The 144,179-nt window shown below is 37.7% G+C and overlaps 1 pseudogene; it reads left to right on the forward strand.

Annotated features, from left to right (window-relative positions):
* The first annotated feature begins 24,834 nt into the window (after positions 1 to 24,834).
* On the forward strand, positions 24,835 to 71,548 carry LOC123334200 (annotated as a pseudogene).
* Positions 71,549 to 144,179: the final 72,631 nt, after the last annotated feature.

A 144,179-nucleotide genomic window follows, 5' to 3' on the forward strand; every position in this document is an offset into this window, starting at 1 on the left:
CTCTGCATCTTTTGGATTGGCCAGCACTCCAGGATGTATTTTCCTTTGCTTACCAAATAAAACTGAGCTGCAACAGAGCTGTAACACCGAGCTGTAACTCCATCTGTCACTTCAAATTTTTGCTGTGATGAGACAGAACCAGGGAAATCACACATTTCCTGGACAGTCTGATATAATACTCTTTTGCAAAGTGTTTAGCTTTCATTCACTTTCACTGGGTCTCTGAACAAATGTCATTTTATCAGCAAAGTCTTATCATACCACTTTATATAAAATTACATCCTGTAACTCTCTATTCTTTTTTACCATGCCTTACTTCAAAGCCCTTATTGCATCTCATATATCATGTAGTCATTTGTTTACACCTTTAAGTCTGTCTCTTCAATACACAAACACAACAGACTAGTGACTGCATTTTGTTTCCTTCCTGTAAGACTCAGTTCCTAGGGCAGTGAATGGTGCATGATAAATGATAGATGTTTAAAGACAAATGGATGAGTAAATCGAAGAGGGAATTTTTGGCATACTATAAGAGATTTCAGGCTTTATTAAATATGTGTATAATAACTTTCTTTGGGTATAATTTTTCCACCAACAATATAGCAATACAATAACATGTCAAAATGTATACAATTAAATATCTACCAAGACTAAATTAAAACCTGAAGGAAAAATTATATTTTAAATATATATATTTAGGACTATATATTTTTAATTCCATGGGGTATATGTGTTTGAAAATTCTATGAGTGCTTTTGGAAAACATAATTTGAATCTTTTTTTCTTTTTTTCTTTTTTGCTACAGGGCTTGCTATTGATGAATCATTTCGCTTCCAGCACTTCCAAACCATCTGTGTAACAATCCAGGTTAGATTTTATTATGGTGATTTTAGTAACACCCTTTAATTTTAGAAATAAATGAGGTTAATTTGAATATTGCTGCCTTTATCCACCACCTCCCTTTAAGAGACTCTGATTCTCCATGATTGTAAAACCAGTATTAACTATAGTGGAAGTGCCATAAAGTCAACCCTGTTCATCAGTACTTTATGATGTAACTTATAAAAGGAATGAAAAATAAATGCACTGAAAATAGCTAAGGATTTAGGTATTGTGTATATAGTTAGTTTTGAATTCTCTTATTTTCTTGTGTTTATGATTTTATTATCGTGTGCTCACATCTGTGAGAACTGTTGGAAGAAAAGTTCAAAGACACTGATGTTAGATTGAAGATCTTTACATCCTAGGTGACATCATTTACATGTTATGTGTGTATTGGGATGTATTTTTCCCAGAAGACTTGTGTTTGATTTTTCTTGGTATTCTCAGAAGTACCATCCTAATTAGATGGTTAGTGGAGGTAAACATTCAGGCTCTAAATGCAGAAGAGTGAGCACGACTAATGCCTTTGAAATTCTAGGGAGGAATTTTTATTTATTTATTTTTTATTCACTATCCAGAGCCCACAAGAAAATCTATTTATTTCTGTTCTGTATAGTTCTGTTAGATTCTATATTTCTGAATTAATAGATACTGAGATTTTCCTGTGTCCAGATTTGTGAGGATTGGTTTCTCCTTTGTCTTACCAAATAATTTAAGCCCTAGGCTCAGCCTATAATGCCTCCCTCTCTTGCCCTCTCTGTAGTTTCTAGACACGGAAGCTATAAGCACCAAAGCTTAAAGCTATCAGGGTATTTTGACAATTCTCCCACTTTGTACTTTCCTTGATGGGTGTTCTTCCTTCATCATTAGCTTCAAACGATTCTCCTACTTTCTGGTAGTCTCTTTCATTACTTAAAAATAATATTTTTAACTTTTGAATATCTTGCTTCTGCTGGTGCTCAGTCGTGTCTGTCTCTGCATCCCCATGGACTGTAGGCTACAGGGCTCCTCTGTCCATGGAATTTTCCAGGCAAGAATACTGGAGCAGATTGCCATTTCTTATTCCTGGGGATCTTCCCAACAAAGGATTGAACCCATGTCTCCTGTATCTCCTGCATTGGTAGGTGGATTCATTATCACTAGCACCACTTGTATATCTTGTGCGTGTTTGGCTGCTTGTGTCCAACACTTTGCGACCCTGTGGACTGCATCCCTCCAGGCTCCTCTATCAATGGGGATTCTCCAGGCAAGAATACTGGAATGGGTTGCCATGCCCTCCTCTAGGGGATCTTCCCAACCCGGGGTCGAAACCAGGTCTCCCACAGTGCAGGAGGATTCTTTATCATCTCAGACACCAGGGAAACCTAAGAATACTGGAGTGGGTAGCCTATCCCTTCTCCAGGGGATCTTCCCAACCCAGGAATTGAACTGGGGTCCCTGCATTGCAGGCGGATTCTTTACCAGCTGATCTACCAGGGAAGCCCTTATATAACATATAGGCAGTGAATTAGGGGAACTCCAATCTAATATATTATTATAAAACAGAATCCCCTTTTTTAAGTCCCCCTTTAAAACACTTTATTTTTGTATTTGCATATGCTTCTCATTAATAAAGTAAATTGAAATGAAAGAGAAATTAGGATAGTTCTGTCTTGAGTTCATTTTCTGATAACAGCATTTTTCCTTTTCCAGGAAGAATGATTTCTGAACTGCATGTTATATTCTACAGCCACTAATTGCAGGACACATAAGAAAAATTCTAATTGCTGCAATAACGTTGATGGCTGTTGGACTGAGAAAATTCCTCTGACTGAGGATAAATGGGGATTCCAAAATAAAGTGAGGAAAAAACAATAGACAGTGACTCTTAAGTAAATTATTCATTATAAGAAGGAGCTCTTTGAAACTTCTGGCTTACATAATAAAATCTTCTAATATACCAGACATTAGACACAAGATAACACAATTACAATTTAAAAGGTTCATATGGATAGGATAACTATCTACTTCTCTTATATAGATTTACCACAAATTACATTAAATAATTACAAATGGTCCAATTCCCAGAGTAGGACCAATTATATCTTTTTAATTCTGGAAACTATGCAAAATTAGCTTTCCTTAGATCTTTTTACAACCTTTGAAATATACTAATTTTTATTCCACTGGTGAAGCAAGAATTTCAGATATTGACCTCTTGTAGTTCTCATTTTTAATTTCTGTTCTCCACAAAGATATTAAATTACAAGGATAAGTTATAACTACAATTAAAGTAGTTTGTTAACTTAAAAGCAAGGTTGATACTAGGCTGATATTAACCTATGAACTTTAAAAGAACTGACAAGATAAAGAAACTATAAATTCCTGAGGAAATACTAAAAGGGTACAGTACAATTTTAGAATTTCTTACCTATTCTATATACGGTAAAAAATTTGTAAATTACTAAACAGATAAAGACACGTATATTATTTAAAGATTTGAATATATTCTTACAACAGAAAATGTTTTGCTTTACCACAATTTACTTTTTCTCTTTTAAAGATCATTTATAACAAAGATATTAATCATTTATAAATGTGAATCATATCATCATATATATTTCATTTACTTTCTTTTTCTCTACCTATCTCTATTTTTCTCTCTGTACATGCTTTTGGGTATATTAATTCAGTTCAGTTCAGTTCAATCTCTCAGTTGTGTCTGACTATTTGCAACCCCAGAATTGCAGCATGCCAGGCCTCCCTGTCCATCACCAACTCACGGAGTTTACTCAAACTCACTTCCATCCAGTCGGTGATGCTATCCAGCCATCTTATCCTCTGTCATCCCTTTCTTCTCCTTCCCCCGATCCCTCCCAACATCAGAGCCTTTTCCAATGAGTCAACTCTTTGCATGAGGTGGCCAAGTCCTGGAGTTGCAGCTTTAGCATCATTCCTTCCAAAGAACACACAGGACTTATCTTTAGGATAGACTGGTTGGATCTCCTTGCAGTCCAAGGGACTCACAAGAGTCTTCTCCAAAACCACAGTTCAAAAGCATCAATTCTTCTGCACCCAGCTCTCTTCACAGTCCAACTCTCACATCCATACATGACCACTGGAAAAACCATAGCCTTGACTATATGGACCTTTGTTGGCAAAATAATGTCTCTTCTTTTTAATATGCTATCTAGGTTGGTCATAACTTTTCTTGCAAGGAGTAAGCATCTTTAAATTTCATGGTTGCAATCACCATCACCAGTGATTTTGGAGATCAAAATAATAAAGTCTGACACTGTTTCCACTGTTCCCCCATCTATTTCCCATGAAGTGATGGAATCAGTTGCCATGATCTTAGTTTGTTGAATGTTGTGCTTTAAGCCAACTTTGACTCTCCTCTTTCACTTTCATCAAGAGGCTCTTTAGTTCCTCTTCACTTTCTGCCATAAGGGTGGTGTCATCTGCATATCTGAGGTTATTGATATTTCTCCTGGCAATCTTGATTCCAGCTTGTGCTTCTTCCAGCCCAGCATTTCTCATGATGTACTCTGCATAGAAATTAAATAAGCAGGGTGACAATATACAGCCTTGATGTACTCCTTTTCCTATTTGGAACCAGTCTGTTGTTCCATGTCCAGTTCTAACTGTTGCTTCCTGAGCTGCATATAGGTTTCCCAAGAGGCAGGTCAGGTGGTCTGTTATTCCCATCTCTTTCAGAATTTTCCACAGTTTATTGTGATCCACACAGTCAAAGGCTTTGGCATAGTCAATAAAGCAGAAATAGATGTTTTTCTGGAACTCTCTCGCTTTTTCCATGATCCAGCGGATGTTGGCAATTTGATCTCTGCTTCCTTTGCCTTGTCTAAAACCAGCTTGAACATCTGGAAGTTCACAGTTCACATACTGCTGAAGCCTGGCTTGTAGAATTTTGAGCATCATTTTACTAGTGTGTGAGATGAGTGCAATTGTGCGGTAGTTTGAGCATTCTTTGGCATTGCCTTTCTTTGGGATTGGAATGAAAACCGACATTTTCCAGTCCTGTGGCCACTGCTGAGTTTTCCAAATTTGCTGGCATATTGAATGCAGCACTTTCACAGCATCATCTCTCAGGATTTGAAAGAGCTCAACTGGAATTCCATCACCTCCACTAGCTTTGTTTGTAGTGATGCTTTCTAAGGTCCACTTGACTTCACATGCCAGGATGTCTGGCTCTAGGTCAGTGATCACACCATCATGATTATCTTGGTCATGAAGATCTTTTTTGTACAGGTCTTCTGTGTAGTCTTGCCACGTCTACATAATATATTCTGTTTCTCTTAGGTCCATATTATCGAGCCCATCTTTGCATGAAATGTTCCCTTGGTATCTCTGACTTTCTTGAAGAGATCTCTAGTCTTTCCCATTCTGTTGTTTTCCTCGATTTCTTTGCATTGATCACTGAGGAAGGCTTTCTTATCTCTCCTGGCTATTCTTTGGAACTCTGCATTCAGATGCTTATATTTTTCCTTTTCTCCTTTGCTTTTCCCTTCTCTTCTTTTGACAGCTATTTGTAAGGCCTCCCCAGACAGCCATTTTGCTTTTTTGCATTTCTTTTCCATGGGGTTGGTCTTGATCCCTGTGTCTTGTACAATGTCACAAACCTCCATCCATAGTTCATCAGGAACTCTATCTATCAGATATAGTCCCTTAAATCTATTTCTCACTTCCACTGTACAATCATAAGGGATTTGATTTAGGTCATACCTGAATGGTCTAGTGGTTTTCCCTGCTTTTCTTCCATTTCAATCTGAATTTGGCAATAAGGAGTTCATGATCTGAGCCACAGTCAGCTCCTGGTCTTGTTATTTTAATATTATTTATATAATTTATTTATTATTTATATTATTTTATACTTACATTAAATTGTAATTAATTAGGAAATAGATATTTCATACCATTTTTTCTGTCATACAATTTCATGTATGTTATGTGTTAAACAATGAAATTAAAATGTTCTATAACACTATATATGTTCCAGGTCACATTCAAGGTCAGGAGGGGCTGCTGTGAGGAGATACCCCTTGTCCAAGGTAAGGAGCAGGAATTGCACTTTGCTGGAGCAGCCATGAAGAGATACCCCACGTCCAAGGTAAGAGAAACCCCAGTAAGACAGTAGGTGTTGTGAATGGGCATCAGAGGGCAGACATACGGAAACAAAATCACAGAAAACTAGTCACTCTGATCACATGGACCACAGCCTTCTCTAACTCAATGAAACTAAGCCATGCCATGTGGGGCTACCCAAGATGGGCAGGTCATGGTGGAGATGTCTGACAGAATGTGGTCCACTGGAGAAGGTAATGGCAAACCACTTCGGTATTCTTGCCTTGAGAACCCCATGAACAGTATGAAAAGGCAAAATGATAGGATACTGAAAGAGGAACTCCCCAGGTTGGTAGGTGCCCAATATACTACTGGAGATCAGTGGAGAAATAACTCCAGAAAGAATGAAGGGATGGAAAAAAGCAAAAAGAATACCCAGCTGTGGATGTGACTGGTGATAGAAGCAAGGTCCAATGCTGTAAAGAGCAATATTGCATAGGAACCTAGAATGTTAGGTCCATGAATCAAGGCAAATTGGAAGTGGTCAAACAGGAGATGGCGAGAGTGAACGTTGACATTCTAGGAATCAGGGAACTAAAACGGTCTGGAATGGGTGAATTTAACTCAGAGGACCCTTATATCTATTACTGTGGGCAGGAATGCCTTAGAAGAAATGGAGCAGCCATCATGGTCAACAAAAGAGTCCGAAATGCAGTACATGGATGCAGTCTCAAAAACGACAGAATGATCTCCGTTAATTTCCAAGGCAAACCATTTAATATCACAGTAATCCAAGCCTATGTCCCAACCAGTAATGCTGAAGAAGCTGAGCTGAACGGTTCTATGAAGACCTACAAGACCTTTAGAACTAACACCCCAAAAAGATGTCCTTTTCATTACAGGAGACTGGAATGCAAAAGTAGGAAGTCAAGAAACACCTGGGGTAACAGGCAGATTTGGCCTTGGAATACGGAATGAGGCAGGGCAAGGGCTAATAGAGTTTTTCCAAGAGAATGCACTGGTCATAGCAAACACCCTCTTCCAACAACATAAGAGAAGACTCTACACATGGACATCACCAGATGGTCAACACTGAAATCAGATTGATTATATTCTTTGTAGCCAAAGATGGAGAAACACTATACAGTCAACAAAAACAAACTGGGAGCTGACTGTGGCTCAGATCATGAACTCCTTATTGCCAAATTCAGACTTAAATTGAAGAAAGTAGGGAAAACCACTAGACCATTCAGCTATGACCTAAATTATATCCCTTATGATTATACAGTGGAAGTGAGAAATAGATTTAAGGGACTAGATTTGATAGATAGAGTGCCTGATGGACTATGGACGGAGGTTCATGACATTGTACAGGAGACAGGGATCAAGACCAACCCCATGGAAAAGAAATGCAAAAAAGCAAAATGGCTGTCTGGGGAGGCCTTACAAATAGCTGTGAAAAAGAGAAGTGAAAAGCAAGGAGAAAAGGCAAAATATAAACATCTAAATGCAGAGTTCCAAAGAATAGCCAGGAGAGATAAGAAAGCCTTCCTCAGTGATCAATGCAAAGAAATTGAGGAAAACAACAGAATGGGAAAGACTAGAGCTCTCTTCAAGAAAATTAGAGATACCAAGGGAATATTTCATGCAAAGATGAGTTCGATAAAGGACAGAAATGGTATGGACCTAACAGAAGCAGAAGATATTAAATAAAGGTGGCAAGAATACACAGAAGAACTGTACAAAAAAGATCTTCACGACCCAGATAATCACGATGGTGTGATCACTGACCTAGAGCTAGACGTCCTGGCATGTGAAGTCAAGTGGGCCTTAGAAAACATCACTACGAACAAATCTAGTGGAGGTGATGAAATTCCAGTTGAGCTATTTCAAATCCTGAAAGATGATGCTGTGAAAGTGCTGCATTCAATATGCCAGCAAATTTGGAAAACTCAGCAGTGGCCACAGGACTGGAAAAGGTCAGTTTTCATTCCAATCCCAAAGAAAGGCAATGCCAAAGAATGCTCAAACTACCGCAAAATTGCACTCATCTCACACGCTAGTAAAGTAACGCTCAAAATTCTCCAAGCCAAGCTTCAGCAATATGTGAACCGTGAACTTACAGATGTTCAAGCTGGTTTTAGAAAAAGCAGAGCAACCAGAGATCAAACTGCCAACATCCGCTGGATCATGGAAAAAGCAGGACAGATCCAGAAAAACATGTATTTCTGCTTTATTGACTATGCCAAAGCCTTTGACTGTGTGGATCACAATATACTGTGGAAAATTCTGAAAGAGATGGGAATACCACACCACCTGACCTTCCTCTTGAGCAACCTATATGAAGGTCAGGGAACAAGAGTTAGAACTGGACTTGAAACAACAGACTGGTTCCAAATAGGAAAAGAAGTATGTCAAGGCTGTTTATTGTCACCCTGCTTATTTAACTTATATGTAGGGTACATCATGAGAAACACTGGACTGGAAGAAGTACAATCTGGAATCAAGATTGCCAGGAGAAATATCAATAACCTCAGATATGCAGATGACACCACCCTTATGGCAGAAAGTGAAGAGGAACTAAAGAGCCTCTTGATGAAAGTGAAAGAGGAGAGTCAAAGTTGGCTTAAAGCACAACATTCAACAAACTAAGATCAAGGCAACTGATTCCATCACTTCATGGGAAATAGATGGGGGAACAGTGGAAACAGTGTCAGACTTTATTATTTTGATCTCCAAAATCACTGGTGATGGTGATTGCAACCATGAAATTTAAAGATGCTTACTCCTTGCAAGAAAAGTTATGACCAACCTAGATAGCATATTAAAAAGAAGAGACATTATTTTGCCAACAAAGGTCCATATAGTCAAGGCTATGGTTTTTCCAGTGGTCATGTATGGATGTGAGAGTTGGACTGTGAAGAAAGCTGAGCACCGAAGAATTGATGCTTTTGAACTGTGTTGTTGGAGAAGACTCTTGAGAGTCCCTTTGAGTGCAAGGAGATCCGACCAGTCCATTCTAAACATCCAGATCAGTCCTGGGTGTTCATTGGAAGGACTGATCCTAAAGCTGAAACTCCAATACTTTGGCTACCTCATGCAAAGAGTGGACTAATTGGAAAAGACTCTGATGCTGGGAGGGATTGGGGGCAGGAGGAGAAGGGGATGACAAAGGATGAGATGGCTGGATGGCATCACCGACTTGATGGACATGAGTTTGAGTGAAATCTGGGAGTTGGTGATGGACAGGGAGGCCTGGTGTGCTGCAGTTCATGGGGTTGCAAAGACTCTGACATGACTGAGTGACTGAACTGAGGTGAACCGAACACTATATACAAAAATAAACTCAAAATGGTTTATAAGACTAGATAGTATAAAATCCCTTAATGGAAAGCTTAGGTAGAACACACTTGCCTATAAATCACAGTAATGTTTTTTGGATCTGCTCCTAAAGTAAAGGAAATAAAAGCAAAAATAATAAACGTTATCTAATTAAACTTAATAGCTTTTGCACAGCAAAGGTAGCCATCGACAAAACAAAAAGACAATCTATTGAATGGGAGAAAATATTTTCAAATGATTTGACTGATAAGGGATTGTTATCCAACGTATATAAACAGGTCATACATCACAAAACAGTCCAATGAATAAATGGAGAGAAGAACTGAATAGACATTTTACCAAAGAGGAAATGCAGATAGCCAACAGGCACATGAAAAATGCTCAGCATCTCTAATAATAAGGGAAATGAGAGTTAAAACCTCAGTGATCTCACACCTGTCAAAATGGCTAGCAGTAAAAAGATCACAAATAATAAATTCTGGTAAGGATGTGGATCAGAGGAAACCCTCTTACACTGTTGGTAATTTAAATTAATGTAGCCATTATGGGAAAAGTATGGAGGTTTCTCACATAACTAAAAATAAAACTACCATATGATCCAGCGATTACACAGCTCAGTACATAACTGGAAAACCAAAACCAAAATTCTAGTTTGAAAAGATACATACAACCAAATATTCAGTCCATGCTCACCACAACTAGAGAAAGAGCACGTGCAGCAATGAAGACCATATAGTACAGACTTTTTGTTTGTTTCTTAGAGTGAAAAAATCACCCACATTTAGTATCTTAATATTTTAAGTTAGGAGGGCAGATCCTTTCCTTTGATTGGTTAAGTTCTTCTTGGCAAGTTACGTAATGCTAGACTTGATTGTCTAGAAATTGCAGTCTCTTTATAACACAACCTCAGTGACTTGGAATGCTCAGGCAATAGATGTTTTCTGGTTAGGCCAGAACCCCCCTTTTTTTCTGTTTCAATACTGGTTGAAAACCATTATAAAAGTAATAATAATAGACTTTCTTGTCTGAGCATGGTGTCCTAGATGTCATTTAACTGTTCCTTCCTGATTTGGGATCAGTCAGTGCTTTGGGATCATGATTTCTAGACATCAGGGATCAGAAGATTGCAGACATTGCTGATATGGGCACTTGGGCCAGAAGCTGCTCCCAAGATGAAGCGCAGGGCACATTCCTGGAAGTTTTCTTTTAAAATAAATCTCTCAAATTTCAAAAAAAAAAAAAAAAAATTTAAAAAGCAAAATTTAAAAAAAATCCATCAACACATGTTGACATTAGTTTAATATATATTTATTCTCATTATTTTTCACTATGTTAACCAAAACTATAATGTAAAAATAAAAAACACGATTATCTCTCTTTCCAAAAATTCTAGGCAGTCTCAAAGCATACTTATGAAGAGGCGGTCCTAAGATGGCAGAGGAATAGGACGGGGAGACCACTTTCTCCGCAACAAATTCATCAAGAGAACATTTAAACACTGAGTAAATTTCACAAAACAACTTCTGAGTGCCAGCAGAGGACATCAGGCACCCAGAAAAGCAGCCCATTGTCTTCAAAAGGAGGTAAGAAAAAATATAATAGACAAAAAGAGAGACAAAAAAGGTAGGGATGGAGCTCCATCCCAGGAAGAGAGTCTTAAAAAGAGAGGTTTCCAAACGCCAGGAAACACTCTCACTGCCGAGTCTGTGGCGAGCCTTGGAACCACAGAGGGCAACATAACTGGGAGGAAAAATAAATAATTAAAACCCACAGATTATGGGCCCAACAGTAACTCCCCCAGTGGAGAAGCATCGGCGACAACTGCACCGGCCACTAGCAAGTGGGGGCTGGGCAGGGAGGCGAGGGCTGCATTGCTTAGAGTAAGGACCAGGCCTGAATGCCCAGAGGGCATCTGAGGGAACTAACTTGGGCTAGCAAGCCAGACTGTGGGATAGCTACCACGTGACAATCCCTAACCTAAGGAGTCGGACATGACTGAGCATCTGAACTAAACTGAACTGAAGACACCGCCAGGCCCACTCACAGAACAAAGGACTGACTAGAGCTATGGGAAAAGTCCTAACCTAAGACACCATCAGGCCCGCTCACAGAACAAAGGACTGAACAGAGATAGCAGGCTGCAGACCATCCCCCTCCGGTGACAGGCAGCCAGAGCCGGAAGTGGGCAATCGCAGCCCCAGAGAGGCATTATCTACCAAACTGCAAGCAGGCTTCTTTGCTAACTAAGACTTCTTGGGGTTCTGGACAGTCAACATCCGCCTGAGAAGGGGCGCCAGTTGTACACACAGAAAACTGAGTGGCAGGGACAGGAGAGGCAATAAGTCACAGTGACTGCGCTCGCCAAACACCTCATCACCTGAGCTGCTCGGACCTGGGAAGGGCACAAAATGCAGGCTCAACCAAGTCTGTAACTCTGAGGACTACCTGAGTGCCTGAACCTGAGCGGCTTAGACCTGGGAGGTGCATGCAGCCCAGGGCCAGCCTCAGATGGTTCCTGGCAGAGCAACCTAGAGCCTGAGCAGTGTGGGCAGGGAGGGCACACGTGCCATGAGTGGGGGCAGGCCAGTGTGGCTGAGACACTGTGAGCACACACCAGTGTTATTTGTCTCTAAGAGTCGGACACAGCTGAGCGACTTCACTTTCACCTTTCACTTTCATGCATTGGAGAAGGAAATGGCAACCCACTCCAATGTTCTTGCCTGGAGAATCCCAGGGACGGGGGAGCCTGGTGGGCTGCCATCTACGGGGTCGCACAGTTTTCCAAACTTGCTGGCATATTGAGTGCAGCACTTTCACAGCATCATCTTTCAGGATTTGAAATAGCTCAACTGGAATTCTACCACCTCCAATAGCTTTGTTCATAGTGATGCTTCCTAAGGACCAGTTGACTTCGCATTCCAGGATGTCTGGCTTAGGTGAGTGATCACACCATTATGATCATCTGGGTCCTGATGATCTTTTTTTGTATAGTTTTTCTGTGTATTCTTGCCACCTCTTCTTAACATCCCCTGCTTCTATTCAGATCAGATCAGATCAGTCGCTCAATCGTGTCTGACTCTTTGTGACCCCATGAATCGCAGCACGCCAGGCCTCCCTGTCCATCACCAACTCCCGGAGTTCACTCAGACTCACGTCCAACGAGTCAGTGATGCCATCCAGCCATCTCATCCTCTGTCGCCCCCTTCTCCTCCTGCCCCCAATCCCTCCCAGCATCAGAGTCTTTTCCAACGAGTCAACTCTTCGCATGAGGTGGCCAAAGTACTGGAGTTTCAGCTTTAGTATCATTCCTTCCAAAGAAATCCCAGGGCTGATCTCCTTCAGAATGGACTGGTTGGATCTCCTTGCAGTCGAAGGGACTCTCAAGAGTCTTCTCCAACACCACAGTTCAAAGGCATCAATTCTTCGGCACTCAGCTTTCTTCACAGTCCAACTCTCACATCCATACATGACCACAGGAAAAACCATAGCCTTGACTAGACGAACCTTTGTTGGCAAAGTAATGTCTCTGCTTTTGAATATGCTATCTAGGTTGGTCATAACTTTCCTTCCAAGGAGTAAGCGTCTTTTAATTTCATGGCTGCAGTCACCATCTGCAGTGATTTTGGAGCCCAGAAAAATAAAGTGTGACACTGTTTCCACTGTTTCCCCATCTATTTCCCATGAAGTGGTGGGACCAGATGCCATAATCTTCATTTTCTGAATGTTGAGCTTTAAGCCAACTGTTTCACTCTGCACTTTCACTTTCATCAAGAGGCTTTTGAGTTCCTTTTCACTTTCTGCCATAAGGTTGGTGTCATCTGCATATCTGAGGTTATTGATATTTCTCCCAGCAATCTTGATTCCAGCTTGTGTTTATTCCAGCCCAGCGTTTCTCATGATGTATTCTGCATATAAGTTAAATAAGCAGGGTGACAATATACAGCCTTGACGAATCCCTTTCCTATTTGGAACCAGTCTGTTGTTCCATGTCCAGTTCTAACTGTTGCTTCCTGACCTGCATACAAATTTCTCAAGAGGCAGATCAGGTGGTCTGGTATTCCCATCTCTTTCAGAATTTTCCACAGTTTCTTGTGATCCACACAGTCAAAGGCTTTGGCATAGTCAATAAAGCAAAATAGATGTTTTTTTGGAACTCTCTTGCTTTTTCCATGATCCAGCGGATCTTGGCAATTGGATCTCTGGTTCCTCTGCCTTGTCTAAAACCAGCTTGAACATCAGGAAGTTCACGGTTCACATATTGCTGAAGCCTGGCTTGGAGAATTTTGAACATTACTTGACTAGCGTGTGAGATGAGTGCAATTGTGCGGTAGTTTGAGCATTCTTTGGCATTGCCTTTCTTTGGGATTGGAATGCAAACTGACCTTTTCCAGTCCTGTGGCCACTGCTGAGTTTTCCAAATTTGCTGGCATGTTGAGTGCAGCACTTTCACAGCATCATCTTTCAGGATTTGGAATAGCTCAACCGGAATTCCATCGCCTCCACTAGCTTTGTTCGTAGTGATGCTTTCTAAGGCCCACTTGACTTCACATTCCAGGATGTCTGGCTCTAGGTCAGTGATCACACCATCGTGATTATCTGGGTCGTGAAGATCTTTTTTGTACAGTTCTTCTGTGTATTCTTGCCATCTCTTCTTAATATCTTCTGCTTCTGTTAGGTCCATACCATTTCTGTCCTTTATCGAGCTCATCTTTGCATGAAATGTTTCTTTGGTATCTCTGATTTTCTTGAAGAGATCTCTAGTCTTTCCGATTCTGTTGTTTTCCTCTATTTCTTTGCATTGACCGCTGAAGAAGGCTTTCTTATCTCTCCTTGCTATTCTTTGGAACTCTGCATTCAGATGTTTACATCTTTCCTTTTCTCCTTTGCTTTTCGCTTCTCTTCTTTTCACAGCTATTTTTAAGGCCTCTCCAGACAGCCATTTTGCTTTTTTGTATTTCTTTTCTATGGGAATGGTCTTGATCCCTGTCTCCTGTACAATGTCAGGAACCTCATTCCATAGTTCATCAGGCAGTCTAACTATCAGATCTAGGCCCTTAAATCTATTTCTCACTTCCACTGTATAATCATAAGGGATTTGATTTAGGTCATACCTGAAGGTCTAGTGGTTTTCCCTACTTTCTTCAATTTAAGTCTGAATTTGGCAATAAGGAGTTCATGGTCTGAGCCACAGTCAGCTCCTGGTCTTGTTTTTGCTGACTGTATAGCGCTTCTCCATCTTTGGCTGCAAAGAATATAATCAATCTGATTTCAGTGTTGACCATCTGGTGATATCCATGTATATTTCTTTCCTCTACTGTGCCCATCTTTTCATGTAGCCAGGTAGAATTTAGAAGTTATCTAGGCAGGCATCACATTAGTTTTACCTATCTATTAAAACAGTAACAAAAGGGCATAATAGTGTATGCAAACTCATTGCCCTCAGAAACTGGTATAAAATCTCATCTCAACTCATAGCTTCAGAAGGTATTTAAATTTCTCCAGTTTAATAAACTGACAGTATGTGTCAGTCTAGTATCTGAGTCAAGTCTTAAAGGATTCTGCTCCAAAAGTATTATCACAGTGATATCCCCTTTTTTATTGCTGGACTCTTTCATGTTTGTTTAGAATCATAACCATATTATATGTTATACATAAAGTCTGAATAGTTTAATAAAAACAAAATTCTGGTTTATGGTAGTAACTTTAATAGCAGGTCCAACTGTACTGTTGTTCAACATGTGGTAACATGGTTCTAAAATATAATTAGAATAAAAACCTAATCTGAGCACAATGTAACAGTCAAAGAAACACACTCACACAACAGATAGTATATTAAAAGAAATTCTAAACTTCCCTGAATCTCTTGAACAATTATTCATTTATCTAGCTAATTAACTAGAACACTTTGTGTGTGTGTGTGTTTCTTTCTTCCTGAAATTTTCTTGTGAACATAAATCATATATCAGGCAGTTGGTACTCTGTGGATGTCAGATACTTCTACTCCTTTTTTGTGACTTTGGTCTTTAATAATCTGATCTCCAGTTTTTCTAAGAAATTTCTTAGCTTAGATTGAGGTAGTTGGAATATTAGAGAGAAGTTAACAAAGGAAGATTCTTTCTTTGGACCCTGTTTCTTTTGGTATATGAAATTGCAACCTCAGAAATTTCTGTAATTAAAAAATATTCCTCAGCTCTTTTGAGAACTAATTTTATGAAAGATCAATATGTTTATATGAATATCTCTTCCACTTCTTGGTAAAACTATATTTGAAAACAATATTCCTTTTTCACTTGATGACAGTGAGAAAAATCTATGTAATTAGTCCTTTTGAGATTTTTTACACAAAATGAACAATTTCTCCTAACCAGCTAGTATTACTTCTTACTAATAAATAATGAGAATTTTGTAACTAATTATATTTTAATTTATGCTTGCCACTCCAGGAAATACAGAATTAACTTTTATGCTTAATAGAAGCAATTATGCCTAACCTACTTTTTTTTACAATAGTATTCTCTACCCTCACTTTAAAAAATGTGACCCTTTTAATGGGATAATTTAATTAATGGGTTATGGGATTATCAGTGTATATATGTGTCTTGCAAATGGATGGGTACAATTAACTAATTAGTTAATTAAACTATTATATAAAAGAAGATACAGAAAATTTTATACAAGTTTTTGGTTATAATCCACTTAGTGATGTCCTTTCCATGAACATATGTTTTGGACAGTTTTCTCTCAGCAACTTAATTTTGAAACAGAATAACAATGAGATGTTATTTTCATATTAAGTGACATAATTTTTCAACAATTATTTTTTTACATTTCAATTTATATCTAAATCTCAATATACCATGTATTTGCTGCTGTAATACTGCAGCTTTTCAGGAAAACATTTGTTGGGGTAGGTAATTATTTAAAGTATTAAGGATCAGAAGAAAGCATAAGAAAAATATTTTGGGGGCTAGGTGTAGAGTTCTGAGAAATCACATTAAAATTGTGATTTGTTTTAAAAATGATAAATTGAGCTTCATCAAAAATTTAAAAGATTATGCTGTAAAAGACCGTATCATGAGGATGAAAAGACACAGTATATACTAAGATAAAATATTTGCAAGTCACATTCAACAAAGGTCTCATATGTTGACTTTAAAAAGAACTCTCAAATCTCAATAGTAAAAAAGTAAATCTAATTATAAAGTGGGCAAAAGACATCAATGGATATTTCACTGTAAAAGGGATATGGAGGGCAAATGCATATAGGGATGGTCAACATCATTAGCTATATAAGAAATGCAAACTACAGCTACAATGATTTATCAATAAAAATCTCTTAGAATGGCAAAAATGAAAACAAAACCAACAGTGATATTAAACACTGTTGAGGCTGGGGAGAAATGATTTTCATACATTGCTGGTAGGAATGAAGAATGGTACAGTCACTCTGGAAAATAGTTCAGTAGTTTCTTTGAAAACTAAATATACATGTTCAAAATAAGTCAGTAATCATACCCTATGACATTTATCCCAGAGCAATAAAAACTTATGTTCACACAACAACCTATACACAATTGTTCATAGTGAGTTTATTCATAGTAACCTAAAACTAGAAGCAACTCAAATGTCCTTGAATAGCTGAATTGTTAAACCAATTCTGTAACAATAGAATATCATGCAGTGGAAAACTACTCAGTAATAAAAGTACTGAATAAATAAAAAGTATTGACGCATGCAAAAACCTGGACAGATCTCAATGGTATTAGGCTTAGTGAAAAAAGAAAAAATTCTCAGAAAGTTACATACTGTATGATTCAACTTTTAAAATGTTCTCACAGGGAGAAAAATATTACTGAGATGAACCCTGGATGGAGAAGAGACCCCTAACTCCACTTCATCATTAATTCTCATTATCCTATTTTGTCCGATTTCTTAGCACTTCAGAATGTTCCAGAATTTTACCTATGGTTTCTCATATCTGTGAAACACTGAGAGTCACCGTCTATGACAGGAACCATTTACAGACTGTTATTTGGGTCCCCATGATGGGGAATCTTGTCTTAGATCTGTGAGAAATTGGAAAGTGTATCTCATTATGGCACATGATTCAGATTATGTGTACATATCTACCATTAGCTTAACAAATGTTGAGGGTCTATTGCATTTCAGGCACTGTATTGTGAATTACTTATACCAACATCATTTGGGCAGAGGCCTTCCTATCAGAGTGTTCAATGCCTAAAGGCAGACTCAGAGAAGTAAATAATTACTTATTGTACTCTTTAATGAGTATTATCACATTCAGTGGGAGAACTGTAGGAGTAATGAGCAAACCAGGGGAAGGAAGACAAGATTATAGACAAATCAAGGGAAAACTTTGTCTGTATTTTTCACAATATTCACATATGCCATCCCTGACATTTCCAACAGGAAAAGTAGAGAGATTTTTCTTAAGTGACTTCAGAGTATCAGCAAGTACACTCTGCATTTGTAGCAGGCTTAGGTGACCTTGGACACACTAGAGTACAGTTATCAAAAAAAAAAAAAAATTTTCCCCAATACTGCAGGTGGAAGAATACAAGATATCTATTTGTTCCAGTTAGAATTAAGGGTGTGTATATATTTTATAAGCTCAGAGAAATGGCCAAGATAATTCTGGCTCCCTGTCTGTCCTAGTCTGGATACACAGTAAATTCTTCACTCCGATTTATTATAATGCAAGTATAATGGTCAAAAGATAGAAGATTTGTTTTAGTTCTTCTACCTTCCCAGTTACCCAAGGCTTCTTGTTCTTTATGGGAGTAAAATTTAAATGAGACAGTGGAAGTGAAGGCCTGCATCATTAGCTCTCAGATTGCAGAAAATACTTGCTAAATATAATTCATTTAAATAGATTCAGAACAAAAAAGTCAGGGCACAACTCTTAGGTATAGATCTTCAAATAAGGAACCAGAAAGCTGAAGTGTCAGAAGCTGAACTAAAAAATAAATTATATAAAAAAAGAAAATTAAAATATGCCAATAATGTAACCCCAATGAGCATTATCAAAGAATAAGAATAAGAAGAAATGAAGCATATTATAAAAAGATATTTGGGGCTTCTTTTAAACTTGCAAGTCTGTTTAACTCTAACTCATCACTATGGTAATAAAATCTGAAATTTAGCAGAATATCTTCTATTCTCTCTCCCCTCTCACTCTCTCTGCCTTTTTTCTCTTTCTCTTACAACAACTGGTCCTTGGTATCATTGGTATCTTTAAACCATCTATTCTTCAACTCATCCTTTTTCTTCCAATTTACCCCAATCTACCTTTATGTACCCTTCCCCACCTTTAGAGTTGGACTGCATTTGTAATATTGTTCATAGAATCTCTCACTTTCCTATTATTTCTCTGTCACCCATCTTGCCCAGCCCACCTGTAGGGGTCACCTCCACACCGTACAACATAGGTTGAATTTCCTGACATGTTACATATTCCTCTGTTATCTTTCTCAATCTGTTTGGAGTTTGTACACTGTCCCTGGAGCTGCTGGTTCACACACAGCACCAGAAACCTACTCACCCAATTCATGAGCTTCCAATGAAACTATCTCTCCTGACTTCTCTACAGTATTATACATGCTTTGTCTCCATATATCTGCATTTTCAAAGTCTTCCCACCTATAACATCAGTGAGTCTTTACTGTTCTGATTGACCTTTTAAAATATTCTTCATTAGATCCCTTTTCTCTCCTCTAGTCTTAGGTGTTGATATCTTCAAGGTTACAAGGTAAACTATTTTCTTACTTAAATATCTTTTCATCAATTATCTCATTCACCTTCACCTTTAATTTTGACTTTCAAATAGATAACAATATATGCAAGTCTAGGATGAGAAAATCAGTATAGCATCTGAGAATAATTTACTCCATTGATTGTAAGGATTAATTGTTTGAACAATTTAACCTAAAAGAGGACAATCATTATCTCCTTAAGCCATATACATTTAAAATATTTATTCTTTTCCTTAATAAGTTTTTTTCCCCCTTCTAGTATCTGATTGCATTTCCCTGGATACTTCATATATTTTTCTATCCTGTTGTACTTTGGCATCCCTCAGTTAAGATCAGCATCATTCCAGTGTCCCCTTAAAATCAGCTCCTCTTTCTGATTTTTGTTGTTGGTGGTGGTGGTATTTGCTTTCTCTTCTTGTCATCCAAGATGAAAATGTAGACTCATCTTTGGTTTAATTCTATTCTTTATCTTTTTAGCTAGCTATTAGCTGTTAAGTATTATGGATTATTTTTTTTCCACTTTGCTTTACATATCATAAAATTTTATTCCCAATAATTAGGCTTCTTTAAGCTTTTTGAACTTCCCTGGTGGCTCAGATGGTAAAGCGTTTGCCTGCAATGTGGGAGACCCAGGTTTGATCCCTGGGTTGGGAAGATCTCCTGGAGAAGGAAATGGCAACCCACTCCAGTATTCTTGGCTGGAGAATCCCACAGACAGAGGAGCATGGTGGGCTATAGTCCATGGGGTCACAAGGAGTCAGACACGACTGAGTGACTTCACTTAACTTTACGATTCCACTGTCATTTGATTGTTTTCCTTTTCCTATTTTCTTACCCTCCTATTTATCCTGATACTCCATCTAGATATATTTTCCTTAGCAAAATATTCTCTCATTTACTCCAGAACTCACCAACAGAACCAGTGACTAACCAACAGGACAAGTTCATGGTTACGTGACCTGTATAGTCTCATAGGGTCCCATGCGTAAAGACCACACACTTGGTTTTATGATCTGCTATAGCTGTCTTAATATTATTAATACTGTTTTAACTAAGGGCTATTAATTTTTATTTTGCACTGAGCCCTGAAAATCATGTAGCCCATATTTGCTGGAAGGACTGATGCTGAAGCTGAAGCTCCAATATTGTTCACCTGATGCTAAGAGCTGACTCATTGGAAAAGACCCTGATGCTGGGAAAGATTGAAGGCAAGAGGAGAATGGGGTAACAGAGGATGAGATGGTTGGATGGCAGCATTAACTCAGTGGACATGAGTTTGAGCAAACTCTGGGAGGTAGTGAAGGACAGGGAAGCCTGGCATGCTGCAGGACATGGGGTCACAGAGTAGGACATGACTTACTTATTGGACAACAAATCTGGCTTACAATGACAGTGAATAAGTTCCATATCTGTTTCCCTTCTGAAACTAAGCTTTTTATATCCAGTACCTTCCTATCACTAGTGACCATTGCCATACTCTTCAGTGAAACTTGGTTGCTAGTTGCATTCCAGATATACTTATTTCCTATTTTCATGTTTTACTAGCACTTGAAAATCTGTGGATCACATTAAACTGTGGAAAATTCTGAAAGAGATGGGGATACTAGACCACTGACTTGCCTCTTGAGAAATCTATATGCAGGTCAGGAAGCAACAGTTAGACCTGGAACAACAAACTGGTTCCAGATAGGAAAAGGAGTACCTCAAGGCTATATATTGTCACCCTGATTATTTAATTTATATAAAAAGTACATCATGAGAAATGCTGGGCTGGATGAAACATAAGCTGGAATCAAGATTGCTGGGAGAAATATCAATAACCTCAGATATGCAGATAACACCACCTTTATGGAAAGTGAAGAAGAACTAAAGAGCCTCTTGATGAAAGTGAAAGAGGAGAGTGAAAAAGTTGACTTAAAGCTCAACATTCAGTAAACAAAGATCATGGCATCTGGTCCCATTACTTCACCGGAAATAGATGGGGAAACAGTGGAAAGAGTGGCAGAGTTTATTTCTTTTTTTTTTTTTAATTTTATTTTATTTTTAAACTTTACATAATTGTATTAGTTTTGCCAAATATAAAAATGAATCCACCACAGGTATATATGTGTTCCCCATCCTGAACCCTCCTCCCTCCTCCCTCCCCATACCATCCCTCTGGGTCGTCCCAGTGCACCAGCCCCAAGCATCCAGTATCGTGCATCGAACCTGGACTGGCAACTCGTTTCATACATGATATTTTACATGTTTCAATGCCATTCTCCCAAATCTTCCCACCCTCTCCTTCTCCCACAGAGTCCATAAGACTGTTCTATACCATGACCATGACCAAGTGGGCTTTATCCCAGGGATGCAAGGATTCTTCAATATCCAGAGTTTATTTCTTTGGGCTCCAAAATCACTGCAGATGATGACTGCAGCTATGAAATGAAAAGATGCTTACTCCTTGGGAGAAAAGTTATGACCAACCTAGACAGCTATTAAAAAGCAGAGATGTTACTTTGCCAACAAAGTTCTGTCTAGTCAAGGCTATGGTTTTTCCAATAGTCACGTATGGATGTGAGAGTTGGACTATAAAGAAAGTCAAGAATTGAGCACTGAAGAATTGATGCTTTTGAACCATGGTGTTGGAGAAGACTCTTGAGAGTTCCTTGGACTACGAGGAGATCCAACCAGTCCATCCTAAAGGAAATAGTCCTGAATATTCATTGGAAGAACTGATGCTGAAGCAGAAACTCCAGTACTGGCGACCTGATGAGAAGAGCTGACTCATTTGAAAAGACTTTGATGCTGGGAAAGATTGAAGGCGGGAAGAGAAGGGGAAGACAGAGAATGAGATGGTTGAATGTCATCATTGACTCAATGGACATGAGTTTGAGTAACTCTGGGAGTTGGAGATGGACAGGGAGACCTGGCTGTTGCAGTTCATCGGGTGGCAGAGTTGGACCTGACTGAGCAAATGAACTGATAATCTCATTTCCTCAAAATTTTACTCAAATTTCATTTTATTTTATATCATTTTTCTCCTTATTTTGTTCTTAGTTTCCACATACTTGAGCTATCTCTCCTTTAAAATCAATAGTACGATGTTTATTTATTTTTAAAGAAAATATTTATCAGGTTTCCTTTAATTTTTCTTTGAGTAAATGTCTTATTACAACAGACTGAAAACTACATGAAGATGAGGATAAACTCTCTTATTTATGTATCACATATAGTGCTTAATAACACAATTTACTAATATAGCATAATTTAAAAATTTTGGTACACATGAAAACTCCTTCTCATATTATAAATTAATAAAAATATGAAAGTGCTTGACTTTTCTGATTTCCTAGCTATACAGTGTTTGCTTCTGAATGGAATGTAGGAAGGGTAGAAATGCAGGCCACAAAAAATTCAGTGATGGGCAAACTTGAAATATAAAGGAAAAGGAGAAGGAAAAGAAAAGAAGAGAGGGAAAAAATGGGAATACAGACACAAACATATCAATTTTACTGATTAACATGTTCCCTAGTTGTAATCACTATCCCTCTCTGACATTCCAGAGAGGTGATATATCATTCGATGTGCTTGGTCTAGAACAGTAAAAGGAGAATTTAGGAAATAATGCAGGAGATGATGTAGCTGGCCTCCAGCATTTTGTTTATGAGAGCATCCATTCATGTCTGCTTGGGCTTGTTGACTAATTTCCATTCTGTCCTTGAGGCATAGATCAAGGAATGAAATTTTGTTATATTAGTCCTGTCTGGTTCTCTACAGATTCAGGAATATCTGGAAACTTCTTAGTGCAAGGTAGTTATATTTATCAAATTTTGTTGGGTTTATCAGTGCTTCTGCTATTTCACCTGAAGTTCCCCCCCCACAATGTTAGATAAATATTATAAAATGGAAAGGAAAACCATAAAGAATAATTATGAAAGGAATAAGAACAAAATATAAGTGAGAACATACATTTTCTAGGTAGAGTGAAACTCAAACACTATTCAAACCAGTTCAATCATTTAATTCCCTAATTATCCTCATTTCTCATCCACTACTGTTTCATACCATGATTGCATAAATAAATGCACATTTAATTGTTAGAGAAGAAAACTTGAAAGTCAAGCTTAAGCCTTTATTATAATTATGTTTAAATTATTCCTATCAAACAAGTAGCCATATACCATTTAGAAAACAATTTTGATGTATACAGAAATACAGTATCAATATAAAAAAGCAAAACAAATTATTTGTGAAGAGGATAAATGTAGGTACATATAAAGATCCTATATAATTATCAGTGTTTTTATTTCATTCTTTCAGTCAATGGATATTATCTTTGTGATACAAAGAGGGAGAAGCAAAAACCATGCAGTTTTTCAGTGACCCTTAAACTTTCCCTCTTGGAGATACTAGAGAAGAAATATTGAGGCACTGGAGAACATTAATCCTAGGAGAGACCATGGAATTCACCTAATTTTTCCTTCAAATTTACCAATAAATGAAAAAATATAAATGTATCCAATTTTGCCTCTTATTTTCAAATGTTTCTATTACACTTCTATTTATTTTTGTAATTGTTGTCTCAGCATGTTTAAGATAAAGTTAAATTATGATAACTATATATATGCTGCTGCTGCTAAGTCACTTCAGTTGTGTCCGACTCTGTGCGACCCCATAGACAGCAGACCACCAGGCTCCCCCGTCCCTGGGATTCTCCAGGCAAGAACACTGGAGTGGGTTGCCATTTCCTTCTCCAATGCATGAAAGTGAAAAGTGAAAGAGAAGTCGCTCAGTCGTGTCCGACTCTTCACGACCCCATGAACTGCAGCCTGCCAGGCTCTTCCACCCATGGGATTTTCCAGGCAAGAGTACTGGAATGGGGTGCCATTGCCTTCTCTGAACTATATATATATAAAACAATATATATAAATGAATATATATGTATACTATATTTATATACATTTTTAAAATCCTATTAAATGGCATTTCAACATCTGTTGAGATATTTTTCTCTTTTTAGTCTATTAACATTACACTAATTGTATAACCTGATTTAGAAGTTTCAGTATTCTCTGTCATGTCCTTATCCCTCTTTTTCTTATGTTAACTATTAGAAGCCAACTGTCTAAGGTATTTGTCAGCCTATATTTTCATTCCTGCACTGTTGTGAATATTGCCTAATGTCAAAACACGTGAGGAAGGTCCAACTAACTACTGAGGATCTTGCATCTTGATCTCCTTGGATTTGCTAACATTTCATCCACCACTCTTCAGATATAACCTAGTCTTTGTTATCACCAATAACAGCACTTCATTCAAAATTTTGATTTATTATCTGCTGATGACTATCCTTCCACTTCAATATTTAATTCCAGCATTGCTTCAACCTCACTGAGAATTTCTGATCTCAAACCGGCCACCTTTAAGTCTTTAATCCTTTCCCCTAATACCTCAAGTTCTATTTTTCTCTTGGCTCAGGTTAGATTCCATGATCCTTCGCTGTAACAAGTATCTTATAAATGCCATAAGATCCCATATCCTTCTATAATATTTGCCTGGAAAAATACTTCTAATAAATCCCAAGTATTTAATCGTTGCATGTCTTTTTAGGAGCATGTTGGGTGAACATGTTGGGTGAATATTATATTAACTGAGTACACTTTAAATTTAGGATCATACATTTCAAATGAGTATCCATGGTAGCTGCAGAAATGGGCAAGTTCATGAAACTTGGGAAGGTGGTGCTTTGGTGGCTGGGATTGATTGCTATCTCTGCAAAGTGGCAGCTGCTATGGGCAAAAAGAAAATTGCCAAGAGGTCAAAGATCAAGTCTTTTTCGAAAGTTTGTAATTATAATCACCTCATGCCCACAAGGTATTCTGTGGATACCCCCTTGGACAAAACTGCTGTCAACAAAGATGTCTTCCTGCTCTCAAATGCAAGGCCTGAGAAGAGGCCAAGGATAAGTTTGAGGAGAGATAAAAGACTGGCAAAAATAAATGATTCTTCCAGAACTTGTGGTTTTAGGTCTGTTTAATATTTTCATTAAAATATTAAAAATAATAAATGAAATGAGTATCCACATTATCCAACAACCCTACAATGTATTCCAAGAATATTTATCTTAAACAGTAATTCAGTAGCTCTTTTCCATGCAACTTTACAACTCACCTTCTCCTCACTCTGAGATGATGATCTTGCTTTTTACTTCATTATGAAAAGTACAGTAAAAACTGTCTCTTCTTAGAAGCCTGCCTGCATATGAACATTTGCCTCCTACCTTCAGTAAATGTTTCTGTCCCTATTCTAGGCAACTCCATCTCTCACATATGCACTGCTGCTGCTGCTGCTGCTAAGTCGCTTCAGTTGTGTCTGACTCTGTGCGACCTCATAGACGACAGCCCACCAGGCTCCCCCCTCCCTGGGATTCTCCAGGCAAGAACACTGGAGTAGGCTGCCATTTCTTTCTCCAACGCATGAAAGTGAAAAGTGAAAGTGAAGTCGCTCTGTCATGCCCAACTCTTAGCAACCCCATGGACTGCAGCCTTCCAGGCTCCTCTGTCCATGGGATTTTCCAGGCAAGAGTACTGGAGTAGGGTGCCATTGTCTTCTCCGCACATATGCACTAGATACCATAAACCCTTGCCACTAAAGAAATTTTTCCTGAAATATCCCCTTTCCCTCCAACATCAATATTCCATTTCTACTGGATTATTCTTATCAACATACATACAAGCTGTAATAGTTCCCATTTTAAAACAACTAATCAGGACTCACAACAACAACAACAAAAACATATTATTACCTTCTGATTCCTCTTCAGTTTTTTCTTCCCCATTCATGTTTCCTACTCATTTACCACATCCTTCCCCATTTCCTTGTTTACTATTTATCACAAAAGTTTTTAAAAGACTTGTCTGAGCTTCTTGAGTCTGTTTCTTCACATTTCATTTTCTCTTTAGCCCTCTTGTTATTCCAACAGTTCATTGAAATTATTAAAGTTAAGGCCATCAACCTCTTCCACCCTTTCGGATTCAGTGATCTTCAGGTGACAATCTCTTTATGAAGCATTTGACACTTTTGAGAAATTCCTTTTTATAAAACTTTTATTGGAATATAGTTGATTTACAATGTTGTTTTAATTTCAGGTCTATAGCAAAGAGATTCAGTTACACACACACACACACACACACACATATATATACACATATACATATATGAGGTCACAAAGAGTTGGACATAGTGACTGAGCATGCACACACACATACAATATTCCATTATATATATGTACCACATCTTCCTTATCCATTCTTCTGTTGATGTATATTTAGGTTGCTTCCATCTCTTGACTATTGTAACCAGTGTTGCAATGAACATTAGGGTGCATATATCCTTTAGAACCATATTTTTCTCTGGATATGTATGCCTGTGAGTAGTATTGTTGGATCATATGCTAGCTCTATTTTTAGTTTTTTTAAAGGAATCTCCATTCTGTTCTCCATAGTGGCTGTACCAATTTACAATCCCACCAACAGTGTAGGAGGATTCCCTTTTTTCTATACCCTCTCCAGCATTTATTATTTGTAGGCTTTTTGATGATGGCCATTTTGACTGGTGATACCTCATGGTAGTCTTTATTTGCTTTTCTCTAATAATCGCAACGTTAAGCATCTTTTCATGTGGTTTTTGACCATCTGTATGTCTTCTTTGCACAAATGTCTATTTAAATCTTCTGCCCACTCCTTCTTCTTGATACACTTCCTCACTTGGATTTTATGATAGCACTGTCTCCTAATTATCTTCTTTTCCTTCTCAGTCTTTTATTGTCATTGCTGTCATTGTCATTGGTATGTGTGTGTGTGTGTATATATATATATATATATATATCTAAATGAAGCAATCCCCAGATCTTGTCCTCAATACTTTTCTCCTGCCTATTTGCAGTTTCTTTCTAGGGAAACTATATTAGCCCTATGGGCATTAAACTCCATGTATTCATTGAAGACATCAAAATATAAACACTTAGATTTCCTTTTTCTCTGAACAAGGCAAGAATACTGAAGTGGGTTTCCATTCCCTTCTCCAGTGAACCACATTCTGTCAGACCTCTACACCATGACCTGCCCATCTTGGGTCCAATCTCAAAGAAAGGCAATGCCAAAGAATGCTCAAACTATCGCACAATTGCACTCGTCTCACACGCTATGCTAAGTCATTTGAGTCGCGTCCGACTCTGTGCGACCCCATAGACGGTAGCCCACCAGGCTCCCCCATCCCTGGGATTCTCCAGGCAAGAACACTGGAGTGGGTTGCCATTTCCTTCTCCAATGCATGAAAGTGAAAAGTGAAAGTGAAGTCACTCAGTCGTGTCCGACTCTTATCGACCCCATGGATTGCAGCCTAACAGGCTCCTCCATCCATGGGATTTTCCAAGCAAGAGTACTGGAGTGGGGTGCCATTGTCTCACACGCTAGTAATGATCAAAATTCTCCAAGCCAGTCTTCAGCAATATGTGAACCATGAACTTCCAGATGTTCAAGCTGGCTTTAGAAAAGGCAGAGGAACCAGAAATCAAATTGCCAACATCCACTGGATCATCGAAAAAACAAGAGAGTTCCAGAAAAACATCTATTTCTGCTTTATTGACTATGCCAAAGCCTTTGACTGTGTGGATCACAAAAAACTGTGAAAAATTCTGAAAGAGATGGGAATACCAGACCACCTGACCTGCCTCTTGAGAAACCTATATACAGATCAGGAAGCAACAGTTAGAACTGGACATGGAACAACAGAATGGTTCCAAATAGGAAAAGGAGTTCGTCAAGGCTGTATAGTGTCACCCTGCTTATTTAACTTCTATGCAGAGTACATCATGAGAAACGCTGGGCTGGAAGAAGCACAAGCTGGAATCAAGATTGCTGGGAGAAATATCAATAACCTCAGATATGCAGATGACACCACCCTTATGGCAGAAAGTGAAGAGGAACTCAAAAGCCTCTTGATGAAAGTGAAAGTGGAGAGTGAAAAAGTTGGCTTAAAGCTCAACATTCAGAAAACAAAGATCATGACATCTGGTCCCATCACTTCATGGGAAATAGATGGAGGAACAGTGGAAACAGTGTCAGACTTTATTTTTCTGGGCTCCAAAATCACTGCAGATGGTGACTGCAGCCATGAAATTAAAAGACGCTTACTCCTTGGAAGGAAAGTTATGACCAACCTAGATAGCATATTCAAAAGTAGAGACATTACTTTGCCAACAAAGGTTCGTCTAGTCAAGGCTATAGTTTTTCCTGTGGTCATGTATGGATGTGAGAGTTGGACTGTGAAGAAAGCTGAGAGCTGAAGAATTGATGCTTTTGAACTGTGGTGTTGGAGAAGACTCTTGAGAGTCCCTTTGACTGCAAGGAGATCCAACCAGTCCATTCTGAAGGAGATCAGCCCTGGGATTTCTTTGGAAGGAATAATGCTAAAGCTGAAACTCCAGTACTTTGGCCACCTCATGGGAAGAGTTGACTTATTGGAAAAGACTCTGATGCTGGGAGGGATTGGGGGCAGGAGGAAAAGGGGACAACAGAGGATTAGATGGCTGGATGACTTAACCGATTCGATGGACATGAGTTTGAGTGAACTCCGGGAATTGGTGATGGACAGGGAGGCCTGGTGTGCTGCAATTCATGGGGTTGCAAAGAGTCAGACATGACTGAGCGACTGAACTGAACTGAACTGAACCTGAAAATAGTGTTGAATTATGGTAGGAAATATTGGAGAGAGAGATCAACTCTTTCAGGTCAGTCACAGAGTCGTGACCAAATCTTTGTGACCCCATGGACTGCAGCACGCCAGGCTTCTCTGTCCTCACCAACTCCCAGAGCTTGCTTAAACTCATGTCCATTGAGTCAGTGATTTCATCCAACCATCTCAACCTCTGTCATCCACTTCTCTTCCAACCTTTAATCTTTCCAAGCATCAGGAAGAAGCACAAGCTGGGTCTTTTCCAATGAGTCAGTTCTTCACATCAGGTGGTCAAAGTATTGGAGTTTCAGCTTCAACATCAGTCCTTCCAATGAATATTCAGGACTGATTTGCTTTAGGATTGAATGGTTCGATCTCCTTGCAGGCCAAGGGACTCTCAAAAGTCTTTTCCAACACCACAGTTCAAAAGCATATCAATTCTTTGGTGCTCAGCTTTCTTTTTAGTCCAACTCTCACATCCATACATGACTACTGGAAAAACCATAGCTTTGACTAGATGGACTTTTGCTGGCAAAGTAATGTCTCTGCTTTTAAATATGCTGTCTAGATTGGTCATAGGTTTTCTTCCAAAGAGCAAGCATCTTTTAATTTCATGGCCACACTCAACCAATTGCAATGATTTTGGAGCCCCCCCCCAAAAAAAATTCTCTCACTGTTTCCATTGTTTTCCCATTTAATTGCCATGAAGTGATGGGACTGGATGCCACAATCTTAGTTTTCTGAATGTTGAGTTTTAAGCCAACTTTTTCACTCTCCGTTTTCACTTTCATCAAGAGGCTCTTTAGTTCTTCTTTACTTTCTGCCATAAGGGTAGTGTCATCTGCATATCTGAGGTTATTGATATTTCTCCCAGAAATCTTGATTTCAGCTTGTACTTCATCCAGCCTGGCATTTCACATGATGTACTCTGCATATAAGTTAAGTAAACAGAGTGACAATATACAGCCTTGATGTAGTCCTTTCCCAATTTGGAACCATGTCTGATTCTAACTGTTGCTTCTTGATCTGCATACAGATTTCTTAGGAGTCAGGTAAGGTGGTTTGGTATCCCCATCACTTTCAGAATTTTCCACAGTTTATTGTGATCCACACAGTCAAAGGCTTTGGCATAGTCAATAAAGCAGAAGTAGATATTTTTCTGGAACTCTTTTTTGCTTTCTTGATGATCCCACGGATGTTGGCAATTTGATCTCTGGTTCCTCTCCCTTTTGTAAATCTAGCTTGAACATCTGCAAGTTCACAGTTCATGTACTGGTGTAGCCTGGTTTGGAGAATTTGGAGCATTACTTTGCTCCCGTGTGAGATGAGTCCAATTGTGTGGTAGATTGAGCATTTTTTGGCATTGCCTTTCTTTGGTATTGGAGTGAAAACTGACCTAATATGGTGGAAGTGACAAATAGATTCAAGGGATTAGGCTTGATAGACATAGTGCCTGAAAAACTATGGCTGGAGAGAGGGTTGTGATATTTACAACACTATTGAATCCAATAGTGAGGTAATAGAGATATTTTTAAGAATGTGGTAAATACTTATATATTATCTTGGTTAATGACCTGTCATTGAGTTTCTACTATTTGTATCAGAGTGTGCCACTCAAATTGTACTACCAAGGACTGGATTTGATGTTTGGCCAAAACCTCAAATAAATTTTTAAAGAAATTAGTTAACTAAAATATGTTAAATGAATCCTTTTCTAATTACCAGGGGACATCAAGTCAGAGGTGTATGGGTGTTCAGTGTGTAAGGACTCATGTTTTTCCAGTTTCTCAAGTGGAAATGTGCTGGCATTGGTGGTGATGAAATTCTGCCTCCCTGGGTAAGATCTTGCCACGCTGTGAGAAGCAGAGACTGGGGGCTTAAAAAACATCCTCTTATACTCCAACTGTGTCATCTTGAAACTCCATTGCTTATTTGCAAAACTTGCCTTTTTCAAGCCAGAATACTAGATCTAATATCTGGATCTTAAATATAAGCTGTTATGCCATCAGCATTATGCAGCTTCATTGCTCAGTGTTACATAATGATGACTAAGCATTCCATATACACGGTTGCATCAGGACTATATAAAGATGGTCTGTCTGTAGGCTTACATAAGCAGTTATTTATAAGGCCTAGAAGCAACTGATCATGGCATTTCTTGGCAGGGCTCCCCTTAGCTAAGCATTTTAGAAATACATGAACAATTAGAATATAGGTACTAAATTAATGCTTAGCAAAGCAAGGATTGAATAATACATATAGGAAATACCATAGTAATTTTGAAGTAAAGCAGATATATTCAATGCATGTTTGTTCTCTTAATTTGGCATTATGGGGTTCAGAAATACAGTCTATGTTGTATAGAAGGGGAAACTTTATTATTGAGAGAGAGTAGATATCAGTGCAAGTTTTGAGACTAGTGCTGCTTGCTGAGATTTAAATATATTTTATGTCTAATGTATCTACAAGTCTGAATTAGAAAGTCTCCCTGAAATTTGATTGCATGACTATAAAACTGATATATTAATAGATATAAGAATCAATAACTCCTTTTCACATAAGAACAAATAATATGTGTGAATAGCTGAGTACTATACTTTATGTTTGGAGTTCTATTTCACTGCAAACAGTCATATATCTAGACAGTATTTTAAAGTGCTGCAACTTGTAATCCAATTATGAAATTAGTTGATATTGTAAAAGATCAAAAAGGAATTCTCAATCAAGAATAACCTAAATAGTTCCTTCTTTATTTCATGTTCCATAAAGTATCTGAAGTACCCAAAGCTGTGCAAAATATTTAGCTTTCCTTGTTTTTGTTTTTGAGCAGTAAATAAAAGCAGCTAGCATCAGAGATACTTAGCTATCTTTGTAAAGGAAATTTTCCATTTTTATAGTTAAATAGAATTCCAGAAGTTTCAATTTACACTCAGAAGAGACTCTTTTGTCTCCTTCCCTCTATCTCCCTCTTTCTCTCTCTCACACACACAATTTAGAAGTAGGCCAGAGACTCTTCTGACATCCATATCATGACAGACTGAATCAAGGACTATGATTCCATGGCTAATTCATGGATCAGATTGGATCCGTGGTCTATAGGCTTTATAAGTTAGACAAAGACAGTCTAGCACCAGACTTATTTAAAGACTAAAGAGCTTTGAGATACAGAATTTTTTAAATAGTAAATCCATCTATTTTTTAGTTCTATGTTTTTTAAATAAAAATATGTTTGATTAAAATTCCTTTTCATCAACTAAAAATAATAACAGCTTCCCTACTTTGATGTCTTAATAGAATAGATTATGGCTAAAGTGTCCTTCAGTAAAATACCTTTAGGTTTATAAAGTGAACTGAACTTGAATATGGTGCTTTGCAGGTTTTCTTGGTGGCTCAGATGGTAAAGAATCCACTTGCAATGCAGGAGACCCGGGTTTGGTCCCTGGGTTGGAATGATCCCCTGGAGAAGGGAATGGCCACCCCAGTCTAGTATTCTTGCCTGAAGAATCCCCATGGACTGAGAAGCTGATGGGTTACAGTCCATGAAGTCACAGAGTGTCATATGTGACTGAAAGGCTACCACTTGACTATTAATGGTGTATTTTAGAATTCAGATAGTATTCTAGATAAAAATATTTTTATCAATTATTTTTTGATCTGTTGTTTTCTGTTTGTGAGTGTATTGTTCTGTTTTGATGTCTTTATTTTATTAGCTTCACAGATTTAAAATTCAAATACATAGGTAGTAAATAACTATTGGATTATCTGTTCACCCTGTAACTCCTTCCACTGACCCACTCTCTGACTAGATATGGATATTGATATGATATCAACCATGTTTTATTTATTTATTGGCTGCACAGCATGCATGTGGGACCTTGGTTCCCCAATCAGGGATCAAACTCATGAAGTCTGCAATGGAAACATGGAGTCTTAACCACCAGATCTCAAGGGAATTACACAATGTTTGTTTTATATTACTTATCTCTCCCCATAACTTTTTGGGCTTCCCTGGTGGCTCAATGGTAAAGAATCCTCCTGCCAATGCAGGAGATGCTGATTTGATCCCTGGGTCGGGAAGACCCACTGGAGAAGGAAATGGCAACCCACCCCAGTATTCTTGCCTGGGAAATTCCGTGGACAGAGGCCTGGTGGTCTATAGTCCATGGAGGTGCAAAGAGTCAGACATGACATAGTGACTAAACAACTACAACAAACATAACTTTGGATACATTCAGATTCTCTCTCCTGAAAACTTAGAAATGTGATTCAAAAGTAGTCATTTTTCTTGGTCTCTTGAAATTAGGGCAAATAAATTCTAGTGCTGAGACTGACTTTGTGAGTCTTAAATTGTGAGGTAGAAAATAGTGGTCTTCACATGGCTGCCTAAGTAGAAACAATATCTTCCAGTCTCTCTTATACCAAATGTGGCCATGTATTAAATTTTCACCATTGAAATGTTTACCTTTGTCTTAAGACATTACAGTATTCCCGTCTCCATGCATCCCATAGTGTTGGAACATAAACCCATAATCTAGCCTGAACTTCAGAAGACAATATCAGAGGGTATATAGAAATCAGAGTTTTGAAAGAATCTGGGTCTTTAAATGAGAGCTGACTTCAGACGTTCACTTTGGGACATTTATATCTGAGAGAAAAAAAGAAAAATCTTTTTTTTTCTAAGCTCCTTCACTTTGGGCCTCTTTTTTTCAATAGCAGTCTAGCCTTTATCCTAAGTAGACCAAGCATATGAAATAGTAAATAATAGTAGATAGAAAGAAGAAAATGAAGCAAACTGATGGAGAAAGAGAAGCTAAAAAACATATGATCCAAAGGTATAGTCTAAGAGACACATACTCACTTTTATTTTTCTTGTTTCTTATTTAATTTTTGTATCATGAATTAAATGTATTCTAACAGAAGTGTTTCCCAGGGTTAGGCTCTGTACATTATAAGAAGTTCTTTTTTAATTCAAGCTGGATTGAGTTTTCCTTCCGATAAAGTCATTACTAACTCAATACTTGATCGAAAGTCTGAGATTGCAAGTATCATACCCCAGAATCATGCCCGGATGAGTAGTAGAGAGAAGGAAGTTTCCTCTAGCCTGGCTTATTAAACTGACTCAACATATACATTACCCAAGTGATTTTCTACTGCCTTTGGCATCCATATCATATGCCCTCATAAAATAACATTTTAGGGGACTTAGAAGCCAAATATAATTAAATTGTTTTGATTAGTTTTTACATAGTAGAAAAGGGTCCAATTAAAGTCCCAAGCTCCTTTGGCTGGAAGTAGAGAGAAAGAAAAAACAGACTGATGCTCTGAAGTTACTGAGATCCAAATTAATTACATGGATAGTAATTATAATAATAGAGACAATTTATATGCATGATTCCTGGGAGCCAAGTCTTTTGTATTCATTGTCTTATTTAATTTTCACCAAAAATTTAAAAAGATAGATTCTTTTATAATTTCCTTAATACATTTGACTAAAATGAGATCTAGAGTGTTAAGAAATTCACTCAAAGTGTTACAAATTGTCTTTATTCTAGTTCTGATTTATGCAAACACTATTACACTTTTAACCATTATGCTACATTGAATATGATCAAGAAAGTTACCATTTGTTGTTGAAGTGACTGCATCCTCTCCTTCTATTTGTGCTTATGGCACAGGCTGATTTCTGAAAGAAAAATGAGGGAAATTCTGGTAATATTCATGGAAATGATTATGAAAAGTGGTGGAACCATGAAACAAGAGAACCCAAACACTTTCTGTAATGATGTTTAACTCCATATAGAATGTGGACACTAATCCACATTCTATTATTAAAGCACATTCTACCATTCTGCCTTACCACTCTCCAAGGCTATTTAAAATGTAAACTCTGCTCTAGCTAATCATTTTCCATATAGATTCCTAGGCTACAGTTATTAAGAATTACTCAGAGAAGTTTCCAAGTACAGTCTGGTTTTTATCCCATTTAAAAAAAGTGCCAAAGTATTGCTAAGAGAGTAAATCTGAAAAGTTCTCATCACAACAAGAAATGTTAGTTATGTGAAGTGACTGATGTTAACTACACTTATTTGGGTAAGCACTTCACAATGTGTACATGTATTGTTATATTTTATACCTTGGATTAATATAATATGTCAATCATATCTCAATAAGACTGGAAATAAAACAAATATTATTGCACATGGACTTTGCTTGATTCAAACCAAGAAGACAGAAAATCTTGGTTATTCAGGCTATTCGTAACCTGGTTGTTGAGTAAAAAGAACAGCAAAACATGCTGGAAGCTGCCAACTACAATTCCTTTGGTGTTACATGCTGGAAGCTGCCAACTACAATTACTTTGGTGTTACAATTCCTTTGGTGTCTCTTCACTGACAAAGACTAGGTAAGGGACATTTTTACCAATTGTCAGAACACAGGGCAATCAGATTTGCTGATCAACAAAATCATCCCCCCAAACAAACAGTTGTGTCAATATAATGAGGCCCATGTAAGTCACAGTTTCTATTACTTATCTCATTATATCTCCTTGTTTAGTTCAGCTGCTCAGTCGTGTTCAACTCTTTGCAACCCTGTGGACTGCATCACACCAGACTTCCATGTCCATCACCAACTCCGGGAGCTTGCTCAAACTCATGTCCATTGAGTCGGTGATGCAATCCAACCATCTCATCCTCTATCATCCCCTTATCCTTCTGCCTTCAATCTTTCCCAGAATCAGGGTCTTTTCCAATGAGTCAGTTCTTTGCATCAGGTGGCCAAAGTATTAGAGTTTCAGCTTCAGCATCAGTCTTTCCAAGGAATGTTCAGGACTGATTTCCTTTAGGATTGACTGGTTTGATCCCCTTGCAGTCCGAGGGACTCTCAAGAGTCTTCTACAACACCACAGTTCAAAAGCATCAATTCTTCATCACTCAACTTTCTTTATAATCCAGCTCTCACATCCATACATGGCTACTGCAAAAACCATAACTTTGACTAAACAGGCATTTGTTGGCAAAGTAATGTCTCTGATTTTTAATATGCTGTCTAGGTTGGTCATATGTTTTCTTCCAAGGATCAAGTGCCTCTTAATTCCATGGCTGCAGTCACCATCTGCAGTGATTTTGGAGCCCCCCAAAATAAAGTCTCTCACTCTTTCCATTGTTTTCCCATCTATTTGCCATGAAGTGATGGGACCAGATGTCATGATCTTAGTTTCCTGAATGGTGGGTTTTAAGCCAACTTTTTCATTCTCCTCTTTCACTTTCATCAAGAAGTTCTTTAGTTCTTCTTCGCTTTCTGCCATAAAGGTGGTATCATCTGTATATCTGAGGTTATTGTTATTTTCCCAGAAGTCTTGATTCCAGCTTGTGCTTCATCCAGCCTAGCATTTCACATGATGTACTCTGCATATAAATTAAATAAGCAGGGTGACAATATACAGCCTTGATGTACTCCTTTCCCAATTTGGAACCAGTCTGTTGTTCCATGTCCTGTTCTAACTGTTGCTTCCTGACCTGCATACAGATTTCTCAGGAGACAGGTAAATTGGATTTATATTCCCATTCTTGGAGCATTTTCCAGTTTGTTGTGATCTACACAGTCAAAGGCTTTCACATAGTCAATAAAGCAGAAGTAGATGTTTTTCTGGAACTCTCTGGCTTTCTTGATGATCCAACAGATGTTGACAATTTGATCTCTTGTTCCTCTGCCTATTCTAAATCCAGCTTGAACATCTGGAAGTTCACAGTTCAATACTGTTGAAGCTTGGTTTGGAAAGTTTTGAGCATTACTTTACTAGCGTGTGAAACTGAAACTCCAGTACTTTGGTCACCTCATGCGAAGAGTTGACTCATTGGAAAAGACTCTGATGCTGGGAGGGATTGGGGGCAAGAGGAGAAGGGGATGACAGAGGATGAGATGGCTGGATGGCATCACTGACTCGATGGACGTAAGTCTGAGTGAACTCCGGGAGTTGATGATGGACAGGGAGGCCTGGTGTGCTGCGATTCATGGGGTCGCAAAGAGTCGGACACGACTGAGCAACTGATCTGATCTGATCTGATCTTACTAGTGTGTGAGATGAGTGCAATTGTGCAGTACTTTGGACATTCTTTGGCATTGACTTTCTTTGGGATTGGAATGAAAACTGACCTTTTCCAGTCCTGCAGCCACTGCTGAGTGTTCCAAATTTGCTGGCATATTGAGTGCAACACATTCACAGCATCATCTTTTCAGATTTGAAATAGCTCAACTGGAATTCCATCACTTCCACTAGCTTTGTTTATAGTGATTCTTCCTAAGGCCCACTCGACTTCACATTCCTGGATATCTGACTCTAGGTGAGTGATCACACGATCATGGTTATCTGGGTCAGAAAGATCTTTCTTATATAGTTCTTCTTTTATTCTTGCCACCTTTTCTTAATATCTTCTGCCTCTGTTACATCCATACCATTTCTGTCCTTTATTTTGCCCATCTTTGCATGAAATATTCCCTTGTTATCTCCCTGTACAATGTAAATATCTTAACTAATGATGGCTATGTGTTGCTGTTCTATCAGTTTTATTTGTTTCAGCTTCTGAAATGAAAATTGTTATTGTGGTTTGGCTGTTGTCTCTTCTCTTCTATTTTGTATATATGGCACAACAAATATCTGGCTATTGGGGCACAGTTTATCAAATTTCTAAAAATCTACTAATAAAAAATTCTTAAAAGACTTCTATAAAACAGATATCCTTCATAACCTACATCCTATCTTAATAGGTTTATGGTATAGGCTCTGTGTGTTCATGTATATTGCACACTAAAGTTTAAATACTCATTTAAATGATTATGGTAGATGGATAGTGAATAGTTCTCAGCAGGATCAGTTTTAGTTCATACCAGAGAAGAAAAGTTCTTGAAACAGAAGAAAATGACCATGTTTGAGTGCAGAAAGTTGTATGTATTTCACAGAAATCAAGAGTTTCCTGGTGTAAAGTCCTGCATGAAATGTGATGAAACCAAACTTGAGCCCTCTGGCGCAGCCTACCTGGAAGCAGGGGTATCCTTCCTCTTCTCAGTCCCTTGCCAGGCACCATTGTTCTAGAAGAAATCACTCCTCTCTCCCAGATCCCTTGGCTTCCTGGGGAACTCCTGAGGTTTGTATTCTTTTTCGATGACATAGAGACATTCATATATGCTGGTACTCAGTGTGGAGTTGCTGACTTTCTTCCCTTCAATGCTGCTGCTGCTGCTGCTGTCTCTTCAGTCGTCTCCAACTCTGTGCGACCCCATAGACGGCAGCCCACCAGGCTCCCCTGTCCCTGGGATTCTCCAGGTGAGAACACTGGAGTGGGTTGCCATTTCCTTCTCCAATGCATGAAAGTGAAAACTGAAAGTGAAGTCGCTCAGTTGTGTCCGACTCTTAGCGACCCCATGGACTGCAGCCTACTAGGCTCCTCCATCCATGGGATTTTCCAGGCAAGAGTACTGGAGTGGGGTGCCATTGCCTTCTCTGTCCCTTCAATGAGATATCCTTAAACATAACCAAAATATCCCAAACTAACTAAACATCAGGCAGTTATATTATTTTGAACCTTCTTTAAGAAGTTAGAAAATTGGTAGGAAAAAGAATCCATTAACTAAACTGCAACTTACAAAATTATTTTAATAAATATCAGAGAAGTTTCCATCTTAGCTTCTATTCTTTGGTGGAAATTGTCACAAAAACAGAATATTGCATTTGCAAAAATTGCTTCCAATTCTGATAATTGCTTTAAAAGCAATAAAATAATATACCTCTATAAAAAGAGGTTATTGGTGTAATAGAAATAGTGCTTATATCACTATTGTATTTAACATTTATGTCACTATATTGCTAGACTTAACTGTTAACCCCAAAAGACACTTTACTCAACTGATTGTGCCCTTCCTTGGAAATTTTCTTTTTTCTTTTTATAGCTTGAGTTTCAGGTTAGCACAGTTCCTTGGTTTCCTTTTTTTCCTATTAGTAAATCCTTTCAATTCTCCCTATTATTTTGAGTACTGTATCCCCTCTGTTTTGAGCACTCTGACAATAAGGTTTATAGTATATTACTCAATCCTACAAGCCATAGATGGTTAGGCAGAGGCCTTTGCCAGACCCCAATTCAATCATTTTACTTAATTCCAAGAACTTAGAATTCATTTTTAAATTAATTTTATCTAGTTGTTTATCAGAACTAAAACTTCCCATTTTGGGGCCACATTTGGCAATTGATAGGGAGAATTTTGAGATGGCCACAAAGATTCCCATTCCCTGATGTTAACACATTGTATAATCCCACTAAAGTTCTGGAGAAGGACATGGCAACCCACTCCAGTATTTCTTGCCTAGAGAATCCCATGGACAGAGGAGCCTGGCAGGCTCAGTCCATAGAGTCACAAAGAGTCAAATAAGACTGAAGCGACTTAGCACGCACTAAAGCTCAGTTCTTGGACTTCATTCTTCTTTCTAGATACACTCACTTGGTGATCTTTCTTTCTTAAGGCTTCATATGTCATCAACATGATTAGTTTTCCAAAATATATATCTTCATCCAAAATCTCTGTATGAGTTCCATTTTGTATGTGCCTCCTTCACATTTCCAATTAGATATCTGATAAACATCTCAGATTTAACATAATATAGGACTTCTGATATCCCCATACTCTCTACCATCACAACACATGGAAATTCATTTTGCCCATTGTTTAGACCTCAAACTTTGGTGTAATTTTTAACTCAACCCTTAGTCTTACATATTCAAAAGCTACACATAAATCTACTTGGTTTTCTTTCAAAACAGATCCAGAATCTGGCCAATTTTAATCACTCCTATAGCTACCATCTTGTTCTAAGCTGCCATCATTTCTCAGCTGGCACCTGCAATCATTTCTGAACTGGTATCCTTTATTCATCCTATACTCGTTTAGACCCTGCATTTCCAAAGTCAAAGTCTTATAAATTCCAACCAACATGGTCTGGTTTTCCATATCTCTCTGATTTTCTTCATATTACTCATGCCTAAATAATTTCTGTACAGCCACACTGGCCTCTTTGTTCTTTCTTGAACATGTTAAATATGTTTCCTCTTTAAAATTGTTGCCTGAATCATTTCTTTTCTTTGGAATGTTTCTATCCAGATAATCTACTTCACCTCCTTCTAATGTCATCCTCTCCTTAGAGTCTATCCTGACAATCCACTATGTTCATATATTACTAAACTTAAAATTTACATTACCTTACTTTATTTTTCCATTCCTCTCATTGACTTCTAAACTACAGTATATTTTATGTATGTGTCATACATTATTTATTATCTGTCTTCATTCACTGAAGTGTAACCTCCACAACACGGACATTTCCTTGTTTTATATTTTGTCTTCAATATCTGTAACAGGGTCTAGCAATAGCTGCAGTAACAACTGTCTGACACATAAATTAAACCATAGCTAATTTTCTTTAAAATTCTTCTACACAAGTAAAATTATATATTGCTTAAATTGAGAAAAATAAAAACCATCTTAGGCATTTCAAACAAAAGTGTCTTAATACATGGAATTAGCTTATAGGTGACAGAAGGACTGAGGACTCAAAGAAGAGATGGTAGAACAACCTAGAAATTAGAACAGCAGGAAGCTCGAGTGACAAATAGAAGAGGTACTGTTATCAGATTCCAGAAGTTGTTCTCTGTAAAGGGAATTAGAACCACAGTGAAAATAAGATCTGACAATAACTGGGACTACAGAAGCTGGAGGCCTGGAGCTGAAGTCTGAAGACCAGAATATTCCACTTTCTTATTCACAATGATTGCTTCACATTCTCATCTTATATTTCTCCTGGATGCACATGACTCAGATTGGACTAATCAGTGTCATTACTGGATATTTCCAAAATAATTGGGAAAGTTGCTCTCTCTTCTTGGATGTTTGCTTAGACAGCTGGATACAGTTTCCCCACCATACTGAAAGAATCTATCTCAGAATAACACCAAATAAAGAAAAGTGGAGAGATGGATGGACAGATGCTGATGACATTGTTTAACCTATGAATCTAACAGTTTTTAAATTATATGAATCTTTTGGTTTCCCAATCACACTAGCCAACAAATTGCTGTCCAGTATTTTGTCCACCTGATGCCAAGAGCCGACTCATTGGAAAAGACCCTGATGCTGGGAAAGATTGAAGGCAAAAGGAAGAGACAACAACAGAGGATGAGATGGTTGGATGGCATCATCAACTTAATGGACAAGAATTTGAACAAACTCTGGGAGATGGTGAAGGACTTGGAAGCCTAGAGTGCTGCAGTCCATGAGGTCACAAAGAGTCAGACATGACTTAGAGATTGAACAACAAGTTGTTTTTGTTCTTGAGCTGTTTGAATTGCATTTTTGTCATGTGCAGCCTAAGTCCAAACTAATCTATGTGTGTACTCAAAGTTCTAAATCCAAAAATGTTCACTGAGATATTGTTTTTAAAGTTAAAAAATATTAATTATTTGAATTTTTTAAATTCCTGAGTTATTTAATAAATTGTGTTAAAGTTAGACTGTGGAATGTCACGAGTCTATATGTAGTGATATGTAAAAACAATAATATACATATTAAATAAAGAAAAGAAAAGTGGAAGTGAAAATCGCTCAGTCATGTCTGACTATTTGCTACCCCATGGACTGTAACCAGCCAGGCTCCTCTGTCTATGGAATTTTCCAGGCAAGAATATTGGAGTAGGTAGCCATTCCCTTCTCCAGAGGATCATCCCAATCCAGGGATCAAACCTAGGTCTCCTGCATTGAAGTCAGATTCTTTACTGTCTGAGGCACAAGGGAAGCCTATTTATTATTCAATAAAGAAAGCAATTGCTAAATAGAAGTGTGATCCTACTTATACATGTGTGGACACATATGTAAATGTATAAAGTTTTGATATAGCAGTTATTTTGGCAAAAGGAATGGGCTTGACATTAGTTTTGAGATGAAACAAAATTTTCATAATTTATTAATGCTTGCATTTTTTTTTCTTTTAACATACTCATAATACATGTTAAATGATATCTTTGAGCATCTGAATTACTCCAGCTCACATTGCAATGTATTCAGTAGATACATAAGAGATGTTTATAGATACATATATTTAAGGGTATAGTAGGCAGAATGGTCTCCCTGCCCCCACCAAGATGGCTACTCCTTAGTCCATGCAATCTGGGAATATGTTAAATGAGACTTGGCAGATTTGATTATGGTTAAAGACAATATAGGAAGATCAGCTTGGCTTATCCAAGTTGGCACAATATTGTAACATGAATTTTTAAAATCTTTTTAAAAACTTTTAATTTCATTTTGAGTATAGCTAAACAAATGAGTATATCAAAACTGTGTTTTGATAGTTTCAGGCAGCCAGAAAAAGGACTCAGCCATAGATATACGTGGATCCATTCTCCCCCCAAATTCCCCTTCCATCCAGACTGCCAAAATTGAGTAGAGTTCCCTATGCTATACAGTAGGTTCTTATTGGTTATCAAATACAGTAACATGGATTTTTAAAAGCAAAGAATCTTTCCCACCCACAGAGAATCAGAGAAAAGGCAACATGATTAAAACTCTACCCATTACTGCTGGATTTGAAGAAAAGGAAAGGGGCATGAAATGAGGAATGTGCACGATCTCTGGAAGCTAGGATAAAAAAAGAAAACAGATTATTCCTTAAAACCCAGAAAAGAATGCAGCCATGCAACCTGATTTGATTTTTGCCAAGTCAGACCAATGTTGGACTTCTTACCTACAAAACTATAAGATAATAAAGCTGAATTGATTAAGCCAAATTTGTGGCTAATTCTTACTATAACAATGAAAAAATCAATCAAAGTTTTTCAGAATATACTATAAATTATATTAAAACTGTAGAAACTATCTTGACACTATCATCACTTCATTTATTGTCTATTTTGTGCATCTTTTATATGCCCAGGCCCTCCATATATCTCATTATTATAGAAAATCAACATCTGAGGAAAAGATGGACTCTGTCCAGTTTGCAGACTAACATAAACACACCATGCATGTTGAAAATTGATGCTTCATCTTGGATCTTAAAGTAATTAAATAGCTTACATGTTTGAACTTTAAGCTGTAGAACATTTCATCAATCGGCAGTCAAATAAGAAAATGCCTTAGATTTAAAAATGGAACAAGGCCCAGATGCAAGGGCAGTTCTCACTCAAAGGTTGCAGTTCTCCTTTGAAAGTTTAGACACAGATTGTTAACTAGATATAAGGGAGCCATTTAACAGAAATTAAAAAATGCAAAAAATAACAGTTTCATCTCAATTCTCTTGTGAACAGGAAATTGTTCTTTAAGTAACTAAAATAATATGAACTTAGGGAAGAGAAAATTAATTTCACAGCTGCATTTAGAATGAATATAACATTGAAAATAATGGAAATAAACCAATGGCAGATTACTGTATAACAGGTTGAGATCACAAGATAGAAGGACACATGCATAGTGACATACCTGTTAAAGTTTCACTTATAGATTTATTAATTAGATGAAGCAGATGAGAAAGACTAGAAAGAGATGAAAGATAAGGCTTTCCTTTTATAGTGACAGTGTTCAAGTAAGGATATTAGATGTGATTGTAATAATGATAAGAATGAAGATTACTGCCTACATCTTCAGATACACATGATCAGTGTACACAAAATTAAGCAATCACACATCTTAATTACTGTTGGAAAGGAAGCATAATTAATTAGCAAATTAAATGCTGAATATACATTCATGATACAAGCAGTTGATTTCCTGCTATTGTGCTTTAAACTTTAGTATGTAATTTGAGCATATAAAAGAGCTTGGCTCTATCATTATTTCCCACTACAAGATATTATTCTGCATGTTAATAGTTCCTAATTATTATTTATTTACTATTTCATATCACAGAGCTCAAAAAACATGTATGCTATTACTTATTAGCCATTTGAAATTCCAGGAAATCACATTTGTTGTCTTCAAGGATCTCAAAGCTTGAATTAGCTTTCCTTTCTGCTCCTCATCTTTTCTAGTCTTTTTACCTTAAGTACCTAATCTCCATCACTTCCTAATATAATTATACTCTTCTTTTTCAGAACTTGGCTGTCTACTCTATTCTCCTTCTCTTCCTTTTCAGGTTCTTTCCACCTTTACTTCCTCCTCTTCTGAGTTTGAGCATTTACCAAGAGTTAGATACTATGCTAAACCTGGAGGATACATAGATGAATGATAACTTTAATGAACTAACATTCTTTGCCAAGACAGACTAATAAAACCAGAAATTATAGTGGATGGTGAAAAGTATCATAAGACAAAATGTTATGGGAACACAGAAAAGAGACAGAATACCTACGGGAGTCAGGTAAAGCGAGAGATGGGGTGATGCTTGAATTGAGGTTTAATCCACAATAAGGTGTATATGTTACTCTTAAATTCTTAATTTATCATTCCTTCTCCTTTCCTACTATATACAAAAGAGATAAACAACATGGGTCTACTATATAGTACAGGGAACTATACCCAGTATTCTAGAATAGCCTACATTGGAAAAGAACCTGAAATGTATATAACAGAATCACTGTTCTATCCATCTAAATCTAACACAATATTGTAAATCAACTATACTTTAATAAAAATTAATTAAAAAACAATGGGTTTCCCTGGTGGCTCAGAGGTAAAGAATCTGCCTGCAATGTAGGAGATGCAGGCAGGAAATGTGTGTTTGATCCCTGGGTCAGGAAGATCCTCTGGTCAAGGAAATGGCAAACCACTCCAGTATTCTTGCCTGGAGAATCCCAGGGACAGAAGACCCTAGTGGGCTGCTGTCTATGGGGTCACACAGAGTTGGACACGACTGAAGCGACTTAGCAGCAGCAGCAGCAACTTACAAAAAATTGACTTTTGATAGCTATATCACTAAAATTATAGTATATATTCTGATTGTAATGAAGTAGATGAAGAGTCTGAAAAAATACTCTAGCAATCAGTTCTTTTAACTGCTGCTTTCTGACCTGCTTGTTCTAGCAGGCGATGAAGTTTGGATGCTGAATTCATGGTTGGCAACTTGTACTTCCTCTAATTTTGTCTGAAAGTTTAACTCTAACCACATATATCTTAATATAATATTTCCAAATAATTATGGCATAATAAAATTAGATAATACATATAAAATACTCAGCACAGCGCTTCACAAATGTTAGCTTTTACTCAGCAAAATATCTTAGAGGAATGAAATTTAAAACATGGAGTAGGAAAGAGATGATGGTTTAAACTTTTAATTTTTGAATATTAAACTTCACCATTTAACTGGTTCTTATACCAAGAAAAGCTTCTATATTGTTGCAAAATGCACAATTATCTCTCACTATTATGGTATTAAAGCATAAAGCCTTCTTTTTAGGAGTTTGCTTCTAAAGGAAAACTGGAAGATAAGTTGATTCTACAAACTGAATAAGTAAGGTGAGGATGGAAATTTGGGGTGAGGTAAAATGTGGATTAAGATTTTTAAAAAATGAACAAGGCTTGTGTGTTGACAGGAGAAAACAGCAGGTCTATGAGAGATTCAATTAGGGACCAAACAGATCATTGTTCCTGGAAGATCCAAGAGGAGATATTAGGTGACATGATTCAGGAAGAATTTCTTACTAGAAATCTCTTACTCTTGGATGGCAAGGAATTCACTTGTCTTTTAATTAGGGGAATTTGTCCTGAAAAATTTATTGAGCTCCTACTATAGGCAAGATACCTATCCATATGGGACTCAGATTCTATATTTAAAAGTGTACTTAACTAACAATATAATTCTAAAGAGAGAAGGCTCCATATAAAACTTTAAGCTGCTCCCACTTTCACTTGTGATATTTCTAGTTGGGAATATTTTTATTTTATATAAAGCTTTATTTTATTGACTTTACTTTGAAATTAAGAATTGTGATATCATTTACTTGTTTTCGTCAATTACCATTCTCTCTAGTCTTGATTATTTTAGTACTGCCTTTAAAATTCTTTCTAAAACAACTTCAATTTCCATGAAGAATTATATACAGCTAAAATTGGAAATTAATCAAATTTGTTCAGGTGAGAGTACTTGCCCCTGCTTTATTCAGCAATATTCCCTCTGAGCTATTTCTCTCATGCTAATAATTTGCTTCAATTTGGGGAAGCTTTTAGACAAAGTTAATTTTTAGCATTATTGCATTCCAGGTTTTCTGCCTCCCACCTTGGGTCTCTGTTGTGTTTTATTCTCTGGAAACACCTGTTTTTAACTTGTTAAATTTGAAATTGTACATAAATTATTTCATTTATCCACCATCTGTGTCTCCTTATCTCTGCATTAGTTCTTAATTTTTGATCATCTGTTGACTTAGTCATGATGGAAATTACTGAAAAATAAAAGTAGAACATCAAATTCATAAATCCTTCCAGTGTGGCATTAATATTTATAATCATACATGAAGAAATTTAAGAAATTTGGAGTCAGAAAAACCCTTAGGTAACATGTAACAATAAATGTATTCTGATGGAACTAGCAGTCTCTGCAAGACAGAGGTTGCCACCTCATGGCCTGTGACTCAAATCCTGCCATATATACTATAGGTTAATTTTATAGAATGTTTTAAAACCGTTTGAGTTACATGCCAAAATTTTTAAATCTGAAGTTCACATGCAATTTTGAGCTCTAGAAGCTATCCACACGTGTATTTGCATGGATAAGATTGGCTGGACCAAGTTTTGGAGATGAGTTCTGTAAGTTGCCTCTGTCAATACCCAGCTGGCTTGCTCAGGACATCAGAAAAAGAGAAGGGCAAAAAGATAGCTTAGGCATGGCTTGTAGGACCTACTGAAAAGTTGTTCGCTGTACTATGCTATTGTGCTATGTGTAACAGGGAGCTACTAAAGGATTTTAAGCAGACAAATGGAATAAAAGAATTTTTAGTATTGGAACAGTCATTCTGGTTGCTGTGTAGCCCCCAACTTCCAGCATCTAATGCCTGATGATCTGAGGTGGAGCTGATTCGATAATAACAGAAATAAAGTACACAATAAATGTAATGCTCTTCAATCATCCCAAAACAATCCCCCATCCCTGGTCCATGGAAAAATTATCTTCCACGAAACTGGACCCTAGTGCCAAAAAGGTTGGGGACCACTATGGGGAGAACAGATTTACAGTGATCAGAGTGGAAGCAACAAAGCCAGTCAGAAAGCTATTGAAATGTTCCAGGAAAGATATTTTGTGAATGATGGTGATGAGAAAAATTGACAAATTTGGAAAAAAAAAAAAAAAAAAGACACAAATTATTAGTGCCCAGTGAACTGAATAGGTGGGATTTATTAGAAATAGGTGCTGAAGGAAATTTTGGGGTGATGCGGCTGTTCACTGAGTTAGGGAATGCTAGAGAACTCCCAGGTTTGGCAGATTTTAAATGTGTTTGAGGGTCTGTTGAGGTATCCTACTGTACATGAGAGATTTTGACTGGAGGTCCCAAGATAAATGGTATGGATTGAAAGGAGAATGGGAGGACTGTAAGGTGGCAGTAGTCCAGGAAAAGTGAATGAGAGGGAACGATTCGGGAAGTAATAACATCAGGACAATGAACAAACATGCAAACTAAGAGAAGAAAGCATATCAATAAGGAGGGAATTTTAAGAGTGGCAAATGCTTTAAAACATCATATAGAATCAAGAATGAAAAATGTTCATTGCGTATATGGACACTTAGGGCATTGGTAAAAGTGGATTTTTTGCAGTCTCTCTGTGTGTTGTGGGTGGGGAGATTTGAGGTATATATCCATTAACATTTTATGATTAACTCTAAAACAAACCTTGAAACTTATACTATAAGGTTCTAATATTAGTTCTGAGTTTATCCCTCAAAAAGAAGTGATTAATCTACCTTAGTATGTTCCATTTTTAATTGTTTTTACATTTGACCTCAGGTTGACAAAATTAAATAGACCATAACTTTCAGAATCAGAATATTGGTTTGTTCCCAAGTAGAATTCTTATATATTACCTTATTTCTTTATCTTCATTTCATTTTTCCTATCCCCATTTTTACCAAAAATTTACAGAAAACTCATGTATGTCTTAAAATAATTTATAAATCTCTATTTAAAAAATAATGTTCTTCATGATCTCATGTCTATAAAATTATATTAAAGGCACTGTAATTGTGTTTTATTTTTTGTCTTAATACTGGCCTTTGACCCATCTTCAGATTCTTGCTGGTGTCTGTGCATGCTAAGTTGTTTCAGTCTCATCCAAGGCTTTGAAACCATATACACTGCAGCCGGCCAGGTTCTTCGGTGCATGGGATTCTCCAGGCAAGAATACTGGAGTGGGTTGCCATGTCCTCCGCCAGGGGATCTTCCTGACCCAGGGACCAAAGCTGTGCATTGGTAGGCAGGGTTTTTCCATTAGTTTCATCTGGGAAGTCCGTTGGTATCTGTAGACACAATTTAACTGCTATAAGATATTGTTTCTTATATTTCATTTTATATAGCCATTAATTTACTGCTGAACAGAAGACTGTGTTCTTCTCTTCGCTATTACAAAATACATACAGAAACACATACACATACAGAGTTATGAACATCCTCACATGTGTCTATTTACTTAGCTTAAATTTTGCTAGACTGTGTAAATACTGGGGCATAGAGTTCCTGGTTTGTAAAATACGCATAATTTAAGGTTCACTAAACACTTGCAAGTAATGCTCAAAATTCTCCAAGCCAGGCTTCAGCAATATGTGAACCGTGAACTTCCTGATGTTCAAGCTGGTTTTAGAAAAGGCAGAGGAACCAGAAATCAGATTGCCAACATCCGCTGGATCGTAGAAAAAGCAAGAGAGTTCCAGAAAAACATCTATTTCTGCTTTATTGACTATGCCAAAGCCTTTGACTGTGTGGATCACAAGAAACTGTGGAGAATTCTGCAAGAGATGGGAATACCAGACCACCTGACCTGCCTCTTGAGAAACCTATATGCAGGTCAGGAGGCAATAGTTAGAACTGGACATGGAACAACAGACTGGTTCCAAATAGGAAAAGGAGTTCGTCAAGACTGTATATTGTCACCCTGTTTATTTAACTTATATGCAGAGTACATCATGAGAAACACTGGACTGGAAGAAACACAAACTGGAATCAAGATTGCCAGGAGAAATATCAATCACCTCAGATATGCAGATGACACCACCCTTATGGCAGAAAGTGAAGAGGAACTCAAAAGCCTCTTGATGAAAGTGAAAGTGGAGAGTGAAAAAGTTGGCTTAAAGCTCAACATTCAGAAAACAAAGATCATGACATCTGGTCTCATCACTTCATGGGAAATAGATGCGGAAACAGTGGAAACAGTGTCAGACTTTATTTTTCTGGGCTCCAAAATCACTGGAGATGGTGACTGCAACCATGAAATTAAAAGACGCTTACTCCTAGGAAGGAAAGTTATGACCAACCTAGATAGCATATTCAAAAGCAGAGACATTACTTTGCCAACAAAGGTTCATCTAGTCAAGGCTATGGTTTTTCCTGTGGTCATGTATGGATGTGAGAGTTGGACTGTGAAGAAGTCTGGGCACCGAAGAATTGATCCTTTTGAACTGTGGTGTTGGAGAAGACTCTTGAGAGTCCCTTGGACTGCAAGGAGATCCAACTAGTTCATTCTGAAGGAGATCAGCCCTGGCTGTTCTTTGGAAGGAATGATGCTAAAGCTGAAACTCCAGTACTTTGGCCACCTCATGGGAAGAGCTGACTCATTGGAAAAGACTCTGATGCTGGGAGGGATTGGGGGCAGGAGGAGAAGGGGACAACAGAGGATGAGATGGCTGGATGACATCACCGACTCGATGGACGTGAGTTTGAGTGAACTCCGGGAGTTGGTGATGGACAGGGAGGACTGGCATGCTGCGATTCATGGGGTCACAAAGAGTCGGACATGACTGAGCGACTGATCTGATCTGATCTAAAACACTTGCAAAATTATTTCGAGAATGGCTGCATTCATTTTCATAAACTTTCCTGTGCGAGAACCTGAGGATCTTTATCATAATTTGGAGAATAATTGTATGTTTTATAATTCAGAATTTCTCATGATTTGCTTTTTTTCAAGTCTGTCTTAAAGATTTTTCAATAGATGTTTTCCCAAGGATATGCTCTGCAAAAAATCAAATTTAATACAGACAGTCATTTTCATTAAGAATTCTTGGAGCTGTCTCTTTTATTTTACAAATGTATTTATTAGCTTTAAGTGCTTATCAATTTATTTTATTTTTAGACATCTTATCTATTTTATTTAAATGTTTTGTGTTCTGCTCAGGACTTCTGTATGCCATGTAGTTAGAGGAAGTGTTTATTATGATGTTCTCTGGAAATCAGAGAAAAGAAGAGCATGAGTGTTCTTGAAATGAAGGGGAAAAGATTGGTGGATGTTTTAATTGAACTTTATTCATTGCTTTTATTTTTTGTCATAAGCTCTCAAAGGAGAAAGTATACAAAGCATGCCATTACGCTCTTGGTTCTAGAATGCTCTCTCTGTATTTTCTGCTGAGAAATCATTCTTATACTAAGGAATAGTCTGAAGTTGATTTACTTTCAATAAAAATTGTATACATCTCTAATTGAACAACAATAACACAACATACCCACAGATGGAAAACTGAGTTCATTTACATTTGTTTTGTGCGCTTCAGAGAAATATTTGTTGGATGAAAATATCTCTTTCTTTTTATCTCTCAGAGGTGAAAATGTTTTTCCAATTGTTTCCCCTCAATTTTAACAGAACAAAATAAAGAATAAAAGACATTAAGTTAAGATGCAGAAAGGAACAGTTTTGCCCAATTTTTCCACCCAGCTCTTATTGAAATTACTAATAGAATATTCAAATTTGAAAAAAAAAATCCCTCAGCTCTGCTGAAAATATACATATAGGTATAAGGAATTAGTATGAGATATACAGCATATTGAACTAGGCTTGAGGAAGTCTCCACGGACATCTTACACCTACTTCTTCTCCTAAAAAACAAACCATTTCAGGGGAGCTGTGAGAGAACACCTAAGCAGAATAACACTAAAAATTTCTGATTTGTAGTGGGATATAGAAACAAGGGACACCTTGAATTGAAATATGGAACAAAGGGAGTGTATGCTATGGTTTCATTTTTTTCTTCTAATCCAATGTGGTATTTGAAAACAGTGATAATGACTGTATATCCTTATTTGGTCAGTGGTTAAACAGAAAGGCAGTCAGGAGTACAGGTAGATGTATGGCTAGAGGCAATAACAGGTAGGACCTGCCACAGGTTGCCTAGTGACATTAGGTTGTGCCCAAACAGAATGACAGAAAAAATACTGAGTATCTTTGCTGAGGTTCACAATTTCCAGAGAAGGAAAGATGCAGATATGAGGTTCCTCTGTTAGGTTACTCTAGGTTTTCTACTTATGGACCTCAGGTAGCTTGATCTCTGAACTGATAATATAATTTTATATCAACTACCTCTCCAGCTCACATTTCTGTTTTGGTGGGACCTAGGTGAGGTTTATCTAATAAGATGAGAAAAAGCAGTCTTTGGCTTTGACAGATGATTTAATGACATAAACAAGAAGGAGAAATTATATTTGTTATAACACTAGCCAGCATTGAGCCAACACCAACACGACATTAAGATTTTTCCTTGTTCCAGGTTTTGTGTAAATCTGGATATAGAAATATTTTTAAACCCTAGAGGATAAGTTTTTGGGGATTGTGGGTTAAAGTTCCTTGACTCTTTCAATATAAATTAATTCAAAGATAATAGATTAGTCTATTCGCCACAGCAATATAAAAAACCCATGCACTAATTTTATAAAATCTCTGAAATCAATAAGATCCAAACATCCTTTTTGTGCGGGAATTTTTACAAAAGAACTTTGACTTTATTGGTGGTAGTTCTGGAGGTTCAGATGATATATTTGAACATTTTCTCCTAGTCCCAGGAAATGATATATTCATGTCTGATTCTGAGTGGTATAAGCCCATAAACTACATGTATGTTCTTCCCTGCTAGTAGAGACTGGCTTTTATCTCGGAGGTTAACAATTCTGAATATGAACCTTCTTTTTCTTGTCACTAAAGCATGTAATGGAACCAAATCCTGACCAGTAGAACTTTTCTGGGCAACTTTTGGGAAGTGCTTTCCATAAAAAATAAAGAGATATTCACCAAAGTGTCCTCTTCCTCATGGTAATCCATAACTGTTCCTATATGTGATATTCACAACTGCTGTAGTGATCTTATGTTCAAAATGGGAGACTTCTCTAGCACACGGGAGACTGCAGAGCAACTGTATGCCTGATATATGATTGAGCATCTGTACATCTCAGGAAATTCTCTGCCCTCGTCTTTTTGATACATGATACAAGACATAACTCTTTATGTGCTAGTTTTCTGGTCTTTGATGATTCCCTGCCTTGATGTTCATGCTGGAGATGATGAAGAATTGCTCTAGTTTTCAATACCTTCCGAATCCATTTTCACTGTAACACAAATGTCCTATTCATCAGTTATTGGTTTCATAGTAGTGATTTCTTGATTTTGTCATCATAAGTAAGGAGTTTACATATGTATTAAACTCAGACGGGGTGTGTGTATGTATGTATGTATGTATGTGTGTATATATATATATATATATATATATATATATATGCTATGCTTAATCACTCAGTCATGTCTGACTCTCTGCTATATAACTAAGATGGTAAAAAATCTGACTGCAATGCAGGAGCCCCAAGTTTGATCCCTGTCAGGAAGATCCCCTGGAGGAGGGCATGGCAAGTTTCTCCAGTGGAATTCCCATGGACAGAGGAGCCTGACGACTTACAGTACATGAGGTCACAAAGATTTGGACATGACTGAGCAACTAACATTTTCACACTTTCAAAATCTACAAATAACAATATGTAATGATAATTTATATTTTTCTGATATTAGGATTCCATATTTACATGAATTCTAATATCTGAAAAATATGATAGAAACTAAATTTTAAAAATAAAAATATTAACATATAAACATGTATATCACAGCTCTCATGTTTTGTTTAACTCAAATTTAGTCTAATACTTTTACATGTATAAACCTGGAAAATTTTCTCAACTATAGCCAGGTAAAATTGAGGGTAAATTATTCATTGTAGGTTTTCAGAATGGTGTCAAAGTTTCATGAACCTACATGTGATAAATATTTGAAACAGAGCCCTGCATCACTGTGTTTGTGATGCAGATTCTAACAGCAATATACCAGAAGATGGGAAGAAGTAGGAGAATTTTTCCACTTGGTGCAAATGATATCCTTAAATAGATCTTTCTGGTACTAATATTATTAAACTGAGAAGAAAAAAACCCACATTTTTAGCATGTGAAAAGATTCCACAATTACAAAAGAAAAAAATACATATAGTTACACTATTCAAGAATGAAGGTTTGAAAAAAATCTTACTGTAAGAAAAAGAATAAATGTTAGGATATATCTGTGTTTTCAATATAATGCAATATAACTTGGATTCTCTGTAACAAGAAATGAAATGTGGAATGATAAGACAAAAGACATATGACAAAAGTTCTGGCTGAGAGTCAGATTGAAATAAAACAGAAATGGATGAGATAGGGAAATACTGAAATTAAATTAAATATAGCAGCAGGGAGAAAATTCTCTTATATAGGAAAAGGAAATAACAGAGAATATGAATAACAGTTCTTTGTGCTTGTAGAAAGTGACATGAAGAAAAGATGTGTCCCAGAATAGGGATAGTGGGGCAAAAGGATGAAAATAAGAAGTGGAGAACACATGCATGGAGCACCAAGAAAGGAATTAAACTTGGAGATTCTTGCTGCTCTCTAGAGAGCCCTCAGAACACAGTGGAATGGCAGCTACAGTAATAAAAACAACAGAAGAAAGTAAAAGCATGTCACATGTCTGCAGACAGAAGGGTTCAACAGGGTTTCAGGGAAGATTAATGGAAGTGTACCAATGTCTACGTCAGTTATGATTTTCTGTACATTTCAAAAATATAAAAATAATCTTGCAAAAAAAAAAAACTAAGCAGAAGTTTTAAAAATGAAAAGAAACAAACCTGTAAGGTATCAGTTTACCACAAAAATTAGGGCTTCTTTTAATATTCTCACCTATAGTATTAAATGACAGAAGATACTAAAATAATAATTCATCCATTTTGTTTTGAGGAAAATATTTATGACCCAAGAATTTCATTCTCTGACTACTTCTCAAGTGAATACAAGGAATGAAAGAGTATTAAACCCTATCATTCTTGAATACAACATATATATATATATATATATATATATATATATATATATATATAGTGTAAGCCTTAAACATGTTTTAAGAGCTCTAAAAAAGGCAGTTATAGTATGGCATTTGTTTTAGGATGGATTCAAATCATCTATAAATATAATTAAAAGAAAGTATTGCAACTATTGTTTTCAAAGCACAGTACAAATGTCCTTTACTCCCCCTACTTCTTTATTATTTGTCCCAATATTAAGCTTCTGTTGAACTCTGATCTCCCCTGAAACATCTGCTGGTGTTCATTCTAGTGAAGGCTGCTTGTTTTCCAATTGAGAGAATATCACAATTTTATTTAAAAATTATCTTAATAACTTTCTTAATTTCACAAATATCTCTAGTCCAGTGCTCTTGAACCTGCATATAATAGCCTCAAACTGCTATTATGATAACATCGGAAACCACTAGCTCCTATTTCAGACATTGACACCTACTTCTTCTATCTCCTTCATCTTGTCTTGCTATTATCTGGGTGGCTTTGTAATCTGTAATGATTACTCAGCAAATACGTGACCTCTCAAATCTTTGGCTTCTTTATCTAGAGCGGTTTTTACCAACATTTTTCTTCTCCCATATGAACCCTCACTGCTCTAATTGTGAAAGAAAATGTTTCCATGCTTATTCCCCACTGAGTTATGATTTTATATCCTCTAAATTTGTAAAAGTTATGGCAAGGATGTAAAGTTAACAAAAGCTCTTATAAACCTAGAAAACAAGGTGAAATAGTTGAAGGATTTCACATTATTTTGAATCTATGGCTATCCTATCCTAGGTGTATATACTGGGAAAAGCTTTTCATACATGTCAAAAAGTAATAACTATATTGTGTATTCTTCACTAAAATATGTCTTGGAAACAGCCCAAATGTCCATTGTAGAAGACCAGCTAAATATATTGTAGTATAATGCTGGGAAACTAAATGCTTACTTTTAAGATAATTGTCCACAATTTACCACTTTTTTTTCTGTAACACATCACATGTTACATGTCTTTTGGTTTCTTGATATATTAGGCCAGCTACAAGAACTGGTATATGATTTGTGGGTATGAAGAAGCTTTTTCTGAGCCAAAATACTTATTCTTCTCCATGTGTTTCTGGTGGTGTAGAGACAGAGTTTATCTCTGTTCCATGACACAATCTCTCTCTTTGGCCTCAGTTCTATATGGCAGTCCCAACTAAGACTCTATAATCTATAATAATAATAACTCTTATCATTATTTGTGACCTTATGTGACAGGGACCAAAACATATAGCTTCAGTTGAAAAAATAACTATGTAAGTTGTGAAACATCCAAATACCTCTGATGCTATGATTAGACCATTATTTGGGATAGAGTAGGACCCTGAAACTTGGAACATGGACATTTGGGGAGAATTGGATGAAGCTGAGAACCTGGAACCCCAATTTCCCCTTAATTTTCCTCATCAGCAGAAATATCCTCCTCTACCACTGTCTTTGGAGACTAGCCTGTATGACTTCAGTCACCTGGCATGAGACAATTGCCTTATGAGAAAGTGTCTTGACATTACTAATTTTTATTGTCAGGTTGCTGAAATATAAGTTTTCCAGGTGGCAAAGTGGTAAAGAATCTGCCTGCCAAGGCAGGAGATATGGGATGCGTGAGTTCGATCTCTGGGTTGGGAAAATCACCTGAAGTAGGTATGTGGAAATTAATTCTTCTTAGGGTTTTAGTCTCAGGAGGATAAATTGTAACATTGGATCAGACCAACTTTATTCATATGAGAGCATTTAACATGAGATTTGGATTTAATGCACTAGCCTCAAGATGCTAGTGATCTTAGTTGGCTGATTGAAACCTGGACTCAATAATGGGGAAATCAATGAAGTTGACATACCAGAACATAACATTTCTGGCCTAATGTGGAGGGAAGAGTTATAAAACCCAAGAAAATGAAGATGTTGGAATGGATTATTACATGCCATTTTTCATCCTAACCTGAACTGTGTCTCTTGAGAGGGCTTAGAAGCCAACTTATTCACAGAGACAATGAGAAAAGGAACCACAAAACCAGCTTTCTCAGAAAGTTATTTTGGTGGCTCTGTTGGCAACTAAAGATGCTGCTAATGACATAGATTTCAAGAGCTTCACTAATTCTTTCATGTAAATGCTAAGGAATTAACTGGAAAGGAATGGGACTCTCAGATATGGGATGGAAACTTGAAAGATAATTTTATTTTAAAATCAAATAACAGCTCTTTTATTGGACCTTCATATAATCCTAATATTTGGGTACTGAGTCACACGTGATTATGCAACTTAAGCTGCCCATTTGAACTGAGCGCTGTGTGGTGTGCCAAGCCACAACGGGTGAATACAGAAGCAACCTCTTATTAAGTGGATATAGTATATATGATATAGTACTTGAACAGGTTCTGAACACATAAATAAATTTCATTGATAAGTAATTCAGGCTTTAATAATACCTACTCCTTCACTAATTTCTGTGCCTTCATGGTGAATTATTTATTATCAGTTGATTGAGGAAGAAAAATATCTCCATTCTGGTTTATAGATGGAAATGCTGGCACCAGAAAAAGTGGTCTAAAAATACATTACAGCTTATTCAGGGGTGATCTGAAAGACAGTGGTAAATAGGATTTGTTCCAGTGAACAATACTTTAGACAGTATATCTAGTATATGATTGTCTGCTTTGCCTGGAAGAAATGATAGCCAGAGCAACAGATTTTCATGGTTCATGGGCTGTGTCAATTTTATGATTTATCAGGGACTTGAGATAAACAAGATTTGGTGATAAGGAAATATTTTTAAAATGTTATATAGATTTATTTCTCTGAATGATCAGTGTTTGTGAGTATAATTTTCCTCTGTTAGTTCTCATCAAAAAGTCTGCTGAAAATGAGTTTTCCATAACCAGATAGACAAAATGGTCCATTTTTTTGAGGTCTATCACCTTAGTACCCTATCTGTCTACAAAGTGGTCATGGTGCAAAATTTGTTATGCACAGGCTCAGTAACAGGGTTCCCCACTCCTCAAGATAATTTCACTACTCATATCTAAGTATCAAAATGCTAAAATCAAAGGTTGTTGCTGAGCCCCTGATATGGTCCTTCCATAAAGACATCAATTAGACTCTTACTGAAAAATTATGGAGGGGAAAGAGGATATAGATTTTATTTCCCTCTCTGTAATGCTTCTGCAGTGACACTATTCGGTTTTAGGAAACCATTTACAATCTTGATACCACAAACTACATTGCTTTAACCAAAGAGTACATTTCATAAGACACAAACAAACCATAGCCAAAAACAAACAAAAAAAAAACAGTGCTCATGGATCATGGACTTCACTCATCCTATCTATCAAATTTACCATATCTAGTGTCAGCAAGCCTGATATAATTATGGAATAATTTATTAAGGATTCAGTTATGGCACCTGCTGAGAAAAAAATATCCAGTGAAGTTTGGGTACTATCCTATACAATAAAGTATACTCTTTGAAACACTAACATTTATAGTGTTATTTCTTCTAGCGTAGAACACACAGGCCTGAGTCCTAAAGAATGGAATGCAGGTGATTCCTCTTTCTGTATTATTTATTAACTTACAAAACTTTTGCTTTCTTTTCCCACACTCTTGGGCTTTTTTGCCTATGAGTCATATCTTAAAGGCGGAAAACTTTCAAACTGGAATACAACATTGGTTTTCTTATTTTTTAGTTGAAACTGCCAATAGGCTATTAGTGTGATTGATTAAAATACCAAGTGGAAATAGGCTTCTGGTATTCAGTGGAGTGAGGGCAAACTATGAATGGAACATAAATGCTTTACTGGGCACTTTTTGGTAAGTGTTACATGCTAATAGAAAAATAGTAATCCAATAAACGCAAAATCATAAAGGACTCAGAGTCTTCAAAAATGATTTAAGCGACACCATCAAGTAGAGTATCCCTAACCAGCTGAGAAGTTAGCTGTGGGTGATGGAAAATGGTGTCGGTAAAAAATCCCCTTCATGGATCACATCCTTGTTATGGCGTTGGGGCTTGTTTAACTCAAAGAAGCTATGAGCCATGCTGTGCAGGGCCACCCAAGACCGACAGGTCAAAGTGGAGAGTTCAGACAAAATGTGGTCCACTGGAGGAGGGAATGGCAGACCATTTCAGTATTCTGAATCCCATGAGAATCCCATGAATGGTATAAACGGTAAAAGAAAGGATGTGATAAATATCAACTACAATCTGTATCTAGGCCTGTCTCTCTCTCTTTCTCTTTTTTCCCAATGTATCTATTACCTCTCTACTCAAACACATAAAAGAAAATACTGCGGAAAAAAACATCAAAGTTTTGAGTGTTTCTCCCTGAACTATGAGCTATTTTTCTTTATTGTTTATGTGTTCCTAATTTTCCAAATTATCTACAATTCATGTCTGTGCTTTCTATGTTTTAGTATATATTTCTACTGACAAAATAAGAAAAATAAGTTAAAGAGATAAATAATGTATGATTTCCCCTTTTAACCTCGTAGTTGATAATGAATTTTCCTAGTTTTCTTCAAAAGGAACAGAAAAACAGAGAAAAATATACCAATATTTGATCCTATGAGATTCTGTCTGATTTAATCCCTGCTCCTTTGTACGAAGTAAATGTCAGCTAACTTCACTTTGCCAGATGTGAGGCATTTATCCATGAATGTTTGCTCCTTTGACAATATTAGCTCTGGCTTAAGTCAAATGTTACTTATAGGGGATGGGGAAGACACTGATATTTAAAGCAAAGTGAAAGTGAAAGTTGCTCAGTTGTGTCCGACTCTTTGCTACACTATGGACTATACAGTCCATGGGATTCTCCAGGCCAGAATACTGGAGTGGGTAGCCTTTCCCTTCTCCAGGGGATCTTCCCAACCCAGGGATCAAACCCAGGTCTCCCGCATTGCAGGCAGATTCTTTACCAGCTGAGACACAAGGGAAGCTCAAGAATACTGGAGTGGGTAGCCTATTCCTTCTCCAGGGGAATCTCCCCGACCCAGGAATTGAACAGGGGTCTCCTGCGTTGCGGGTGAATTCTTTACCAACTGAGCTATCAGGGAAGCCCTCACCAATATTTAAAGCATCCTCACCTATATATGCCTCACACAGACACACAGACACACACACACACACCCTACACATACACACACACACACACTTTTCTCTGTATTTGCTCAGATAGTATCCAGCACTTGCTTTCCTGCTTCTGCTCCAAACAGGAATTTGAGGGTCTTTCTTGCAAATTATTCTGTATAGATACTACCGCCTAGTTAGTGGTGATGATCATCACACTATGGTAGTGTGAACAAACACCAGATTTCCAGATTATAGAATAGGCCAATAGATTTGAAAATTTTCCCTCTCACATCTCTGTACCACTCCCACTCTACCCCCCATCTAGAAAACTTAAACAAAGTGTTCCATCGACAGATGAAGCCTCCAGAATTCTTTTGATTGGTATACTTTGAAAATGATGTTGCTCCACTGTTTCCATATTTTTAGCCACCCTTATGCTGAACCCTCTCTTTCAGCACACCATCAGTCCAAGTACATTCTAGGTAATTGACATTATTATTGGTCCTGGATAAAGCATGGCTTAGTAGGCAAGAACCCAAGCCCTCAAAGAGCTGTCTCATTCAGTCTTTTTAAAATAATACTGCTGCTGCTGCTAAGTCGCTTCAGTTGTGTCCGACTCTGGGTGACCCCATAGACGGCAGCCCACCAGGCTCCTCTGTCCCTGGGATTCTCCAGGCAAGAATACTGGAGTGGGTTGCCGTTTCCTTACTCCTGGTACATCTATAGCAATAGCTTTATATTCACGCCAGTGTATTCATTATTAAGTCTTGTATTGCATATTGTTCATGAATAAAATTTATTTCTCCTGTCTTCCTTGAAGATTTTTAAAGAAAATTTAAGATGACCACTCCAAGTTGTTTTTCATGAAAAGAAAATCTACATTCATGTTGTACCTACTCTTTCCCAAGGTTTAGCATAAACTTCCAAAATTATACTTTAAGACACATAATATAAATTACATTTTCACTTGAGAAATATGTGTCCCTACATAGCTCAAGAATTCCTATCACCATATGGAAAATTTGGATATCCATCATCTTGACTTATGCTACTACATACAGATTTAAGGTACTAGAAAGACTGAGGTTAAAATTAAAATTGAAACAGAGGCTTTGTATATGCAACAGTAGTTTGTTCACTGGTTGAACAAGTAATCAAATATGCACTTTGAGACCAGATATATCTGAGTTTGAATATTTTCTTTGTCAATTACTAGTGTTATAACCTCTGATAAGTTACTATACTTTAATTGGGACAATAGTAATTAATATAATTAATTAATTTATATTTTAACTAGGACAATAGCAATCACCTTACAGAATTGTGAGAAGTATTAAATGAAGTTATATATAAAACGTTACTATCTTGTAAAAAGGAAAGAACTCAATAAATAATAGTTTCTCTCTGTTTCCATTAAAGAAGTTTAAATATTAAAGGGATGGCAATTAGAGAACTTTATGGGCTCAAACCACACCCTATCACTGTGATACTTTGGTAACCTAATTTAAAACTCTTATGATTTTAGAGATAGTGAAAGGATTGAATGAGTTTTGATATATAAAGGACAGTGGCTGAAGTGTAGTTATGGCTATTATTATTATTTTATTTAATGTACAAAGGGAGTCCTCTCCACTAGTGGAATCTCTGTATAGCTATGTCTGTGAATTTGGTAACATATGAAGAAGCATGCAATACATTTCCCAATCCCTTTCCTAAAGTAGACTAAGAAGCAAAACAATATTTGTAGATGATCATGTGCCATTATTCAATCCTAATACTTATTCTTGGGGAACTAACTCATGAAAGAACAAAATTGCCCTGTAATTACACATGCTTGTGTACATGTTCGTGCTCAGTTGTGTCCAACTCTGTGACACCATGGACTGTAGCATGCAAGACTCCTCTGTCCATGTGATTTTCCAGGCAAGAATACTGGAGTGGGTTGCCATTTTCTACTCCAGGGGGTCTTCTCAATCCAGAGATTAAACCTGCATCTCCTGTGTCTCCTGCATTGGCAGGCCAATTCTTAACTGCTGAGCCACCTGGGAAATCCCTTCTGAGACAAAAAAAAAATTGAATAACCACAATCAGCAAAAACAGCCATTAGCTCTTTAAGTCATCAGCATAGTATATCCTCCTCATTTTGGAATTTCCATAGTTGTGTCTAAGATTTTGATTTACTTTGCTTCAGTTCATTATTATTGATAGCTCAATTATCTCTCACTCTTGTCTTTCTATCTCTTCTCTCCACTCCTTTTACTCACAAGGAGACCATTTCTCAAGAATTTCCTGAGCCTTGATTCTTGCCTAACAGCTATACTTTAGTCTGCTCACCTCTGAAAAGTTGCTTTCCAGCCTTTGATAAGTTATAATCTCTGATACCCTTCTTTAATAAATCGTTCAGCTAAATAAGTTTTCCAAATATCTTATTTTTATTTGAGAAATCCTTAAGGAAGTATCTTGATATTATTTTACACACCGATGAAAAAATAAAAAATTATGTCTTTTCTACCCTTATTTTGAAAATGAGGATTGCAAATACATTGTGAAAAGGTAATAAATGTGTGTATATATTATGTATGCATATGTGTGTGAATATAATATAGTGACTATTGAGCCAATAACCCTTAAAAACATTTTTCTCTGACTTTTAAGGATGCTTGACTAGTTAAATATATTTTCTAGGTAACAAAATTTCGAGGAAAGGATGGGGATGATGGAATTTGCAATGTCTTAAAGATGGCTATTGTGAACACTCATATGTATGCATGTGTGTATAGCTACACATATACATTTTTATTGTGCATTCCTTACTTCAACCTAATATCCATCCATGTCAAATTCTTGGCTGGCTATATTAGGTGGGAGGGATGAAACTGGTGACTGAAGTCTTGATCATGGAAATACAGCACTCTGAGGACTTCAGGAAAGCTTTTTACTCAGCTCCCTTCTTCAGGAGTTTACATTTTCTGTTTCATCTCTGAGATTGAGTTTAGTGACAAGCACACACTGAAAGTTTGTGAGAAATGTCATGGGAACTGCTTAACAACATTCAGATGAGAAAATGGCATTTGAGTCCCCAGCATCAGACCTGCCTCTTTCATATTAGAAATCTTAATCAGGTAGACTTACAGGGTAGTTGGGAAAAAGGCCATCTATATATCTGCATCTCATTTTTGAATAAAATCTAAAGGTTAGACACCTGAATAATTTTCATTTGATTGGCATGCCTAAGGTAGTAAACTGGCTGGGTCTTTGAAACAATATGTAAAACTTATATTTTCTGTAATTGTTGTACTACATGGACCCATTTTATAAATTATATTTTGGCTACAGTCCTCTTTGTGATTTTCATCATTTTACTCAATATTAAGTAGCCAGTACATTTCAAATTATACTATTGTAGAATTTTTTTGGCACTTTATGAAACAAAAATTAAGCATTTGACTAGGATCTGTAATCAACAGCAAAGTTGCATTATAATTAATACTCTGCTTCAAATGGGTAATGATTTGATTGCAAATTATATGTAATTTAATTGAAATGCTGCAATAATCCTTCCACTATTAGATATTTCTAGGATTCCAAATCTACCTGAGATGCGTAATGTTATGAGCAATGCAGACATTTTCTGTTCCATTCAATAGTAAATAATTCATTCAGGAGTGTGAAATTAATAGACATGAGGAATGAATATAAAAGCAAATGACTGAATTGGAAAAGTAATAAAAATGTAATCACTGAACCTGTGAGGTAAGGTACTTTGTAATGTTAGCACTTTGAATTGTTAAACTATAAAATAATTTCATTTTGCATGATATTTTTAAATTCACACAAAAATTTGATTTAAATTTTAAATATTTGCAGTACAAAGAACCTCACCCTCTAGACAAGATGTTTAAGGTTAAATATAATAGAAACATAAATCTTCCTAAGCCTTATTAAAGGAGAAATATCTGCAGTATCTGAGTTAGATTTCTTTCAACCAAAAACTCCCATTCTGAAATGCTAGCATTCTGACACAGTGACAAATTGCTTGAACAAATGCTAAATAGTTAAATGGACAGGTGATGGATGGCCTCATAAGCCTTGCAGGGCAGCCTGTGTAAGATACTAATTGGTTCTGTGGAACTGGTTTTAGTCAATAAATTCACTTGAGAGTTTTTTTTGTGTTAGACATCCTTAAAAATGCAGTGCTGTAGATGACAAAACACTTGCAACACGTTAGGCCACCAACAACTTTATTACACCTGGTGTGCATGATATCTCTTTTCTTAAATAAGGCCTATATTCAAGCAATAAATATTCATTATTAATGCCCAATTGTGAGATCCTTTATGAGTTCTCAATTTTACTGTTTGACTTTTGAGACTACCTATTTTTCTTACTAAAAAAAATTACATGATTTTTTTCTTCTAGAAAGCAACCCAAATTAGGCTTTTCATATAATAAGTTAAGTGATATACGTTTTTAAAAATTTTCCTATAAAAGAATAAAAAGATTATTTTTTCCTTTCAATACATGTAAAATATTACCAGATCTAAATTTTTAAGGGCAAGTTGATTTTCTTTTCCCCTTCTTTTAAAAAATACTCATAATAAAATTACATAATATGTGTCAAATTTATTTTTCAAATTTCCAGAATCTTGTCTAGTGGATGGAAGGAAGAAAGAGAGAAGAAAGGAAGGAAAGAAGTGAGAGATAAAAGGATTAATTTCCAACTGTGACCTTAGGAAGTCACTAAGAAACTAAGACTACACATTTTGGATTGAAAGATAAATACTAACAAATCAATCTGTTCATTCTTCACAAATGCTCCAGACTTTTTTATATAATAACAGAGAAAGTGAATTACCAATTCCAGTAGTCCATTGGAAAATGAAAGTTCTTTTGAATACCAAATCATATTTCCATTTCTGAAAAATTCCAAGCTTCTCCAATCCCTCCTTGAAGACTGAGCTAGGACTATAAGTTGGACCATTTCCTCTACCCAAAAATATCCTGTCTCTAAACAAAGAAGAAATGAGATGCTCTATAGACAATAAGCCAACAGTTTATGCAACTGGATTGCCTCAATGTAGACTGAAGTTTAAGATTTACTGTTTCCTCAAACTGAGGGCCTTGTTTCCTCATACATAAAACTGAAGTAAAATTAGTATTGGGCTCATAAATTCACAATTAGTTTATATATAAGTCTATTATACTAGTATCCAGAACAAAATAAGAACTCAAAAATTTCAATTATAATTATTACTACTATCATTATGTGTATTTTTTCCTATTTAACAAACTTAGCTTTATAAACCTTCTGTGAAAAGAAATTTTTAACATGGAGATTTAGGATTTTTATTATTATAATCATTATAAAATACAAAGATGGAGAAGAAAATGGCAACCCACTCCAGTATTCTTGCCTGGAGAATCCCATGGGCAGAGGAACCTGCCAGGCTACAGTCCATGGGGTCACAAAGAGCTGGACACGACTGAGTAGCTAACTGCAACAAAGTACAAAGAAAAGTAAATAGGGGAAAGAATATGTATTAACATATATATAATTTCAACTGAATATCTATGAAGAATTATTTTATTGTTTTAAGGATACTTTTAGCATGCCCAATATTTTATCTGTATGCATGAGATATAGCAAAATCTATGCTAGCTAACCATGGGTTGGGAAGATCCCCTGGAGAAGGAAATGGCAACCCACTCCAGTATTCTTGCCTGGAAAATCCCATGGATGGAGGAGCCTGGTAGGTCACATGTGGTCCATATGGTCACAAAGAGTTGGACACGACTGAGCGATTTCACTTTCACTTTCATGCTAGCTAAGAACAATGAGTTTCTCTAATTAGCTTAGAAATCTCTGGTAGCATGTTGAATTAACCTGGTAACACATTCCCCTGACCTGAATTAACCTGATTGCTGCTTTTATGCTGTGAGTTTTATTAGGAAATCACAGCTTTTTTTCTGCTCTTCATGAACATCCTAAATCTAACCATAGCCATAATATTAGCAAGTAAAAGAAAATATTCTCATTAAAATTGTCAACCTGAAATAAACAAAACAAAAATGTATGAGTTAAAAATACATTTAGCTGTCTATAACATCAAATTCAAAAATACTGAATCCTGACTTTCACTGCCTTAAACAAATAGGAGTCAATACTTCTCACATATGAGGGAATAAGAAAGTACACAGCTTGCAACATAAATTCAAGAGCTGGGAGATAGTTTCAAGATGGCAGGGTAGAAGGATGTGCACTCATCTGCTCCTATGACAGCACCAAAATCACAACTAGCTGTTGAACAACCATTGATAGGAGGAGTGGGGAAACAGACTCCACTAGTATGATACACTATTATTAACTAAAGTATAGATTTGGTTCAAGTTTCACAAAATTTTCTGCTGGCATCCATTATTTTTTTCATATCTTATTCAAGATTCCAGATTGTATTTAGTTGCACTGAGCGGCTTCAGCTGCATGTAACAAGTTCTGATAAATTCTCTTTTCATACAAATGTATTTTTTTAATTTTCCTTCTATGGCTTCTTAGATACACCTATCATTTAAAAGTGGACATTTAATTTCTGAATAAATGGGATCTTTTTTTTTAATTTTGTTTTATTTTTAAACTTTACAATATTGTATTAGTTTTGCCAAATATCGAAATGAATCTGCCACATAATTTCTCATTTAAATGCTTTCTTCTCTGCAAACACCCTCTATGTTTTTTCAGTCTTTTAACTTTTTTGAAACTTTCAATGGCTAAGTCAAAATCTCTCTTGGTAAATGTCATATTGCACTTGAAAATATGTGGGTTATTTTCAAATATTTTTGATATTGATTTCTAACATAATTTCACAGTGATAAGAGAACAGACTCTGTATGATCTCAATATATATAGACCATGAAATTTTGTACCTTGTTTTATGTCCCTGGATATATTCCAGTGTCCCCTGATTTATAGTCTATGGGAACTTTAACAGAATTTATATCATGCTGTTGTGTGAAAATTGTATAATTCTTAATTATGTTGAATTGGTTCACAGTGCTTTTCAGGTCTAGTATATCCTTCTACTTTTCTGTCTATTCACTGTATTCATTTTTGAGAGTTTTATATTGAAACTCCAACTAAAAATCTTAATTTATCTACTTAAAAAATAACTGTAATATACAGTAGAACAATATGTAACTTTTTTCTGTATTTTCCAAGTCTCCTGAAAATGTTATCACACTTTCACAATTTAAAAAATAAAAAAAGAAACTGCCCTAAGAGATAAATAAAGAGCTAAATTTTCTATCTATGCATGGTGACATGTTAACTAGACTTAATGTGGTGAACATACCACTATATACAGGTATTGAATCACTGTACTGTACATCTGAAACTATGATAATGTTACATGTCAGTAAAAATTCTGAAAAAAAGAGGTCAGAAATATTGGTCTCAGAATCCCCGTGTTTCTCTTTTCTTTTCTGTCATAGTGACACGAAGGTTGTAGCAACTCTAGACTTCATGTGTGGGTTTGAAAGAGGAGGATAGACATGATGACACCAGCTGCATTTATTTCTATTTTAGGAAATGCAAAATCATTCTTAAAAGTGTTCAGTACCTTCTGCTTACATTTCATTGATCAGATCTGTGTCACATGGCCATGAAAGTGAAAGTCACTCAGTCGTGTCTGACTCTTTGTGATCCCATGGACTGCACAGTCCATGGAATTCTCCAGGCCAGAATACTGGAGTGGGTAGCCTTTCCCTTCTCCAGGGGTCTTTCCAACCCAGGGATCAAACCCAGTTCCTCTGCATTGCAGGCAGATTCTTTACCAGCTGAGCCACACGGGAAGCCCATCATATGGTCATAGAACTAGGAAAAATGAATTATGTAACCTTTCCAGTCTTGAAATTGAAAGTAGCAAGAAAGAGTAGCTGGTCTATATTTGGTAAACCAATAAACAATATCATCACAAAAATATTGTTCAATTAAAAAAAAAACCTTAAGATTGATTATATTTGAAAAAGTTATTTTCCTCTTGTCAAATTGAGTTTTTTGAAAAATTAATGTCATCCTTGAAGTGAAGTCACTCAGTCATGTCCAACTCTTTGTGACCCCATGGACAGTAGCCAACCAGGCTCCTCCGTCCATGGGATTTTCCAGGCAAGAATACTGGAGTGGGTTGCCATTTCCTTCTCCAGGAGATCTTCCCCAACCAGAGATCGAACCCAGGTCTCCCACATTGTAGGCAGACCCTTTACCGTCTGAGCCATCAGGGAAGTCATCTTTGGTCTGTAGTAAATATCAAGTTTATTTGTACTTTTGTATACTTAAAACATTTTAAAAAGGTTAGACGAAACTGAGGGTAGTTTCTTAAGCTAGAAATTAAATAGTCATGTAGACAATATCAGAAAAATCATTATTCTTATACCACAGTTAATCAATAAGACCACTAATTTATATGTAATAGATTGAATGGAGAAATTGCATATCTGACTTGCTAGAATGAATGTACTGACAGATTGAATTGTTGTGCTTTGATGTATAAAATTGTGAATTAATCTTTTCATTATTCACAAATTTCTCAAGAAAGTCTTATATGTCTGCTATCCTTTGAAAATGTTCACAACCCTTTCTACCAGAATACTATGTAAAATCACAGAATTGTACCCTAGGGAAGTAAAAGTGCAAAAAAGTAAAGTATCATAAAGAAGGCTAAGCATTCAGATTAGAAATATTTCTTCAGTAAATGGAATTAAATGCATATGAATGCAAAAATGAGTTCGTATCATTAGTTTCTGACATATATCCATAATAAAATAATTTGGGAATTAAGACTAAGGAACTTCATTCTAGCATGAGTTGGAGATTATATGATTTGGGGTTACAACAAATGCTGTATTTGCAAGTATGGAATTTAAAATAATGAGTGACTGTGCCACAATTTATTCATTTACCCATTGATAGATGTTTGTGTTGTTTTACTGTTTTACTGTTGTTTTTGCTATTACAAATAATGTTACTGTCAATATTCATGTACAATTGTTGGTATGAACATATTCCTTCTTTCCTCATAGGTGTATGGTCCAAGAGTGGAACAGCCAATCATATAGCACGTGTAGGTTTAACTTTTAAGAAACTGTCAAATAGTTTTCCAAAGTTGTGTCATTTTACATTCTCACCAGCAGGGTATGGGAGTTTCAGTTGCTCCAGAGCATTGCCAACTCTTGTCTCAATCAGTGTTTTTCATTTTACCCATCCCTGTAAGTGTTAGGTTGTCTATCATTGAAGTTTCACTTACATTTTCATAACAATTAATGACACTAAGCATGTATTCGTGTATTTTTTGCTACTGTTACTCTTCTCTGTTGAAGTGCCTTTTCAAATTCTCTGTTCATTTAAAACTTTTTAAAAATTCTGAGTTTTGAGAGTTTGCTTATATATTATGGATACAAAAATATGCTTAGTAAGTATTTTCTCTCAGTCTTTGGCTTGTCTTTTTATTTACTTTCAAAAAGTATCATTTTGTATCCTTAGGAAGTCATTTCATCAATATTTTCCTATAATGAATTTTGTGGTGCTGTATCTTAAGAATCTTGACATAAACCAAGGTTAAAAAATGTATTCCTGGGCTTTCCTGGTGGCTCAGTTGTAAAGAATCCACCTGCCAATGCAGGACACAAAGTTTCGATCCCTGGTCCAGGAAGATTCCACATGCCACAGAGCAGCTAACTCCATGTGCCACAACTGCTGAGCCTGGGCTCCAGAGCCCGGGAGCCACAACTAATGAGTCCACGTGCCACATCTACTGAAGTCTGCATGTCCTAGGACCTGCGCTCCATGGCAAGAGAAGCCACTGCAATGAGAAGCCTGTGCACTGCAACTAGAGAACAGTCCCTGCTTACCGCGATGAGAGAAAAGCCCACGCAGCAACGAAGACCCTGCACAGCCAAAATTAAATAAGTAAGCAAAAATTTGAAAATGTCCTCCTATGTTTTATTTTAGGATGTTTATAATATTAGGTTTAACATTTACATGTATGATTAATTACAAGATACAAGTTGAAGTTAATTTGTATTAACCCTTTTTTAAAAATCAGATTTCCAATTGTTCCAGTATCATTTGTTGAAAATAGTTACCTTTTCCTACTGAATTCCGTTAGAGTGTTTTCAGAAATAAATTGTTCTTGGGAATGGCTACCCACTCCAGTATTCTGGCATGTCGTGGGAAAGGCTACCCACTCCAATATTCTGGCCTGGAGAATTCCATGGACTATGCAGTCCATGGGATCACAAAGAGTCAGACTTGACTGAGCGACTTTCACTTTCACTTTTATTTTATTGCACTTTGCAGATACTGTGTGACAGCTCTATGTCAAGTAAGTTTATTGTCTATTGGCACCATTTTTTCCAACAGCATTTTCTCATTTCCTGCCTCTCTTTTAGTAATTCTTCTAGTGTTTCAAGCTTTTCATTATTATCATATTTGTTATAGCGATCTATGATTTGTGATATTTGATGTTAGTATTGCAATTATTTGAGGTGGCACAAATCACTTCCATAAAATGGCAAACTTAATCAACAAATGTGTGTGTTTTGACTGACCAGCTATTCCTCTGTCTCTCTTCCTCTCCTCTGGCCTCCCAATTTCACGAGACCCAACGTTATTGCAATCAGTCTATTAATAACCCTACACTGGTCTCTAAGTATTCAAGCCACATCTCTCACTTTAAGTTAAAAGTTAGAAATTATTAAACTTGGTGAGGAAGTATTGTTGAAAACCAAGACGGGCTGAAAGCTAGGCCTCTTGTGCCAAACAGTTAGCCAAGTTGTGAATGCAAAGGAAAAGTTTTTGAAGGAAATTAAAGTACCGCTCCAGTGAACATACAAATGATGAGAAGTGGAACAGCCTCATTGCTGATATGAAGGAAGTTTTAGTTGTCTGACTAGAACATTATCCGGCTACAACATTCTCTTAAGCAAAAGCCTAATCCAGAGCAAGACCCTAACTCTTTAATCTGATGAAGGCTGAGGGAGGTGATGAAGCTGCAGGAGAAAAGTTTGAAGCTAGCAGAGGTTGGTTCATGAGGTTTAAGGAAAGTTGCCATCTCCAAAACATAAAAGTACAAGGTAAAGGAGCAAGTGCCGATGGAGAAGCTGCAGCAAGTTATCCAGAAGATCTAGTGAAGATCATTAAAGAAGGTAGCTACACTGAAAAACAGATTTTCAATACAGATGAAACAGCCTTTTTGGGAAGAAAATGCCATCTAGGACTTTCAAAACTAGAGAGGAGAAGTCAATCTCCAGCTTCAAAGCTTTAAAAGACAGGTTGACTTTCGTGTTAGGGACTAGTACAGCTGGTGACTATAAGTTGAAGCCAGTCCTTATTTACCATTCTAAAAATCCTAGAGTCCCTAAGGATGATGCTAAATTAACTCTGTTTGTGTTCTATAAATAGAACAAGCCTGAATGACAGTACATCAGTTTGCAATATCATGTACTGAATGTTTTAAGCCCACCCACTGTTGAGACCTACTGTTCAAAAAAAGAAAATTTCCTTCCAAAATACTACTGTTCATTGACATTGCACCTAGTCAATCAAGAACTCTGATGGAGAGGCACAATGAGGTTAATGTTATTTTCATGCCTGATAACACAACATCCATATTCTCATGCCATTAAAGGCATTTATGATTCATGGGGAAAGGTGAAAATATCAATATTAATGGGATTTTGGCAGAAGCTGATTCCAACCCTCATGGAAGACTTTGAGGGGTTCAAGGTTACAGTGGAGGAAGGAATTGATGATGTGGTAGAAACAGCAAGAGAACTGGAATCAGAAGTGGACATTGAAGATGAGACTGAATTGCTGTAATCTCATGATAAAACTTAAATGGATGAAGAGTTGCTTCTCATGGATATGCAAAGAAAGTGGTTTCTTGAGATGGAATTTATTACTGACGACGATGCTATTAAGTTGTTGAAATGACAGCAAAGTATTTAGAATATTACATAAACTTAATTGATAAACCAGCAGCAAGTTTGAGAGGATTGGCTTGATTTTGAAAGAAGTCCTACTGTAAGTAAACTCTCTCAAATAGCCTATCACACTACAGAGAAATTGTTCATGAAAAGAAGAGATAGATCTGCCACATTAAATATCTATGTGACAAACTTGTATGCTATCTTATTTTAATAAATTGCTATCCTCAACCTTCGGCAACCACCACCCTAACTAGTCACAGTCATCAACACTGAGGCAAGATCTTCCGCCAGCAAAATAATTATGACTCAATAAAGACTCAAATGATGGTTAGCATTTTTACCAACAAAGTATGTTTAAACTAAGTATATTATTTTTAGACGTAATAGTATTCCACCTTTAATGCACTACAGTATAAACACAACTTTTATATGCACTGGGAAGCCAAACAAATTTTGTGACTCACTTTATTACAATCTTGACTTTATTGAAGTGGTCCAGAAACAAACCCACATTATCTCTGAGGTATGCCTGTATACAGATCTATCACTAGGTTCCCTATTCTGTTATTTGATCTATTTGACTACAGTTAAGCCAAAACCCACATCTTTTTTTTATAGTGTTGCTGCTTTATTCCAGCTCTCCAATTTTTTCAAAATTATTGGAGCTATTCAAGATCCTTAGTATTTCCATATGAATTTTAAAACAAAAGTGTAGATTTCTACAAAAAATTCTGCTATGATTTTTATTAGGATTGTGTTGAATCTATAGATATAATCTAGAGACACATTTTGGAGAAAAAAAAAATTATCATCATACTGAGTGCTCTGAACTAGAAACATGATAAAATCTCACTATTTAATTGGGTCTTCTTTAAATTGTGTTAGCTATGTTTGTAATTTTAAATGTATCAACTTTACACATGTTTTGCTATATTTATTCTAAAGTAATCATATTTCTGGGCTTTCCAGGTGGTTCAGCAGTAAAGAATCTACTGGCAATGCAGGAGCCACAGGAGACCAAGGTTTGATCCTTGGGTCAGGAAGATCCCCTGGAGGAGGGCATGGTGACCCACTCCAGTATTCTTGTCTGGAGAATCCCATGGACAGAGGAGCCTGGAGGGCTACAATCCATGAGGCTGGAAAGAGTCGGACACAACTGAAATGACTTAACACACATGCAGAATCATATTTCTCTTCTATTAAAAATGTTGCTTTTAAATGAAATTAAATCATGACTACAATCATGATGTCTTATCTTGCAACTTGGCTAAACTTGCTTTAGTAGCTTTTCCTAAATTTGCATGTCACTTATTTTATGCCTTATTTCACGGATTAGAATCTTCAGTACAATGTTGAATAGGGGTGCTGAGAAGAGTCGTCCTCTTCTCATTCTCAATTTTAGGGGGAAAGAATTTCATATTTTTAACATTAAGCAGGATGTTTAACATTATTGGTGCATGTACATGCTAAGTCGCTTTAGTCGTGCCCAAATCTTTGTGACCCTATGGAGTGTAGCCCATCAGGCTCCTCTGTCCATGGGTTTCTCCAGACAAGAATACTTGAGTGGGTTGCCAGGCCCTCCTCCAGGAGATCTTCCTAACTCAGGAATCCAACCTGCCTTTCTTATGTCTCCTGTATTGGCAGGCAGTTTCTTTACCACCAGCACCATCTGGGAAACACAACATTCTTCGTGGGTGCCCATTATCAGAGAAAAGACATTCTCTTTCATATTCTCTTTCAGGATTTTTAATTTATTTATTTTTTACTTTAAATAAGAATGGATGTTTAAAAGTCTCACCTGGTCATAATGTTTTATTGTATTTATATACTGTTGAATTGAATTAGCTAGAATTTTCTTTACAAGTTTCTTTAGAAGCTTTGCATCTATGTTTATAACAGTTACGGATAAATTATACTTCTCAAAACTTACAAACTTGATCTCCAAAACAGTCTTTTAAGAGAATTAGGCTACAAGCTCTTAAAGCCACAGACTAGAAGAAAATAATTTCAAGTTAGATATTGGATAAGGGACTTCTATCCAGATTATAAAATGAACTCTCAGAACACATTAGAATGAAAACAAAATGACCCACTAAAGAGTTTGGCAGAAAATCTGAACAGACATCTTATTTAAGAAGATGTAGCGGTTGCAAATAATTATATGAAGAGATTTGCGAATCTCTTATAATTACTAATTGGGAAATGCCAAATAAAATATAATGAGATACCATTACACACCTCTTATAATAGAGAGAATTTTAGAAATTTACCAAGCCAAGTACTGGCAACTATGTGGAGTGAATGAAGCTCTCATGCATAGCTAGTGCAAATGTAAGATGCAATTCTGGAATACAGTGTGGTGGTTTCTTGAAGAATTAATCACATAACCACCAAATGACCCAGCTATTCTCCTGCTAGCCATTTACCCTAAAGGAATGAAAGTATATGTCCATACAGAGATTTGTATCTGTGTATCTATTCAGCATATGTATTCACAGTAACCTCAAACTCAAAACAATCCAAAAATCCATCGATAGCTGAGTATATAAACAAATATGGCATATCCATACAAAGGAATATTACCGGGTAACACAATAATAAGCTATTAAAAAACAGCATGAGCAAATCTCAAAATAATTATGCTGAATGAAAGAAGACATAAAGAATACATTTTTATGATTATTTATTTAAATTTTAGAAAATGCAATTCTCTCACTATAACATATAGTGAGAGAAAATGGGTCAGAGTAGCCCATGGTGGGGAGGAGGAGCTTGAGAAAGGGATTGCCAAGGAGCATGAGGAAACTTTCAGGGGTAATAGATATGTTCACTATCATGATTGTGATAATGGTTTCAAGGATGTATAACATATATGTATTCCAACATATAAAATTTGTATATTAAAATTATGAGTCTATTATACATCAGGTATACCATCAGATCAGATCAGTCGCTCAGTCGTGTCCTACTCTTTGTGACCCCATGAATCACAGCACTCCAGGCCTCCCTGTCCATCACCAACTCCCGGAGTTCACTCAGACTCACGTCCATTGAGTCAGTGATGCCATCCAGCCATCTCATCCTCTGTTGTCCCCTTCTCCTCCTGCCCCCAATCCCTCCCAGCATCAGAGTCTTTTCCAGTGAGTCAGCTCTTCGCATGAGGTGGCCAAAGTACTGGAGTTTCAGCTTCAGCATCAATCCTTCCAAAGAAATCCCAGGGCTGATCTCCTTCAGAATGGACTGGTTGGATCTCCTTGCAGCCCAAGGGACTCTCAAGAGTCTTCTCCAACACCACAGTTCAAAAGCATCAGTTCTTTGGTGCTCAGCCTTCTTCATAATAAACTGTAAAAAGCAAAATTAAACCAAAAGATTACAGGGCTTAAATTTTCTACTTTCATAAATACTAGTAACCCAAAGAATAAACTTTTAATTATATGTAAAAACATAGTGAGAACAGATACACTATAGACATGAAAGGTCAGATGCAGTAAACTCAACTTCAAATTTGGTGATGTCATTACAAACAGGCACTTTCATTACTAGTCGTCCAATTATTGTTTCAGTTTTATTTTGCCAAGTAGTTTAATAGTGATCTTTTTCTTAATTATTTCTTCCTCCTCATTTTATATAATGATAATATTTTCCCAGTTGTCTGCTGTATACCGCTACATTTTTATTTGATCATTATTTCATATATATGGAGAATGATAGGGTCAATGACATTTTGACTGCTTTGCTCCACATATTTGTTCCTCGGTGTTTAATCCTTGCCCTCTTCCCCTGCTCTCTCCATACACACAAAAACAAAAGAGAGAGATTTCTAATCAGAATTTTCATATTGTAGGATATAGTATTTTGTTTTACTATTTTGTGTGGCTACTGATTATTAAGCATCAAAGCCAATATTTGGATGTGCAATTACATTCCTGGCTCTACTGAGTAGACAGTAAACTTTACAGTGACAGGAGCACAATTAATTATCTTTGTACTCTTTTGCTGGGTACAAAGACTGGCACACAGTAGGCATTGTTAAGTATTTATTAAATGAATAAGTAGAAAGAATTTTAGCATTCAGACTTTATTTTTCTGGGCTCCAAGATCACTACAGATGGTGACTGCAGCCATGAAGTTAAAAGACGCTTACTCCTTGGAAGGAAAGTTATGACCAACCCAGATAGCATATTCAAAAGTAGAGACATTACTTTGCCAACAAAGGTTCGTCTAATCAAGACTATGGTTTTTCCTGTGGTCACGTATGGATGTGAGAGGTGGACTGTGAAGAAAGCCGAATGCCTAAGAATTGATGCTTTTGAACTGTGGTGTTGGAGAAAGAGAGTTCCTTGGACGGCAAAGAGATCCAACCAGTCCATTCTGAAGGAGATCAGCCCTGGGATTTCTTTGGAAAGAATGATGCTGAAGCTGAAACTCCAGTACTTTGGCCACCTCATGCGAAGAGTTGATTCACTGGAAAAGACTCTGATGCTGGGAGGGATTGGGGGCAAGAGGAGAAGGGGACGACAGAGGTTGAGATGGCTGGATGGCATCACTGACTCGATGGACGTGAGTCTGAGTGAACTCTGGGAGTTGGTGATGGACAGGGAGGCCTGGCATGCTGCGATTCATGGGGTGGCAAAGAGTTGGACACGACTGAGCGACTGATCTGATCTGATCTGATTGGAAAGAAGATAATAGAACTGGTATTTCCACATTGCTGCTGTCATACATTAGTAGAAGAGGAGTCACAGAATAAGCATTATGTCAAGGTAAACAGAAAATAGTAAGGTATTCATATTCACCTGCCTTTTAAGTGCTATTTGAGGATTTGTACAGAAACAAATTCTTTCTTATTGATCTAGCATCTCCATTGAGTACACTGTAGGAAATTTCACAGGCATTGTTACTCATCCATGCACTCGTTCTATAAGATAGATATTATTTCTATCTTAGCCTTGAGGAAAATGGATCTTGGAGAGGTAAAATGAGTGGACCAAATATGGATCTTTTGAACACGTGTTCTTTCTATTTTGTATTTAAATTAAAATGTAAAATGATAAAGCTTATATCATGTACATTTACTAAGTGACCAGGTAATTTGCAGCATATTTTCCAGTGTCACACTTTGGACAAATTAATTTTTTTAAATATAATTACATTCTGGTTACAGCCCAGCATTTATGGGAGCAAAACATTGCCCTCTGGAAATTTTCTTTCATTATTGGTTCACTCTTTGACATCAGATATTTGTTAGCACTTCTTGGAACTAAAATTCCGTACCTCAAAGCAAAGTACAGCAGGTGCTGTCCCATTGATCTGAAAAACCTCCCTGTGCAAATGCAGTACTGCCCAGGAACGGTAAGGTGGCTTGAGTGAGAATTCCTAATTCCTTGGCCGATTGATGCATCTTGCCAAAAATCTATTAATCCTGGCTGCCTCCCTTCTTGCAGCTCCTCAGCTGCAGGCCCATATCCAGAGCATTTTTCTCCTGGCAATTGACTGGTATGATACTATACTTGAATATTAAAGAACTAACTAATCTTAAATAAATGAGCATCATATTCTTTTCAAGTAATCATGTTAGACTCAAAGGTAAGAATATTGCCTTTTACTTCAAAACCATGTATAGAACATATAGTTTTATAAAAATACATTCACAGCTAAACAGTTTTATGCATGTTAAAGATGTATAGGATTGAAATTTTAGATGGTGAATTACATTAATGTGACTCAGAATTGAAAATAATAAATGTCAATAAGAGCAATCTATTTTCATCAAAAGTATCTTGAATTTGAAATTCACTAGAATAGGATTATTTTTCAGTTAAATATCCATATAATTTGATTTGATGTCAAAGTAAAAGCACACTGCTGACTTATGTGTATGTGTTTTATATAAATAGGCGCTTTATCCTGCAATTTAGCCACTAAAGACATACAGTAAATTGAATTGATTTGTAGTTGAGTTTTCAGATTTGCTTCTTTTGTTTCAATGCTGTGACCAAATTGAGGACATATTACAGGAGATAAAAGCTAAGCTGTTAAAGAAGACGAGCTGGATTTGTAGCCAACTGAGAGCCCATAGTAATGCTATGTACTTTCCTGCATTTCATCAGACTTTGTGGCTCCACAATACAGGCCCCAGGTCTCTCAGGAACTATCTATAATGAATATTTTATTTTATTAATACTAAGAATTGTGGCCAAACACCAAACTGAACAAACAACTGTTATGTGATTTCCAATATAATACTCTATATTTATGTGCCACAAAATCCAAAGGTAGACTTATCTAGAATATTGAACTTTATAAAGCTTAACTACTGAATTAAATATAGCCAAGAGACAGAAATTGTCTAAATTAGTAAAATAATCTTGTAGAATCATTTGCTTTAGTTTTTGTTATTTTTACAAACTTTTTTCTGTATTCTGAACATAATTTTAAAACTCACACACTCTAACATGTACCACAATCTGTCCATGCTTAATGCTAGCAGCGAATTGATGTTTCTTTTACAGTGACATAAAATGCATTATTTCTAATTAGCTTTTGTAAAATGGGAAGAGGAAGTTTCAATAATGTTATTGTTTACATCATATTATAAAGTCTTTTTCCCTTATTAATTCATAACTGTTTCACTCTTATACTCTTTTACTTAATAATCGAGGTAGACATATATGCCGTTGCTGCTGCTGCTAAGTCACTTCAGTCATGTCCGACTCTGTGTGATCCCAGAGACGGCAGCCCACCAGGCTCCCCCGTCCCTGGGATTCTCCAGGCAAGAACACTGGAGTGGGTTGCCATTTCCTTCTCCAATGCATGAAAGTGAAAAGTGAAAGTGAAGTCGCTCAGTCACGTCCGACTCCTAGTGACCCCATGGACTGCAGCCTACCAGACTCCTCCGCCCATGGGACTTCCCAGGCAAGAGTACTGGACATATATAATGAAACCCAAATAAGTTAAGGGATCCTTAAAAACTATAATTTTATACAAAAATGTAACAGATAAAGTTGGGCAGCATTCAATAGCTAGCCTTTATCCATGGGGAGCAAAGTTTATGGGTTTTTCTTGAGATTAAGTTTACACTGGACATTAACCAGACTCTTCAATTAATGTTAAGCTTTGCTAGGGATATGTATGAAAATTATCTAGAATTTACCATTCTTTTTCCTTCTGACAAATCTCTATACCTTTTCAGTAATAATTCCTGTTAATTAAGAAAAATCACAGTATGCTTACATTCATGTCAGTAATTTTCAAAGAAATTTTAAGTGAACAAAAAATGAATGTAAATAGCTAAAAATGATAGCTTTTAAAATGATGAAGGTGGAAAACTTAAAAATCTAATACTGTTACTACATTCATGGTAACTTACTTTTTCTTTTTTTCCTGGTCATAAATGCTTAAAGAAAAGACAAATTTTTGTGGCTTTTTTTTCCACTTTGCTTAATTTTAGCTTTCTACTTTTTATTAAAAGCCACCTGCAAAATTATAGTTTATATACAAAAATATTCTCTAAAAGGTAACTAATGACAAATTTCATATTTTCAAAGGATATAAATATATTTGTACATGTCTTTCCTACTACAGAGTGGAAAAGTCATGCCAAAATCCAAGAAATTGTCCATACAGTTTTCATCTTTGTTTTCTAGCTAACATGTTTAGGGTGTTATAAAAGGAATTACATAAAATGGAGGGAGTAATAAGACAATAAATGGTGATGAAATGCTTTGGAAGAAAAACTCGATCTAGAGATATTTTTTTCTGTGCTGGTCATATCTAATTCTTGTTCTTAATTATCCATCAGATTTACTAAGTTTTGTCTACATCATGCTACATCAGAAATCTAAAAGAAATAAAATTAGTTTCTGTCATGGTGATTTTTATTTAACATTTTGCTGTTTATAACTGGAGTGTCTCTTGAGAATGCCAAGCTGAGTTTACTCAGGAATATTTCTTAAGAAATATTACTGATGTCAATACAGAAATTTCAAACACTGTGATGCTAGTCTAAATATCTCAAAGTCAAGATGAGTAGATAAAGTGTATTTCCCCTCTAGACCATGTGTTCTTTGAGGACAACTGTATCTCAATCCCCTTGAGCCCTCTAGCTTAGATCTGAGTATCCAGAATGTGCCAGGAACTAATGTTTGTTATATTGACTTCAAACTGCAGCTTGAGAAATGAAGTAGTAGGTAGCAAAGAGTGAATGACAAGTAGATTGCAGTGTAAAAGGGTGTGTGTGTTGTGTGTGTGTGTGTGTGCGTGCGTGCACACATGCTCAGGTGTGTCTTACTCTTTGCAGCCCCATGGACTATAGCCTGCCATGCTCCTCTGCCCATGGAATTTTCCAGGCAAGAATACTGGAGTGGGTTTCCATTTCCTTCTCCAGGTGATCTTTCCGATCCATGGATCAAACCCTCATCCTTGTGTCTCCTACATTGGCAGGTGGAGTCTACCACTAGTGTTACCTGGGAATCCTGTAAAGGCTTGAGGCAGGGCTAATAAAACCAAAAAGCTGGAATGATATGAAGAAACTGGCACTGCAGAAAGGTATGAATGCATAAAATTCTTGGAATTCAGATAGTATCCCTGCTACTAGGCAATGATGGGATGTTTCAGTAAAAACTTCTGATTCTGCTTTTGTCTAGCAGTAATTACTAATAAGACTATGATTTCTCTACATTTTCATCACCATACATCCCCATCATAGTCAAGTCAGTCATTACAGCTGATCTCATAACCCAACATATTTTCTTACCATCCATCTCTCTCTCTTAAAGAAGCTAGCAGCTTGTTCCCATCCTCCAGCCCCTTTTTCAAATGGGTATGCAGTAGAGTTTGTGTATAAGCCTCAGAAAGAAAAGGGAATAGAGGTCCTGTGAAATGATTTGAATTTCTCCATGATTTGGTTTAAGCAAAACCCACTATTATCAAGGAAGCCAAAGTGGTCTCTTAAGAGATATGGAGTAGCCCTGAGTCAACAAGAGTCCAAAATGCAGTACTTGGGTGATTTTCAAAAATGACAGAATGATCTCAGTTCATTTCAAAGGCAAATGATTCAACATCACAGTAATCCAAGTCTATGCCCCAACCACGAGTGCTGAAGAGGCTGAAGTTGAGTGATTCTCTGAAGATATTCAAGACCTTCTAGTGTTAGTGATCAATCATGTCCAATTCTTTGTGACCCCATGAACTGTAGCCCACCAGGATCACTTGTCCATAGTATCCTCTAGGCAGGAATATTGGAGTGGGTTTCCATTCCCTTCTCAGGGGAATCTTCCAGACCCAGGGACTGACCCAGGTCACCTCCATTGCAGGCAGATTCTTTACCATCTGAGCCACTAGGGGAGACCCTCTAGAACTAACAGCAAAAAATAGATGTCCTTATCATCATAGAGGATTGAAATGTAATAGTAGGAAGTCAAAGAGATACTTGGAGTAGCAGGCAAGTTTGGCCTTGGAGCACAAAATGAAACAGGGCAAAGGCTAACAAGAGTTTTGCCAAGGGAACACACTGGCCATAGCAAATACTCTATTCCAACAACACAAGAGAAAATTCTACACTTGGACATCACCAAATGATCAATACCAAAATCAGACTGATGATACTCTTTGAAGCTGATGATGGAGAAACTCTATATTGTCAGCAAAAACAAGACCTAGAGCTGACTGTGGCTCAGATCATCAGCTCCTATTTGCAAAATCCAGGCTTAAATTGAAAAAAGTAGGGAAAACCACTAGATCATTCAGGTATGACCTAAATCAAATCCCTTATGATTATAGAGTAAAGATGACAAATAGATTAAAGGGATTTGATCTGGTAGACAGAGTACCTGAAGAATTATGGACAGAGGTTTGTACTATTTGGAAGTGGTAACCAAAACCATAGCAAAGTAAGAGAAATGCAAGAAGTCAAAATGGTTGTCTGAGGAGGCCTTACAAATAACTGAGAAAAGAAGAGAAGCAAAAGGCAAGAGAGAAGGGGAAATATATACCTATCTGAATATAGAGTTCCAGAGAATAGCAAGGAGAGATAAGAAAGCCTTCTTAAGTGAACAATGCAAAGAAATAGAGGAAAACAAGAGAATGGGAAAACGAGGGATATCTTCAAGAAAATTAGAGATGCAAAGATGGGCACAATAAAGAACAGAAACTTCAAGCTTAACAGAAGCAAAACAGATTAAGAAGCAGTGGCTAGAATACACAGAACTATATATACATATATTTAAAAAAAAAAATAGGTCTTAACTACCCAAATAGCAACAGTAATGTGATCACTCACTAGAGCCAGATATACTGGAGTGCGAAGTCAAGTGGGCCTTAAGGAGCATTACTATGAACAGTTAGTGGAGGTGATGAAATTGTAGCTGAGCTATTTATAATTCTGAAACATGATGCTGTTAAAGCACTGCACTTAATATGCCAGTAAATTTGGGAAATTCAGCAGTGGCCACAGGACTAGAAAAGGTCAGTTTTCATTCTAATCCCAAAGAAAGGCAGTGCTGAAGAATGTTGAAATTATCATATGATTGCACTCATTTCACACACTAGCAAAGCAATGCTCAAAAACCTTTCAAACTGGACTTCAGCAGTATGTACAGCAGTTTGTACAAACTGGATTTAGAAAAGGCAGAAGAACCAGAGGTCAAAGTGGCAAAATCTGTTGGGTCATAAAAAAACAAGGTAATTCCAAAAAACACTTCTGCTTCATTGAGCACGCTAAAGTCTTTGACTCTGTGGATCACAACAAACTGTGGAAAATTCTTAAAAAGATGGGAATACTAGACCACCTTACCTGTCTCTTGAGAAAACTGTATGCAGAACAAGAAGCAGCAGTTGAACCAGACATGGAACAATGAACTTATTCAAAATTGAGAAAGGAGTATATCAAGGCTATATATTGTCACCCTGCTTATTTAACTTATATGCAGAGTACATCATGTGAAATGCCAAGCTGGATGAGTCACAAGCTGGAATCAAGATAGCCTGGAGAAATATCAGCAACCTCAGATATGCAGATGACACCACTATAATGACAGAAGTGAAGAGGAACTAAAAAGAGTCTCGTGATGAGGGTGAAAAAGGAAAATTTAAAAAACTGGCTCAAAATGCAACATTCAAAAAACAAAGATCTTGGCATCCAGTCCTATCACTTCATGGCAAGTAGATGGGAAAAAAAGAAGAAATTGTGACAGATTTTATTTTGGGGGTGGGGGCTCCAAAATCACTGCAGACAGTGACTGCAGTCATGAAATTAAAAGATCCTTGCTCCTCGTAAGAAATGCTATGACAAACCTAGACAGCGTATTAAAAAGCACAGACATCACTTTGCTGACAAAGGTCCATCTAGTTAAAGCTATGGTTTGTCCTGTAGTTATGTATCAGATCAATCGCTCAGTCATGTCTGACTCTTTGCAACCCCATGAATCGCAGCACGCCAGGCCTCCCTGTCCATCACCAACTCCCGGAGTTCACTCAGACTCATGTCCATCCAATCAGTGATGCCATCCAGCCATCTCATCCTCTGTCGTCCCGTTCTCCTCCTGCCCTCCAATCCCTCCCAGCATCAGAGTCCTTTCCAATGAGTCAACTCTTCCAATGAAGTGACCAAAGTACTGGAGTTTCAGCTTTAGCATCATTCCTTCCAAAGAAATCCCAGGGCTGATCTCCTTCAGAATGGACTGGTTGGATCTCCTTGCAGTCCAAGGGACTCTCAAGAGTCTTCTCCAACACCACGGTTCAAAAGCATCAATTCTTCAGCGCTCAGCTTTCTTCACAGTCCAACTCTCACATCCATACATGACCACTGGAAAAACCATAGACTTGACTAGACGGACCTTGTTGGCAAAGTAATGTCTCTGCTTTTGAATATGCTATCTAGGTTGGTCATAACTTTCCTTCCAAGGAGTAAGCATCTTTTAATTTCATGGCTGCAGTCACCATCTGCAGTGATTTTGGAGCCCAAAAAAAGAAAGTCTGACACTGTTTCCACTGTTTCCCCATCTATTTCTCATGAAGTGATGGGACCGGATTCCATGATCTTAGTTTTCTGAATGTTGAGCTTTAATAAAACTTTTTCACTCTCCACTTTCACTTTCATCAAGAGGCTTTTGAGTTCCTCTTCACTTTCTGCCATAAGGGTGGTGTCATCTGCATATCTGAGGTGATTGATATTTCTCCCGGCAATCTTGATTCCAGCTTCTGCTTCTTCCAGTCCAGCGTTTCTCATGATGTACGCTGCATAAAAGTTAAATAAACAGGGTGACAATATACAGCCTTGACATACTCCTTTTCCTATTTGGAACCAGTCTGTTGTTCCATGTCCAGTTCTAACTGTTGCTTCCTGACCTGCATACAGATTTCTCAAGAGGCAGGTCAGGTGGTCTGGTATTTCCATCTCTTTCAGAATTTTCCACAGTTTATTGTGATCCACACCGTCAAAGGCTTTGACATAGTCAATAAAGCAGAAATAGATGCTTTTCTGGAACTCTCTTGCTTTTTCCATGATCCAGGGAATGTTGGCAATTTGATCTCTGGTTCCTCTGCCTTTTCTAAAACCAGCTTGAACATCAGGAAGTTCATGGTTCACATATTGCTGAAGGCTGGCTTGGAGAATTTTGAGCATTACTTTACTAGCATGTGAGATGAGTGCAATTGTGTGGTAGTTTGAGCATTCTTTGGCATTGCCTTTCTTTTGGATTGGAATGAAAACTGACATTTTCCAGTCCTGTGGCCACTGCTGAGTTTTCCAAATTTGCTGGCATATTAAGTGCAGCACTTTCACAGCATCATCTTTCAGGATTTGGACTAGCTCAACTGGAATTCTATCACCTCCACTAGCTTTGTTCGTAGTGATGCTTTCTAAGGCCCACTTGACTTCACATTCCAGGATGCCTGGGTCTAGGTCAGTGATCACACCATGGTGATTATCTGGGTCATGAAGATCTTTTTTGTGCAGTTCTTCTGTGTATTCTTGCCATCTCTTCTTAATATCTTCTGTTTCTGTTAGGCCCACACCATTTCTGTCCTTTATTGAGCCCATCTTTGCATGAAATGTTCCTTTGGTATCTCTGACTTTCTTGAAGAGATCTCTAGTCTTTCCCATTCTGTTGTTTTCCTCTATTTCTTTGCATTGATCTCTGAGGAAGGCTTTCTTATCTCTTCTTGCTATTCTTTGGAACTCTGCATTCAGATGTTTATATCTTTCCTTTTCTCCTTTGCTTTTTGCTTCTCTTCTTTTCACAGCTATTTGTAAGGCCTCCCCAGACAGCCATTTTGCTTTTTTGCATTTTTTTTCCATGGGAATGGTCTTGATCCCTGACTCCTGTACAATGTCATGAACCTCATTCCATAGTTCATCAGGCACTCTATCTATCTGATCTAGGCCCTTACATCTATTTCTCACTTCCACTGTATAATGATAAGGGATTTGATTTAGGTCATACCTGAATGGTCTAGTGGTTTTCCCTACTTTCTTCAATTTAAGTCTGAATTTGTCAATAAGGAGTTCATGGTCTGAGCCACAGTCAGACCCTGGTCTTGTTTTTGCTGACTGTATGGAGCTTCTCCATCTTTGGCTGCAAAGAATATAATCAATCTGATTTCGGTGTTGACCATCTGGTGATGTCCATGTGTAGAGTCTTCTCTTGTGTTGTTGGAAGAGAGTGTTTGTTATGACCAGTGCATTTTCTTGGCAAAACTCTATTAGTCTTTGCTCTGCTTCATTCCGTATTCCAAGGCCAAATTTGCCTGTTACTCCAGGTGTTTCTTGACTTCCTACTTTTGCATTCCAGTCCCCTATAATGAAAAAGGACATCTTTTTTTGGGTGTTAGTTCTAAAAGGTCTTGTAGGTCTTCATAGAACCCTTCAACTTCAGCTTCTTCAGCATTACTGGTTGGGGCATAGACTTGGATTACTGTGATATTGAATGGTTTGCCTTGGAAAGGAACAGAGATCATTCTGTCGTTTTTGAGATTGCATCCAAGTACTGAATTTTGGACTCTTTTGTTGACCATGATGGCCACTCCATTTCTTCTGAGGGATTCCTGCCCACAGTAGTAGATATAATGATCATCTGAGTTAAATTCACCCATTCCAGTCCATTTCAGTTTGCTGATTCCTAGAATGTCGACATTCACTCTTGCCATCTCTTGTTTGACCACTTCCAATTTGCCCTGATTCATGGACCTGACATTCCAGGTTCCTATGCAATATTGCTCTTTATAGCATTGGACCTTGCTTCTATCACCAGTCACATCCACAGCTGGGTATTCTTTTTGCTTTTGTCCATCCCTTCATTATTTCTGAAGTTATTTCTCCACTGATCTCCAGTAGCATATTGGGCACCTACTGACCTGGGGGAATTTCTCTTTCAGTATCCTATCATTTTGCCTTTTCATACTGTTCATGGGGTTCTCAAGGCAAGAATACTGAAGTGGTTTGCCATTCCCTTCTCCAGTGGACCACATAGATGTGAAGAGTTGGACCATATAAAGAAGGGTATTGATGCTTTCAAATTGTTGTTCTGGGGAAGACGCTTGAGAGTCCCTTGGACAGCAAGGAAAGCAAATCAATCAATCCTAAAAGAAATCAACCCTGATCATTCACTGGAAGGAGTGATGCTGAAGCTGAAGCTCCAATACTTTGGCCACCCCATGTGAAGAGCTGACTCATTGGAAAAGGCTCTGATGCTGGAAAATGCTGATGGCAAGAGAAAGAAGGGGTTATAGATGATGAGATAGTTGGATGGCATCACTGACTCCATGGACATGAGTTTTAGCAAACTCCAGGAGATAGTGAAGGACAGGGAAGCCTGGCATGCTTCAGTTGACAGGGTTGCAAAGAGTCAGGCATGTCTTAGTGACTGAACAATAATTTATATATAAATATATATTAATATTAATATGTATATATTAATACACATTGATGTGCTGAACATTAGGATCTTGTTTCTGCATTCTATATATAATAGTTTGCAAATTTTCTTTGTGCATGGAATGATTTGTGGTTATTGCTAAAATTGTAGAACAAACTTTATTACCAATTGCTGATTTTATATCAAGAAACCTTGCTAATCTGTTTTATAAGTTCTAGTAATTGTGGTTCTATGGGACTGTCTGTATGGGCAATCTTTTAATATGCAAATAAAGACATTTAGTTTTCTTTCTTTCAAACTTTACATTCTTTCTTTTTTTCCCTTTATTGTGCCTTTTACAACCTTCAGGACAATACTGAGTAGAAGTGGTGTTGCTAGGTATCCATTTTCAGTGTTTGTTTTTAATAGGTAATGTTTCTCATACTTCTTTGAAAATAAATGTGCTGAGATATATTTGAACAATTTACCCAGAGGAATTCCCACCTATTACTATTAGTTTGCTAAAAAAGATTTTTTAAAGTTCTAGGTTATTGTTGAGTTTTGTTGATGTCTCTTTCATTATCAAATACTTATATAATTTTTCCTTTTTTAAAAAAATTGGATAAGTGTGTGATGCAGCTTGTCTCTTCATTTATATATACACACATGCATTTATATGCTTGTAAGCATGCATATTTCTGCATTTGGCTTTATAACATTTTGTTTATAATTTTTGCATCTATATTTACAGGTGATGTTAGTCAGTCATTTGCATTTCTTCTTGTATCTATGTACACCTTTGAAATTACCTTTACTATCCATATAAAGGTGATTTGAGGACTTGTATTCTCTGAACAAATTTAAATAATTCAGAGATTATATGTTTAATTAGTAGTGGCGATATTTGACCTGTAATGAAGATAAGAGAAGAAAAAAAAATATATGAATACTATAGCCTAAATCCAGAAATTCATCAGCCTTCATCTTCTAACCAAGGAAATATGTTCTTAATGTTACCAGCAGTTTATGTTTATAGGTGTTTGAATTTTAGTTAAACTCAAAATGAAAACTGTGCTTTGTGGAAAACTAGTGTACTTAGTTGAATGCCGGAAGAAAATTGTATTTAGAACATACTGAGCTGAGAGAGACTGTTGTTCACACAGGGAGGTATATTGAGGAAATGAAGAAATCAGGTACTTTATATAGGACACTTTGCACGTTTGTACTTTTGTGAATTCTTATTACTTTAAATGCCAAGTGGAGTTTTGAGGCCTCTGGAGTTGGTTATTATTAGTTTCACGTCCAGATAAACACTGGGAAGAAGAACCCATGTAGATACTCCTAATTTAGTGTGGCCTAGTTCAGTGCTGTCATCCTTGGAGTCAACTCACTAAAATGTTTTAAAGAGGCATTCCGGATAGCCAATTCCAGCCAGATACTTATAGCATTCCCATCCATATCAGGCCCTTAATGTCTCCTATTAACCTCTGGGGCTCTCGAATTTAAGACTTTCTCAGTTTATGCACACACCATGGGAAGGGGTCCTTGACAAATGGAAAGTGGAGCTCAAATACCCCCAGCCTCCTGGATCCTTTAGATTGAAGTTGGAGCAACACTGAAACACTTTCTACTCTGTCTTCCAAAGTTCCCCAAGAAGACTGGCCACAATTTTCCATAGCGTTAACCTGTTCGATATCATACCTTTATTTTTTGGAGGGTGGGGAATGTGTAATAACTTCTTTGTTTTTCCAGCTTCCCATTTTGCATTTATTTGAATCATTTGCCAAAACAAACTATCAGTTCAGTTCAGTTCAGTTCACTCGCTCAGTCGTGTACGACTCTTTGTGACCCCATGAATTGAAGCAGGCCAGGCCTCCCTGTCCATCACCAACTCCCGGAGTTCACTCAGAGTCACGTCCATGGAGTCAGTGATGCCATCCAGCCATCTCATCCTCTGTCGTCCCCTTCTCCTCCTGCCCCCCAATCCCTCCCAGCGTCAGAGTCTTTTCCAATGAGTCAACTCTTCGCATGAGGGGGCCAAAGTACTGGAGTTTCAGCTTTAGCATCATTACTTCCAAAGAAGTCCCAGGGCTGATCTCCTTCAGAATGGACTGGTTGGATCTCCTTGCACTCCAAGGGACTCTCAAGAGTCTTCTCCAACACCACAGTTCAAAAGCATCAGTTTTTTGGTGCTCAGCTTTCTTCTATATTCTCCCATTATTAATGTATCCTCCCACAACTCTTACTCTGTAGCTTCTTTTATGTATAATATTCAAATTACTACTGAACTCCAAGGCTGACTACATAAATTCTGCGGCTCAGTACAAAATGAAAATTCAGAGCCCTTTGTTCAAAAAGCTAAAAAAAAAAAAAAAAAAGTGCCTTTAAAGTTACTAAAATATAAAACCTTTTCCTTTATTCCTGCTAACCCTCTTCCAACCTGTTATGGTGCTTTTTATCTGCAAATTAATTTTGCATAATGCAGACTTTCCGAGGTACCAGAGAGCCTCACCCTGTGATTCTGTAAGTTTAGCTCATAGCCACAGGCTGCTGGATTCCTTTTCTCCCCACTCACTGATATACTGTACCCCAGCTGGTGTGGAAAAGTCAGTCCCCCTTTCTCATGAACTGGCTGTCCAACCCACAGTAGATGGGCAGTCCCCAAGGAATTGTAATCTCTGCACCAAGACCCTCTGGCTGCCTGGATTTGGGGTTGGCTAGAAGCTTGCTCCCAGGAAATTACCCATTAAACATACTCTGGTGTTGCAAGCCCCAGGGAGGGGTGGGCACAGCCGTACCTAGCTCAGAGATGCCCTGAGGTATGCAGTGAAACTTGGCTCACCTTAAACCTATGCCTAGTCCCCTACCAGGAGTGGAAGGCAGTAGCAATGGGTGGATGGATATAGGGAAAGGAAGGTCAGACAAGCCCTGGGACACCAGGGGGCAGGAGGTGGCAGGTGTCACTGGGTAGGGGTTAGTGAGGAGGAAGAGGCTAGAAGGGACCCAGGTGCTAGAAGATAATGGAGTAGGAGGTAATGAACCCTTCCTGGGATGGCAGGAAATAGTAGAAAGTGAGATAGTATTTGAGTTGAGACTTCAGGCTACTGGCACACTTTTCTATTGCCCCATAGACAATATGTGGACTTTTGTGGACTTCACTCACAAAATACAAATTCAAAAATAAAATTGTTACGAATTAAAAGATGGTAGCTGGAGAGTATTCTATGCCCCAAGCACAGAGCCTTCGAACAGGAGGCTCTGTGCTGACTGACTGGTCTCACATCCATGGCATCAACTATGGTGAGACAAATCCTAGACCTCACTCTCTCAGCAAACTGTATTCCAATCTTTCTCAATCCTGTCACACTGTTCATATCTATCACCTTGCAAATCCTTTACCCTTACCCTTCTGCATTTCCCACTTCCCAGTGGCCTTTAAAGAAAAGATGGACATGGTATTTAGTTTAAATTACTTACTTCCAAATCACTGTCATATCACTTTACTTCTTCTCAAGTGCACAAAACTTCCTTGTAACACTGTGTTCCCTTTCTACCTCTATTTATCAACAAATGTAAAAAGGATATTCACCCACTGCCTCAATGGATGTGGGCATCTAATTTATAATTTCTTTCTCAATACACTTCCTGACATTATCCTTAATGCCTTTAGTGTGTTCAATAACATCACTATAATGCTAAATTTCTTGAATTATGTTTCCAATGACTACCTTCTCAGTCCACAGCCACGTTTCTGAGGCCAAACATTAGAACAATGCTCTCACACTCATTCCTATTCTCTTGACCTTGAGTGGTCACTACCACATGGGGCACTGCAGACATGGTGGTGGTTCTCTGGGTACTGACTCATCATTCAGAGGACCCCATGTGAGCCATCATTGGTTGCACCTACAAGATCAGGTAAGCAGGGTTACTTCTGAGAGCAGTCAATGAGACTGAAAATCCAGGGAGACTTACAAGATGGAATTTCATCTGAGTCTTCAAGATAATTCCTCTATAGACAAGATCAGATTCTAGGGGAATTCATAACTTTATAAAAAGTCACAATTTATAACCCTCATTTTTACTACTAAATAAGGTTGGAGACAAATGGGAAACTGTGCTAGCTGGCTGGACTTACTACAGGTTAGTGTCATCCAACCTAATCTGTATTTTCATTAATATTTGGCAATACTTCTTCTCATCTATAAGAGACTCTTATAGACAGGAAAAGAGATTCTTTTCACTTCCAGGTTTTTCCAACCTTTCCTGCTATCACTTTAAACCTCTTATCTCTCAGTTTGCCTGGCTAACTGCTTTTGGAATAATTTCAACCAATAGCCCCACAGAATCTCTAGTAACATTCATGTGCTAGTCACGGCAGCCACCATTCTGCACTGACTGCTCTTGCCATGCCTTCCAATCACTCAGTGGAGTGAATCTTTATGATAACAGTTAGTAGTGTTTATTAAATACACAAGTTTCCTTAATTCAATTATTTCCCTTCTAATTACCAAAAAGATTACCTCCAGCTTTATTAAGGAAATGAGCAGGTAACCAAAGGTGGCCTAGCTTTGTCCTGCAATTTCAAATCTTTATATTTCTTTAGCTGCCTTCTCTTTCTCTTTTAGATTAACTGTTCTACAATGCGGACTTCCCAGATGGTGCAACCGTAAAGAACCCACCTGCCAATAAAGGAGACCTAAGAGATGAGGGTTTGATTCCTGGGTTGGGAAGATCCCCTGGAGGAGGGAATGGCAACCCACTTCAGTATTCTTGGCTGGAGAAGAGGAGGAGCCTGGTGGGCTACAGCCCAGGAAGCTGCAAAGAATCAGACAAGACTGAGCGACTGATCATACACACACACACACACACTCACACACACTCACACACACTCACACACACTCTACAGTGTCCTATCACTTGTGACAGCAAGTAACCTCTAACTTAGCCCTGTAAGAAAGATTACAAAGACCGTATATAGCATGTGACAATTAGTTTCTGTTATAGAAAACTGACCTCCCCATAGGTCAGCAATATCAATTTCAGAGTGTAATCTTGGTTATCACTCCACAGGTTGAGTGAACTAAAACTAAAAGTACAGTTTTGTTTTGTTTTTTTTTTTTTGCAATGTGATTTGAATATTTTTTATTGGCTATCATAAATTATAAACCAAACTGTATGTTATTAAGCAGAGAACTAAAGTTCATTCCATGTATTAGAAGAAATAAATTTAAAAGAATTCTATACTATTAATAAATATTGAATGATATACCTTTAGTATAAAGATTTCTAGTACACTATTGTGGGCATCTCTTATGTCACAGTACCTAGATCTTATTGCTATATTTTTTTTTATTCCAGTTTTACTTACCAGAAATTATTAATTAATGCCTGAGTATATTCATTACTATAGTTACTGCAATGTTATAATAGGGTGCTCTTTATAGGATTCTCTTTATACTTTAAATGGAATATTATCTAAAATTTTTTCCTACTTGCTTTTATTCATATTCTCTATTATTGGGCAACACAGATAGACAAGGTATATAAAACTATTTTGATCATCAAAGGTGTAGTGCAAACGCATGTAAAAATTTTTCTTTTTTATCTCCTACATTTCCTGAAGTGAATGCTAAAGGTGATAAAGTGAGAGAGAAAGAAACTTGATAATAATAGGAACTCAGGAAACAGAGAAGTTCACGCTCTTCCACCTTCAGGTTGTAGCAGTTTTAGCTTGAATTGTTAATTGTTCTTACAGCTTAACTCCTTAGAGCTAGAAAAGAAAAATGAAAAAGTAACATTTCTTTGGAAAATAATTATCATTGAGTTTATAAAGCAAGCAGGATTTTCATTTCAAAAAGTTTTTTAATCAATTTTTGTTCATGAAAATAAATGCAAATACCCCTTTTTATAGGCTTCCAAGGTGGCTCAACAGTAAGGAATCTGCCTGCAATGCCAGAGATATGGGTTCAAATCCTGGGTCAGGAAGATCCACTGGAGAAGGAAATGGAAACCCACTCCAGTATTCTTACCTGGGAAATCCCACAGAAAGAGAAGCCTGGTGGTCTAGAGTCCATGGTATCACAAAGAGTCAGATACGACTTTGTGACTAAACAACAAAACCTCCTTCTGCCAAACTAGTAGTCTGAGGAATATTTGGAAGCAATTTTAATATTTTTCCCTTAGAGATATTAGAGAAATGTAAGTAATGTGCATGTCTATCTCCCAAAATTATTTCCATGCAAACTGGAAATATAAATAACTTTTCTAGCATAAATAGCTTTTTCAATCTTAGAAATGAAGTATAAAAAGCTTAAAAATTTCTTTGAATAGTAAATAAATTTCTTTAAACAACAGCTTTGATTTTATCCATTATCACATAACCATTTCATTCTCATCAAAAGAACCAACCACTTTCTAGTTCCAATTTGTTCCTTCACATCTGACTTCCTTCCCACTTCAAAAGATAGCAGTTAGGACCACTGGAGCCCTGCTCTCCCTCCTCTCTACCAGGAAGGCAGAAACTGGCCTAGAGTCTTTACAGTCAGCCTCACAAACACCATAGTCAAGGCTCTTCCAGATGGCCAACTGAAGTGGTTTTAGGAAAGACTGGGAAGAAAACTTAAGGACAGTACTGAAAATTACATAATGGAAGTCTAGAATTTTAGCATACACATTTTCATATTTAGCAACTTTTGAAAGGAAATGTTTATAACAGGACTGTTTTATATTTAGATCTGTATTATCATTAGTTGCCTTGTCTGGCTCCAATTCTCTGAGGGTACTGTATAAATAGTAGTGATACAAAAGCCCCAGCATCTTTTGCAAAAGTGAATGTACTTTGGTATACAAAATGCAGTTGCAAATGGCCCATTCTTACTAGAATTCTCACTGTGCCTATTTTTAATGTGTCCTTGCCTTGTGACTTGTACAATAAAAAGTAGAAGGAAATAACTTCTCTAAACACAGAGTCCATGATATTTGCTCATTTTTACCTTTGAATATTTGAAACATAATAGCTGCAAAGCCTTTGTGTGGATCACAATAAACTGTGGAAAATTCTGAAAGAGATGGGAATACCAGACCACCTGACCTGCCTCTTGAGACACCTGTATGCAGGTCAGGAAGCAACAAAACTGGACATGGAACAACAGACTGGTTCCAAATAGGAAAAGGAGTACGTCAAGGTTATATATTGTCACCCTGTTTATTTAAATTATATGCAGAGTATATAATGAGAAACGCTGGGCTGGAAGAAGCACAAGCTGGAATCAAGATTGCTGGGAGAAATATCAATAACCTCAGATATACAGATGATACCACCCTTATGGCAGAAAGTAAAAAAGAACTCAAGAGCCTCTTGATGAAAGTGAAAGTGGAGAGTGAAAAAGTTGGCTTAAAGCTCAACATTCAGAAAACTAAGATCATGGCATCTGGTCCCATCACTTCATGGGAAATAGATGGGGAAACAGTGGAAACAGTGTCAGACTATATTTTTTGGGGCTCCAAAATCACTACAGATGGTGACTGCAGCCATGAAATTAAATGATGCTTACTCCTTGGAAGGAAAGTTATGACCAACCTAGATAGCATATTGAAAATCAGAGACATTACTTTGCCAACAAAGGTCGGTCTAGTCAAAGCTATGGTTTTTCCAGTGGTTATGTATGGATTTGAGAGTTGAACTATAAAGAAAGCTGAACATCGGAGAATTCATGCTTTTGAACTGTGGTGTTGGAGGAGACTCTTGAGAGTCACTTGGTCTGCAAGGAGATCCAACCAGTCCTTCCTAAAGATCAGTCCTGGGTGTTCTTTGGAAGGACTGAGGCTGAAGCTGAAACTCCAATACTTTGGCCACCTGATGAGAAGAGCTGTCTAATTGGAAAAGACTCTGATGCTGGGAAAGATTGAGGGCAGGAGAAGAAGGGGACAACAGAGGATGAGATGGTTGGATGGCATCACCGACTCAATGGACATGAGTTTGGGCAAACTCCGGGAGCTTGTGATGGACAGGGAGCCCTGGAGTGCTGCGGTTCATGGAGTCACAAAGAATCAGACACGACTGAGTGGCAGAATTGAACTGAACTGAACTGAAATGAAAATTTGTTAAATTAAAAGGACCATTGTGCCCTGACATTGGTCTGTGACTTCTTGTCACTGTATTTTAGGTACATAGGTTTAAAAACAAACATCTAATATTCTTTATCTTGTTCTTTTTATTATTACTACTATTATTTATATTTTTCTACCTCAAAGTAATATAATGCATTGCTCACTTTCAATTTTATATATCTTACCAGAGCCATTTATTTTTTTTGCTTAATTTACAAATACTTATTAAGAATCTGCTAAATAAAATGCTTGGGGAACATAGCCTAGCCCTCAAACAGCTTACAGTCTAGAGGAGAAGATGTGAATTAAACCATGACCTAATTTATTTTAACCATAATAAATTTTATGAAGAAATAGTTCAGATACCATGATGCCATTAAATGGGAGAAAAGCACCTTGGTTTTATTATATTCTTATTAAGTAGTTGCTGACTTAGTGGGCAACATTTGTCATTGTTTTGATTTCTTATATTTTGAGGTTCAAATTTCCAATTTAAGTGCTGCTTATGTCTGTTTCTATAAGACTTTGTAAACAGACTGTTTTAAAAACACTGAACAAAAGAGACTTTTTTCAATGATGCCATCCATAGTAAAGTGAGGCACTTAAGGCAGACGTTTTATTTTTATATGGTTTAATATGTATCTTTATTTTATATTGTTCAAAGTTCTATCTAACAAATATAAATAATAAATGCCCTTAATGTGATATAGTAATTTATAATAAGAAATATATAGTTGATCTTCCTCTTCTAGCACAAAGCTTCTAAAACCCTTGGGATTTCCTAAGTGATCAAAGAGGAAAAATATTTTTGTTATATTAATGAGGTGACTCTTGGAATGACCCCAGTAATTAAAATCATTAATTATGCATCTTACTTGAAAACTAAAACCTACTCTTATCATAGCATAGATGCTAAGATTTCTCTATAGTTAGAATACTTGCAGAAAACAAAATCTGATCTTTCCCTAATTACCAACAAACTATAATGAGAGAGACAATTCCTAGGCAGGTTGATAAGAAATCCAATGGGTCCCCACAGAGAAGTTCAGTTCAGTTCAGTCACTCAGTATTGTTTGACTCTTTTGACACCATGGACTGCAGCACGCCAGGCCTCCCTGTCCATCACCAACTCCCAGAGTTCACCCAACTCAGGTATATAGAGTTGGTGATGCCATCCAGCTATCTCATCCTCTGTCGTCCTTTTCTCCTCCTTCCCCCAATCCCTCCCAGCATCAGGGTCTTTTCTAATGAGTCAACACGTCCCATGAGGTGGCCAAAGTATTGGAGTTTTAGCCTCAGCTTCAGTCCTTCCAGTGAACACCCAGGACTGGTCTCCTTTAGGATGTACTGGTTGGATTTCTTTGCAGTCCAAGGGACTCTCAAGAGTCTTCTCCAGCACCACAGTTCAAAAGCATCAATTCTTCAGCACTCAGCTTTCTTCACAGTCCAACTCTCACATCCATACATGACCACTGGAAAAACCATAGCCTTGACTAGCCAGACCTTTGTTGGTAAAGTAATGTCTCTGCTTTTGAATATGCTGTCTAGGTTGGTCATAACTTTCCTTCCAAGAAGTGTCTTTTAATTTCATGGCTGCAATCACCATCTGCAGTGATTTTGGAGCCACCCAAAATAAAGTCTGACACTGTTTCCACTGTTTCCCCATCTATTCCCCAAGAACTGATGGGACCAGATGCCATGATCTCAGTTTTCTGAATGTTGACCTTTAAGCCAAAATTTTCACTCTCCTCTTTCATTTTCATCAAGAGGCTTTTTAGTTCTTTTTCACTTTCTGCCATAAGGGTGGTGTCATCTGCATATCTGAGGTTATTGATATTTCTCCCAGCAATCTTGATTCCAACTTGTGCTTCTTCCAGCCCAGTGTTTCTCATGATGTACTCTGCATATAAGTTAAATAAGCAGGGTGACAATATACAGCCTTGACATACTTCTTTTCCTATTTGGAACCAGTCTGTTGTTCCATGTCCAGTTCTAACTGTTGCTTCCTGACCTGCATACAGATTTCTCAAGAGGCAGGTCAGGTAGTCTGGTATTCCCATCTCTTTCAGAATTTTCCACAGTTTATTGTGATCCACACAGTCAAAGGCTTTGGCATAGTCAATAAAGCAGAAGTAGTTGTTTTTCTGGAACTCTCTTGCTTTCTCAATGATCCAATGGATGTCAGCAATTTGATCTCTGGTTCCTCTGCCTTGTCTAAAACCAGCTTGAACATCTGGAAGTTCACAGTTCATGTATTGCTGAAGCCTGGCTTGAAGAATTTTGAGCATTACTTTACTAGCGTGTGAGATGAGTGCAATTGTGCGGTAGTTTGAGCATTCTTTGGCATTGCCTTTCTTTGGGATTGGCATGAAAACTGACCTTTTCCAGTCCTGTGGCCACTGCTGAGTTTTCCAAATTTGCTGGCATCTTGAGTGCAGCACTTTCACAGCATCATCTTTCCTGATTTGAAATAGCTCAACTGGAATTCCATCACCTCCACTAGCTTTGTTCATAGTGATGCTTTCTAAGGCCCACTGGACTTCACATTCCAGGGTGTCTGGCTCTAGGTGAGTGATCATACCATCGTGATTAACTGGGTCGTGAAGATCGTTTTTGTACAGTTCTTCTGTGTATTCTTGGCACCTCTTCTTAATATCTTCTGCTTCTGTTAGGTCCATACCATTTCTGTCCTTTATCGAGCCCATCTTTGCATGAAATGTTTTAATTTTCTTGAAGAGATCGCTAGTCTTTCCCATTCTGTTGTTTTCCTCAATTTCTTTGCATTGATCGCTGAGGAAGGCTTTCTTATATCTCCTTGCTATTCTTTGGAACTCTGCATTCAGATGTTTATATCTTTCTTTTTCTCCTTTGCTTTTTCCGTCTCTTCTTTTGACAGCTATTTGTAAGGCCTCCCCAGACAGCCATTTTGCTTTTTTGCATTTCTTTTCCATGGGGATGGTCTTGATCCCTGTCTCCTGTACAATGTCATGAACCTCAGTCCATAGTTCCTCAGGCACTCTATCTAGTCACTTAGATCTATTTCTCACTTCCACTGTATAATCATAAGGGATTTGATTTAGGTCATACCTGAATGGTCTACTGGTTTTCCCCACTTTCTTCAATTTAAATCTGAATTTGGCAATAAGGAGCTCATGATCTGAGCCACAGTCAGCTTCCAGTCTTGTTTTTGCTGACTGTATAGAGCTTCTCCATCTTTGGCTGCAAAGAATATAGCCAATCTGAATTCGGTGTTGACTATCTGGTGATGTCCATGTGTAGAGTCTTCTCTTGTGTTGTTGGAAGAGGGTGTTTGCTATGACCAGTGCGTTCTCTTGGCAAAACTCTATTAGCCTTTGCCCTGCTTCATTCTGTATTCCAAGGCCAAATTTACCTTTTACTCCAGGTGTTTCTTGACTTCCTACTTTTGCATTCCAATCCCCTATAATGAAAAGGACATCTTTTTTGGGTGTTAGTCCTGAAAGGTCTTGTAGGTCTTCATAGAACCGTTCAATTTCAGCTTCTTCTGTGAACGTCAACATTCTAGGAATCAGTGAACTGAAATGGACTGGAATGGGTGAATTTAACTCAGATGACCATTATATCTACTACTGTGGGCAGGAATCCCTTAGAAGAAATGGAGTAGCCACCATGGTCAACAAAAGAGTCCCCAAGGAGAAAGGGGTCTGGAATTCTCATGGAAGAGGAAAGGACAAAGGTGGTTTGTGTGTGTGTGTGTGTGTTTTTCCCCCCTCTACATTCCTTAGTGTTAGTTACATAAAAGGTTTTTATCTTCAAGCCTCAAAGTGATGATTACACAACAAACAACTCTTTTTAAACTCTGTACTAAGGATTATATAGTAATAATGTATCCTGCTTGAGGACTGTTTCTGGGAAAAACCTTCTGGCTAATCTTGTTATCTTAAAATTTAAATGATGGGAGTGTGTCTAGAAGATCTTTACGACTTCCAGACATTCTTTTGATTCATTGTAATAACTAATTAAAAATGTATATAACTCCATTGCTAACCCTAGTGAGGGGGTACTCTTTCTGCCCCCTTCTGAAGTCTATGGCAGAAGCTTTCTCTATCTCTTTTATACTTTAATAAAACTTTATTACACAAAAGCTGTGAGTGATGAAGCCTCGTCTCTAGCCCCAGGTTGAATTCTTCTCCTTTGGAATCCAATTATCCTGGCTTCTTTCCTGATTTAGCAACAACATTTCATAAAAGATGTTCCCTTGTAGAAGGTCAAGCTCTTGACTGATATGCAACTTGGTGTCTGGCATGGTTTCCCCAAATCTTTCTCTCTACTCTTTACCAAAGTTGTTGCCCCAGGTTCTTACCCTTGCCCAGTGAAAACTATGCTTCAACTGCAGAACCAAACCTCAAAAGGATGAAATTGTTAGGTAGGCAGAATAGGGAAAAGGAGTCCAAAATGGCGGTGGCTAAAAGACAAGGAAGGTCAAAGGAAGGCCAGAGGACCAGAGTGAAGACTTCAGGCAGAACAAACAGCACTCCTGGCTAACCCCAATTTGCATAGGGCAGGCCCAGGTGGAGGAAAACATATAAAAGGAGGAGCCAAAGCGCTTTCTCACGGACTCTCTCTCCCGCGTGCATGTGCTCGCGCACGCTCTCTCTCTCTCTCTCTCTCTCTCTCTCTCTCTCTCTCTCTCCTGCTATCTTCTAAACAAAATAGAGCTGTAACACTGATTTGCCTAAGAGCTATAACACGGTTTGTCCAGCTGTGATGCGCTGAGGGCTTTAATGTCCGTCACTCCAAATCTTTGTTGTGATGAGACAAAGAACCGAGGAACCTACACTCGCGTGACATCTATGGTGCCGTGACTCGGGTTTAACCTGGCTGAAACAACCTCCGCGTGGAAGAGGCCAAGCACAGCAAGAGCCCAACTCAGCAAAGCTCCTGCGCTAGAAGCGGAAGGTGAAGAAACCCAACGCAGGGGAAGGCTCATCGTGCTGGAAACTGGGACAGCGAAAAATGAACTCAGCAGAAAGCTCAGGCGGCCCAGTCCCAGATTCCAGAAAACCTCCAGTTAAGGTAAGATGTCCTCACTCCTATGGCTGGAGGGACCTTTACAATCTCTCGTTTCTTGTTTCCTCGAACCTCCTGTGAATAGGCGGGCGGCAGGGGACACAATTGAGGGACTCTGGAGAGGCTACTACTCAGCATGTCCCAAAGGCGCTGTCTGCTGAGCCCCAGTAGCTGTTACCCAAGCCGGTGGGGATTCTTCTGTCCTTTCTCTTCTCTGTGCCAAGGATCAGATCAATGAAACTGTGAGCACGGGTCAGATATTTAGCAAATTTTCCGGCGGGCTATGAAGGGGATTCCTTGGCACGTTTTTCCCACTGCTTTTTCCTCCTGTCCTTCAGCTCTCTCCCGGGACTCAAGCCCAGCCAAAACTAATGAAACTCAAGCTCTGATGTCTCATTGCAAAAATTCACTGAGAGACAAAGCAATAAGAGGTGGATTTGGTAGGATCCAGAGAGAAGCCACTCGTCAGGGTGTGAACCATTGCCGAGGGCAAGGGCTGGGGCCCTGGTGTTAGGCCTGGCTAGGTTTTGTGAGGGGGTGGAATTCATATGCTAATGAGTGAGAGGATCATCCCAGCCATTGGGGAGCCACCCACTCCTCCCTCTTTTGCCCTGGAGCTGTCCTGCCACCTCTGGGTGTGTCTGTTGGCTTATAGATTGGGGATTAAGGTTTACTTGAATCATCTTGGACCCAAATGATTTTAATTGGTTTACATTATACCCTTGTGCTATGTTATTCTTTCAAAGGTTGTGCTCTGCCCCCTTCCCTCCTGTTTCATGCTCTTTCCCTGAGCCCCATCCAGACCCACAAGGTTGACTCTACAATCTTCTGGAGAGACAACCAGAAAATAGCTGGCCTTGGGAGGGAAATACTCTATAATATCCAACCTCCTAATCCTACCCAATACTGGTCACACTAGAGATCTTAGGGACCCACAAACTCCAGTCTGGGGGATCCCAGGAGGTCATCACACCTTGACCTGCCTAGGGGTTGGTCTTTGAAAGGTTGTCACGCCTCAACCTGTTTGGGGATCCTCTAGTCCCAGGGGTCCCAGGAGGCCATCACGCCTCGACCTGCCTAGGGATCTGCACCCTGACCCGGGGACGCCTGGCTCTCAGGTTAAGTTCTGGGTAGGATAAGCTTTAGAAAGACTCACCCTTAAGGAAGTCCACTCATGAAAACAAAAAGGCCTATTACTTGTGGGACTGTGCCCAGTCTCAGCAATAACTCAGGAGCCCAATGAGAACCCCATTGACTTTCTGGAGAGGCTAAAAGAGGCACTCCAAAAGTTTACCAATCTGGACTTAGACTCTTACAAGGGACGGGTGATTTTAAAGGACAAATTCCTGTACCAATGTGCATCAGATATCAGAATTAACTTACAGCAGCTACAACAGCAGAACCCTGCTGCCTCTTTAGATGAGATGGTCCAGACAGCCACCAATACCTTTTATAACGGAGAACAGGAGAAGAAGGCCAAGGCCCAGGAGAAGGAGAGAAGGAAAGAGACAAGGCATGCCCAGATGCTGGCCGCCCTCCAGAGAAGCCCTATGGCAAACCCCGAGTCCTTGAAGGACAAGGCAAATGCCTGATCTGTAAACAGGCGGGGCATTGTCTCTTAGATCAGCTTGCCACAAATGCCATCAACTGGGACACTGGGCGGCACTCTGCCCTTGGGACCCAAGAGCCTCAAGGTCAAGCACCAAGCCTACCCTCATGATGGTTCAAGAGGACAGAAATGGCCTGCTCCAGCCAGCCCACCTGTCACAGATAACCATCACGGGGCTGGAGCCAAGGGTGAGACTGGATGTGGCAGGTAGGTCCGAGAATTTCTTAGTTGACACAGGGGCTACCTACTCTGTCTTGATCTCCTACTCCGGAGCCTTCTCCTCCAAAACCTGTACCATTTTGGGTGCTACAGGAAAAGCAACTACTACAAGATTCACCCGAGCACTTCTTTGTTGCTGGGATGGACAAATATTTTCCCACCAGTTTCTGGTGGTCCCTGAGTGTCCTACCCCCTTATTGGGAAGAGATATACTCACTAAACTGGGGACCACTCTTGTGATGGGAAGTTTTTCAGCCCCTAGAGCTCTACAGCTCCTGGTTACTACTGAAGAACCCATTACAGCTTCAATAGAGAGGGACCAAAAACTATGGGAAGACAAAATTAACCCCCAGGTGTGGGATCAGGGGATTCCTGGACGAGCCCACCAAGCTGAACCAGTCATTATTGTCCTCCGAGATCCCACTCGGTTTCCTAACAGGGAACAATACCCTCTCAAAAGAGAGGCTTGGAAGGGACTACAGCCTTTAATAAATAAATTCCTTGCTTGTGGGCCATTGGTCCCCACCAGTTTGCCATGTAACACCCCAATCCTCTCAGTAAAGAAAAAAGACGGAACCTGGCGAATGGTTCAAGATCTCCAGATCATAAATGAAGCTGTAGTACCCCTCCATCCCACAGTACCCAATCCCTATGTCATCTTGGGAGAAATCCCACCCAGTGCCAAGTGGTTTACTGTCTTGGATCTCAAAGATGCATTTTTTTGCATACCACTGGCTAAAGAATCCCAATACCTTTTTGCCTCTGACTGGGAAGCTCCAGGAGAAAAACACCAACAGATGACTTGGACAGTATTACCTCAGGGGTTCAGAGATAACCCCCACCTGTTTGGAAAGGCCCTTAGCCAGGACCTCCTAGATCTGGACCTGGGACCTAATGGGAAAATATTACAATACGTAAACGACCTACTAATCTGCTCTCCAGATGAAAAAAGTGCCCCAAAACATGCAATTCAGGTTCTAAACTTCTTGGCAGAAAGGGCATATAAAGTCTCCCGTGCTAAGGCACAGATGGTTGAGACAAAGGTCACTTACCTGAGAGTTCAGATTACACACGGGTCCAGGAGGCTGTCCTCTGATCGGGTACAAGAAATCCTCCAATTGCCCTCCTGCATGACTCGAAAACAATTATGAGCTTTCCTGGGGCTAACTGGTTATTGTAGAATCTGGATACCCAACTATGGTTTAATTGCCAAGCCCTTATATGAGGGCTTAAAGGGACGAGATGATTCAATCCCACTGATGTGGGGAACTCCTCAAAAGAAGGCAGAGACTACACTAAAACAGGCCTTAACTCAGGCACCTGCCTTGAGGTTGCCAGACCCAGAAAAAGCATTCCAACTTTATGTCCATGAAAGAGAGGGAATAGCCTTGGGAGTGTTAACTCAAAGGTTGGAATCTGAGCCCCAGCCTGTAGCTTACTTATCCAAGAGGCTCTATCCAACTAACCGAGGTTGGCCCCCCTGCCTTCGAAATCTTGCAGCTATTGCAATCATGATAGAAGATGCTTTAAAACTCTTCTGTGGGGGTAAACTAACTATTTTTACTAGCCAATAAGTAAAACAACTCCTAAATGGGAGAGGCCATTTATGGATGTCTGATCAAAGAATCCTCAGATATCAAGTAATGCTGATGGAAAATCCAGGCCTCACTATATCCCCTTGTGAGGTTCTTAACCCAGCCACCCTCCTACCTACCCCTGAGGGCTCTCTCCCCTTTCACTCTTGTCTAGAAACCCTGGGCCACTGGACAAAACCCCGAGAGGGATTGTCAGAAGATCTCTGACCAGTCCTGAAGAAATCTGGTACACTGTTGGAAGTAGCTTTGTCCTGGATGGAAAAAGAAGAGTGGGGTATGCAGTAGTCTCCAATTTTGAGACCATAGAGGCTAGGCCTCTGCCACCAGGTACTTCAGCCCAATTAGCTGAGCTTATATCCCTGACTCAAGCTTTAGAGCTGGGAAAAGGAAAAAGAATAGTCATTTTTACACTGACTCCAAGTATGCCTTTCTGGTGCTACATGCACATGCGGCTATTTGTAAAGAAAGGGGCCACTTGACCACCCGAGGGTCCCCAATCAAATATGGTGATCAGATTCTTCGACTCTTGGAGGCAGTCCATCTGCCCACTGAGGTTTCAGTCTCCCACTGTAAAGGACACCAAAAAGGGAACACGGAAGTGGCACAAGGGAACCAAGCAGCTGATCAGGCAGCTAGGAGAGCAGCATTACAGAACCATGACCTCATAGGGCCTGCCACCTTAGTTCCACAGACTAATTTGTCAGAAACTCCTTCATATACTGAAGGTGAAACTCTTAAAGCTAAGAGCGAGGGCTTTCAAGAAGATCATATGGGGTGGTTCCAAAGGGAGGGACTCGTTTTTCTGCCTGGAAACCTCCAATGGAAGTTGGTTAACTCCTTACATGCCACTACTCATTTAGGAGAAAAGGCCCTCCACAGATTACTAGAAAGATCCTTCAGAGGAACAGGCTTCCAAACAACTATAAGACAGGTGGTCTCCTCTTGTCTCACTTGCCAATTAAACAACCCTCAAGGAGCTTGAAGACTCAAGCTGGCCCAGCCCATCCAACGACATGGGGCCTACCCAGGAGAGGACTGGCAGATGGACTTCGCCCAGATGCCAGTTTCTCAAGGGTATAAATATCTATTAGTTATGATAGATACATTCACAGGATGGATTGAAGCTTTCCCACCTGGACTGAGAAGGCTGAGGAGGTGGTAAAAAAACTGCTCCATGAAATCATTCCAAGATTTGGTCTGCCCAGGTCATTACAAAGTGACAATGGGACACATTTACTTCTAAGGTCACCCAAGGGGTCTTGAAAGCATTGGGCATTACTTATTATCTCCATTGTGCCTGGAGGCCTCAATCTTCAGGAAAAGTAGAAAGAGCCAATCAATTTTTAAAATCAGCCATAAAAAAGATAACCCAAGAGACCTCCCTGGGATGGAAGGAGGCTTTACCAATAGCTCTCCTCCACACCCGCATTGCCCCTAAGGAACAGGTTGGTCTTAGTCCTTATGAGATGCTATATGGGAGACCTTTTGTTTATGTCAATGACCTCTTCCTAGATCCAGAGGTTCAGACCCTCCAGTCTTATACCATAGCCATTGGACAATTTCAACAGGATATACGCTTGTGGCGTATGAACCAGGACCCAAAAGATTCTAAAGAGTCACCACTATATGATCCAGGAACTCAAGTCCTAATTAAAGTCTGGAAAGACGGGTCCCCAAAGGCTCAACTCCAGCCCACATGGAAGGGACTCTACCCTGTAATACTTTCTACCCCCACAGCAGTCAAGGTACCAGGACATGACTCCTGACTTCACTACTCACGAGTCAAGCCATGGAAGAAAACAGAAGAGTATACTCGATACACCTGTGAGCCCCTGGGAAATCTCAGATACCTATTCACAGCTACCAATGAGTGCCATTCTAATGAACATCTCCAAAATCTGGTTTCTGGGGATAAGATTTCTCAGGATAACTCTAAGGAGCCAACACAGCTTGACAGAGACTGTACTCCAAGACAGACAGGAGATAGATCTTCTGATCCCTGAATAAGGAGGGACTTGAGCCATCCTGGCGATGTAAATTTAAAATTGACCAATGTTCCTACTAGTCCTTGTTATGCTATATTGATGATGCTTATGATTATTCCATGTACTGTCAATTGTCTAACCTGTTTTGTCTCTGCCCAGGTCAACCAGCTACAACAGGCAGTGCCAGTTCAACAAAGATATAAAACTACAGCCAACCATGGAAAATATCACACACCCTTGGATACCGCTATAAGGACTCTGAGGATTGAGACTAGCAAGAGGGGGAGGCGCAATACCCCTCACCATCCCAGTTCAGCAAGAAGTAGCCAGAAAGACCTCTATGCCCCTATTCCCAAAGAATTGGGCCTCCCATCTCTTGAGGTGGGAATGTTAGGTAGGTAAATAGGAAAAAGGAGTCCAAAATGGCAGTGGCTAAAAGACAAGGAAGGTCAAAGGAAGGTCAGAAGACCAGAGTGAAGACTTCAGGCAGAACAAACAGCACTCCTGGCTAACCCCAATTTGCATAGGGCAGGCCCAGGTGGAGGAAAACTTATAAAAGGAGGAGCCAAAGTGCTTTCTCACGGACTCTCTCTCTCCCGCGTGCGTGCGCTCTTTCTCTCTCTCTCTCACTCTCTCTCTCTCTCCTGCTATCTTCTAAATAAAATAGAGCTGTAACACTGATTTGCCTAAGAGCTATAACACGGTTTGTCCAAGACCTGAGAGCTGTGACACGCTGAGGGCTTTAATGTCTGTTGCTCCAAATCTTTGTTGTGATGAGACAAAGAACCGAGGAACCTACACTCGCGTGACAGAACTGAAGAGAAAATCCAGCTGTAACTTAAGTCACCATATTGACTTCCACTGAGCCCGAGGCTTATTATACAGTGTAATATGTTAGCATGCTGCTGGCAGACTAGATAGCAAACACCAGATCATAGACAGAAGAACAAGTAGCACCCCAGGGTACAGGGAGAACCTCTCCTTTTCCCAAAAAACCAATACATATGCCTCCCCCTCATTAACACTACATTTAAAAATCTTGCCTTGGGGACTTCTTGGTGGTCCAGTAGCTAAGCCACTGTGCTCCCAATGCAGGGGCCTGGGTTCAACCCCTGGTCAGAAAACTAGATCCCCCCATATGCCACAACTAAGAGTCCACAACTAAGGGTTCACAAGCTGCAACTAAAGATCCTGCATGCCGGAATAAAGACTAATGATCCCACGGGCCTCAACTAAGACCTGGAACAGCCATTTTAAAAAATTTAAAAAAGAAATCTTGCCTTGGTTGCTCCCTCATGAGGAGTTAATTGGCAAACCAAGTCCCTGATTCTCCACTCTCTGGGCTTTGAAGAAAGCTTGTGCTGTTTCAGTCTTGTCACTGGTTTTGTTATTGGTTTTGCACATTTGGTGGCTCAGACAGTAAAGAATATGCCTGTAATGCAGGAGACCTGGGTTGGTTCCCTGAGTTGGTTCAGGAAGATTCCCTGGAGAAGGAAATGACAACCCACTCCTGTATTCTTGCCTGGAGAATTCCATGGAAAAAGGAGCCTGGCGGGCTACAGTCAACTCAGTTCAGTTCAGTTCAGTTGTTAGGTCATGTCTGATTCTTTGCGACCCCATGGATTGCAGCATGTTAGGTCTCCCTGTCCATTACCAACTCCCAGAGTTTACTCAAACTCATGCCCATTGATTTGGTGATGCCATCCAACCAACTCATCCTCTGTCATCCCCTTCTCCTCCAAATTTCAATCTTTCCTAGCATCAGGATCTTTTCAAATGAGTCAGCTCTTCGCATCATGTAGCCAAAGTATTGGTGTTTCAGCTTCAATATCTGTCCTCCAATGAATATTAAGGACTGACTGGAAATGGCAACCCACTCCAGTATTCTTGCCTGGAGAATCCCATGGATGGAAGAGCCTGGTGGGCTACAGTCCACGGGGTCGCAAAGAGTTGGACACGACTGAGTGACTTCACTTTTACTTCACTTCCCTTACGATGGTCTGGTTGGACATCCTTGCAGACCAAGGGACTCTAATGATTCTTCTCCAACAATATAGTTCAAAAGCATAAATAAAAGAAAGCTGGCATCCAGCTTTCTTTATAATCCAACTCTCATATCCATACATGACTAATGGAAAAGCCATAGCCTTGACTAGATGGACCTTTGTTGGCAAAGTAATGTCTCCGCTTTTTAATATGCTTTCTAGGTTGGTCATAACTTTCCTTCAAAAGAGTAAGCGTCTTTTAATTTCATGGCTGCAGTCATCCCTCAGTGATTTTGGATCCCCGCAAAATAGTTAGCCATTGTTTCCACTGTTTCCCCATCTATTTGCCATGAAGTGATGGGACCGGATGCCATGATATTTGTTTTCTGAATGTTGACATTTAAGCCAACTTTTTCACTATTCTCTTTAACTTTCATCAATAGGATCTTTAGCTCCTCTTCACTTTCTGCCATAAGGGTGGTTTCATCTGCATATCTCAGATTATTGATATGTCTCCAGACAATCTTTATTCCAGCTTGTGCTTCATCTGGCCCAGTGTTTTTCATGGTGTATTCTGCATATAAGTAAAATTAGCACAGTGACAATATATAGCCTTGATATACTCTTTTTCCTATTTGGAAACAGTCTGTTGTTCCATGTCCATTTCTAACTGTTATTTCCTGACCTGCATACAGGTTTCTCAAGAGGCAGGTCAGGTGGTTTGGTATTCCCATCTCTTACAGAATTTTCCACAATTTAATGTGATACACACAGTAAAAGGCTTTGGCATAGTCAATAAAGCAGAAATAGATGTTTTTCTGGAACTCTCTTTCATTTTTGATGACCCAGTGGATGTTCGCAATTTGATCTCTGGTTCCTCTACCTTTTCTTAAACCAGCTTGAACATCTGGAAATTCACAGTTCATGTATTGCTGAAGCCTGGCTTGGAGAATTTTGAGCACTACTTTACTAGTGTGTGAGATGAGTGCAATTGTGCAGTAGTTTGAGCATTCTTTGGCATTGCCTTTCTTTGGGATTGGAATGAAAACTGACCTTTTCCAGTCCTGTGGCCACTGCTGAGTTTTCCAAATTTGCTGGCATATTGAGTGCAGCTCTTTCACAGTATCATCTTTCAGGATTTGAAATAGCTCAACTGGAATTCCATCACTTCTACTAGCGTTGTTCATAGTGATGCTTCCTAAGGCCCACTTGACTTCACATTCCAGGATGTCTGGCTCTAGGTGAGTGATCATACCTTCGTGATTAACTGGGTCATGAATATCTTTTTTTGTACACTTCTTCTGCGTATTCTTGCCACCTCTTCTTAATATCTTCTACGTTTTTTAGGTCTCTACAATTTCTGTCCTTTTTTGAGCCCTTCTTTTCATGAAATGTTTCCAACAACACAAGAGAAGACTTTACACAAGGACATCACCAGAAGGTCAACACTGAAATTAGATGGGTTATATTCTTTGCAGCCAAAGGTGGAGAAGCTCTATACAGTCAGCAAAAACAAGACTGAGAGCTAACTGTGGCTCAGACCATGAACTCCTTATTGCCAAATTCAAACTGAAATTGAATAAAGTGGGGAAACTACTAGACCATTCAGGTATGACCTAAATCAAATCTCTTATGACTATACAGTTGAAGTGAGAAATAGATTTAAGGGACTAGATCTGACAGAGTGCCTGATGAACTATGGACTGAGGTTCATGACATTGTACAGGAGACAGGAATCAAGACCATCCCCAAGAAAAAGAAATGCAAATAAGCAAAATGGTTGTCTGGGGAGGCCTTACAAATAGCTGTGAAAAGAAGAAAAGCAAAAAGCAAAGGAGAAAAGGAAAGATATACCCATTTGAACACAGAGTTCCAAAGAATAGCAAGGAGAGATAAGAAAGCCTTCCTCAGAGATCAGTGTAAAGAAATAGAGGAAAATAATCGAATGGGAAAGACTAGAGATTTCTTCAAGTAAATTAGAGATACCTAGGACACCTGAGCAGCTTCTTGAGAAACCTATATGTACGTCAGGAAGCAACAGTTAAAACTGGACATGGAACAACAGGCTGGTTCCAAATAGGAAAAGGAGTACGTCAAGGCTGTATATTGTTACCCTGCTTATTTAACTTATATGCAGAGTACGTCATGAGAAATGCTGGGCTGGAAGAAGCACAAGTTGGAATCAAGATTGCCAGGAGAAATAACAATAATCTCAGATATGCAGATGACACCACCATTATGGCAGAAAGTGAAGAGGAACCAAAAGGCCTCTTGGTGAAGGTGAAAGAGGGGAGTGAACAAGTGCCTTAAAGCTCAACATTCAGAAAACAAGATCATGGCATCTGGCCCCATCACTTCATGGGAAATAGATGGGGCTCCAAAATCTCTGCAGATGGTGATTGCAGCCATGAAATTAAAAGACACTTACTCTTTGGAAGGAAAGTTATGACCAACCTAGATAGCATATTGAAAATCAGAGACATTACTTTGCCAACAAAGGTCCATCTAGTCAAGGCTATGGTTTTTCCAGTGGTCATGTATGGATGTGAGCATTGGACTGTGAAGAAAGCTGAGCACTGAAGAATTGATGCTTTTGAACTGTGGTGATGGAGAAGACTCTTGAGAGTCCCTTGGATTGTAAGGAGATCCAGCCAGTCCATTCTAAAGGAAATCAGTCCTGAGTGTTCTGTCGGGAGCCACGTTAGGCCTTATTGACAAAATGGAGGCATGACTCCCAGCCCCCTCTCCTTGTCCCGCAGGAACAGACCTGGGATGAAGGAGTTAGGCCTTGTGATTCTGACTTGTTCTTTCCTTTCTTTGGTTGAGTTGGCTGTAAAGGATGTTAAGGTGCTTGAAAGAAGCATGAGAAAGCATAAAGCCTTCTGCAGTTGTGTCCAGAAAATAATCTATAAAGTAACCGTTGACATTCGTTCAAGGATCTTTACAAAGAATGTTTCAGGATGAGCACCTAGGCCGTAGCTTGAGGCCATGGGAAGGATTGTTTGCTGAGATCTGTTTGTGAGGAAAATATTTATGGCTAAAGTTGTTTTTAGTTTAGGGTTTAGGAATAATTAAGAATAGCTAGAAGCCGTTTTAGGAGATAGTGATCTTAAGCTGCTAGTGGCAAACAGGATTTAGAAAGATAAGAAATAAACTGAGGAATGTAGCATGAGTTACAATGTAATCACAAGTTAAGTATAGGACACATAAGAAGAAGTAGATAATAAATAGTAAAGCTGATTCTGAGAGAATCACTGAAGCAGAAACTCTGTGTGTAGGATAATAATGATTTCTGGAGACAGTAAATCTGGGTGGGGGAAACTGAAAATGTCAAACCTCTGACTTAATGCTTTTGTCAAAGTATAAAAGAAAACCTGAGGCTTGAAATAAACAGGTAGTTTAGTACTGAGTCAGAGGCTACATCATCGTCTGCAGACACAGCTCACCCCTTCAGGCTGATTCCCTGGATGCTGGAGCTGGACTCCAGCAGTGTTCTTTGGAAGGAATGATGCTAAAGCTGAAACTCCAGTATTTTGCCCACCTCATGTGAAGAGTTGACTCATTGGAAAAGACTCTGATGCTGGGAGGGAATGGGGGCAGGAGGGGAAGGGGACGGCAGAGGATGAGATGGCTGGATGGGATCACCGACTCGATGGATGTGAGTTTGAGTGAACTCTGGAGTTGGTGATGGACAGGGAGGCCTCGCGTCCTGAAATTCATGGGGTCCCAAAGAGTCGGACACGACTGAGCAACTGAAGTGAACTGAACTGAACTGAGGGAGCATTTCATTCAAAGATGCACTCAATAAAGACAGAAAATCTAAGTAGCAGGTACATTTAAAGCTTAAATACGTTTATATAGCTCTTTCTTTCCTGATTTGAAATTAAATGAACAATTATAAAACTGATTTCAAATGACAGCACCAGGCTTCAATAGAAATTATGTCTCCATGTTAATACTTTATTATGGACTTTAATAGAATTGGTTAAAAAAACTCATTATTAACAAAATAGAATCAATAATTCTAGTAACAAGGAGGTTAAACAATCATTGATTAGTTTTAGATTACTCCATTGGTCCTTAGGAGAGGTTAATATTCTGAAGTTAATATTGTATGCTGGCCTTCAACTAGTTCTGGGTTCTGCACTCCAAGGTTGAAATATGAACATCTTATTTCCAATCTATGATAGATTGTACCTGGGAGGATATTATATAGCTCTATCTCATTAACATCAGGCTGGGACATGAGATTTGCTTTAGCTCATGATATGAGAGGGAAAGTGCCACATGTCTCTTTTGAGCATAACATTTAAGATTTATCAGGTGATTTTGCCATTGCTTTCTTCCCACTGTAAAAGAAACTTATGTCTCAGGTAGGATCTTCTTCTTTGGCCTAGATCCCAGAAAGAAGAAGACATCTGGAGCAAAGTCATAGATGACCGAGAGCCAGCATGTTTTAAGAACAAGAAATAAACCTCAGTTGTTGTAACTCATTAACATTTGAGTGATGTTTGCTACCATAGAATAACCTACTCCATCCTAACAAAAATACTAAAACTTGTCAGATTGACCTTGGAGCCTAGCATTAAGAAAAAAAGAAATCATTATAAAAGCCTGGAAAAATGGTGACTGTACATCATGCATTTGGGAAGCATTTGCTAAAACCATTCCTCAAACTAGTTGAAAGAAAGATAAAAGGTCTATGGCTTCAGGTAAACTTTGTGAAACAGAATGGTACTAATATGTATTGGTGATTATTGACTCTACTCGACAAGATGCAATGAAAAAAGAGATGACCAAGAAAAGAATTATCTGGTTTACAACTGTGGAATACAGAGAATCCAGAAATCCTGGGATATACAGGGAAAGAAAGAGGTAACTGTTTGTCATAAATAACTGCTACTGCTGCTGCTAAGTCACTTCAGTCGTGTCCGACTCTATGCGACCCCATAGACGGCAGCCCACCAGGCTCCCCCATCCCTGGGATTCTCCAGGCAAAAACACTGGAGTGGGTTGCCATTTCCTTCTCCAATGCATGAAAGTGAAAAATGAAAATGAAGTCGCTCAATTGTATCTGACTTTTCGCGACCCCACGGACTGCAGCCTACCAGGCTCCTCCGTCCATGTGATTTTCCAGGCAAGAGAACTGGAGTGGGGTGCCATTGCCTTCTCCGTGGAATACAGAGAACCCAGAAATTCTGGGATTTACAGGGTGAAAGAAAGAGGTAACTGCTTCTCATAAATAACTAGTAAAAGATAAATCTGAGAATTGCTTTAAATGGAAAAAAGCAGTTAAAACAGCTTTGAGGCAGTTCTTTGCCTGTGATAACATCTCTGAATATTTTAAGGTACTGCCTAGTAGACCACTTAAGGTTGACAAAATGGCTCAAGGGGAAAAAAGCAACAAAGGAGGAGCTCGCCTACTTGTGTTTGATAAGCTCACGTATAGGTAAGATGTCTAGAGAGACAGGCATGTCTGGAAAATAATTATGGATGTGGTTTTTCACATACAACTGACTGGAAGCAAAAGAGATTAAAACAAAGTTCTGAGATAGTTGTATTTCAGAAGAGCTATCCACCTGAATCAAGCAGCATGTGATTGCTTGGGACTTAAAATACATTCTGGGTCTCTAACTTTCTCTGAGTGGGAAGCAGGATAAGAAAATTGCTTGGTGCCTAAGATTGGCATATTCTCTAATGCTTTTTTCATATGTGGAGAAGAATGTTGATAGAAAAGTAAAGACTATTCTAAGAATAAATTCAGGGACATGCAGAGCAATAAACTGAGGAGCTATCCCAAGGAAAGGATCAGCTATCTCAAGACAGAATTCCGGAAAACACTGGAATATTTCCCTTGGTTCCTTAAAACATTTTCCTAAGGAAGTTTTTGAAATTGCTATGGACCAGAGTATATTCTTGGAGAAGGCAATGGCAACCCACTCCAGTACTCTTGCCTGGAAAATCCCATGGATGGAGGAGCCTGGTAGGCTGCAGTCCATGGGGTTGCTAGGAGTCGGACACGACTGAGCGACTTCACTTTCACTTTTCACTTGCATGCATTGGAGAAGGAAATGGCAACCCACTCCATTGTTCTTGCCTGGAGAATCCCAGGGACGGCAGAGCCTGGTGGGCTGCTGTCTATGGTGTCACACAGAGTCGGACACGACTGAAGTGATTTAGCAGCAGCAGCAGCAGCAGCAGAGTATATTCTATTGTGAGATCCTAGACTCTCAGTCTCTGTCACAATTGGATAGAACTTTGGGGAGAAACAAGTGTAGCTGAGGAAGGGAGAAAAAAGTTACCTGTTTCCAATTAAGAGGATGAATTATTTGTAACCAAGATCATACAGTTTTGTCTAGTTACTTGCTGTTCCCCCTATAAAGGATTATCTTCCTCCAATATATTTTCATGGACCTTTGTGATGGCCTTGCTTTGGCAGGAAATGTGAGTAGAAAAGACAAATGCCACTTCTGAGCAGGAGCTTTCACAGCTACCACACAGGCCCAGAGATGCCCTTTTCTGTCTAACATGAGACTGGTGTGATGCTCCTTTGGCCTTTATTCAAGAATTCTTTTAAAAGCCCCATGTTGCAGTCACATTGAGTAAGAGCCTGCAACGTGCTCTAAGCAACACCTCCTTGCTTGTTTCTACTATGTTTATCATTGTGGGAGACAGAAAATAAATTTACTAAATCAAACAAACTCTACCAATAGTATTTTATTGGAAATTTGAATTTATTTGCATTTTCTGCATGCCTAATACAAATGATATGATTGGCTTATCCAAATCATAAAAAATGGAATCCCTATATTCAAAGATGCAGCAAGAGTTGTCTCAACTAAAGGAATCATTGAATCCTGCACCATTCAAAAAGTCTTAAGCAAAACACAAATATTTCAAAAGGAGTTTCCTTTCTTAAATTCTTTATGTGTTCATTGGTGATTATTAAGAAGACAAAGGTATGTTTGTTCTTTTCCTTCTCCATTGAGATCCAGGCTGCATAAGAAGACAATCACCTTTTTTCTTTATTTAATTCCTTAATGTTAAAGTTGCTCTATGAATCTGAATTATTGAATAATTAAACCTACTTAAAGTTCTGAAGGGAGGTAATACTGACAAGTTAATTGGTGTGTTCTCCTTCTATTTAAATCTTTGCCAGGCTTTCTCTTTAAATACCCACATTAAAATGACTCCAAAACTGTATAAACCCTGTTGTTGTTTTTTTACAATAACTGAGGAAATGTTTTGAGACTGTATGCAGGAAAATAAAACCTGATAAACTTAATCTGGACAAATACATAAACAGACTTGCTTACAAAATGTATCTTTTCTATATAGGTTTAGATTGGAAATTACACCACTCTTAGGTATTTATAAACTAACAAAAAAGATCCCTTTTTATATAAATATGACTTTTTAAGAAGCCAAGAGAGAGGATATAGGGATAGTTGCTCCCAAAGTCTGCAATAAATCCACAATTAGAAATCTGTTAGCTGTGTTAAATTTGTTTATAGCCTAACAAGAGTAGCCAACTTTATATACTGATGTCTCGCCATCTTCTGTGTTCAAGTATCTACCTTTCATTCTTTTCTGTTATCATTACCTCTTCGTCTGAAAGTGAATATTTTGCTAATGTAGCATATCTTTAGTGTTTAGGTTTAAAATCTCATAAACTAGAAGTTGAAGCAACACTGGGATTCTATCATAGATATATATTTGTTTAGGGTTTATGTCAAGGAATTCTTATAAACAGATCCTTCTAGATTGTGGTTGTGGAAACTAGTACTGACTCAAATATTTTTTTGTGAATTCAAACTTCTTTCAGGGTGAAAAGCAGCTATTGAGGACAGTTTTGTTTACTCTTATTGTGCATTTTTATATTTATTTACATATTTGTGTCCTTTGTGCCATTTTATCATTTCTTTCTTGAAAAATTCTGTTGATTGTTCTTTGTACTAAGTGGGCAGAGTAACTTGTGTTTTCTTTCCCAATTCACTTCCAGATGATTGACTAAAAGGATAATCTTAAAATATTTTTTTTTGGTGATTATGGGGGATCATCAATAATTTCAAATTAAATGTAAACTTCCAGAAACCATTTTAGATATATCTTCTGGAGTAGTAAGTGGGTTATAAAGCAAATGCAAATAAAAAGAAATACTGACATCACATAGTACCAAGTAGTATTATAGTGAAAGTTGCTTGAGTGCTTGTTTTACATTACATTATAAAATAATTTCCTTGAAGCTTTCAAGTTTATCAACAATAAAAAAAGGCAAATGATATGAAGACTGAAAGACAACATTATCTCTGTCTTATCAATAAATAGATTTGGCACATTCAAGGTAAAATATATGGGGCAAAATTATTTTTTCCAGCAATCACAGTGTCTTAAAATCATAACCTTATTTTTAGTGAATGTGTCAAAGCTGGTAAATCTTGGAGCATAAATGTTTTTTACAAGATTGGAAATTACTTACCTCATCTTCCAAAAGTATCCATGAAGTTTTCTTTTCAAATTAAGGCAAAGTCAAATTATTCATGGGGAAGTAAAACAAAACAAACACAAAGTTTAAAGAGTTATGGAGTTATTACCCTTTACAGAAAGAAGCCTGCCCTGAATGTGCATTCACACAGCTGAGAAACAAAACTTATTAAGAGTGCTTATTTCAGTTTCAAAGATTCACACCTCTGAGGGGTTATTCAAAATAGCTATGAAAAAATTATTTTAGCAGCTATGAAAAGAAAATAATGATATCACACTAAGTTTACTGCTTCTAAATTTGATATTAAACTATATTTAAAGTAATTATTATGATCTGAAATAATGACTTATTACATTTTTTGTTTACAGTTAATGAGTTGCCATTGAATTTTAATCAAAATATTAAAAATGCATTTCTAATAATAATGAATGTTCAATATTAGAGCTCTGCAATTTTACTTAAAGATATTATTGCAAAGTCATTCATAAAGTGTCATTTATTGACATTTATTTTCATATACATATAATACATACATAATAATACATGATAATAGATGACAGAATTCTGGCATTTTCATATGGGTTGTAAGAATGTGTGTGTGTGCTCAGTCATTCAGTCATGTTTGACTCTTTGTGGCCCCTGGACTGCAACCCACCAGGCTCCTCTGTTCATGGGATTTTCTAGACAAGAATACTGGAGTGGGTTGCCATTTCCCACCTTGAGGTAGTTGATCAGATTATGTTGAGTACCTCGCAGAGACAGAACAAAGCACTGCAAAGTAGAGCCCACAGCCAAGGAACCATATTAAACATATGGTTCAGGAGCTCAATATATACTGCAGCCTTAACTTTAGTACACTGATTTTTAAGCTTCCTCTTCAAAACTTCAGTATAATCTGAGGATTCAAATTCAGAGTTATTTCTAATTTAGTTCTTGCTAAGAAAGAGTAAAAATTGCTGCTCTCACTCAAATTTTTACCAGGTTTGTTCAGATCCATTTTTTTCTATCATTTGTACTAAACTTTATCCCTTGAGAAAGGTGAAAAGGTCTGTGAAGCATGCAGCATATCTATCCTTGTGTTTCTTGTAATAAAATGGTGAAAACTAGAATGTGGAATCAGAGATTGTGACTACTGCCTCAGTTTCCTTCTTTAGGCTTTATTAGCATAAATGAAGGGAAGCACAAATTGAAGCCTGGAAGTTTTTACTGTGCTTAGTCGCTCAGTTGTGTCTGCCTCTTTGCGACCCTATTGACTGTAGTCTGCCAAGCTTCTCTGTCCTTGGGGATTCTCCAGGCAAGAACACTAGAGTGGACTGCCATGCCTTCCTACAGGAGATCTTACCAACTCAGGGATTGAACCCAGGTCTCCCACATTGCAGGTGAATTCTTTACTGTCTGAGCCATCAGGGAAGCCCTTACTTACTTACTATGCTTGTACTATGTTAATAAAAATCTTGGGACTGAAGTCAATAGTTTAGCATTCAATGAAATACTAATTGCCAGGGATAAGATTGTTGTTATTGTCATTTAGTCGCTAAGTCATGTCTGACTCTTTGCCACCCCATGGACTATAGCCTCCCAGGCTCCTCTGTCCATGGGATTTCCTAGGCAAGAATACTGGGGTGGGTAGCCATTTCCTTCTCCAAGGGATTTTCCTGACCCCAGGGATCAAAGCCATGTCTCTTACCTCTCCTGCACTGACAGGTGTATTCTTTACTGTCTGAGCCACCAGGAAAGCCTGCTGCTGCTGCTGCTAAGTTGCTTCAGTCATGTTCGACTCTGTGCAACCACACAGATGGCAGCCTACCAGGCTCCCCCATCCCTGGGATTCTCCAGCCAAGAACACTGGAGTGGGTTTCCATTTCCTTCTGCAATTCATGAAAGTGAAGTCGCTCAGTCGTGTCCGACTCTTAGCGACCCCATGGACTGCAGCCTACCAGGCTTCTTCGTCCATGGGATTTTCCAGGCAAGAGTACTGGAGTGGGGTGCCATTGCCTTCTCCGCCAGGAAAGCCTAGAACAAGACAAACTAGGAACTAAAACTTCTGTCCAGAAACATGGACAGGATTGGATAGGATTTATACTAGGCACTGCAAGGACCATAACCGTGTCTTCAGAGTCATTTACTTTATGTTTTGGTCCTGACCTTTTGACACACAGAAAAACAGTGAAACCTCTCCAAAACTATATCCCCAACTTGCTCATCCTTCTTACATGTTCATACTTTGGTCACAGTAAGGGCAAGGTGAGATGGGGCGAGGAGGAATAGGCTCCAGGTAATGGATTCAGTCAATAAAACTCATTATGAAATGAATAATGTTTGAAGTCCTCCTTTCCCTCTTTGTCTCTCCTCTCCCATATATCTATAATATCTATAAAAATATTATACTGTTTTGCAAAATCTATTACACTGGGAGCCTAAAGAAATAACTCTTTGTGTGGGAGGTTATATTCCAGTAAAGGAGACATTAACAGAATAATCACAGAATACAAAATGTATCTGGTAAGCTGGATTGGTATTCATAAAGTAGAAATGAGGATCTGACATTGTTGGGCCCTCAGGGTGGGGAGCAGCAGGAGATAGAGGGCATGATTGAATATCAGTGTCTTTTTTTTTCCCCCCTGAAGAATGATTTTTAAGCTAAGATCAGAAGGAATGGTTGCTTTTATTATCTTAGTATGAAAGAAAAAATTATAGAGTAAACTTACTGAAAACTGCTTTTCCTTTACATACATTCAATGAGTTATTTTTAATCTGGTAATCAATAGTTTGCTAGTGGATTTAACTATGAATTCAGTTGTCAGGAAAGGTACAGAAAGTGATTAAAACTTAGTCTCTGTTTCAACAAGTTTGCAAATTAATGAAGGTGCTAAAAAAGATATACGATAAGTCTATATTAGTGTTCATGGAAAAGTTTGGGAATACATAAGAAGGAATTCTTCATTGTATAAATCCTATAAATTAATACAGTACTCCCACATTGGTTTATAATTTTTTTGAACTCTTTTAAACTTTAGACATTGAAATTCAATGAAAAATAGAGTTCTTGAGAAAACACATACACATCACACACATACACCCATGAACTTCAGAACTTCAGAAATTCTTAAGATGCTTTGCTGCTGCTAAGTCATTTCAGTCATGCCCAACTCTGTGCAACCCCATGGATGGCAGCCCACCAGGCTCCCCCATCCCTGAGATTCTCCAGGCAAGAACACTGGAATGGGTTGCCATTTCCTTCTCCAGTGCATGAAAGTGAAAAGTGAAAGTGAAGTTGCTCAGTTGTGTCCGACTCTTCGCGACCCCATGGATTGCAGCCCACCAGGCTCCTCCGTCCATGGGTCTTTCCAGGCAAGAGTACTGGAGTGGGTTGCTATTGCCTTCTCCATAAGATGCTGTAGCAATGTTCTAAGACCTTGTTGGTTCAGGTTCTCACTTAAAGTCCAACAAATGTTTCCTGATACAGGATAATGAGCCATCCCATTTTTACAATGTTCTCTGATAGAAAGCACACCTATGTACAGTTTTACTAAAGATGTGTGTTACACTTCTTTCTCTGTATGATACAATTTTATCTAATGAAAACTCTAAATAGATCCTTTTTAACTATAGAGAAAGTAGAAGCATTGGAATTGATTTTTAGGTTTTGAACTTTAATGAATCATGATTGACTTCTTAGAGAATGCTTGTTGTCTATAACTCTTCCTTGTTGTTTTTTTAATTTTTTAATTATTTTACTTTTAATTGGAGGATAATTGCTGTATGACATTGTATTGGTTTCTGCCATATGTTAACATGAATCGGCCGTAAGTATATGTATGTTCCCTTCCTCTTGAACCTCCTTCTTACCTTCCACCCCATCCCACCCCTCTAGGTTGTCACAGAGTTCCTTGGTGCTTTAGACTAAAGCTATTTTCAAGACTCTAAATGATCTTTTTTCCCCCACCGGCAATGATTGCATTGAGAAAAGTAATGTAATCTCTCTTTGGTCTTTATTCTGCTTAATTTCCTTTTTAAAATTTTGGCTACATCTAGTTTATACTTTAATCTTAATCAATTTTTAAAATTCCTTACTGTTTAGAAAATATAGAGAAAGTACAACTAGTTTTGTTGTTAGAAAACTGGTTAAGTAACTAATTAATTTAATAAAAATATGTTAGAAGAATAAAAGATGCAACAGTTTGGTTAATCAGTGCCAGTTTACTTGTCTGTGGAGAAGGAAGAGAGGAGCCTATGGACACAGTTAAATGGTTTTCAAAGGTGCTCTTAATGTCAGATGTCTCAAAACGTACTTCAAGTTGTAAGTAAAGAATTATATTGTTAATTCACTAATTTAGAGCTTTTTTCCTGTCATTATACTCAATGTTGATTTACTTAACCAGAAATTGAATGATGTTCAGTTTTAGCTCTTTCTGAAGCTATGTCTTTTTTTTCTTTCTTTTGCTTTTGTTTTGCCTTTTTATGAGCTACATTGTCTTTTAGCCTAGTGCTGCTGGTTTAGCTATTGATTTTTCAGAGAGGAAATTTTCTAGAAGTACACCTACTCTTACTCATTTGAATAAGTCCCAAAATCTATCACCTGACAGACTGTAAATCAAGTTTTGATGATTTTAGTTTTAAATAAAGGGCTTCACCCAGTTGGTTAATCAGTTCAGTCAGTAAGTTCAGTCTCTCAGTCATGTCCGACTCTTTGCGATCCCATGAACCACAGCACGCCAGGCCTCCTGTCCGTCGCCAACTCCCAGAGTTCACTCAAATTCACGTCCATCGAGTCGGTGAGGCCATCCAGCCATCTCATCCTCTGTCGTCCCCTTTTCCTCCTGCTCCCAATCCCTCCCAGCATCAGAATCTTTTCCAATGAGTCAACTCTTCGCATGAGGTGGCCAAAGTATTGGAATTTCAGCTTTAGCATCATCCCTTCCAAAGAAATCCCAGGGCTGATCTCCTTTAGAATGGACTGGTTGGATGTCCTTGCAGTCCAAGGGACTCTCAAGAGTCTTCTCCAACACCACAGTTCAAAAGCATCAATTCTTCGGCACTCAGCCTTCTTAACAGTCCAACTCTCACGTCCATACATGACCACAGGAAAAACCATAGCCTTGACTAGACGAACCTTTGTTGGCAAAGTAGTATCTCTGCTTTTGAAAGTGCTATCTAGGTTGGTCATAACTTTCCTTCCAAGGAGTAAGCATCTTTTAATTTCATGGCTGCAGTCACCATCTGCAGTGATTTTGGAGCCCAGAAAAATAAAGTCTGACACTGTTTCCACTGTTTCCCAGTCTATTTCCCATGAAGTGATGGGACCAGATGCCATGATCTTCATTTTCTGAATGTTGAGCTTTAAGCCAACTTTTTCACTCTCCTCTTTCACTTTCATCAAGAGGCTTTTTAGTTCCTCTTCACTTTCTGCCATAAGGGTGGTGTCATCTGCATGTCTGAGGTTATTGATATTTCTCCCAGCAATCTTGATTCCAGTTTGTGCTTCTTCCAGCCCAGCGTTTCTCATGATGTACTCTGCATATAAGTTAAATAAGCAGGGTGACAGTATACAGACTTGATGTATTCCTTTTCCTATTTGGAACCAGTCTGTTGTTCCATGTCCAAGTCTAACTGTTGCTTCCTGACCTGCATATAGATAATAAAGGTATCTATATATATGACTAGTATGTTTAAACATTATGCATGCATTTCTGCAAAAAAGTATTTGATATTTGTGAGTATACACTGTATTTAAAAGATATCACTGCTTCCATGAAGCCAATCCTTGACAATACACAGATTTTTCCAGTTCTTTTGTCTCTATTCTACTTTAGAAAAACCTATAAAGAGAACAGAAGTAAGGCAAGAAAACTAAAAAAAACAAGATAGAAAATGTTGGGACACAGTAGACAATCAAGCCATTGAAAGATCCAGTGAAATTCAGCTGCAAAAACTGAAGCCATTCTATCTGTCTTAATGAAGAGGTTTAAACACAGGAAATTAGTTTCTTTAAAAAATCAACTGGAGGACAGCAAGAGGCTTTGTAGGCTGACTTTCCAGAAATTATTCTACAGTTCTACAAGGTCCAAGTGGAGAACTGATATTTCTGGCACTGCAGGAAGTGGTTATTTGGGGGCTTATGATAGAAGCTTTGACTCAGAGATCTTATGTTTGTCAAATGGAAGCCATCATACCTCTGCGTCCTATTCCTCAACCTTTTAGAAAGAAGTTGGAAGAATGCAATTTACAAGCTCTGATATATAGATAGGCACAGTCAAAGGAGATCATGGCAACTCAACATATCCACTAGAAACTCATCCTTCTTGCTCTTTTATAACTGAACATTCTATTCAGAATATTTTAATCCTTTTCTCATTGTCATGTAAACTAAATTGTTCTGAGCTGGAATTTTGATGCCTATCATATATGTTAGAAAGTGAGCCTACTTATAATTAACTGGGTATCCTTACAAATTTGAAAGACATAGGTTTTAGTAACTGTCTTTAATTTATCTTTTGAGGACTAGAAACTAACAGTCAGGTTACAGTGCTATTTTTCCTTAGGAAAATCTGCAAGTCACTTGAGTCATTTCTCAGTTACATAATGACTATATTTCTAATCATCTTATATTCTATTCATTTGATTCATAACATTTCTATTGGATTCACAGTTTATGCATTGGAAACATTTTCATTTATCAAGGTTCTATTCTCTTCATTATTCCCATCTCTTTTTTCTCTCTCTAAATCCATGACAAATAACAAGGGAACAACCCAGGACAAATTCAGTAAACAAATATTTATTTAACTAGTACACAATAGTGCTTTCAGACATACAGATATGTATAGTGTGCCCTCCTACCATAAAGTTGGAGTTTAATAGAAAGTTTAAATGTCATGATACTGTAGTACAAAATGTAAAACTGCATGTATAAATTACAGTTGTTTCTTCCACTTACTTTCTCCACCACACGCTCTGTATCTCTTTTGCCTCATTTTAAAGATCTTATTCCTGATCTTTAAAATGCTGTAATCTAATATGGCAGTCAGGACAAGTATATTCAGCCATAAACAATAATATAAAACTGTTTAAATTCAGTTCCATAGCAGAGCTACAGACAATAAAGATGTTTGCAGATATGTCTTAGAATTCTCCCTTACTAATATTCAGATACCAAGTGCCATTGATCTGTCTTTTAAAACACTGTTACATCTGTATTTTCCTCTTTATGCATCAATACCAGAGGCTTCACCTAAATGATCTTTAAGCTCCACTTTTCCTAGCTTTCAATTTCTGTGTATTTGTATGTATCTGTTTCTGTTTTTCTCTGCTCATCTTGTTTCTGACTATCTCTCTCCTCTCTCTTTCTGATTCACATTGTAAGTCCTTGTCAAAAATAATCTTGATCAAATAAAACTTTCTGACATCTCCATGCTTAATACTTTTTAGTATTTTGCTCTTCTCCCTTGGATCAAATCATGGGCTTATAAAAAGGATATATTAAAATTACTTATCCTGTACTCTCACTTTGCACATGAAGGAATAAGCTTCAGAGAATGATTTTTATATCCACTTGAACATTTTGTGCCCTCTATATGCCCATTCATTCACCATTCATCAAATATTTATACAGTGACCAGATGATTCAGCAAAGAACCATGCACTTTCATCTTGCTTTACACAGTGCCTAGCGGTGTACCTGACTCCTGCAACACGTGCAAACAATATTGATTGGATGGATAAAGGAGTGTATGGTTGGATAAGTGACTGAATGATTGCAAAATATTCTGGGAATCCAAAAATTACAACAGTCTTTCAGTATAATCCATCATTAGTGACTTCTTCCAAAATAGAAAACACAAGGGTTGGAAACTTTCTTGGAAAGGTTAGGTTACTAACTTCAAAGCTGTATTGGTAGAGCAAACCAGCTTTATATATTTCAGGTTGGTTTAAAGAATTTATGGAATTTACAAGCTAATGTCCTCCAAGTCAAACTTTAGTGCCACTGGTGCCTATGATGACTCCTGTGTTGCCCTGCAAAGATACATTTATAGCATGTATTACTTATATCCAATCATAAATACAAACTTGTTGAGTGTGTATATTAGTGGATAGAAGATTCCCAACTTTCTGGAGCTTACATTATAATACATACAATAAACATGATAAAGGAAGTATTTAATATGCTATGTTGGAATCTAATACATGCTAGAAGAAAGAGAAAACCAAAAAGCACATAAAGTAAGGTCGATTGGGTTTTCTGGGAGAGTGAGGGGGACAGATTATGGCATTAAACTGTGCAGTGGGAACCAGCCTCACTGAGAGGTTGAGATGTGAGAAGAGGCTTGGGAGAAGATGATGTTTTTGGCAGAGAAAAGGATTGAACAAAATTCGAGGCAGAAGTTTGCATACAATATTTGTCCAAAAAGAAGGATGTCAGTGTGGTTGGAGCCAGGGAACATGATATTAAAGAGGTCAGCGATACTAAGATGACATTTGAGACATGGAGTAGACTCCTGTTGAGCCTTGAAGAAAATTTTAAGGGCTTCAGCTTAGCTTTGAGTAAAATAAAGAGTTCAGGGTTTTTAACATTGTTCGTTTCTGTTCTGTGATATTTACTATACTGCTCATTCATTCATATACTCACTCATCTTCCATATACATTTGTTTCAGATTGAAAGACTGCAAAGAAAGGAGAATTAGAATCAGTAAATTTGAATAAAAGAAAACTGTAATACAGGAATTTAAGTGTTAGAAAGATAAGAATGGGGTTATAGTGAGATTTGGAATTTATGATTTCTGAAGTGAAAGAGTTTCAGTGATAATAAGAAATACTTTTTCTTTTGTTTCCTGTTGCTTCAAAGCTGAAATTGCTCTAAAGTGCTAACTCATGCACAGTCCTAATTTAAAGTGAGACTGATCTCATCTCCTCTTCTGTTATCTTATACTTAAGTAGTTTTACATTTAACTGAATTGGATCCAACTCAATACATTTGCTGAAGCTGTGTAATATAATGGTTAAGAGTTTCAGTTTCTCAAGTAGGTATGTGTGTATATGAATGTGTGTGTGTTCAGTCACTCAGTCGTCTGATTACTTGCTGCCCCATAAACTGTAGCCTGCCAGATTCCCCTGCCCATGGAGTTTTCCAGGCAAGAATACTGGAGTGAGGGTCTCACTTCCTACTCCAGGGGATCTTCCTGACCCAGGGATCAAACCTGCATCTCTTGCATCTCCTGCATTGGCAGGTAGATTCTTTACTACTAGTGCCACCTGGAAAAGCTATGAGAAACCTACCAGGTTCCACCATTCATGGGATTTTCCAGGCAAGAATACTGGAGTGGGTTGCCATTTCCTTCTCCAGGAGATCTTCCTGACCCAAGGATTGAACCCGGGTCTCCCACATTATAGGCAGACGCTTTACTGTCTGAGCCACCAGGTATAACTTTGTCGACAAAGGTCCATCTAGTCTAAACTATGGTTTTTCCAGTAGTCATGTACGGATGCGAGAGTTGGACCATAAAGAAAGCTGATCGCTGAAGAATTGATGCTTTTGAACTGTGGTGTTGGAGAAGATGCCTGAGAGTCCCTTGGACTGCAAGGAGATCCAACCAGTCAATTCTAAAAGAAACCAGTTCTGAATATTCATTGGAAGGACTGATGCTGAAGCTGAAACTCCAATACTTTGGCTACATGATGCAAAGAGCTGACTCATTTGAAAAGACCCTGATGCTGGGAAAGAATAGTAGGAGGAGAAGGGGATGACAGAGGATGAGATAGTTGGATGGCATCACCAACTTGATGGACATGAGTTTGAGCAAGCTCTGGGAGTTGGTGATGGGCAGGGAAGCCTGGTGTGCTGCAGTCCATGGGGTCGCAAAGAGTTGGCCATGACTGAGCCAATGAACTGACAGAGCACCACCTGGGAAGCACTCTCAAGTAGGTATGCTTCATTTTAGATATTGATTTTTTTATTATTGGCAATGTAACTTTGTTGGGTTACTTGACTATTCTGTGACTGTTTTCTAATCAGTAAAATGTGGATAGTTATAGTATCTATCTCATCAGTTTTTGTGAAAATAAAATAATTAAATACTTGTGAAGGGCTTAAAACATTGTATTTCTTTACTGAAATAATGAAATCAATGATATAGATGACTATAATATTTCCCCAATGAATACTGCAAGGGTTTCAGAGATTCTTTAAGAAATAGCCCCTATCTTCATGATATTTTAACCTGTTGCCTCATTTATGATCAAATGTCTTATGTGTATCTTCTGTTTTCTTAAACAGATTACATGTTCCAACAGGGTAGATATGTAATAACTAAAAGAAAAATTTCTGTATTTATTTATAAGTATTATATGTTCAGTTATATATTGTATATTCTTATTTCTATTTATAATCTGGAAAATAATAATATAAGTATACATTGTATTTCTATTCATTCAATCACTTTATTTCTTTGATGGTTGTTATCTATTCATAAGCTGAATCATATTCTCACTTATGAATATGATCATATGATCCAGCATGATATCAGAAATAGAAACCAAACTTAAGTGTTTGGTTTCCTGGATACATTATAATTTGTCTTCCTTATAAACATCTTGTTCTATCAGGGTCCTTGACCTGGGAATTAATCATCAGATCTTCTCAAGCATACATTTTATTGTTTGTTGCTTTTAAATGCTAAATGATGAATTTTCTGAGGCTTTCTAGCACCAGTATCTTCATCATAACTCTTTGCTCTATAATTACCTAATTTCTTCATAAGCATCTTCCCAATTGAGTCAACAACCTCCTGTTTTTTCAAGGTCTGTATTCTTTAGGGATATAACTACATAGTTATATATAGACAATATGTATCTTGATATTTCTGTGTTGATGACTACATTTTCCTTTTACTTACTGTCTACTCTTCAGACTTAGAAAAGTATGATTTATCCATTATAGATCACAGGCAACATAACAATCATGTTTGTGTCACAATTTGGGCCATATGGATAGCAATACTTAATATCTTTTCTGGTCCAATTAGAATATGGAAATGTCACAAACACACTGGTAAATAATATTATGCCTAACACGGTACCATAGTAGTTTGGCAACGATATTGATGGTTGTGCCAAACGGCAATTTGGAAATGTTAAGAGCCTCTTAACAATCTTAAAATTCTTAGTTATTTGCCATCTGAGTCATTTCTAGATTTTAGTAGTGAGACACAGATTTAAATGTGTCTACATATTCAACAAATCTACAAAAAACATGTGTTAAAATACCACATTTCTTGAAAAAAATTTAGCTTCAATTTAAACTATTATGTGTTTTTAACTGTCTCTGAATAAGAGAAACAATTAGAGAAAGACAAATTTAATGATGCATGTGCCATTTTAAACACTGGTTTAAAAATAGAGAGTCTGGTTCTGTGACTTAGTTTTGTGAAAAAGATTCTACTATTTTGTTTGGATAGAAGGGAACATTAAGCATTATCTTGCCAAGTGTAACAAGCACCTAGAAGAATGTGTTGGGCAAAGCAGGAGCTCCATGAGGATTTGTGAAAAACTGTATGAATTCTAACATTTAATATGTACTTCTTCCCTGCTTCATATGAGCAATGTATGTTTGATTCATGTTCTTATCCCATAAATACTTTGAACCCAGATTGCTTATAAACTATAGTCTACAACAAATTTTTATTTCACAAAATTATTTTATATTTATGCTCTTGTATGCACTTGTTCAGAGAAGGCAATGGCACCCCACTCCAGTACTCTTACCTGGACAATCCCATGGGCAGAGGAGCCTGGTAGGCTGCAGTCCATGGAGTCGCGAAAAGTCAGACACGACTGAGCGACTTCACTTTCACTTTTCACTTTCATGCATTGGAGAAGGAAATTGCAACCCACTCCAGTGTTCTTGCCTGGAGAATCCCAGGGACGGGGGAGCCTGGTGGGCTGCCATCTATGGGTTGCACAGAGTCGGACACGACTGAAGAGACTTAGCAGCAGCAGCAGCAGCAGCAGAATGCACTTGTTTTATTTCAGTTCAGTTCAGTTCAATTGCTCAGTCATGTCCAACTCTTTGCGACCCCAAGGACTGCAGCACACCAGGCTTTCCTGTCCATCACCAACTCCTGGAGCTTGGTCAAACTCATGTCCATCGAGATGGTGACACCATCCAACAATCTCATCCTCTGCCTTCCCCTTCTCCTCTTATAGTCATTCTTTCCCAGCATCAAGGTCTTTTCCTATGAGTCAGTTCTTCGCATCCAGTGGCCAAAGTATTACAGTTTCAGCTTCAGCATCAGTCCTTTCAATGAATAGTCAGGTCTGGTTTCCTTTAGGATTGACAGGTTGGATCTCCTTTCAGTCCAAGGGACTTTCAAGCATCTTCTCCAACACCACAGTTCAAAAGCATTAATTCTTTAGCGATCAGCTTTCTTTATGTTCCAACTGTTACATCCATACATGACTACTGGAAGAACCATAGCCTTGACTAGATGGACCTTTGTTGGCAAAGTAATGTCTCTGCTTTTTAATATGCAGTCTAGGTTGGTCATAGTTTTTCTTCCAAGGAGCAATGTCTTAATTTCATGGCTACAATCACCATCTGCAGTGATTTTGGAGCCCCAAAATATAAAGTCTCTCACTGGGTCATTGTTTCCCCATCTATCTGCCATGAAGTGATGGTAGTGGATGCCATGATCTTAGTTTTTTGAATGTTGAGTTTTAAGCCAACATTTTCGGTCTCCTCTTTAACTTTCATCAAGAGATTCTTTAGTTCTTCTTCACTTTCTGCCATAAGGGTGGTGTCATCTGCATATCTGAGGTTATTGATATTTCTCCCGGCAATCTTGATTCCAGCTTGTGCTTCTTCCATCCCAGTGTTTCTCATGATGTACTCTGCATATAAGTTAAATAATCAGTGTGACAATATGCAGCCTTGAAGTACTCCTTTTCCTATTTGGAACCAGTCTGTTGTTTCATGTCCAGTTATAACTTTTGCTTCATGACCTGCATACAGATTTCTCAGGAGGCAGGTAAGATGGTCTGGTATTCCCCTCTGTTTAAGAATTTTCCACAGTTTGTTGTGATCCACAAAGTCAAAGGCTTTGGCACAGTCAATAAAGCAGAAGTAGATGCTTTTCTGGAACTCTCTTGCTTTTTCAATGATCCAGTGGATGTTGGTAATTTGATCTCTGTTCCTCTTCCTTTTTTGTACTTTCTACTTTCTGCCTTTTCTCCTCAGTTCCTCTGCCTTTTGTTACTTTATTTAGCAAATATTTATTGAACATCTACTTTTGGTCTGATGTTGTATACATTTCTAGAAGCCTTTGCCCTCCAGCAGCATATGATCTAGTGATGCGTACATGCATACCGGTTAAAAATGTTAAGATAGGTTTATTAAGTAGTGCAATGGCAGTATATGGGAGGGCCAGATACTAAAATCTGTGAAGGCAGACTGGAAAGACTTCTTAAAGAAAATAACAAAAGCACTATGATGGGAATGACAAGGAGATGTAAAACTGTTCTTAGGAGAGACTGAGATTATGGTGCTGATACCAGCTACTGAGATCCACTGTGAACATTGCCTCTCAATTCTTGGATCAGTGACATGGAATTAATAGCTTGAAAGAAACCATGGTGGAAAACAGCTTTTTGCTTGTTGTGAGATAAGCAGAAGCCTGATCATAAAATAGTCAGTAAACCACAAAATGCACTAAGTACCTTACATAAAATACATTTGATATATTTTGAGAAAAATTTATAATTTTGTGTGTGTGAAGAATAATATGTTCAATAGAAAGTGAATTTCCTGTAACTTTCATGTACATACCATTCCATTTTTCTCCCCTAGGGAGAAATGCAGTGTTGTATTAATATCTCCTGTAAAGTGAAGTGAAACTGTTAGTTGTTCAGTAGTATTTGACTGTTTGCAACCCCATGGACTGCAATCCACCAGACTCCTCTGTCCATGTAATTCTCCAGGTAAGAAAACTGGAGTGGGTAGCCATTCCCTTCTCCAGGGGGTCTTCCTGATCCAAGGATCATAGCTGCATCTGTTATGTCTTCTGAATTGGCAGGAGGGTTCTCTACCACTAACACCACCTGGGGAGCCTATTGTATCTCCTGTCTCTTGTGATAGGGAGCTGCCCTTCGAACAGTGTCTTTATTATTATTTATAAGAGTTTCACTATTGGAATTTGTTAAACTTTCTGAACATAAAAATAATTGTTATTATAATCGTTTTTTTTTTTGTCTTCATATCCATGAACAGATATCCTTCTTTTACTTGCTCCAAGGAATAATTCATTGTTTTTACATACACTACATTTTTATTTCTCTTCTATTCCTACTTTCCCATACAGATGGTAAACGGTGATGAGATTACTTAACTTTATCATTGCCATGACAAAGTCTGGAACCAGAAAATCCTGCAGAGAGATAGCTTTGCCCAGAATGTCTTTTTCTATAATCTATTATAGTCATTCTCAGGTAATTTGAAGTTGTTTACTACATGAATGAAATACCACAGAGAAATACAGATTTTTATTTTGGGATAATTTCCTTTTATTCTGATTTGACCAGGATGAGTTCCAGTCCAGAGCCCATTCATGGGACCAATGACTTTTTTAATAATTCAGACACCCCAGTGATTAACCTAAAGCTTATATTTATTCTATTAATAAAAGAGAACAATATCCTATAATTCATAAGAATATGTTTCCCTGAATTTACCCTTTCCTTAGAGGTTTCATACCCTTTATTCTAATACTTTGGAAATAATTTTTTGTCCCTTATTTATATGTGTTTTGGGAGTTGTGTTTTTCTTCCTTTTTTGCCCTTTATTTGCTTGCTATTGAAATTTTCCTCCATTCCTACTAATTTACACTTATTTGTATTAATTTGAATTCTGGTTTTTATAATTTGTTTATAAGTTTCAGTATTTCTTAGTTTTAATAGTTTATGACACTTTCCACCTATTTTTCTTTTTTTCTTTTAGTTTAGTAGATATTGCATGACGCCAATTGCAAGTCTCCATTTCTCCTATATTGACAACATTTTCAGGAAGGCATAAACACAACAAATAAGATTATATACTAAGCCTCTTTTGTATTTAAGGTTAGACATGTGTCTAAATGAAGTTGTTCAGTCATATCTGACTCTTTGCAACCCCATGGACTGTAGCCTACCAGGCTCCTCCATCCCTGGGATTCTCCAGGCTGGAATACTGGAGTGGGTTGCCATTTCCTTCTCCAGGGGATATTCCCAACCCAGGGATCAAACCTGGGCCTCCTGTATTGCATGCAGATGCTTTACCATCTGAGCCACCAGGGAAACTCAAACTTTGGCCAGTAGAATGTAACTCTGATATTATGTGCAATTCGTAGTGACTTCCCTAAAAGACATTATTGCATGCCCATTGCCCATTTTAATTCATTAATATTTCCATTATATTGTTGAAATACAGATGATTCCTAAGACATTAAGGTTTTAAGGAATAGAGGAGTGATGAATTTCATGGAGCAGACCCACTATACAAGGCACTGATGTTCAGTTCAGTTCAGTTCAGTCACTCAGCGGTGTCCGACTCCTTGCAACCTCATGAATCGCAGCACGCCAAGCCTCCCTGTCCATCACCAACTCCCAGAGTTCACTCAGACTCATGTCCATTGAGTCAGTGATGCCATCCAGCCATCTCATCCTCTGTCGTCCCCTTCTCCTCCTGCCCCAATCCCTCCCAGCATCACAGTCTTTTCCAATGAGTCAACTCTGCATGAGGTGGCCAAAGTACTGGAGTTTCAGCTTTAGCATCATTCCTTCCAAAGAAATCCCAGGGCTGATCTCCTTCAGAATGGACTGGTTGGATCTCCTTGAAGTCCAAGGGACTCTCAAGAGTCTTCTCCAACACCACAGTTCAAAAGCATCAATTCTTCTGCACTCAGTCTTTTTCACAGTCCAACTCTTACATCCATACATGACCACAGGAAAAACCACAGCCTTGACTAGATGGACCTTTGTTGGCAAAGTAATGCCTCTGCTTTTGAATATGCTATCTAGGTTGGTCATAACTTTCCTTCCAAGGAGTAAGCGTCTTTTAATTTCATGGCTGCAGTCACCATCTGCAGTGATTTTGGAGCCCCCCAAAATAAAGTCTGACACTGTTTCCACTGTTTCCCTATCTATTTCCCTTGAAGCAACGGGACTGGATGCCATGATCTTCGGTTTTCTGAATGTTGAGCTTTAAGCCAACTTTCTCACTCTCCACTTTCACTTTCATCAAGAGGCTTTTTAGTTCCTCTTCACTTTCTGCCATAAGAGTGGTGTCATCTGCATATCTGAGGTTATTGATATTTCTCCAGGCAATCTTGATTCCAGCTTGTGCTTCTTCCAGCCCAGCATTTCTCATGATGTATTCTGCATATAAGTTAAATAAACAGAGTGACAGTATACAGCCTTGATGTACTCCTTTTCCTATTTGGAACCAGTCTGTTGTTCCATGTCCAGTTCTACTGTTGCTTCCTGACCTGCATACAGATTTCCCAAGAGGCAGGTCACTGGGTCTGGTATTCCCATCTCTTTGAGAATTTTCTGCAGTTTTTTGTGATCCACACAATCAAAGGCTTTGGCAGAGTCAATAAAGCAGAAATAGATGTTTTTCTGGAACTCTCTTGCTTTTTCCATGATCCAGCGGATGTTGGCAATTTGATCTCTGGTTCCTCTGCCTTTTCTAAAACCAGCTTGAACACCTGGAAGTTCACGGTTCACGTTTTGCTGAAGCCTGGCTTGGAGAATTTTGAGCATTACTTCATTGACTGTATACCTCCAGAACAATCTTCCAATATGTTCGATCCACTGCTAAGTTTTTTCCTGACATTCAAACCTAGACACCGTTTTAATAATACAGGTGATTAAACATATTTTTTTCCTTTATGAGTATGTTCCTTTGTATTCACCTTAAGACCCTCTACCTTAGTAGAAACATAAATTTAAAAATACTAAATTAGTATATGAGACAGCAAAAGAGACACTGATGTATAGAACAGTCTTTTGGACTCTGTGGGAGAGGGAGAGGGTGGGATGATTTGGGAGAATGGCATTGAAACATGTATAATATCATATATGAAATGAGTCACCAGTCCAGGTTCAATGCACGATACTGGATCTTGGGTCTGGTGCACTGGGACAACCCAGAGGGATGGTGTGGGGAGGGAGGAGGGAGGAGGGTTCAGGATGGGGAACACGTGTATACCTGTGGTGGATTCATGTTGATATATGGCAAAACCAATACAATATTGTAAAGTTAAAAAATAAAATAAGAAAAATTAAAAAAAATAAAAATACTAAATATTGCATCCTTAGAGGACAAAGATTCAGTGAATGAGAAAAAGAAAGCAAAATAGTAATAGAAAAGACCACCTGCTGTTACAGAAGTTGTGAGGGAAAAATGTTGCAAGCAGTGAATAGTTGATAGTATAAAATGCTTCAGAACAAGTGAATCTGAGAAATGTACACTGAATGTGGAATAAGATATTTTGTAATTTTCAATGTTGCAATTTTAAGCTGTGTTCTAGCTGTTGCATGTTAGCATTGATACACTGTTCTAGTCAGTGTATACAGTGTATAATAAATTTTCCCATTTTTATTCACTTTGAGTTTATAGTACATAAAAATGTACTGTACCTGTAGCTTTTTTGATATCTATAAGCAGATTTTTTTATACCTATAGTTTTCATAGAAATTGCTATATCCCCTTCTTCCCATGGTTTTCTGTAAGTAGAGTATACATTCCCCTCTTTTTGATGTTAGGTTTAGCCATGGGGCTTGCTTTGACTAATGGACTAGGGTTAAATCCTTAAGAGGTATCATGTGTTTCTACTCACATATGTTGCACTTTTCCCTCAGAAATGAAAAGTGTGGCTTGAGCTGTGCACCCAATGCACAATCTGAAGTATAGCCATCCCAAGTCAAGCCACAGATACTAGAGAGAATTTGTCATAAGGTTCTGAGATTTAGAAGTTGTTTCTTACACATCATTATCATAGCAGTAAAGTAGTATATAATTGGTAAACACTTATCTAAGTAATGGTGATACAAATGATGAACAAAATGGTGCATATATTTTTCAGTAAAGTTCTTGGTGAAAATGAAAAAAAGTCTCTTTCATTTTTACTTGAAAAATGCAGGAAATTTTGGTCAGCCCAATACGTGATGATGACCAGACTGTACTAATGACGTAAGTTGCCACAATTCCAAGAACTGGTCTCAATAAAATGGGAACAAACTGACCCTGGAACTGAAGACTAAGTGTGCTTAGTTAAGATGATGCTGATCAGATCGCCTCATGACCAAGTTTGAGATGACTGTCAGAACTGACTGTACAGTTTCTGCATGTAGCCTTCAGCCTAAAAAGCTCTTCTCAGGGGTGAGGGTGAGTTAGCCTTTTTGGACAGACATAAGTATATAAACATACATACACACATGTATACATATACACACATATATGTATATACACATGCATATGTACAATACTCTGTTTAGTTGCAGAGGGTTCTGCAGAAGCAGATTGCATTTGGTTTAGTGAATCATCATTTACATTTCTAATAATTTTTAGACAGTGGGCCCCACATTTTAATTTTGCACAGGGCATCACAAATTTTGTAACCATTTCTGACTACATACACTAACCAGAGAGGTTTAAAAAATGTTTCAATCTTACTCTTCTGATGATAAAACAGATCCATAGATGTTAAGTGATTTGTGTGACTTTCCATATACTATATAGCAAGTGGTAGAGTAGGATTTCTAATTCCAGATTTAGTATTCTTTTTACTACTCCATTTTATTTTGATCTTTTTTTTTAATAAAATTGGTCATTTTCAAGTTTAAAATAAAAATTTCAGAATTTTATGATGTGTCTGTTATTTTTCAAGCTAGGAACTTTAAAACAGTTCATGTATAATTAATAACATTATTCTTTATTACTGTTATGTTAGGGGGAAAATTCTCTCTTTAGAAGCCATAGCAGTCACTTGAAAAAGAACTTGGACTGGCTCATTTTGGTCACATGCCCATCCGTGAGATCCAACTCTGAATAGCACATTTTTGTTAACTAGTTTGCATTTCCTGGCCAATCCCTAAACTGGAAGTTATGCAAAGTACCATTCATATCTTATGAACTAATATGGAGGACAACTAGTTCCCCAAAACCACAGTTGACAGGCTGATACAATATTTCTACTAAGTAGTTAAGATGGAATATTAAGCCATATTTATCATATTATAAAATCCATGTTATTTTTAAAACCACAATGCAGATTTCTGGGGCTAACTCTATGCTAGCACTACCATCTCATGTTTTAATATATTCTTAGTGATATAACATGGAATGATCTGCCTGTGTTAGAAAAACTCCTTACATATAGTCTTTGCTGAAATGTGATATCTCATAGGACATTTATAGAAGCAAGTTATTGTTAGCAAATAGGCCATCCTAATACCTTATGGGCTTCTATGTGATTTGAGGCTAGTCATTTGTAGATTGCATAGTTTATGATGTTTCTATGTGTCCAGAGTCTGTGATCATGGCCAAAAGAAAGAGGTATTGCAGAATGACTGGAAAAATTAACTGTCATCTTTACCTCTCTGCTTTATATCAGCTTCCATAGTAGCTAATTTTTGTATTATTCATTGTAATTATAGTATTCTAAACTGCATGTGGAAACTAGATATCTTCTTTATATCATGAAATATTTTGGTTCAAAGCATTCCTGTGGGTTTTCCTTTCCTCAGTGTATCTTATTTCTTGTAATTTTTAGTGAAATATATAACCTTATATAGTCATTTCCTGAGTAGAAATACACACACACACACACACACACACATAGTGGACATTTTAAGTGAAATATTACTTTTTAGATACAATGCACTTATACTGAGAACAAGCAAAATAACACAAATAAAATACGTTGATAAAACCACAAACATAGTTATTTTAAATTGAATTTAAAGCCTAGCCAGAAAAAACATTTTTCAACATATCACAGCTAGAACCAGTCCTGACGTAGTCCTAATGAACTTCTGAGTAATTATGTTTTTGATTCTTTTTTTTTTTTAAATCAGAACAACATCTTTGCTATCCTTTCCATGGAGTTCAACAACAGATTAGAATAACTATCCTGTAGATTAAATAAAATTTTAAACTACTTTATCTTCTTACAATGGAATTTACTATTGGTACTTATGAATTTAGTATATACATTCTTTATCTATTTTTGTTTTTATTTGGATGGAGAAATGTAATAAGCTTAACAGCAAATGAATGAAGAAAAATTCTCCAAAATACCCTTTTACATAGATTGGACAATGTGACAGTGTTGAAATTTCTGGAAGTCTTTAAAAGGGATTTTTCTCATCTGGAAATGGCACCCACAAGTGCTTCCTGCAGTATGTACCTAATGGTAAGCGTTCCAGTAACCATACTGTGTACTTGAAAACTATGGCAATCAGAGAGAAAACAAACAACAAACTCCCTGCCCACCACCATCCCACAGAAACTTTAGTCCTTCAAGTGTTTTCAGAACCACCAAACCAGTCCTGGACTAGCTACTTCTAGAACTCTTTTGCATGGGATTATAAACTCTTCCTATAAACTGAAAGCCAACGTACTGCTTTATTTACTTATTGAATGAAATTCCCAGGTTACAAATTTGTTCTTTTTGTGTATTTGAGATTCTGTTTTCCTCTTTTTAAATATTCAGATCCTCTCTCCACCCTAACATCAACATAATTAATTATTATGTTTCAGTTCTTTTCAGATTTGCAATATTTTTCTTAGAATAGAACTCATGTAAATGGATTGGAGAATGTAAAATATCCAAATGGATTGAAGCAACACGAGTTAATTGATGCTTTTAGTAATATAGTTTTAAAGCATAGAGATTCTTTAAATGTACTTGTGGGTTGATATAGCACTTTAAAAAAACCCATATATTTAGGATTCATATATAAAATCTAAGTCAGAGTTGCTATTTACAAAGAAAAGTGTGATGGGCTTAAATCTAGATATACAAGTGAAACAATAGGGATCAGCCACTGACAGAGTTCTGCTCTCTGAAGCATACAGAGTCTCAGTTGTGCTTTGCCCACAGCTCTTCAAAAGATTTTTGATCCGTAGATAAAGAATTTGTTAATACTTTAAAGTTTTAAACTTAAGATCTATAAAGATTTTTCTTTTTCTGAGTCTCATATGTGATAGCTTTACTTAAGCAAGAAAATTCCTTCAGTATCGAGACCAACAACTCACCCCAGGCATTTTTGGGATACTAACATTACCACAAAAAATAAAAGAGATGCCTGGAAAAAATGTAGTTAAGGACATAATGCAATGAAAGAGAAGAAATGACCTAAAGATTTGGTATTTTATGAATTAATACTGAGGGAGATTTAATTCTTTTACTGTCCTTAAGACTTCTATTATTGCCCCTTCATAATTTTGCCTAACTCAAGGTGTAAATTTAATTTCACATTCATCAGAAAGGATGTTCTTAATATCTCTTAATGGCAATGGATTTGATTTTTTTTTCTTTTTTCTCTCATTGCATGTTGGTTTTGACTTTTTTTTTGGAATCTATCTCATTTTAACTTACATCATTGATGCCTGTGATTTTATTGAATTATAAGTTTTCTGAACCCATCTACATGTTATTCTTCCTCACCATTCAGCTTCTTTCAATGGCAGCTGCTCAGTTGATATGCTTGAGCACACCCATGAATGACTAGAAGAAATCTCACATTATAATTGCCTCTAGAGAGGAACTGAGGTGCATCTACAGGGGCTATTGTCACAGTACCTGAAGCCAAGAGCGATTATGAAGTACACATACCCAAGTACTTGGCGTTCGTAGCTCAGGCGCTTCCTTAAGACATCTAATAGCTACCATTGTTCTTTCCACTGGCACCTCCATTGCCCAAGGGATATGCTGCTGCTGCTAAGTCTCTTCAGTCGTGTCGGACTCTGTGCGACCCCATAGACGGCAGCCCACCAGGCTCCCCCGTCCCTGGGATTCTCCAGGCAAGAACTCTGGAGTGGGTTGCCATTTCCTTCTCCAATCGAGGGATATGAATAAAGGACAAACATTCTTTTGCTTAATCATTATTCTATAGATCTATAAGATTACGTCTTTAAAATGAATATTCCTGGAAATAGTCACCCTTCAATTTTGATTCAATTACAGGTATCTCCCGCTTTTTGAAAGTTTGCTCTATGCCACTTCGCTTTTACAAAAGACAAAATAAATTAGCATTTATTTCTTTTTGCATACCCAAAGAAATACAAAATGGATTTTCCCTTTTACAAATGAAGAGTAAAAATGGCAGTCAGATTATTTTGCAGCTGGCGAGAACCCCAAGCGGGAAGAGCGGCGCCACCAAGCTCCTTTCCTGGGCACTGCAGTCAGCATCTCATCCATAGCTTAATGAAACATCAGTAAGCATCGGCGCTTTAGCTTGATGTGTCCAAAGGTAATTGCTTCTTGTTTGAACAATATTCTGCTTACCACTGATGTCATATTAATGCTCTACTTTTTGGCTAATGGGGAATCTCTCTATTATGAAGTGAAGCCCTGGGATCTGAATTGTTAAAAACAGTGTAGGCAATATTGATGTAGATGGCCCAGAAACTATCTTTTGGGAAACATTGTTTTAATTATTTTCTTCCTCATATGGTTGGTTGTTAGCTTCTAAACATATCCCAGACCCCCTTTACATCAGTTATTGCAAAAGAAAAAGGAAACACATAAAGAAAGGATGTATCCTGTAAAACTCCAATTGTAATGGTAGTGAAATTATTTGACAAGAACTCAAACAGAAATTATCGTTTCTTACTATTAACCCAGCTACAAATGAATCCCACCTGTGAACAAGGTATCGGTTGCTCAGTTATGTCATAAGTCTTTGAGAGTTAAGACATTCCCTTCTCCAGGGGATCTTCCTGACCCAGAGATGACCCAGGAGACCTGTCCAGGAGACCCTGGGCCTCCTGCATTGGCAGGGAGATTCTTTACTGTCTGAGCCACCAGGGTGAATAAGGTGGTGCATCTTACTACTAACATTGTTACTAACATTTCATAACTCACAGCTTTATAGATGAGGAATGCACGACAGACAATTCTGGATATGTAGTTGAAACAATGATGACCAACCACTGGCATTCATATGACTCCAAGTCAAAATGCCCAATTATTTCAACATTATCATAAATTTTTACTGAGAATTAGAAAACACAAACTTGTTTTAAAATGACATTTCTTCATTTTGTGAAACCTAAATTCTCCATAGAAATATTGCAAATAATAATTTCCATTTTTGCTTCCTATATAAAAAGTTTATATACCATAATTTCAATATTAAAAATTAGAGGATATTAAAGTAAAAATCGAATATCTTCTTGGTAGGAATCTTTTTTTCAAAATCCAACACAATGTATTTTATTTCTTTATTTTTATATTATGATTTACATACCATTTTGGGGGATCTTTATTTAATTTTTTAAAGTTCTCATTGTATAGGGTTACATTTTGTTTTAAATATTATTTCTCTTTTCTAACATTTAATTATTATCAGTAAAATTAAAATTTAATTAGTATCTCATTGGTGGTACTAAAATATTAAATTTATTTTTCTATCTGTATCTTACATAATGCAATTTATTAGAAAGTTAGATCACTTTCCTTGTGAAAATATGGTCTATTTTAAACTGTATTCTTACTTAACACTGATATAACATTTGTGGTATAATCTTAGTAATATATTTCATGATAATAATTTTTATGTCACATATATTCATTTAAACAATGGACTGAGGACTTCCCTGGTAGTCCAGTGGTTAAGACTGTGTTTCCACTGCAGAGGGGGCTGGTTAAATCTTAGTTTGGGAACTAAGATCCCATATGCCACTGGGTGCCACACACACACACACACACACACACAAATGGTTCTGGCAAAGTTATGCTATGGGATAAACTGATTTCTAAACTGTTAATCCAATAACTACATCATTTAAGTAGCTATTATTCTTCCAGCTAATAAATTTTTGTTCAATATTGTTTTTAATCCCTAAATTATTTCCTATACAGTCATGTACACATGTGAGAGTTGGACCATAAAGAAGGCTGAACATCGAATAATTGATGCTTTCAAACTGTGGTGCTGGAGAAGACTCTTGAGAGTCTCTTGGACTCCAAGGAGATCAAACCAGTCGATCCTAAAGGAAATCACCCCTGATTATTCATTAGAAGGACTGATGCTAAAGCCGAAGCTCCAAAACTTTGGCCACCTGATGTGAAGAGTCAACTCATGTGGGAAAGACTGAAGGCAAAAGGAGAAGGGGGTGGGAGCAGATGAGATGGTTAAATAGCATCATCAACTCAATGGACATGAATCTGAACAAACTTTGGGAGATAGTGAATGACAGGGGGACCTGGTGTGCTGAAGTCCATGGGCTCACAAAGAATCTGACATGACTCAGGGACTGAACAACACCAGCAAAGAAAGTAGGAGTTAGGATTTGAATCCAGCCAGCCTAACTCCATGGACTTTACTATATCTGTAATAATAATGGATATGTGTATTGTCCATTTTTTTTGTTGTTTATTTGGAAGGAGGAGATTTCCTGTTTCTAATTTTTTTATTTTAGAGGCATGCTATCACATTTTGGACAGTATGTCACCTTTTTTAGTAAAGCAAACAAACAAAAAGAAATTGAAGCATTCTAAGACAAGTAGTTTATGTGGACAAATGACAAGATTTTCAGGTTTTTGAGATACTGACTCACAGGAAAAAAATGTGAAAGGTATTTGCATAGAAAACCCAAAACTCCAAAATAGTTTGCAATGTCATTAGATTAACAGTTAGCTCTTCTGAGAAGAAAAACAGCATGTTTCTCACAGAATTATTATATCTGCAAATGTTATATATCTTCAGATATCACCATTCCAAAGTCAAGGATGAAATTGTAAATCTGTAATTTATAGGGAAAAAAATTAAAGGTTTTATTTTAATTTGAGAATGAGAACCAGATGAGGTGAATAAAGGTTCTCTTTAATTCTTTTTAATTCATAGTACAAATGCTTCTTTTCTTCTCTCATTTGTGAGATATTATCTGCATCTCTATTTATAATGGAGACAATACAAGAGGTGTCAATTCTGTTTCCATAGCAGTTCATGGAGTCACAGAGTCAGACACGACTGAGCAACTGAACTGAACTGAACTAATGATCTTGGACAAACAACATCATCAAGCACAATATCAAAAAACCAACAAATAGTATGCCTTTTAATTTACTGTATAATATGGTCATAGGTAAACTTAATTGAAAAACAGTCTTATTGCATTCTGGGGTCAATGTATAGGAGATAATATATAAAGCTGATGGATTCAAAGGACTTTCCTTGTGGTTCAGCTGGTAAAGAATCTGCCTGCAATACAGGAGACCTGTATTCAATCCCTGGGTTGGGAAGATCCCTTGGAGAATGGAATGGCTACCCACTCCAGTATTCTGGCCTGAAGAATTCTGGAATTCTGGAGAACTCCATGGATCACAAGAGTCGGTTTGGGCTTAGCCCTCTTTACTCTAAGGATTATGCTTTGTTTTATTCTGTTTTTGATGGTTGGATGGCATCACTGACTTGATGAGTTTGAGCAAGCTCTGGGAGTTGGTGATGGACAGGGAAGCCTGGTGTGCTGCAGTCCATGAGGTTGCAAAGAGTCGGACATGACTGAGAAACAGAACTGAACTGGATTCAAAATAATTTATGAAGTTCATGTATCCAAGGTAATATCAAGGAAAGAAAAAATGGCCTGAAAAAAAAGGCAAGAACATATATTAGGCTGTATGGATATGGACAAGAGCTTTTAGTATGGCAAATGAGGCTTTAGAAGCTCTGATTTCTGTGAGGGTGCCATCATTTGTTGAATTAGTCACTTAGAATTTGTGATCCTTGATCCTTTGAGATACAGTAGTAAAACAGAGAGCCTCTTGTTTAATAAGGATGGGAATAGGCAGATGAGACCGGCTCTGATTTGTGCCTTGGGTGAAACCCCTGTTTCTTCTACATTTTGTAAGGTTGATGAACTTTAATGACTGACAGCAGGCTAACATGACCTCACAACTGTGGACCCATCAAATTTTACAATCTCTTAAATTAGCTTCAGAGACCAATGCTACAGTCAGCAGACTAAAGCTTTCTGCCCCATGCTATCTAAAATCATGTGAGTGGAGAGAGAATATTTTTCACTAATGCAAATGTGAAAGACATATTTGCATTATGCCTTTCCATATTCCAAATCATAAGACAAATCAGTTGCACAATTGGGAAAATGCAAAAATGTTCTGAGGCTGAAAATTTTTAAATGCTGATATATAGAGTCAAATGTCGAGGTTGTCATTTTGGGTAATAGGAGCAGGAGCTAGTTGAAAATCAATCCCTCAGTCTTGTAGCTGATGCTATGAAATATGTGTGTGTTTGTGTTTTCTGGTAATAATGATTCATTCTTGTGAACAAAATCAATATTAATAGGAAAAATTAATAGGCATGTATACTTTACACAAATCCTATGAATATTTTTCTAATATACAGAAAAGTTTTGAAAGCAAAATTACTCATTAAAGTCACAATTTTGACATGTGATTGTGTGTTGTGCTATAATCCTTGCTAGGAGATAGTAATTGTTATCCAAATACCCAATAACATTCGTTGGTATTTTCCAGTGCTCAAATTATTCACTATTGGTTATAGTTGTTTGTAAAAACCATAGAAGATTTGATAATTCTTCTTTGTTAAATAATTATCAGATATATCTAAAATTTAAACTATGAAGAATATGTATTTTGTTTACAGTTTTGTTTGCTGTGTAAATGTTTTTAAGTTTAATTATATCCCATTTGTTTATTTGTGCTTTTGTTTCCATTACTTTAGGAGACAGGTTTAAAAAATATCACTGTGATTTACTTCAAAGAATATTCTGTCTATGTTTTCCTCTAAGAGCTTTATAGTATCTGGTCTTACATTTAGGTCTTTAATCCATTTTTAATTTACTTTTATGTATGGTGTTAGAGAATGCACTAATTTCATTCTTTTACATGTAGTCATTCAGTTTTCCTAGTATGACTTGTTGAAGAGACTGTCTTTTCTCCATTGTATGTTCTTGCCTCTTTTGTTGTGGATCTATTGGCCACAAGTGCATGGGTTTATTTCTGGGCTTTCTATTCTGTTCCATTGATCCATGTGTCTGTTTTTGTGCCAGTACCACATTGTTTTGATTATTGTAAGTTTACAATATAGTCAGAAGTCAGGGAACCTGATAACTCTAGCTCTGTTCTTCTCTTGTTTTGGCTATTTAGGGTCTTTTCTGTTTCTATACAAATTTTTTTTCTTTCAGTTCTGTAAAAAATGCCATTGGTAATTTTATAGGTATTACACTGACTCTGCAAATTGCCTTCAGGAGTAGTCATTTAACAACATGTATTCTTCCAATCCAATAACACAATATATCTTTCCATCTGTCTTTATACTGTCTTCAATTTCTTTCATCAGCATCTAATAGTTTTTGGAATATAGGTCTTCTTTTCCCTCCTTAGGTAGGTTTACTCCTAGGTATTTTATTATTTTTGATACAATGGTAAATTAGATTGCTTCCTTAATTTCTGTTTCTGATATTTTGTTGTTAGCATATAGAAATGCAAGTTTCCTGTATATTAATATACATATTTCTGTATATTAATATTATTCCTGTAACTTACAAATTCATTCTTGAGTTCTAGTAGTTTTCTGGAGGTATGTATAGTATCATGTCAATTTCAAAAAGTGACAACCATAATCAAAATGAAAAGGCAACCCACAGAATAAGAGAAAATATATGCAAATGATGCAACTAAAAAAAATTTAGTTTCCAAAATATACAAACTGCTTATATAACTCAACATAAAATAAATTAAAATGGTCAGAAAACCTAAATAGATATTTCTCCAAAGAAGACATACAGATGACCAATTGTCACATGAAAAGATGCTCAACATCATGAATACTTAGAGAAATGCAAATCAATACTACAAGGTATCACCTCAAATCTACAAAACTGCAGTCAGAATGGCATTTGTATCACCAGTCAGAATGGCATTTGTAGACTTTTGTAGACTTGTACACTTAAAAAGTCTGCAAATAATAAATGCTGGAGAGTGTGTGGAAAAACAGAAACCCTCCTACACTGTTGGTAGGAATGTAAATTGGGGCTACACTATGGAGAAAAGTATGGAGGTTTCTTAAAAACTAAAAACAGTTATCATCAGATCAGATCAGTTGCTCAGTCGTGTCCGACTCTTTGCGACCCCACGAATCGCAGCACGCCAGGCCTCCCTGTCCATCACCAACTACCGGAGTTCACTCAGACTCACTTCCATCGAGTCAGTGATGCCATCCAGCCATCTCATCCTCTGTCGTCCCCTTCTCCTCCTGTCCCCAATCCCTCCCAGCATCACAGTCTTTTCCAATGAGTCAACTCTTCGCATGAGGTGGTCAAAGTACTGGAGTTTCAGCTTTAGCATCATTCCTTCCAAAGAAATCCCAGGGCTGATCTCCTTCAGAATGGACTGGTTGGATCTCCTTGCAGTCCAGGGGACTCTGAAGAGTCTTTTCCAACACCACAGTTCAAAAGCATCAATTCTTCGGTGCTCAGCCTTCTTCACAGTCCAACTCTCACATCCATACATGACCACAGGAAAAACCATAGCCTTGACTAGACGAAGCTTTGTTGGCAAAGTAATGTCTCTGCTTTTGAATATGCTATCTAGGTTGGTCATAACTTTCCTTCCAAGGAGTAAGCATCCTTTAATTCCACTCCTTGGCATATATTTGAAAAAGATGAAAACTCTAATTCAAAAAAATACATGCACCCCAATGTACACTGCAGCACTATTTACAATGCCAAACATGGAAAGAAATTAAATTCCATTGACTTGATGAACTGATAAAAAAGATATGGTGTATATATACATATACATATAAATATAAATATATATGTATATAAACTAAA

This window comes from Bubalus bubalis, chromosome 6, assembly GCF_019923935.1.
Source record: "Bubalus bubalis isolate 160015118507 breed Murrah chromosome 6, NDDB_SH_1, whole genome shotgun sequence".
Taxonomy (NCBI): domain Eukaryota; kingdom Metazoa; phylum Chordata; class Mammalia; order Artiodactyla; family Bovidae; genus Bubalus; species Bubalus bubalis.